The 135620-nt window shown below is 46.5% G+C and overlaps 18 protein-coding genes, 1 long non-coding RNA gene, 1 other non-coding gene and 1 pseudogene across 26 annotated transcripts; 14 read left to right on the top strand and 7 right to left on the bottom strand.

Annotated features, from left to right (window-relative positions):
* The first annotated feature begins 5099 nt into the window (after positions 1 to 5099).
* Positions 5100 to 7870, top strand: LOC117842535 (chitin elicitor-binding protein). The gene is made up of 4 exons (XM_034723009.2): positions 5100 to 5906; positions 6994 to 7111; positions 7198 to 7385; positions 7504 to 7870. Exons 1-4 carry the CDS (start codon positions 5216 to 5218, stop codon positions 7635 to 7637), a joined length of 1131 nt encoding a protein of 376 aa, XP_034578900.1. The 5' UTR covers positions 5100 to 5215; the 3' UTR covers positions 7638 to 7870.
* Positions 7871 to 24962: 17092 nt separating this feature from the next.
* LOC117845511 (protein DETOXIFICATION 45, chloroplastic) lies at positions 24963 to 29680 on the top strand. The gene is made up of 14 exons (XM_034726569.2): positions 24963 to 25438; positions 25555 to 25682; positions 25850 to 25993; positions 26080 to 26225; positions 26508 to 26643; positions 26936 to 27032; positions 27162 to 27262; positions 27480 to 27643; positions 28021 to 28092; positions 28221 to 28337; positions 28427 to 28522; positions 28637 to 28758; positions 29171 to 29227; positions 29353 to 29680. The coding sequence occupies exons 1-14, from the start codon at positions 25113 to 25115 to the stop codon at positions 29372 to 29374; spliced, it is 1728 nt and encodes a 575-aa protein (XP_034582460.1). The 5' UTR covers positions 24963 to 25112; the 3' UTR covers positions 29375 to 29680.
* On the bottom strand, positions 29626 to 32508 carry LOC117845513 (probable flavin-containing monooxygenase 1). Of its 2 annotated transcripts, none has more exons than XM_034726571.2 (5): positions 31956 to 32508; positions 31506 to 31734; positions 31257 to 31426; positions 30811 to 31169; positions 29626 to 30261 (listed from the first exon to the last, which is right to left on the bottom strand). In XM_034726571.2, the coding sequence occupies exons 1-5, from the start codon at positions 32400 to 32402 to the stop codon at positions 29916 to 29918; spliced, it is 1551 nt and encodes a 516-aa protein (XP_034582462.1). In that variant the 5' UTR covers positions 32403 to 32508; the 3' UTR covers positions 29626 to 29915. The 2 variants fall into 2 exon arrangements, with proteins under 2 accessions (XP_034582462.1, XP_034582461.1); XM_034726570.2 differs by having other exon boundaries at positions 31257 to 31432; positions 31956 to 32506.
* Positions 32509 to 33791: 1283 nt separating this feature from the next.
* LOC117843159 (probable flavin-containing monooxygenase 1) lies at positions 33792 to 36225 on the bottom strand. 2 transcript variants are annotated; one of them, XM_034723719.2, is made up of 5 exons: positions 35502 to 36225; positions 35160 to 35397; positions 34898 to 35076; positions 34457 to 34818; positions 33880 to 34389 (listed from the first exon to the last, which is right to left on the bottom strand). In XM_034723719.2, the coding sequence occupies exons 1-5, from the start codon at positions 36015 to 36017 to the stop codon at positions 34044 to 34046; spliced, it is 1641 nt and encodes a 546-aa protein (XP_034579610.1). In that variant the 5' UTR covers positions 36018 to 36225; the 3' UTR covers positions 33880 to 34043. The 2 variants fall into 2 exon arrangements, with proteins under 2 accessions (XP_034579609.1, XP_034579610.1); XM_034723718.2 differs by having other exon boundaries at positions 33792 to 34389; positions 34457 to 35076; positions 35502 to 36219.
* Positions 36226 to 37588: 1363 nt separating this feature from the next.
* Positions 37589 to 45712, top strand: LOC117844924 (uncharacterized). Of its 3 annotated transcripts, XM_072291521.1 has the most exons (5): positions 37591 to 37757; positions 43597 to 44012; positions 44595 to 44711; positions 44849 to 44932; positions 45080 to 45712. In XM_072291521.1, the coding sequence occupies exons 2-5, from the start codon at positions 43604 to 43606 to the stop codon at positions 45199 to 45201; spliced, it is 732 nt and encodes a 243-aa protein (XP_072147622.1). In that variant the 5' UTR covers positions 37591 to 37757; positions 43597 to 43603; the 3' UTR covers positions 45202 to 45712. The 3 variants fall into 3 exon arrangements, with proteins under 3 accessions (XP_034581664.1, XP_072147622.1, XP_034581663.1); XM_034725773.2 differs by having other exon boundaries at positions 37589 to 37757; positions 43582 to 44711; XM_034725772.2 differs by having other exon boundaries at positions 37593 to 37757; positions 43597 to 44711.
* Positions 45482 to 51656, bottom strand: LOC140221718 (uncharacterized). Its single transcript, XR_011897386.1, has 4 exons — positions 51212 to 51656; positions 48199 to 51102; positions 45722 to 47923; positions 45482 to 45620 (listed from the first exon to the last, which is right to left on the bottom strand). It is a non-coding gene; the product is annotated as an uncharacterized lncRNA (long non-coding RNA).
* On the top strand, positions 50051 to 54965 carry LOC117844922 (protein NLP1). The gene is made up of 5 exons (XM_034725770.2): positions 50051 to 50192; positions 50315 to 51084; positions 51292 to 51339; positions 51653 to 52538; positions 53398 to 54965. Exons 1-5 carry the CDS (start codon positions 50114 to 50116, stop codon positions 54273 to 54275), a joined length of 2661 nt encoding a protein of 886 aa, XP_034581661.1. The 5' UTR covers positions 50051 to 50113; the 3' UTR covers positions 54276 to 54965.
* A 431-nt stretch (positions 54966 to 55396) lies between these two features.
* Positions 55397 to 58996, bottom strand: LOC117844925 (uncharacterized). Its single transcript, XM_034725776.2, has 2 exons — positions 58058 to 58996; positions 55397 to 56159 (listed from the first exon to the last, which is right to left on the bottom strand). The coding sequence occupies exon 1, from the start codon at positions 58845 to 58847 to the stop codon at positions 58059 to 58061; it is 789 nt and encodes a 262-aa protein (XP_034581667.1). The 5' UTR covers positions 58848 to 58996; the 3' UTR covers positions 55397 to 56159; position 58058.
* Positions 58997 to 59067: 71 nt separating this feature from the next.
* On the bottom strand, positions 59068 to 61856 carry LOC117844927 (uncharacterized). Of its 3 annotated transcripts, XR_011897385.1 has the most exons (3): positions 61113 to 61849; positions 59567 to 59935; positions 59068 to 59479 (listed from the first exon to the last, which is right to left on the bottom strand). XR_011897385.1 is itself a non-coding variant. In XM_034725778.2 (2 exons), the coding sequence occupies exon 1, from the start codon at positions 61843 to 61845 to the stop codon at positions 61132 to 61134; it is 714 nt and encodes a 237-aa protein (XP_034581669.1). In that variant the 5' UTR covers positions 61846 to 61856; the 3' UTR covers positions 59068 to 60059; positions 61113 to 61131. The 3 variants fall into 3 exon arrangements, 2 of the variants coding, with proteins under 2 accessions (XP_034581669.1, XP_034581668.1); XM_034725778.2 differs by having other exon boundaries at positions 59068 to 60059; positions 61113 to 61856; XM_034725777.2 differs by having other exon boundaries at positions 59068 to 59935.
* Positions 59077 to 60901, top strand: LOC117844928 (uncharacterized). Its single transcript, XM_072291893.1, has 4 exons — positions 59077 to 59169; positions 59513 to 59762; positions 59853 to 60004; positions 60285 to 60901. The coding sequence occupies exons 1-4, from the start codon at positions 59077 to 59079 to the stop codon at positions 60621 to 60623; spliced, it is 834 nt and encodes a 277-aa protein (XP_072147994.1). The 3' UTR covers positions 60624 to 60901.
* Positions 61857 to 63453: 1597 nt separating the features above from the next.
* LOC117846651 (small nucleolar RNA Z247) lies at positions 63454 to 63594 on the top strand. Its single transcript, XR_004638379.1, has one exon. It is a non-coding gene; the product is annotated as a small nucleolar RNA Z247 (small nucleolar RNA).
* A 10427-nt stretch (positions 63595 to 74021) lies between these two features.
* LOC117845041 (uncharacterized) lies at positions 74022 to 80188 on the bottom strand. The gene is made up of 10 exons (XM_034725914.2): positions 79813 to 80188; positions 79183 to 79219; positions 78914 to 78989; positions 78771 to 78816; positions 78570 to 78668; positions 76034 to 76102; positions 75550 to 75949; positions 75249 to 75403; positions 74620 to 75127; positions 74022 to 74519 (listed from the first exon to the last, which is right to left on the bottom strand). Exons 1-10 carry the CDS (start codon positions 80098 to 80100, stop codon positions 74452 to 74454), a joined length of 1746 nt encoding a protein of 581 aa, XP_034581805.1. The 5' UTR covers positions 80101 to 80188; the 3' UTR covers positions 74022 to 74451.
* A 2576-nt stretch (positions 80189 to 82764) lies between these two features.
* On the bottom strand, positions 82765 to 85318 carry LOC117844592 (protein GET1). The gene is made up of 7 exons (XM_034725314.2): positions 85137 to 85318; positions 84713 to 84792; positions 84497 to 84567; positions 84188 to 84258; positions 84016 to 84097; positions 83427 to 83476; positions 82765 to 83136 (listed from the first exon to the last, which is right to left on the bottom strand). The coding sequence occupies exons 1-7, from the start codon at positions 85215 to 85217 to the stop codon at positions 83050 to 83052; spliced, it is 522 nt and encodes a 173-aa protein (XP_034581205.1). The 5' UTR covers positions 85218 to 85318; the 3' UTR covers positions 82765 to 83049.
* A 520-nt stretch (positions 85319 to 85838) lies between these two features.
* On the top strand, positions 85839 to 86890 carry LOC117844591 (chlorophyll a-b binding protein 1, chloroplastic). Its single transcript, XM_034725313.2, has one exon. It carries the CDS (start codon positions 85908 to 85910, stop codon positions 86691 to 86693), a length of 786 nt encoding a protein of 261 aa, XP_034581204.1. The 5' UTR covers positions 85839 to 85907; the 3' UTR covers positions 86694 to 86890.
* Positions 86891 to 95938: 9048 nt separating this feature from the next.
* Positions 95939 to 100188, top strand: LOC117842548 (putative G-type lectin S-receptor-like serine/threonine-protein kinase At1g61610). Its single transcript, XM_034723021.2, has 7 exons — positions 95939 to 97930; positions 98068 to 98169; positions 98253 to 98452; positions 98583 to 98790; positions 98876 to 99113; positions 99204 to 99354; positions 99491 to 100188. The coding sequence occupies exons 1-7, from the start codon at positions 96565 to 96567 to the stop codon at positions 99791 to 99793; spliced, it is 2568 nt and encodes an 855-aa protein (XP_034578912.1). The 5' UTR covers positions 95939 to 96564; the 3' UTR covers positions 99794 to 100188.
* A 1700-nt stretch (positions 100189 to 101888) lies between these two features.
* On the top strand, positions 101889 to 104315 carry LOC140221936 (uncharacterized). Its single transcript, XM_072291894.1, has 6 exons — positions 101889 to 101966; positions 102364 to 102393; positions 102668 to 102735; positions 102922 to 103040; positions 103188 to 103304; positions 104221 to 104315. The coding sequence occupies exons 1-6, from the start codon at positions 101889 to 101891 to the stop codon at positions 104313 to 104315; spliced, it is 507 nt and encodes a 168-aa protein (XP_072147995.1).
* A 2875-nt stretch (positions 104316 to 107190) lies between these two features.
* On the top strand, positions 107191 to 111190 carry LOC117842549 (G-type lectin S-receptor-like serine/threonine-protein kinase B120). Its single transcript, XM_034723022.1, has 7 exons — positions 107191 to 108644; positions 109402 to 109509; positions 109579 to 109766; positions 109871 to 110081; positions 110180 to 110417; positions 110498 to 110648; positions 110739 to 111190. Exons 1-7 carry the CDS (start codon positions 107312 to 107314, stop codon positions 111039 to 111041), a joined length of 2532 nt encoding a protein of 843 aa, XP_034578913.1. The 5' UTR covers positions 107191 to 107311; the 3' UTR covers positions 111042 to 111190.
* A 2095-nt stretch (positions 111191 to 113285) lies between these two features.
* LOC117844934 (G-type lectin S-receptor-like serine/threonine-protein kinase SD1-13) lies at positions 113286 to 117517 on the top strand. Its single transcript, XM_034725783.2, has 7 exons — positions 113286 to 115019; positions 115663 to 115764; positions 115850 to 116043; positions 116151 to 116361; positions 116446 to 116683; positions 116774 to 116924; positions 117018 to 117517. Exons 1-7 carry the CDS (start codon positions 113615 to 113617, stop codon positions 117318 to 117320), a joined length of 2604 nt encoding a protein of 867 aa, XP_034581674.2. The 5' UTR covers positions 113286 to 113614; the 3' UTR covers positions 117321 to 117517.
* Positions 117518 to 126834: 9317 nt separating this feature from the next.
* LOC117844935 (receptor-like serine/threonine-protein kinase SD1-8) lies at positions 126835 to 129903 on the top strand. Its single transcript, XM_072291895.1, has 3 exons — positions 126835 to 128555; positions 128924 to 129025; positions 129665 to 129903. The coding sequence occupies exons 1-3, from the start codon at positions 127061 to 127063 to the stop codon at positions 129901 to 129903; spliced, it is 1836 nt and encodes a 611-aa protein (XP_072147996.1). The 5' UTR covers positions 126835 to 127060.
* Positions 129904 to 129992: 89 nt separating this feature from the next.
* LOC140221937 (cysteine-rich receptor-like protein kinase 10) lies at positions 129993 to 130643 on the top strand. Its single transcript, XM_072291896.1, has 2 exons — positions 129993 to 130196; positions 130244 to 130643. The coding sequence occupies exons 1-2, from the start codon at positions 129999 to 130001 to the stop codon at positions 130526 to 130528; spliced, it is 483 nt and encodes a 160-aa protein (XP_072147997.1). The 5' UTR covers positions 129993 to 129998; the 3' UTR covers positions 130529 to 130643.
* Positions 130644 to 131534: 891 nt separating this feature from the next.
* Positions 131535 to 135620, top strand: part of LOC117844933 (valine--tRNA ligase, mitochondrial 1-like) — an 8807-nt pseudogene continuing 4721 nt past the window's right edge.

Genomic DNA, 135620 nt, shown 5'->3' on the forward strand with positions numbered 1-135620 from the left:
TGAGATGGACACCCGCAAGCTAGCGTTTCTGTTTGACAAGGAGTGACAGGCAGTATGTGTCCTATGGTAGCAGGGGCTCGCGCCGCATTCAGTTGGCAGTTTCTCGCCGGTACATTATACGTGAGAGGTCCACCGAAACTGGCCTATTCGTACGCACAATTTTGGCCGGCGTCGTTGGATCACTTGCGCTGTCACTCACTGTGTAGCGGTGTTCAGTTCAGAGCCTCAGAGGTCACAGGCTCACAGTAGTAAAAGCTAGCTCCAGATTCCAGCTCTGACTCCTGAAGCGCCCAGACCAAATGGAGGTGTCAAATACAGGCACCAAAATGCAGTCCAGGCTAGATGTCAGGTGTCATCACAGATGTCGGGCAACATTGAACATCCCACCGCTGCCGAGGCGAATGCCCAACCTGTTCAGCCAGCATCTGGGCATCTGCTTTTGGGCGCGCGTGGTAGACCGGCGTGCGAAACCGATCCCGAACACCGGCTACAGGTCACACGAAGCGTACGTGTGGTGGTTTGTATACACTTCAACCATATCCAGGATCAGGCCTGCCCGGGCTCGATCCAAATCCGGTCCGGTCGGAGCATCCTAGATTAGATCCCGATACATCGTCGCTGCTCGTCACGTGCATATTTTCATTCGAGTGCTTCCACCCTGACACTCGGGGTGGAGGCAGCCGGCCACCCGCGCCGTTGGGGGCTGGCGGCTCGCTCCGTCGGGGTCGCGCCGGCCGCCTCTGCCGTCGGGACCGACCTGCCCGCGCCACGCCTGCCTCCGCCGCCGCTGGGGCCGGGGTCGGGGTCGGGGTCGAGGTGGTCGCGCCGCACCGGGGTGCTGGTTATATGAGTGCGGTGGAGCGCGCCGTTCTTCCAAAGTACTTTCATATCCTTCGGTCTACATTTTTATGGAGAGCTAAGCTCTCCTAACGGCTTCAGCTCCGGCTTCTGGAGGAGTCATGCCAAACAAAAAAAAAAGAAAACGGTTTCGATGTTGGAGTACTTATGGAGCCATTCCCGAAAATGAACTGGACCATGGAGCTAAAAATACGGGCTCCAGCGGCTCCTCCTTTCACCCCCCACATTGATTGTACCAAAATGCCCATAAAGTTAAGCTATTTTTCACCTTCACATGCCACCAACGTTCCGACCCACCAAGCCACCCCAATGGCGCACACGGTGACCAAGGGACCAGGCACTAGCAGGAGCAAATGTAGTAGCTAGGCACCAGCAGTGGCGCACGATGGTAAGGAGCAACGATGGTGGCGGAGCGCGCGGTGGGCACCAGCGGCGGCGGAGCAACAACATGGCGACGAGGGCTGCACCGCGGGGTCGGAGCAGAGCGGCGCGTCGGGGCCACAACGTGGCGGCAAGGGTGCGGCGCGTCAACAACCGGAGCCACACGACGCCCGCTCCTCGTAGGGTGGCGGGCCAGAGCAGATGGGGTTGGAATGAACTGGAGGATAGGAGGAAGGATGAGGCGGCCGACGGGGATGGTGGGATGTGGGGGCGGGTCGGCGGGGGCGAAGATGGGTGGGAGGCGGCCGGAGGTGGAGACAGGTGGGAGGAGGCGGGAGGTGGAGACGGCCAGGAGGCAGCAGCGGGAGGTGAGGGCTAGCCGCGGGAGGCGGCGGGACACCGGGAGGCGGGGGCTGGGGGTAAGCCGGCGGTGGGAGGCGGATAACGAAGGAAGAGAAAAAGATAATGAAGGAAGAGAAAAGAAGGAAGGAAGGAAGAAAAGAAAAAAAGAAAAGGAAAAGGAAAAGGAAAAGGAAAGGGTATTATGGGTATTTCATCTCATCTGACCATTATCTAACCATTTTAAACTACATGGAAGAGCCGTTTTGCCAAACGATTTTTCAAAAGGGCTTTAGCTTCACTAGAGAAGCCACTCCATCTGAGAAGCCAGAGCTGGAGCCGTTTTCAAAAAAAAAAGTTGAAGCCCTGTCAAACTGGTCCTGAATTTTCCATACACTTTGATTAGGTGATTGATGGCACGTAGTACCTAACCCATTGCACTGGAAATCCTGCCATTTTCATTCTTCCAAGTGATTTATAGTCCCTCTCTCCTATGGTAGAGAATTTTTTAGGACAGTAGGTGGTAAGTGCAAAGGTAATATCACAAAAAAAAAGTTTTTTCTACTTCTAGGGGGAAAAAAGGTACGCATTTGTTCAAAATGAGATACTGAATGTGCTGAATAGCTCAAGCTTTTTCCTCTGTAACTGTAGGCCAAAAAACAAGAGAGTTACTTCTCCGATGATGTTCTCTGTTATTTTTAATTCCTCTGCAACTGTAAGTTAAAAGAACAAGAGAGTTACTTCCCGATGATGTTCACCTGTCTTCGAGGGGGCAAAAAAACAAAGAAAGATATGATCGATCATCTTGAGCTCTGGACGGTCCATTCATAGGATAATATGGCCTGGAATCTTTGCCCGACAAGCAGCTTCAATCCAGTTCCTGGGAGGATGTGTTGGCGCAGTGTCGAGCCTAGGAATCCGCTTATGTTAACGTTGCGTTGTCCTGAATGGCCCGTTGCAGCTTTGAGAAGGGAACTGACGAAGGGCTGTTGACCCCCGACGATTCCAGGATTCACGAACCAGTGATCCAGTGCACGGCCGCTCCGGATTCTGCCAGGAGCAGACAGAGTTTCGCAGCACTACAGCTGGGCAACCTCGGTCCGCAGCGTACCGGCTCAAAAGCCTCAAAAGTCCATGCAGAAACAGCAGGGTGAACAGAAACCCGTAGATGATTAGGAAGGACTCGCAAGCAAGAATCCAACTACAATCTCGTGAACAAACCAACGACGCCGGCTTCTGGTTTCACTTCCCCGGATCCCCTCTCCTCTGTTTCTTTTTTTTGAAACATTACCCCTCTCCTCTGTTTCGCGACTCGGGAGCAGGCGCGCACGGACAGAGGGGGGCGCCGCGCCCACTGCCGGGCCGCTTGCCGGCTGCCGTCCCCACTCGGGACACGCCGCACACCAGCACGGCAAGTGTACGCCAAACTGTTACCACCGCTGCTCCAGCGTGGCTCAACACTTCGACACGTATGAAGTTCCTATGCTGTCCTCCTAAGTGTAACGTGTTGAACATTATTGTCCAATTATGTTTACGAAGTCTCTAGCACCGCTCCATTGGAAATTTTACTTTCTGCTAGTCCTTCTCTCTTATTTCTTCCATGAAACTCAACGGGAAGGAAACCAAAAATATTAAATGCACATGAAAGAAAGTAAAATCGATGGTCGAAAATGAGTCAAGCAAACCTTCATAGAAAAAAAAGAAATGCCTTGCAACTCTTTTTTCATCATCGGTTCAACCTCTTCTAGCTCTGCAAGTATAGTTGTGCACGAGTTTTCTTGAAATGAGAAGTGGTGGTGTTGCATAAAAGTAATGCTTATCGCTCACAGTAAAAATGAATCATGTCTAGAGAGACAAATGCTTGGAGGCTTTTTTAAAATGAATAATAAGAACTGTTTCCGGTACTTTCATCAATCAATGTACACATCAACAATAAGGACCTCTTTGGTACAGCTCCTGAAACGACTTCAGCATGGGCTTCATGTGAAGCTGTACCAGACGGTAGTTTCCAAAATGGCTTCAGGGTGAAGCCCTGGCGGAGCCGGAGCCAAAATCAACAAGAACGCCGGAGCTGGAAAAACTGGCTCCTCCCGGCTCCCTGCCCATCCGCGCATGGACATGAAACAAATTACGCGATCCGCCCCTCCACCGGTTGAGCAAGCACGCAGCTCTTCCCAGGTTGTGCCGACCCCAAAGAAACCATGCTGTGCCTTGCTCGTCTTCGGTGTGCCTCGCGCTCGTGCCCTAAACCTCGCGGCGCAACCATTGCCGAGCAGCTCGTCGCCCTTCCTTCTGCGTCAATGTCACCAGCTCGATTGGAACCAATTAGCCCTCAAATGGAGTCGCCGCATCCTCCTCTACCCGTTGCGGCACTTGCCCGAGGATCCACCAGCTAGGGACGCCGGTGATGGCTGGAATCAGGGCCACGGTCCACAGAGAAGAGTAGACAACAGCCGAACATGGCTGTTCATGTACTTTTCGGATTGGTCCCTAGGAAATCATCAAATCTTTCCTTTCTTTCTATGTGCCTTAACCATCTTACCGGTAGCCCCTAGAAAGATTTAGATATTGATTCATCTAAATTAAGGCCAAACATACCATTCAATTTAACAAACAGGTCAAGTGTATCCAGGGCAGATTGGACAATTGACATTTTCAATCCATTCATAAAGACAGGAAGAAGCCGTTTTGCCAAACGTTTTTGAAACGGCTTCAACTCACCAGAGAAGCTGCTCTAACAGAGGAGCTAGAGACAGAGACGTTTTTGGAGGAGCCGCAGCCCTGCCAATAGGGCCTCTTTGGAATGAAGGAATATCAAAATGTAGAAATAGGAAAAATATAGGAATAGAGTTGCATTACATTTGCAATCCTATAGGATTTGATAATGTAGGAAAGTTTGTAATAGAGTGTTTGGATGCAACATAGGAAAAATAAAGGAACGAAGAGAGATAGATACAAAGGAAAGTTTCCAAGATGTTAGATCTTAGTTTTCCTCCAAAATTCCTATGGATTCATTCCATGGGAATCCTAAGGAATTTCATAGGATATAATCCTTTGTTCCAAAGGGACACATAGAAAATTTTCCTATAGAATCCTTCAAAATTCCTTTAATTTTCCTTTGTTCCAAAGGAGGCTTAAGAAAAATGGAATAAGATGAAAAACGAAATTAATTTCTAACATTTTGTACGAGTGGGCAAGCTTGAAAACCGTTGCACACCAAGCTACAATGCTGCCGACCGCAGAGGATCCCTACGAGCTGCTGCTGCTGCAGACTAGCGAGCCGGCGCCCACGCTTGTGCACACCCCACTAGGCTCAGCTGTCGTCTCCGGCGCCTTTTACCGACCCCATAGCCCCCAGCCGCACGATCCGAGCCGTGCAGTGAGCATTGGACGGCTAGGATTCCTCGTCCAGCCCAGCTTTGACCGTGCGGCAATGGAGAGAGATGCTACCCCACCGCCCAGCTCGCTGCTGCACACTACCCCACCACTCCTCTACCTCCGCGCCAATGCGCCTCCCCAACAATTAAACGGCCAAACCCCTCCCAACCAGTCCAAACCCTGCAACAGTAACCACGCGCACTCATCACCCTCGCCAAGCTAAGCTAAGCTAAGCCCAGCTCGAGAGCTCCACACCACCATGGCAGCAGCCGGAGCAAGGTCGCCGCCGCACCCGGTCCCCCTCCTCCTCCCTTTCTGCCTCCTCCTCCTCGCCGCGCTGTGCCCCGCGGCGCGGGCGGCGCGGTTCGCGTGCAATGCCACGGCGCCGCGGGCCTCCACGTGCCAGGCGCTCATCTCCTACGCGCCGCCCAACGGCACGGCTACGGCCACGCTCGCCGCCGTGCGTGCGCTCTTCCAGCTCCGCTCCCACCGCGCCCTGCTGGCGGCCAACGGCCTCCCGCTCTCCACGCCGCCCACGGCGCCGGCGCCCACGCCGATGCGTGTGCGCCTGCCCTGCCTCTGCTCGGGCGGCGCCGGGGCCACCTTCCAGCGGCCCACCTACCGGGTCCGCGCCGGGGACACGCTCGACGCCATCGCCCGGGGCGCCTTCGCGGGCCTCGTCACCTACCAGGACATCGCCGCCGCCAACAACGTCTCCGACCCCAACAAGGTCGCCGTCGGCCAGCAGCTCTGGATCCCCGTGCCCTGCAGCTGCGACCCCGTCGGCGGACAGCCCGTCGTGCACTTCACGTACGTCGTGCCGGCCGGGAGCTCCGTCGCCGGCATCGCGCAGGAGTTCGGCTCCACGGAGGAGAACATTCTCGCGGTGAACAAGATGCCCGACGCCAAGGGCCTTCTCGCCGGGCAGGTTCTTGATGTGCCGCTCCGAGGTAGGCAATCTACAGAAAGGGGCTTCCCTTTAACCTTATTCCTACCAGCTCGTGTGTTCTCGATTTATTCGACTTGTTTTAGTATATTCCTTCATCTAAAAAGAAAGTAGGTTCACTTGCAGTGATTTTGAGCTACTTTGTTACTGTTGTTGCTTGCATATGGCTTGCGAAAAGTTTCTGATAAAAGTTGCTATTGACGGATAAGCTTTGCCGTTGGGCAAACAGAAGTTCTTATCTCTTTTTCCCTCCCCTTTGTACTTATATTCTATGCCTGAAAAGGTTCAGAGGATCCTTTTGCGATTGTTTGCCTGAAAAGATTGTGCTTCTGGTTTCATCAAAAAAAGATTGTGCTTCTTATTAGGCAAAAAAGGGGGATTAAAAAAATTGGTACTAGCATTTCTGTTTGTGCCCTCTCCATACTTCTGCTAGTTTGCAAGTAGCTGCACAGAGCATGCCTTCAACTGTTCAACCATAGCTTTTAGCTTCGAAACCAGCTGACGGTTTGTATTCTTGATGAAAGACGTGTAGATTGCTATATGGGGAAATGAAATGGTATCTCCAACTCCAACAGCAGTACTGTTACTGTTATTGCTTGCTTCAACAAAAGAAATGTTGTGGGTCATAGTTCAGGTCTTTTGAACATTGCGTTTGGATATGAAGTTCAGAGCATTGACATTTGTCGCTCTTTCGAATGAAGTTTGGCTGAACTAGATTAAAGTAGCAGAAAATTACGATTCAGAAAGTATTCTATGTTATAGCTTCACATCATTGGAAGCTTGTTCATGACACTCACCTTGTTTGTTTGCCATTGTCGTAGTCTTGCAATTGCTACTGCTAGTATTGTGGACTTAAACTACAATTCAACCTTATGTCCTTTTTTTTTTTGAAACTTACTCCAACCTTATGTCCTGTTCTTTATCTTTCTGAGTGAACTGGACTATTGGCATCAAGCTACCCTGTAATGAGCGTTCAAATCTTAATTGTTTCAGGAAGTGTAATGTCTCGTGTCATTAAGATGGCGTTCTCATTCAGTCGTACACATTAACTCAGTTTCATTTTGGGGCTAACGGTTTGCATATGTATGCAGCTTGTGGTTCTGCCATTAGCAACACGGCCATTGACCGCAACCTTCTTGTTCCAAATGGAAGCTACATCCTCACCGCCAACAACTGCGTGATGTGTGGCTGCAGCTCCAGCACTTGGCTGTGAGTGCTCACTCTACCGAAACTCATACATGCTGAACCAATCTTTGTGACCAAATTCCGACTTCTCAATGCTCCATGGTCTTCAGGTTGGACTGCCAGCCGACACAGGGATTAAGCTCGTCGTTCTGCCCCGCCGCCAAGTGCGGGGACATGTTCCTCGGCAACACATCCTCCACCTCATCCTGCGAGAGCAGGACGTGCTCCTACGCCGGGTACACCAACAGCACGTCTTTCGCCATCCTCACCAACATCACCACAAGCAACGTGTGCAACGGTGAGTACGCCCCAGTTCTGTTTGTAACAGCCAACAGGCAATAGCTATCATGTTGTGTACGCTCGGCAGTACTTAACTATGTTGCCATTGCTCCCTTTTTTGTTTTTGTCACTGGCAGCTGGGATGTCTCCAATGGCGCAGCCGGCTCACTCCTCGGCCTTCCGGTTGGAGCCGTCATGGTTCAGATGGACGGAGCTGGTTGTCTCGCTTCACGTCGTCCTGCTTTGTGTAGGCTATCTGCGCCAGGACTGAATGTTTTTATCATTAGTATCTCTCGTTAAGACCCTGGCCCTCTGATTCCTAGTTTGATGTTTGTGAGTAATCTATGCGGTGTTTGTGCGAATTTGACCTGTAGCTGGTTGGGTTTGCAAGTGCAAACGCGAGGGGAACACTTTGTTTTGTGTTAGAAGGTAGATCAGGAAACATTTGTACTTCGTCAAACTTTTGCAAAGATACTTTCTGTGGCTATGATTTTAGCCTTTTTAGTGTTCCAGAACCTGGCTGTTTTAAGGTCATGTTTGGATCCCATGGCTAAAGTTTAGCTGGTTAAATTTAGCCACTTTGGATCCAAACGGGTCCAGCTAAAACGCAGCTAAACTTTAGCCAAGCCAAAAACAGCTTTAGCCATTAGCTGATCAAGAGTAGCTAAAACCAGCTAAAAGTGAGCATAGTCTAAAATACCCTCGCATTTACTCGCATCTACCCATGCCGCACCCATTGGTCTCCTCCCGATCCCCTTTTCCCGCAGCGCCGCACGCCATCCCCTTTGTCGTGCCGCCACCCATCCCTACCGCAGCGGCGCTGCATCCCCACCGCATCGTCGCGCTGCGGTGGCAGCGTCGCACCGCCACTGCATCACCGCGCTGCCGCCCATCCCCACCGCCCAATGACGACGGCAGCGACAACCCATCGTGCTGCAGCTGCATTTGCTTCGACATCGACAACACCTTGCTCATGGGCTTCTTCACGCGCTGCTCGCTGCCACCGCTCACCGACGCACGCCGCTTGCAGGGCTCGCCCGCCAGTGGCCTTTGCACCACTGTTGGGGACCGGTAAAAAAACTAAACACCCTCGAGTGCCGTTCGTGGGTAAAAACTCTCTAACCTCACAAGTTCTTGACTAAGGAATAAAACTTAGTTAGCCTCGTAACTTCTTATGGAAACTATTCCGATAGTGAAACTCGTAACTTCGTATCCTCTTTGTTACTTTAAGGACTCGAAGCTGGCAACTATTAGTTGATGACTAAACTCCAATTGAGCTAACTCTCGAGTGTCCGAACTCAATCTCGAACACCAAGTTTTCACTTTTTTACTCTTTACTCAGGAACGAAACCTGAAAGGAGACTTAGCGATGTTATAAGTTCTCGGAACGGCAAAAGGAACCAGGTGCCACAAGGTTGGACAACTATCTCGGGCCGAGAGTGGAGACGCGAGGCTGGAAGAATGATCTGGTGCGAGGATAAAGTCCCGAGGTTGGAAGGATGGAGGCGTGAGAAACGTGACCACGTGGAGGAATTCATTTTGTACATGTTACCCCCAATGTCTTTTATGTACGACATATATTAGGAATGTAGTGGTTGAGAAAGGATATTATCGGAATGTAAAGTGGATCATGAGTCACTATAAAAGGGGAGCCCTACCCCGTTGTAAAGAGAGACCTATTGTTTTCCGAAACTTTCAAGTGTTATCTATTTTCATTCATAAATCTGTTTGGTATCAAATTTTTTTGAGACCAACAGGGCGCCCACCGTGTTCTCAGCCACGAAACAACTCACAATGCCACAACCAAAGAAGTAGAAAACCACACCACAGGAAACCACCAAGGGTGAAAGAGAGTAAGAGAGAGGACTTGTCCCTATTGATCAAGACGACACAGACACCCAAGAGAAATAAAAAAGAGTCGAGGCTAGCTTACGAACAAGAAGTGAGAAAAAAAAAGTCGAGGCGGAGACAACAAACCAAGCACAACCTGAAACAAGCATAAGAAACGATCTACTTGGGGCGGTAAAAAAAGAATTAGCCTCGGTATTAAAGCATCTCAAAACCATGAAAAAAAGAAAAGGAAAGATTTGCTCAAGAATTGGAAGTACAAGGGCCAGTGGCCACCAAAATAGCAAAAGTAAATAAAAAAAAGCTAGTGGAATTACAAGAAGAGTTGGATGAAATGCAATACTTGCAAAACACGCCACCACAACCACCACCTTCGAGATAGCAGCATATCATGAACGACGTACCTATCCCGCGTGCAAATCCCAACCTCGCTGGCCACAATGTTCCAATGATGACAAGTGCTTACGTAACAGTTGATGAAAATTCTTCATTGTCCTTGGGCTTGCAAACGGCTCCATGGCCTATAAACTACAAGGCGGTCATGTTGCCAAAATTCCATGGGCAAAATGACCCTTGATAGTTCCTCATGAGCTACGAAGCTGCAGTAGCATCTGCTGGACGAGATGACGTGGTTTTAGCCAAGTCCCTAATCATAGCCTGCGAAGGAGCAGCGATGAACTAGTACTCGCTACTCCCACTACAGTCAATTCACAGCTGGATAGACCTCAAGACAAAGCTAATACAAAACTTCCAAGGCTTCCATCGAGCGACATTAGACCCGAGCAACTTGTTTCATTGCATCCAGAAAAACAAAGAGCCCTTGGCCAATTATGTCAGAAGATTTGTGCAATTGAAGTCACAAACTCCGGATGTGGACGAAAGCGTAGCCATAGCAGCCTGCATCAGAGGACTAACACCAGGCCTAACGGCTTCGCATCTAACAAGAGAAAAGCTAAAAACCATGGAATCTTTGTTCACTAGCTGGAAAAGTACTATAGGTCAGATGAGGATCACAGAAAAAGAGTGATGGAAAGAAACTGCCAAAGGCAAGCTCAAAAAGACCAAAATTGGCAAGCCTCAAAATACAATTTCGCACAACACCAGCAGCCATACCCAGCTCAACACGTGCTACCAATCGAGGGTGCTCAATCCTCACAACAACAAAACCAAGATCATAGTAGGAAGCCCCAACAACAACAGCAAACAAACTATGGCAATGGGCAGAGAGGTGGTCACACGGGAAGAGGAAGAGGCCAAGGTAGAGGACCTCCGAGGCCGCACAATCAAAACAATCAACCTTGAATGTTCTATTGCACTTTTCATGGCAAGAAACTAGATCATGCAACCGACTTTTGCCCAGAAACAAAAAAGACCTTCGAAAGAATAGCTGACGAAAAAAGAACAGCCGTAGCACCCAAAACCATCCACCAAACCTGTTTTTGGCCACAACAACCATACTTCCAAGCTTACCCACATACAAACCCAAATACTAACCTCACAAACTCTTTTACCAATCCTCCATTCAACTACCAACCCATCATGATGTGGCAACCTTCGCCACAGTATCAACCTCAAAGTTAGCAAGCCTCAAACTGCAAACTTCGCACCTTTCCAGCCTCTACACGATATACCACTACCTCCACCAAACCTACCCAATCAAAAATACCCAAAGCCGAGCCTAACAATACTCAAAATAACAACCTAGAGCACTACCCACCTACGGCATGATAATGCCAATATCAGGAGGATCCTTGCAAGAACTCAAAAATCCAAAAACCAATTCAAACGCCTTGCCCACCTAGGGCATGATCATGTCAATAGCAGGTGGATCCTCTCTAGAGTTTGAGAATAAAAGGCAAAAACAAAATTACTTCAGACAAGTCCATTCCATCATCCCTAACGGGCCCTCAGCCAAGACAGAATGGGCATACATGCCCATCTCCTTCACGGAAGAAGATTTTAAACTTAAAACAGCCTCGCATAATGATGCGATGGTGATTGAGGCTATCATGGTAGGGTGGAAATTGGAAAAGTGCTAGTCGATAATGGAAGCTCTGCGGATATCATTTTCACAAGTATGTTTAGAGAAATGAAAATTGATCCTCATCTGCTATAGCTGGCAGAAATGCCACTGCTTGGCTTCGTGGGAAAGCCAGTTTGAGCCTTGGGAAAAATATCACTACCGGCGTCATTTGGAAACTTAGACAATGCTAGAACATAACATATAGCGTTCGATGTTGTGGAGATGTACTATCCATACTTTGCTATCTTTGGCAGGGGATTCATCAATAAGTTCAACGCAGCAATAAGGCCGCTATTCGTGTGTATGAAGATCCCAGCTATGAAAGGAGTCATTACAGTCTTGGCGACCAGCAAACAGCCAGGAACATTGAAAAAGGTGCAACCTTGGGCTAAAAAAATGTACACCATCTAGCAAGACCTGACGAGGCTGAGCCATCAAAAAAGAAAAAGCCATACATCGAGCCTAAGAGAGACAGAGAAAAAGTGAAAATGAGCGCTAACGACGAAACCAAAAGAGTGCTGCTAGATGACTGCATTCTAGATAGAGCTGTAACAATCGGGGCTAATCTCCAGCCCAATGAAGAAAAGCGACTAATCAAATTCCTAAAAAAAATATGGATGTCATCGCATGGTCAGCAAGTGACCTGCAAGGGGTTGATAGGGATATAATAGAACATAAGTTAGAAATAAATAAGGGCGTGAGAACCAAAAAGCAAAAGCTTCAAAAAAAAAGTTAGAGGACAAGATACAAGCTATCAAAGTAGAGGTTCAAAGGCTAGCTGATGCCAATGTAATATGCATAGTCATGTACCCTGAATGGCTGGCAAACACAGTCCCGGTCAAAAAGAAGAACAACAAATGGAGAATGCGTATAGATTTCACTGATCTAAACAAGGCTTGCCCAAAAGATGACTTCCCACTAGAGAGAGTTGACAAAGTGGTAGATGACGCTGCAAATAGTGAAATATTGTCACTACTGGACATGTTTTTAGGTTATCACCAGGTGCGAATGAAAAAAGAAGATAAGGAAAAAACACATTTTATAACTCCATTTGGGATATACTGCTTTGTAAGAATGATTGAAGGGCTCAAGAATGCGGGGCAAACTTTCTCAAGAATGATAACAATAGTCCTCTGTAAGCAACTTCGAAGAAACATCCTAGCCTACGTAGATGATATTGTTGTAAAAAGTGATAAACAAGAGGATCATATTCATGACCTCGTAGAAACTTTTGCCAATCTAAGGGCAGCAAACTTAAAGCTAAATCCAGAAAAATGTGTATTTGCAATTCAGCGAGGCAATGTCCTGGGATGCCTGGTCTCAACAAAAGGCATCAAAGCTAATCCAGATAAAATTCATGCCCTCGTTGACATGAAAGAACCAACTTCAGTAAAAGATGTGCAAAAGTTGACAGGAAGAATGGCAGCTCTCAACAAATTCATCCCAAGAGCTGCCGAACGAAGCTTACCTTTTTTCCAGTTGTTGTGAAGATCCAAAAAAATTGAATGGTGGGAACAGCAGAGCAAAGCCTTTGTAGAGATAAAAGACTACCTAACAAACATGACAAAGTTGTGCCCGCCTGAGCCAAAGTTCCTGTTGCTTCTATACTTGTTAGCCTCAAACTCCGCAGTCAATGCTGCCTTGGTACAAGAAAAAGAAATCAAGGGCAAGCCAAAACAAATGGTAGTATATTTCGCATCAGAAGCACTCTCAGGCTCAAAGCTGTTCTACTCAGAGTTAGAAAAAATTGCCTATGCTATAATCATGGCAGCACGCAAACTAAGGCATTACTTTGAGGGTCACAGAATAGTAGTGGTCACCAACTAGCCGCTTCATGATCTATTCACAAACATGGAAGCCTCGAGAAGAATAACAAAATGTGCATCAGAGCTGTCTGAGTACGTGGTGGACTTAAAAAAAGAAGCGCAATCAAATCTCAGGTTCTAGCTATTTTCATAGTAGACTGGACATCCCCATGCATTAGCCAAACTAAGATCGAAGTCCCATGGATCATACATTATGATGGGGCTTGGTGTGACAAGGGGGCTGGAGTGTCCACCATCAACACCTGGGAGTGAAAATCAAATACACCGCAAGGCTTGATTTAAAAAATGAAGCAAGGTCCACCAACAACACTACTGAATATGAAGCGCTACTCTTGGGGCTAAGAAAAATGAGGACCTTGGGCCAACAAGTATTTATTGTGAAATCAGACTCAAAAGTAATTCAAGAGCACATTGAGAAAACAGCAAGGGTAGAGAGCCAAAGCTCGTGAAGTACTTGGCCGCGGTAAGATCAATGGAGAAATATTTCAAGGGATTCACAGTACAGCACATCCCAAGGGCAGAAAATGATGAAGCAGACAGACTAGCCAAAGTAGCAGCACAAAATCAACCCATGCCTCCTAATGTGTTCTATGAAGTCATTCACTCACCATCAACAAAAGAACAAGCCTTGAAGGTTATAAATGCCATCACCAGATTTGACTGGAGGGCTCCAATCATGGCCTATCTAAGGGGACATTTCGAGCCTCATGACAAGGCTGAACTAAGCAGAATGAAACAAAGGGCTAGGGGCTATGCCATAATTGATGGAGAGTTGTACAAATCTGGAATACTGGCTCCTTAGCTAAGGTGCATAACCTCGAAGAGTGGAAAAGAATTACTAACTGAAATCCACAATGATTTTTGTGGTTCTCACATCGAAACCAAAGCCTTGGTGGGTAAAGCCCTAAGACAAGGATTCTACTGGCCAACCGCAATCCTCGATGCTCGAAGCTTGGTAAAAAGTTGTGAGACTTGCCAAAAGACAACCAATCAACAAAAGGCACCTTCACTACCAGTACAGCTCATACCACCAACTTGGCTGCTGCAGAGATGGGGCATGGACTCGGTGGGACCGCTACCAACCGCTCAAGGCAACTGCAAGTTCGCAGTGGTGGCAGTCGACTACTTCACCAAATGGATCGAGACTCTTGTATGGCTCTGAGGCAATGACGCCTGAGGAAATCAAAAATCAAAGCTTGAGAGTGCTAAAGAGATCGAGGCTTCCTTAGATAATGAAAAGATCGATAAAGATATGATAGAGCTTGACATACTACAAGCAGCAGAGAACCTTGACAAGTACCAACAAGAAATAAGAAAGTGGAGGGATAAGAAGGTAGTGAAAAAGGAAATCAAGGTGGGAGATCTAGTTATCAAAAAGAGAAAAAACTGGGAGAACCTTGGGAAGTTACAAGAAACTTGGGAAGGGCCATATGTTGTCGCTCGAAGCAACAGGCCAGGATCCTTTTACCTCGTAGATCACCTTGGAGCAGAGTTGTCACACTCTTGGAATGTGGACAACTTACGCAAATATTACCCATAGTCGCTACACTTACAAAAGCCTTCGACTTGTGAATCTATAGACAATGTCGAGGGCACAAAATTTACTATATCGTATTTACTTTTTCGCAAACGGACTATACTCTTTTCCTTGCTAGAGGGGTTCCACAGTGGAGGCAAGGTTTTTAACGAGGCAGAGCCTTGTAAACCTTTTACATTCTAATGAAATACAACTCCTCCTTTATCTTGCATTTCTGCGCAACGATGACTTGCGTTTTTGCGCAACGACGACTTGTGTTTCTGCGCAAGATCTAGCCTAAAGCAACAACAAGTTGCGAGACCTCACATTTCTATGTGACGAAAACTTGCATTTCTATGCAAGATCCACCCTAAAGCAATGACAAGTTGCGAGACCTCGCATTTTTGTGCAACAAAAAACTTGTGCTTCTGCGCAAGCATGGGGCACAAGCAACAACAAGTTGCAGCATTCGAGCCTCGGACTCTTACGTGATGAAGAACTTTTACCTAACCTCACAGGTTTACAAGTTTTAGATGATCAGTTTGCATAAAAAATTCTACCTAACCTCGCAGTTTTACAAGCTTTACGGTCGAAGCAACCAAGAGTTGCAATTTCGACCCAACTTTACATTAAGTGCTTAAGTCAACAAAACTTGGAAACAAATTTTTGTCAACTTATCTTTAGAACACTCAAATACACAAGCTTTAGCAAAAGCGATAAAATAATCTTAAAAAAAGGCACCAACCAACACATTTCACACAAAGGAATGAAAGGGGGAGTGACGTTTTTTTACCAGAAAAGCCTCTTCATCCCTTTGTGTGAAAAATGCATTAAGGCAACAGATCAAATAACCCACTCAAGACTAACAAATCATTCAACAGGCATCACAAATCCTTAGTAACCTAAACAAAACCCTCGTAAAAAGGAATAGGGGGTGACGTTTTTCCAAAAGAAAAACAGTATTCATTCCTTTCTGCTACAAATTTTGTTACAAGTCCGAAAAGAATTTCTATCGCATAATCAAGACTCCAACCTTGAAACCTCATGGCCCTAAGAGCCAAGAGGCTCGAAGCCTCAGAAAATCAACCTGGCATAGCAATCAAACATAGAACAACCTCGAAGCAAAAGGAATTCGTGAGAAATAGTGCATGAGCAAAAAGCACGAGATGACAAACACAACAATTAGCAACTACGTTCAAACAGCTTAGGTCGAAAAGATATCCTGTACAGCAAATGTTTACAGCCACCAAATATTACAACCGGCAAATGTTTCATTTCCTGAACCTAAGCATTACAGCGATCCAAATCCAGCCTCGAGCCTATGCCTCGTGTTGCCCAGAACCACCAGCTTCACCTTCCTTCCTCGATTCCTCTCCCTTAGCCTGTTCAAAGTAGTACCAGTTAGAATACAGCTAGAAAAGGTACAAACATAAAACAAGAGTTAATAACACAAACCTTTGCAAGTCGATCGCGAGCAACTAGCCTCACATGATCGCATCCAGAAGCTGCCCACAATTGTTTCAAGAAATTTTTCTTCACATTCTTAATATTCTTAGACATCTCTTGTTTATCAAGCTCTGAGGCTAAAGGAAATTGATAGTTGCATGCCCCAAACTTCAGAAAGTCAGAACATCCCTCACTCTCCAGTAATTTCAACATGCCCTCGTAGCAAAAAAAAGGCAGCGTAGTCGCTAGCTCCAGTAATGACCCTGGGCAAGTACTCAAACTCTTGGTCCATCCAATCAAACATTTCTTTCGCACCCTTGTCGGTAGGGAAAGGAAGGGGCTCATCACCAAACTCTTCCAAAGCAAGTTTATATCCATCATGAATCTGAGCAAACCTGGCCTTTAGCACCTGCTCCACTTCATCAATAAAAACTTTTTGGTCCTCGAGGCTCTTGCCAAGCGTGTGGATCATCATGAACTTTTTAGTGCAAGCCTTTTTCAAAGATGAAATAGTTGTTGAATCTTTTTCAATAATGCTCCGAAACTTCTCCAGAACACCAAGATTATCTTGTGAATTTTTCTCCAAAATTTCCACCCTCTGAACGAGGTCACTGTATGTCTTCACAAACAATTTTTTGTTCTTCTTTAAGTCTGTATTCTCCTCAAAAAGTGAGGTCTAGAGGTCATTCAAAGCCGTGTTCTCCTTCTTTAACCTCGCAATCTCAACCTCGAGTTCCAGAATCTTGGTGCTGCGGCTAAGTGCGTGTTTCTCTTTCTCCTGGAGCCTGTCAACGTCAACTTTACCAGCAATCACAGCCTAAAAGGAGAAACCACGAAAAGTAAGTAAAAAACCGAGAAAAAGACCGCATCGCTTAAGCACCAAAACCTTGATAGTCGCAAAAGCAATACCTTATACCTGAGGGTAGTAGTTATTCTTGCCAAGTGATCAGGGTCATAACACCGTAAAGATTTCTCGTACTCTGTCAAAATAGCAAATGTCATATAAGCAAGCAAAGATCAAACGAAACAAGAGACATAATCAAAATACTAACCCTCGGGGTCAAATGCACTGCCTCGAGTGTCATCTTGAGTAGAGGACTTAGCCATTGTAGGGATCTGAGGAATTTTCTCTTTTTACTTGGCAACCTCGCCCTCCTCAGGAACCTCAACAGAAACATCAATTTTAGCCTTCCACAAAGTTGCCTTCGCTGTTTCATCTACAACACGGAGTGAGTCCCTCGACCCCCACAAAAGCACCGGATTTTAAGGATCATCATCCTCACCTGACCTAGGCACATGAACAAACAATAATTTCTCCCTAAGATCGGTGCCAAAAGCCTTGTTGTAATCAGCCATGGACTGGGGCAGAGCGGAGCCCTCGGGTAAAGGATCCACCCTTAGAAGCATCGAGGGCTCGTTGTATGGCTCTCCAACTGTGCCAACAGTATTTTGCAATTCCATCAAAAATTTAATAGAGGCGCCGCTGGAATCTACGAAGCTTAATTTAGGCGAAAATTTGATGATATTTTTACCTAGCTCACCACGCACCGGGTTAGGTTTGTCATCCTTGGCAGCATCAGCAGCCTCGGGGTGTAGCTCTTTTCGAGGAGATCTTTCCTTAGCTCTGAGGCGCAAAGACAAAGCCAGAGACGAATCCTCGTCCAAAAATCGTTCGTCATCAACATCATCTTCCGGGACATTTACCATCCTTACTCCGGTTTTCTTTCCAGATTTTTTCAGCTTCAATCCAGCCAAGGCTCTGACGGCTTTGAGCTCTGACTTGATCGTATCCGACTTAGCCTCGGACTCGTTCGTTGTAGGCACACAGCTCTTGACAATCCCGGCTTTTTGCCAAAAATGCTCAACTGCTGATTGGCATAAGAGGCCTAACCAAGTAAGCTTTTCTTCTTAAGAGCCTCGAGGCCAGAGGTCTTGGACTTCTTATTGATCTCGACCATAGGCAAACAAGATGAGTCCTCAGATTTCTTCTTCTTCTTCCCCTTGATGCCATTCCCACCAATCTCAACAGAGCCAGTCACGCCAGTCTCGTGCATCCGCTTGAGGGTTTGCGAGGTTCGGTGCGAGGTTCAACCTCTCTGCCCATCTCTGAAAAAACACGGTTCACTCGGAGATCACGCGTAACAAACTTACGAGTAGACATAAATTTATTCTCATGACAAGGCCCAAGAATATCTACAGCTCGCCTCTCGATCTCGTCAACAAAAGCACCAGCGTTGACCCCCTCCGACAAACTCATTCCAAAAACTAGAAAAGGAATCAGTCTTGGGTACCATGGTACCGTCTTCATCACAATTTCCTTTAGCGCCCATCCGCGAGTAAGGGGCTAGATGTCGGCAGCCAGAAATTCCTTTACTAGGTCTCACCCGACAATAGACGAGCAAGCAAGAACAAAGGCATCCTCGCAAACCTGGAAAGCCTTTTTCTTAAAAATGGAGGAGTAGTTGGAATGTTCAAAGGGAACATTGAGCTAAAAAATGGGTAGAACAGTCGACCATAGTCGGAAGCCTCGAACATATCCACCTTGATGTAAAAACAATAGTTGAGCCACTCATCGTCCCATCTGTTTTTCTGTGCCATAGAAAGCTCGACCCTAAAAATTTTCTTGCTTTCATTCTTCCTCCGAGTCGTAAACGTGCAACAGCCGAATTGCGTCTCAAACAACCCCTCCTCCTTATCAAACTCAATTCTCTTTTTATGAACATGAAGCTCGAAGAGCCTCGCAAAGTCATCAACATCAATTGTGCCTCTGAACGTGCGCTCGATCCAGTAAAACTTAGAAAGTGCCACGAAGGAGTTAGGAGTAAGCTGATGAAGCTTAGCACCATATTTGTCTAAGATCTGAGGCAACATTTTGTCACAAGGAATCGACACATTAGGCGCAGAAGTAATTGTTGGCTCATCTCTCCTTCGATGCTCGAGGGTGACATTTTTAATAGAACGATCCTTTGTCGCGGGTTCAGCCCGTCGGAGTCGACCCTCGCCCATGAGGGGCTACTGTTGGGGATCGATAAAAAACTAAACACCCTCGAGCGCCGTTTGTGGGTAAAAACTCTCTAACCTCGCAAGTTCTTGACCAAGGAATAAAACTTAGTTAGCCTCGCAACTTCTTATGTAAACTATTCTGGTAGTGAAACTCGCAACTTCGCATCTTCTTTGTTACTTTGAGGACTCGAAACTGGCAACTGTTAGCTATGACTAAACTCCAATTGAGCTAACCCTCGAGTGTTCGAAGTCAATCTCGAACATTGAGTTTTCACTTTTTTTACTCTTTACTCAGGAACAGAATGTAAAAGGAGACTTAGCGAGGTTATAAGTTCTCGGAGCAGCAAAAGGAACCAGGTACCTAAAGGTTGGACAACTATCTCGGGCCGGGAGTGGAGACGCGAGGCTGGAAGAGCGATCTAATGCAAGGATAAAGTCCTGAGGTTGGAAGGTTAGAGGCGTGAGAAACGTGACCACGTGGAGGAATTCAATTTGTACACGTTACCCCCAATGACTTTATGTACGGCATATACTAGGAATGTAGTGGTTGAGGAAGGATATTTTTAGAATGTGAAGTGGCTCATGAGATACTATAAAAGGAACCCTACCCATTATAAAGAGAGAACTTTCTAGTGTTATCTCTTTTCTTTAACGATCTGTTTGGTATCAATTTTTTTTAAACCAACAGCCACCCTGTGGTTATGGCTGCTGTCGCTGTCCTTGAGCTTGCAGATGGACGGCGCGGAGCCTTGCTCCGGTTGTTGCTGTCCGGCTGCTGATTGCTGTTTCTGCAGGAGAAGATGCTCCTGAGCGCTAATCTGTAGGATGGGCTCTCCGGCTCCCTGCAGTGGCTGCTCTGCTTTCTCGTCGTCCTGTAACCACCACTGCCGTTTTATTCCTTCTCCGACTTCTTGCTCATCAGTTTCTTCTTCATGGCGGCGCCGGTGGAAGTACTACTCTTGACCATTGTGGAGCTACCTAGCTTGCTTGCTTGCTCGACTTATCTTTATCTGCAACTCCTGGATGAGCTCTTATGCTGGCTAGCTACAGTTAATCTAATTTAATCAGTGGGTTAATAGCAGTTAGCAATGGCTAGGAGTTGTGCGAATTTGTGTGAACAATGAACTACTATTTGAAACAATATCAAATATGTGCGTGCATATGTGTTGTTGTTTAAAAAAAAAAGGCACCCAGCTGCTTGTTTTGGCTTCCCCTGTGTTGGCTATCTGACGCAAAAAGTAGACAGCGGCAAAGGAGCTGTGGCAAGAACTGAGTTGGCGCGCAGAGGAAAAAAAAGAGCGGCAACAGAGCAGCAGCGGTGGGGAGTTGGCAGTAACAAAAGAAGGGTAGCATGGCCATTTATTTTCAACAACTACCATTTAACTAAGGGATCCAAACAACCCAGCTAAAGTTCAGTTAGGTATGGGTTAATTTCGAAGAAAATTCTCTGCAGTGCCGCACGGTGTGCATGGTGCGACACCGCCCAGACGACGGCCATGCATCCTGCGGGACGATCGCGCGCCCGCTCGTCAAGCCGTCCGTCAAGCCGTCCGTCAAGCCGTTTCCGCGATGCAAGCGATCGAACGAAGCCTGAGCCGATTCTGTCGAGATTAGCTTGTGCTGACCGGTTACAATCAAACTAAATAAGGAGCCGTCCATCTTAATCATATCTCGGTGACGACGCCGCGGAGCTACCGGGCCGGAGTTGGTGCTGGAGACGACGACACGATAGCGCCGGCACCACAACGACACCGTGATGCTGCTGAGAGGGCGCCCCCGATGGCCAAGGCGAGACGACGCCGCGCGCGTGGCTACCCCGAGGTTTCCGGCGGCAACACAACGTTCCTGCCGCAGCCAACATGCGAGAGCCACGAGGTTTACATACGCCAAGATGACGACCGTGACGGCGCGAGGTTGCCGGAGGCCGCAAGAAGATGGCGGCGCCGTAAGGCTGCCATGCGCCAAGACGACAACGGCGCTGCGACGCTCTGGAGGCGTCAGATGTCTAACTCAAGACGGTGGCCAAGAACGCACGTCCGTGCTGGATAAGAAGAACCGGCGTACGTATCAGGACATGCAAAGCAAGAAAGAACGTTCGTGCAGGCCACGCATGCACGTTCGTGCACACGTGCTGTATGAACTGAAGATAGCAACACGAAAGCCTTTGGCAGACGGCGCTTCCCCGGCCTCCCTCTAGCAGATGGTGCTTCCCTGCAGTCCGCTTGAGGACCCTCTGACGACCAAGCCACTGTGACGTCCACTCGGCTCCAGCGACACGGTCATGTATCCTCGACGAATCGGCTCTGGTTTCGTTCGATCGCTTGCATCGCGGAAACGGCTTGACGAGCGGGCGCGCGATCGTCCCGCAGGACGCGTGGCCGTCGTCTGGGCGGTGTCGCACCAGGCGTCCTGTTAAACATGTGTTAATGAAGGAGAAAATAGTAAAAAAGTTAAGCCATTCCAACGTTTGTGCCGACTGCTGAGTCTTGAGAAGAGCCTGCATTGGTCGCTCGATCAGCCCATCCAAAGAAGATGACCCCAGCGGTTTTCATCATCGTTTCGATAATCAGTTTGGCACTTGGCAGGGCTGTTCCCTTGCGTTCAATGCTATTCAGGGCTCCGGCCGCGCGGGGCGCGACCTGCCGGCCCCTCGGCGCCGGGCCGCCGCCCGCTGGCATTGGCGGCGCTCCGAACGACGGCGTTGTTCTCTTCCTATTGGTACTGGTGGCGCTCAGTGATTGCTCCAGCCGGTGGGGGCGGGGCTATCGTTGGCCGGAGCCGCCATAGGCCATAGCCTGCCATGGCGGGTTCACGGCGGCGCTGGCGGGTTGCAGCTCACCACGGGCGTTGCCGTGGGCTCAGATGGGTCTCGACCGGGTGCTTTGCGGCCTGCGAGATGGACTTTTGTGCGGTCGCCGCAACTGACGACGCGCATATGCTGACTGCTGAGGTTCCTCTGCAGTAGAGGAGGCTCTTCCGATGTTAGAGGATCTGATTCCTCCCTTACTGGCAAGAGGAGACGCCGCCGCGGGATGAGATCCTCTGACATTGCTCTCTCTACCCTTGAGTTATTGCCATGCGAGTCCAAATGCAGCGGTCCTGCATAGTAATGACTCGAAGGTAGAGATTGAAAGTTTGAGGATTTTTTTTTCGCCGCCGCTCCCCCATCCAACGCCGACCCACGGTTACCAGGTTCGATATGCTCTTTCACCATTTCACCGTCCTGTACTTCCTCTCGGGAAGTCTTCCCAAGTCCATGACTGATTGAAGTAACTAATTGCGATCGGAGACGGAGGCATAGATGTAGTGTGCTCTACAATAGAGGGCGGAGGAGAACAATTGATTGATTCAACGTTCCTTCTGAATCTGGGTTTAATCTAATCGATTATTCTGGTGTTCCAGATCCGATTGGGGAGAAAGGCCCGGCCTTTTCCTCTTTTGCGCCGGCGGAAACTCACCGGCGCGATGGCAGACGCCGGACGGAAGCGTCAACGTTTCGTCGCCTGCGAACGCCGGGCGCACGGGAGGGACTGGACGTCTCTCCCTTCGGACATTACCAACGTCATCGCCGAGCGGCTGCTGGCGGAGGACGTGGTTGACTACATGAGCTTCCGTGCCGCGTGCGCGCCCTGGCGCGCCTCGACGGCTTTGCCCGCGCGACCCCACGCTACGGGACGTCCGCTTCCGCCCGCGCGGCTGGGTTGCCCTCTGCGACGGTGATGGCGTCCGCCCGGCTGACGGCCGCCAGGTCAACTTCTTCCACACGTCCACCAGCAGGCGCCTCCGCTTTCGCCTGCCGGAGCTCCACGGCCACAGGATCGTCGGGTTCACGGACGGCCTCCTCATCCTGCTCAACAAGGGCACCACCGTTGTCCGTGTCCTGCACCCGTTCACCCGCGCCTTCCTCGACCTCCCTCCCCTTGCCCCCATCTTCCATCTCCTGGTGAAGGACACGTGGTCAAGGGCATGGATGGACGCCGCAGTTTGCTGGTCTTATGCATCCATTGCGGTTGTTGCTTGGTTCCCCAATGTTCCGGTGGTGGTCTATACGAAGCCGACGCATGCACGCTGGCTTGTTATCCACTGAGACCTTAAGCTCTGGACCGCGTTGCCATGCCAAGGCAGGCTATTCGGCATCAGGAAAGGTACCGGCCAGATCGTTCAGGTGTACCCTCGGCACCTGCAGCATCCAGTGGTTGCTTGTGTCCCAAACAATTTTGGCCGTCCCCAGATGTGCAACAGAGGCCGGAAACTATTCCATTTTCTAAAAAAAAAAATGTTGCTCGCTGTCCAGCTCCAGCATCACACCATCGACCGGTGCTTGGAAGGGTGGCAGCCCTCCGCCTTCGCCTTCTTCCTGGTTGATGTACACCAGAGAGCGCTTGTTCCAGTAGTCTTGGTGATATGGCAGTCTTTCTTAGCAAAGATCGTTGCCTGTGCGTTTCGGGCAGGGACCTCCCATCCATCAGTGGCAACTCTGTTTACTTCTCCCTGCCCACTACTGACCCTGTTGTGGTGCATTCACTAAAGCAAGCGGACGTTTCAGCGGACATCTACGTTCTCCCTCATTCGCGACTTCAAGGAGAGGATTCGGCCCTCTGTACGGCCTTTCACCCTGGCTGATCATCTGCTGTCGAATTGCCACCATGTGTCAGTGGTAGGTTCCTGCGATGCACTCCTGCTACCGCACTAACCTATGTGGCAAACTAATCTGTCATATCTGTTCGTGCAGGTCAAAAGGATTTATGTTTCACGAGTACTTTAGCATTCCTCCATCTTGGAAGAAGATATTGAGGAAACTAAATGCACAAGATCACTAAATCCAAGTCCCATTCATGAGTAGGGAGAAAACAGAGGGAATATTGAGGTAAACGAAACACCAAGAAAGTACACTGTACAACCAATGAGCCATCCTTGAACACTAAACTAAGAGAATCACTTCATGAAAATGCATTTTACAATGTAAAGAAAAAAGATAGCAGATTGGTGGAAGCATAATCTTTGAAGGCATATCCAACGAGATGGGGGAATAGAATGATCAGGACATGTACACATCCTAGACTAAACAATATATCCAATCCACTCAAACAGCAAGGAATCTATGCAAATGAAAAAAACACAAATCCAAAATTTGTTTGATCACTTCCATTCGAAATCTGCCTAAGTATTTGTACTCAAGAAAATGCAATCGTTACAACCTTTTTGTGTTATTTTTCTTCTCATTTCCATCTCTTTTTTATGAGTGTAACAAATAGAATACATCATCATTTTAGGTCTTTTCCTATGTGTTGGCACAATACATTAGTACAACGTCATTATAACTAATATGTAAGGTCCTTGCTTCACATTTATTAATTCACAAAAAAAAACAGCTATATGCTTTACAAGTAAGCAGGGGCTAGCTGCCGAAAAGATTGGATGCGTACACCGTATAGTGTCACGTCATCTCAGGTGTTCTATTGTACTGGCGCGGCGTAGGCAGCCTTGCAGTTACTTGGCCGAACTGTAGCGCCGGTCCAACCACTCAGTACACGTATGAAACCTAAATACTGCCTCTGGCAGTCATAAAAAAGGTTATACTCCTACAATACAAACAGTGTTCGCAACCGTCACGAGGAACACTCACTAATCAGCAGGGGACTGCCGTGCTGCCGCTTGGCCACACGGCCACACCCATCTCCGGCCTGCTCATGGACCCGTACGCTGGTGGCGCCCCGAGTGCTGCCGTGCCTTCTTCTCGTGAAACACACGCGACGCGATCGAGCGCGGCCGGCTCGCCCCCTCGGGCGTGGCGCGCGTTCAGGCCGAGGCAGGCAGCCGTGCGCGCGCCGTGCACGGCCAAAAGCCCCGAAGGGCCAAAACCCCTCGCGCGACTGCGCGTCCGGACGCGGCCACTGAAAACCGGCGGCCCGGCGCGCTTCTCGTGCTCTCCCCGCCACGCCACCGTAGGAGCCAAAACGGCAGCGCCGAGCGCGCGGTCTCGTCGCCCCGCTCCGCTCGTCATCCCCTCGAGTCGACTGCTCCGCCACCCCGCGCCGGTCCGATCGCTCTGGTGCGCTCTAGTATCATCCGACGCCGCGGTCGATGGAGTTTACCGCCAGGGCTCGGGTGGACCCGCGCCCGCCGGCCGCCGCCGGCTCCCTCCCCGTCCGCAATCGGCGGGTGGGCGGCGGAGCGATCGGGATCGGCTGGCCCCGCCGCGCCGCGGCCCCGAAGCTCTCTCTGCCTCCCGCCGTCGCGAGACGAGCGGTCTCCGCGGCGGGAGGAGGCCACCTGCTTCCCAGGCGCGTCGTCGTTCGCTCAGCGGGCGGCGGCGATGGCGGGTTCCGCGGCGAGGACGCCGAGGGCGACCGGCCGTCTCCGGCACGTGCGTCCCCGCCGGATGCCGCGGAGGGTGCAGCTTCTGAACGGTGAGTCCGTAACCCGGGCGATTCCAGAGCTGGACTGCTTGTGCGTTTTGCCTCTAGCGTGCCGACTCGTCCAGTGATGCCTTTGCTTATTTTGTGCGTGATTATTTCGTCCTCAGAAATTCAGTTGGGGATCATCCTGGAGGAATTAGGAGAGAGCTCATGAATTTGGCTGTACCTGCTATAGTTGGGCAAGCAATCGATCCTGTGGCACAGTTACTGGAGACTGCATATATTGGTCGCCTAGGTAAATTTCCCCTCCGCATCAGTTACGAATAGGGCTTTCTCCTCGGCTGGATCATTTTTTAGTGGATGCTTGAATTCTATATTACATGAATCGAAATGAACTCATCAATTTCATTATCTAGTACTTTTATTGGTGTTTGTCTCAAGTCTGACCTCTAAATTTGGTAGGTCCTGTGGAGTTGGCTTCAGCTGCCGTTGGCGTGTCAGTATTTAACATCATATCAAAGCTCTTCAACATACCCCTCCTAAGCATCACAACTTCATTCGTAGCTGAAGATGTTTCAAAACATGATTCTTCACAGCCTGCTTCAGGTACATATGACAATGGGTTGTTATGTCCTTAAGGAACATACATTATTTAAGATTTGAAGCTAACTTTTTGTGCTGATAAACACAAGGAAATATATCTAGCGAGATTGGAGAAAGAAAGAGGCTGCCGTCCATATCTTCTGCTTTACTCCTGGCAGCTGCAATTGGTGTCATCGAAGCCTCGGCTTTGATTCTGGGGTCTGGAATACTCCTCAACATTATGGGTGTCTCCCAAGTATGCTCAAATCTCATATATTCCAATGGCAAAGTGATGTATAATCGGATGTTTTTCACATTCTATTTTCCATTGTAAGTTTGTATTGTAATGACTAAGTAGGAATGTAGGATCCAGAAATATTTATCCTAGCACCTCCGAATGCTATAGCTCATTTTTTCTTCACTTTTCTCCTTGTGAATACAAAAAAATACCGTGGTATGCGATGAAGAAAATTAATCGCATTAAATTCCAGACTTCATTTCAGTAGAGCCTTGATGCAGTCTTTATTTTCTTTGGTAGGCATCTTCTATGCACAATCCAGCAAGGTTATTTCTTTCTGTAAGAGCACTTGGTGCTCCTGCTGTTGTAGTTTCTTTGGCTATTCAAGGTGTATTTCGTGGACTGAAAGATACAAAAACACCTCTACTATACAGTGGTAAGTCTTGGATCTTCATAAGCTTAGTGTGTTGTATCTTCTAGATTGGTCTGATTGTACACCACCTTGTATGATTGCAACAGTATATGTGTTACTAAGAAGCATATTTTCCATTTCCGGAACCATATACAATTTAAGTTTTCTACATCACAATTCACGGATGTTCTGAGTTTTATGAGCTTCATTGAAAGCTTGTGAAATCTAAAAAATTTGTGGCATGCTGACACTCTACTTTTTTGTTTTTTGCTCATTAATCTATCAATGTATTGTTGAATTTGTAATACATCTTCAGGTTTGGGCAACATCTCAGCTGTGGTTCTACTTCCCTTTTTTGTGTATTCCCTGAAACTTGGATTAACTGGAGCTGCACTTGCTACTATTGCTTCACAGTATGTCCTATGCTGTGTTCAGCTATACATGCAGACACAATCGCACAAAACACAATTGCTGGATTTCACAGTACACATAATTTATCATTTATAGTGCTCTTAATAATGTTGTTATCTTGATATGTCCAGATATCTTGGTATGTTCCTACTTCTCTGGTCTTTAAGCAGAAGAGCAGTTCTACTGCCACCAAAAATCGAAGACCTAGAGTTTGTTGGGTACATCAAATCTGGTGAGTTAAGTTATTGCTTTAATCCGCATATACTATGATAAATCTTCAGATTAGTTAATGTCTTATTAGGCGTGTCCAATCTTTCACTAGAATATAGGTCTTTAATCATGAGCGTTCATTTTGCAACTCTACTATTGTGGGTTACATGATATGAACTCTTTAGTAGCATAACTTTACCCACTGAATGCAAGTGTGAGCTCTTCTCAAATTTTTCTAGGTGGCATGCTGTTAGGGAGAACCCTTTCAGTTCTGATAACAATGACCCTTGGGACTGCAATGGCTGCTAGGCAAGGTGCACTAGCTATGGCCGCTCATCAAATATGTCTGCAAGTATGGCTGGCAGTATCGTTACTTTCGGATGCATTGGCTGTTTCTGCACAGGTCAGCTCTTTTTAGTTATGTATTTCTTTTTGTATTTTGTTAACACTGCCTATTTCGAATAACATCACAAATATTTCTCTCAGTTCACTATGTTTTCTGCAAACTTGAGCAACCTATCCTTCTCAATGAAAACTACAGCTTGATCTATGAGATTTAAAGTTCTGAACAAATGTTGCAAGTTAGCCTGCTTGTATTAGCTTAAGCATTAGTTTAAAGCATCTGCAGACTTAGAAGTGCTGCTGAAACTCTTTAGAATTGGCATTTTATGTACAGCTTGAGATGTCAAATTGCATCCTGCCTGCTCATTTTTTATGAGTTTGTGAACGACATAATCCCTCTCTACTGAGTGCACTCAATTTATTTTATACTTATTTCAGGCGTTGATTGCAAGTTCGTTTGCTAAACTTGACTATGAAAAGGTGAAGGAGGTCACATCCTATGTATTAAAGGTTATATCCTATACTATGTAGCCTATATTAAGTTATTTTTGCTGCTAATTTGTATAAGGATATAGGTAGAAAATAACATTTATCATGTAGCTTGTTCTGAGAACTTACAAATGAATTTTATTTCTCAGACAGGAGTGATTGTTGGTATTGCTTTAGCAGTTCTTCTGTCTGCCTCTTTTGGTAGACTTGCAGAAGTATTCTCAAAAGATCCCATGGTTATACAAATTGTGAGGAGTGGTGTTTTGGTATGATCTCTTTATTTGTGGTACTTTGATAAGATATATTCAATCTCTGTCGCACTATTTTTTACTCATTACTGTTTTTGTTTATGAAGTTTGTTAGTGCTAGCCAGCCAATCAATGCCCTAGCTTTTATCTTCGATGGACTTCATTACGGCGTCTCAGACTTCTCATACTCAGCTTTCTCCATGGTATGTGCATAAAACAACTTATGTCATTTTGACCATGCAACTATTGCTGTTGCTTCTGTATACAGTGCTGTTTTCCTTTCTGCAGTGATTTATTAATCTCTCTTGGGTCCACAGATGGTAGTCGGAGCACTGTCCTCTTTATATTTGTTGTACGCTCCACAAGTTTTTGGCCTTCCTGGTGTTTGGGCTGGCCTGGTTCTTTTCATGAGTTTGCGAATGACTGCTGGATTTATGAGGTAACCTTTTTCTCAGTGACTTTTCCCTGCATGTTTTGGGGAGGAACTGGATATTGTTGGTGGAAAAAACTCTTTTAATCATGAAGTTGACTTTTATTTGAGAAGTATGATCGTCTCTTATGCACTACTCCATAAAGGTTGCAAAATTTAGTTGAGTTTACGTTTTCTTGATCAATGATTCTGGTCTTCCTAATATTTTTTTTTCATAAATTGATCTTCTGTGTCATTCATTGCTCACAAGCCACAAGCCTAATAGATGAAAACCCTGTTCTCTAGTAATCAATCTTTGCCTTTATTACTGCATTGATGAAGTGCAGAACTGATGATGATAACCAGTGATTAAATTGCCAGATGCTTTGTTAAAACAATTTGCATTTGGTCAGTTGTAACATGTGCCTTACTTACTTCACAGATTGGGATGGAGAGCAGGACCATGGTGGTTTTTGCACCAGAAAGAACCTAGATACAAGTTAGTGAAAAATGTAGCTTCCATTTTTTCATGTAGCAATAGTATTTGTTGTGATACTTGCATCTTTAGCCTACCAGATGGTAGGATGGTTGCTAAGATATAAAGTGTTCAACTGTTATATGCAGGTTACATTCAAGAAAATGTTGATCACAGGAGCTGATTAGCCTAATGGCGAGATTAGGATGCAGAAGGGGACTTATGAAAGGCGCATTATGATTTCAAAACATATTTACTTAGCATTATGTTGACTTCTGTGTATGTTTCCAACCATTAGGTAGTTTTGGAACTTAAAGTTCAAGAGTAAAGGTACATTGGACAAAGTTCACTTGTAGGTCTCACATAGATGATGAGTGTTCAGTATTATCTTTTATCTTCTCTGTGCTTGAATTTGAAAAATGTACATAGAACATTGCAGACTTATTTTAAATAGATCTGGTAGATTCAAACCTTACAGTCCATACACCAGACAAGTTTTGCTTGTAGGTTTCACATTGCTGATAGTAGTTCATTACCTCTCCTGCCTGAAATTAAAAATGGATACAGAAGATTGTGGAAATATTCTCCTATACTGATAGTAACAGTAATTTTTTGAAGATAAAGCCCTTCTAAATTGTCCGTACAGCCATGAACGTAATAACTGTGGGCTCTTCATCATTCCTTATGAATACTCACTAAGAAGCAACTACCTTCAGTAGAGACCTGCATAATCAGCAGGTCCATATGGCTGGAACCATTCGGCCAGGAACCCTTTCTTCCTTTTAGGGTTGCATCCGATGTCTTGGCATAACAGATCATTTAACCATATGTTAACGGTGCTTATGCAGGACCTGCGAAAATATTTCCCGTTGTATATATTCTTGTACTTGGCCCATTCTGCTACACTCTTTTCCATGCATGTTATGCTTGGCAATTTGAACCCACCAGCCAGGAAATGGGCTACCCAATTGGCCATCCTCTCTGAGGCATATATGTTAGTAAGGCTCTCAGAGTACCCAACTATTGCCAACTGAGGAATCCGGGGATGGATGCATTCTCTGTAATCATAAGAATTTCATAAATGAGATTACTAAATCCAACATACAGTCTTTAACAAGTATACTGTTAACAGCACATATATTTTTCCTTCTAACTTCATATCTTGAATTTATTAAGCTTGTCTTATCTTCGTCCACCAAAGTCAAAGATACCTACTGTTATGGTCGTTATGCTCTCTACGAAAAAAATAAGAAGACTTTTCAAAAGCTATTAAGTAGGATGAGCAAAGGATGCATGTTTCTTAATTACTGTAAAGAGATCACTTTCGTAGAAATCTTGTGATAGTGCACTACATGTTTGTTTGTTTACTGAACTACTATATGTTATATGGCCTTCTTAGAAAAAACCTCTGTGATGTGGCTTCCTACTTCACCACTGAATTATTATTTCATTGATTATTCCATTATTTTTTCTTGTTAAAACTGTTAGCTGGTAAGTGGTACACTAGTTTCGTAGAGCAAATGTTCTCCCTGTCCCTTTCAGTTATGCTATGAAATGTAATTTGATGGGCACCTTAAATGTGGACTAAAAAATTGTACAAGGTGTACCGGTATAGAGGAGCTACTGTATCCGGTGATCCTGCCACTATCTTTCTACACCAATTTGCTGTGAAGATGTCCCTAAGCTTCTGATCTCCTCTGAATCCTGTTGCTAGAATCACAATATCACTTTTTATGCTTTCCTTCTTGTCTTGCAGGATTATTCCATCATTAGAGAAGTTGAATGCCTTGGATTTCTTGAGAATGATGCTGCCATCGTCAACCCTGTCATAGAACCCTTCTGGCAGCATTGCAATTGAGCACGAGGACATAGCAAAGGAGAAGCTGTAGTCAGGTACCATCCCATGCTTTTGTAAGGGAATGCTCCACTTGAAGTAAGTTTCAATCACTTTTGAGATCGCCCATCGCTGAAACAACAGATAAACTTTCATCTTTCAGGATTCTGCAGCTTATTGTCTGAATGTGTCTTCATTTGAAAATATATTCTTACTTACCAAGGGAGATAGTGCAGTAGCCAACATATAACGTAGAAATCCTTCACCAGGTTTGTGAAGTAGCAGCTGTGAGATGCGATTTAGATAGAAGTAACTGAGGTCAACTCCCCATATGCTAGACTTGTGGACCAGCCAGTGCTTTGTTCTATATATGATGGTGCATGGCTGATCTGCACCTGCATTGAAATTGAAGACTCAATGTAGTAGAATTACTATTTCTAGTTATTGAGGCACTAATTCTGTACTCACCATTCACCTTGGCAACTTCTGCAGCAATGTCAAATGCTGATTTTCCAGAGCCAACTATCGTGACATGCTTCCCCTTAACAAAATGAGCAACATTATCCATGTAAGAATAGTCCAGTGAGTGCAATATTTTGCCCTTGAACAACTCAGGCCCATTTGCTGGAAATTCTGGGATATTTGGGGTTCCACTATGCCTTCCAATGCACAGGATGAGAAAATCCACCTGAAGAACCTGTGACGGGAGATTGCACAAAAAGTGTTGTAGTATGGTATCCAAGTTTGTTCCATATGTTAGATAAAAATTTAGTAGCAGTGTATCTGGATTGTTTTTTCTATGGAATTTCAGTCTCACCAGTTCTCTTCCTATGCACCAATATAAGGTTGATACATAGGACAAAAAAAATATCAATCTGAACTCTCTGAACGTAGGTAATGTCAATGGAATATACTTACCTGAGTGTCACCAACTTTCAAGTCTTTCACTGTGATGCGCCAACCTCCATCCTTCCCAGTTCCGAATGCTGTCCCATTCCCAGACCATTGCTTCCAGCTCATTATCTCTTCCTCAGTCGCACCAAGATACTCAACACCAAGCACCTGGCTATTGAACTTGATGTACTTTAGGAGTTGAAATTTGCAAGCATATGACCTTATATACTCCATGACCTTGTAGTGGCTGGGGTACGTCTCCGTCACACTCTCTGGCCAAGCCATATCTGAGAACCGGAATGCTGTCGTTGGCGCTTGAAGCCTTGTCGACTCCAAGGTATGTGCCCACACTCCACCGATGCTTCCATCAGCCTCAAACACCACTGGACTAAACCCCTTGTCGAGCGCATGCTTGCAGGCTGCTAGGCCGCTCACACCTGCACCAACAATTCCCACCCTATTCCTCTCCATGCTCTTGCTCTGCTTCTTGGAAGGGAGGGAGTAGTGCTTCTTGGAAGGGAGGGAAGAGGGAGGAGGGAGGAGGGAGGGGAGTCTGTTCTGTGTCCTTTATACAACGTTCACGTTTGGTTCTTTAGATAAGTTAGATTTTTTGAGCTGTTGGATCTTTACATATGGAGCCAAAGGCCGAACCACCACCACTTGCCAGGTTGTTTGGTTGTTTCAGGGTTTATTCCTGTCAGCCTACTTGCTGTCGGTTGTCTTTTGTGTTCAGTCTTCAGTGCCTCAGTGCCCGGAAATCCATGCAGAAAATCTGATGGGTGACTTTTTAAGTAATTGTTTGTTATAGGCCCCTTTCAAATTTAGCCCTTGTTTACTTCACCCTCAACTCCCAACTTTGGCACTATGCAAAAAGAAGATTCCCCATCACATCAAACTTGCGGTGCATGCATGGAGTACTAAGTGTAGACGAAATTAAAAACTAATTGCACAGTTTTGTTGTACTTTGCGAGACGAATCTTTTGAGCCTAATTAGTCAATGTTTGGACAATAATTCACAAATACAAACGAAACGCTACAGTGTGCTACAGTGCTGTAACAATAATTTGGCACCTCCCAACTTTGGCAAGGCCTTAAATACCTACCAACACAGCATCCAAGGTTAGCTAGTGAATACTATCTTGGGCTGTTGAGGTTGATGTACTGATGTGATGTTACACACATTGTATTGCAACTATCAAATTGCTAGGATTGTCTTAGTTCACCTTTAGAAATTCTCTTATGGCCATAACCTACAAAGATATGTATGAGCACTTAGCTTGTTGACACAATTCCACGTTGGTGTGCAACTTTTTGATTCACTTGAGTGCATTTTGATGACACTTTTATCAGAAGTGGGCTTGTTTGAGTGGTGAACGTCATCTAGCTGGATATCTAGATAAGGACTGGTGTCATTTGGATCCACTACTGCTTTGTGTTGGGTAATGCCCTATTTGTTGGTGTTGATTACACTTGATCGAAAGAGACATTTTTGTCTGGGAATATAGTGTGCACTTGAATCGTGCAAGCTAAGTCTGACCATCTGAAGAGAGTTGGAGAACAAGTTCTGCTATATTATTCTAACCTTAACGTGGTTCGTGTGCGCTTAACACGTTAGTCAGTTGATACGAAACATTCAGTCAAAATATCATCCTGATGCTGACCTAGAATGGCTAACCCATGAAAATGAGTCCTGTTAGTGTTAGACCTGTAGTGCCAATGGTATTTTGTGTTAGCTCACTGCTCTTGTCTCAGCATCCATATTTCAGGGCTATTATTTCAGTAACACTATCCTATGATTGTCCTGTTGATCAAGCATTAAAAAAAAGTTCGAAGAAACCCCTAGATGGTTATGATTTAACAGAAAATGACAAATTTAGTCCAGTGACGGTTTGGATTATGCATTCTCATATGGGCTCGACACTTTCTGAATTTGATTCACAATTGCATATGATTTGTCCAGGGGACCGGGACCTGATGAAATTTCAATTTGTTTAATTTCAGCGTAATCTGCTGGCCCATAACGGAGCAGCCAGTCTGCCAGGAACCGCTTGATCCACCTGTGCTCAACCCCCCCCACATGTCTCCGCACCGCTGAAGCCGCGGAAAAAAGCGTCACTGGATATCGGCGTAGTCGACGGCGCCGTAGGGCTGGAACCACTCGGCGAGGAGCCCCTTCTTCCTCCTTGGGTCGCAGCCCATGTCGCGGCACAGCTCGTCGTTGTACCAGATGTTCACGGCGCCGAGGCACGACCGCCGGAACCTCTCCCCGTTGCTCCGTCGCATGTACCCGCCCCACTCCGCCACGCTCTGCTCCATCCGCGCCACGCCCGGCAGCCGGAACGCGCCGTCCAGGAACCGCGCCACCCACTTGGCCATCATCTCGATCGAGAAGATGTTGGTCAGGCTCTCCGAGTACCCGATCACCGCCATCTGCGGGATCCGTGGGTGCACGCACTCCCTGCACGCATTCACAAGTTTGTGAAACGAACCAAGAAGAATGAGCTCCTATCCTATGACTGACTCACCTGTAAAGAGGGACGGTGGTGTCCGACGAGCCGGCGACGATGTCCTTCACCCGGGGCGACACGAACATGTCCCTGAGCTTCTGATCGCCGCGGAACCCTGTGGCGAGTATCACCAGGTCGGCGGGGACGACGCGCCGGTCGGCGCCGTCCAGCACCAGGCCGTCCTCGCAGAAGCTGAACGCCCCTGACCGCCTGATGACGATGCTGCCGCCCCTCACCTTGTCGTAGAACGCGTCTGGCAGCATGCCGATGTTGCACGACGAGATGGACCCGGCGAACCCGAGCTCCGGCTCCATGCCGTGCTCCCGCATCGGTATCGCCTTCTTGTAGTATGCCTCCGTCACCTTCGATATCAGCCACGCCTGCAGAGAATGTCGAGTGCAAGGAGCAAGCAAGTCTCTGAATACATTTTCTTTTTTGTGGTTCATGCGTTTTGCGTACCAAAGGCGTGAGCAACGTGGCGAGGAGGGTCGACGCCAGGCCGGCGCCGGGCTTGCGCACCATCAGCTGCGCGAACCGGTTCATGTAGAGGTACCCCAGGTTGAGCTTGCCCCAGACGTTGACGTCGTGCAGCAGCCATTGTGGGCTCCTGCAGACCATCGTGCACGGCCGCTCGGCGCCTGACCACCAAGAAACGAAGAGGTGGCAATAAGCACGCGTCATCAGAGCGTCAGGGGACTCTTCCATGTCGAAGGCGACTGACCGTTGGCGTCGGCGCACTCGGCCGCGATGTCGAAGGCGGACTTGCCCGAGCCGACGACGGCGACGCGCTTGCCCCTGACCAGCGCGGCGGCGTCCGCGTCGTTCATGTCGGAGAAATCCATGGAGTGGAGCACCCGCCCGCGGAACGCGTCGGGGCCGACGCCGGGCGGGAACTCCGGGATGTTGGGCACGCCGCTGAATCTCCCGATGCACAGGATCAGGAAGTCGAACTCGTACGTCTGCGCGCGGCGGCGAACCCGAACATCAGGCAACCTTAGTCGATGCCAATCCTGTACCCTCGCTCTAGTGCTCCGACACGTCCTTGGAGGCTCAGAACACGTACCTGCGTGGCGTCGGAGTCGCCGTGACGCACGGTGAGGCGCCACCGGCCAGCGCCATCACCGCCGAACGCCTCGCCGTTGCCCGCCCACAGCTCCGCGTTAGCGCCGTCGTCGGTGCCGACGAACTCCGCGGCGACGACCTTGCTCCGGAACCTGACGCAGTCTTCGACGCCGAAGCGGCGCGCGTAGGCGGCGAGGTACGCCACGACCTGGTCGTGGCGCGGGAACGCGTCGGCGTCTTCCGGCCACGGGAAGTCGGAGAAGCGGTAGCCCTGGTTGGGCGACTGCAGCCTGGTGGTGGCGAGCGTGCGCGTCCACAGGCCGCCGACGGCGGCGCCCGCCTCGAACACCACCGGGCGGAAGCCCCGCGCCAGGAGGTGCTTGGACGCGGCGAGCCCGCTCGTGCCGGCGCCGACGATGGCCACACGCTTCGCCGCCTTGTGATCCATTGACGCCGCCGCTGTGTCTGGTGGTCCTTGCCGGCAGCTTCGGTGCGGGTGGATCTCGGGGGCGACCATTTTCGTATTTAAATATTGGCGCGAGGCATGTGCGGTGTTTTTCAATGCCGGGATTTGATCTCTTATTTTGGTTTGATTCGGTATGGGTTGAAGTACGGGCGATTCAACGGTTGCTGCGGAAATTTTTGCTCGGATCTTTGCAGCGGGGAACGTGCAACGATGGAACAAATAGCGTCTAATAGTGCACAACCCTTCCGTAAGTATGGACGGTAATACCATTTTCCTTGATTCAGGTTTCTCGACCCAGTCAATGCAGGAGCTGGGTACTATGCCACGGACCTGCCGCGGTTTGATTTTGCTGAAGTCAGAAAGCACATGTACTGATGTACCGGGACTCCCTATCTTGTGAAAGATGATTAAGGTCAGTCTCAATGGAAGTTTCATAGGAGTTTTATGAGCAACTTCCTATCTTGTAAAAGATGATTAAGACCAGTCTCAATGGGAGTTTCATAGGAGTTTCATGAGCATTAAATTTGTTGCCACATCAGCAAAATTGCTGACTTGGCAATATTATTATGAGGGAGAGTTTCATCGTATAAGAGAGGAGTTTCATCCCTTTGACATTCAACTAGTACAGTCATCGTATAAGAGAGGAGTTTCATCCCTTTGACATTCAATTAGTACAGTTACCAAGTTTTCAGTTTTGGTAACTGTATAATGAAACTGTGCAGTTAAACTGGTCTAAGCTATGCATCTTACATTGGGCCGATCAACTTTAGCCATTGCAGTTCACCAATCACCCACCTCGGAAATGTTTTAACAATCAACATCTTATTACACTGAATTAAACAATCTATGAACACTGTGTTAACATTTGAGATGGGCTAATTCAACATTTTTAGGGTTGGCTAACTAACAACATATCCTAGCTCGCCCACATCATATGCCTCCCACCAGATACATCTTGCGGAAAAAAGTGAATAGAAAATATATGATGCACCGTGGATATTAATGGACCACCGTTTTTTTTCTCGCTTCACAATTCAACCCAGCTAATTATTTTTAACTAAAACCATATAATATCTTAGTTTGTTCTATTTTAAACTCGTTTTCAAATACTCGTACGGCAATTAATGGTACGAGGTTATTGTGTCATCGCGTAGGTATCTCCGCTGAATAGTCGCAGCCTTCGGTGCAAAGAAATCGTGAGAAAAAAGGGGCAGTCTGGGGACTTGGCACAGCTGAGTTCTTGTTCTTCGGCGCATATGTTCCCTTCTTGGACCGGCACTGCATTTCGTGAATAGCAAGAAGCACAGGCCTTTTCGCGGTGTGGGAGGGGCATAGCACAGGTCAAAGCTTAGCCGCAGTCCTTTTCAAAAAATAAAAATTATCCATTGCACGCGTGTTCTGCGTTCTTCTTCTTTTTCTTCTTCATTCTTTTTCTTTTCTTGACAAAACGAGCAGGTCAGCATTTCAAGAAATTGCCCTGGAGTTTTTTTTTTTAGGTTCATTGCGCTGGAGTTCTTCCGGACGAAGAATAACCAGAAATCCAAACCTACACCGAAGAGCCTAATGGGCCTACAAATTGGGCCTCCAATCTCCCAGCCCAACCAGTGCGGCCTCCTTCCTCTTCCTCATTCAACCAACAGTGCCCCCTGACCTGTGTGCCAAACTCGCACTCGACGCTCCGTTTCTCCCCAGCTTGCAACGCCGTTGCGATGGGTCTCCACCCCATCGATAAACCCTAGCTCATCCTCCTCCCATCCCAGCTCGTCTCTCCCATCGGGCTACCACCTCCAGGTGAGAAGCTACCCCGAATCTCACTTCTCTTACCTTGGCGCTGGCCCGATTGGCAATGCCCGTTCGTCTTGTTCTTCGAATGTCAGTCGTGGGATTGCTTTTAGGGTTCTTGATCTTCGATTGAATTGAGCGGGAGCGTGTGTAGTCGTGGGTATTTCTTGTTCCAAAACCAGCTATACCAGCCCTCAATTTCTAGGCTCGCAGCTCCATGGTTTTAGACTTTTAGTCTGACCTCATCTCAATGGCATTTTGACACAATTTTTTGATTCTTGGAATAAATTGTTTTTTTACCCCCAGTGACCTGGAAATTTGTCGAGGGATTGTACACTTAGATGCGTTAGTCTTCTAGGATTACACCTTTTATTGTCATTGCTTGACTCTCTTGGTGATATGAATTGTGCTTGTCAGACATTTAGGGAAGTAGTACCTTTGGTGCTGCAGAAGTTAATTAATTTGGCTGTAGAAAAAAAGAGAATGCAGGGTGCATACCTTTACTGTTAAGGCATCCTGTTCACTGTGGTTGCGAGATGAAATCAAAATCATGCTTTTCCTTTTTCTATAAAAGGAACAATAGAATCTACTGAAGTTGTGTGGCATACTGTAAGTTTGCAGTGAATTTCTTTGTCATATATGGCTCCATCGTTTATCATAAATGAACGGAATCGAATACACAATAAACTTTGAGAGGTATCTGATTGGTACCTGGCTACCATATGTTATGAATGCGATATGGCGCCGAGGTCGACGAGGAGAGCGCAGGGGAGAACACAGGAAGAGATGAGCTTGAGAGTTGGAACGGAGCAAATAATGCGGCGGCGAGCTGTTGTCGCCGGCGGACGAGGAAGTTTCCCTTGCCACTGTCGAAGAACAGCTCCCACCCTGAATGGGAGAGCTTTATTCCTTCGATGATCCAATCTAATACAAACTACTGGCCTTTATAGAATAGGCATCAACTTAACTCACAAGCAACTAGCAATCGTAACAAACTACTATCCTATCCCGTTCCACTTGATCCGAAACAGCTCAGCCACGTTGGTTTGTTGCCGTGTCAGTTGTGGACTCTCCCTTTTTGCGCCTGCTATACGTGTTCCTATAGAAAAAGGAGTCCACAACACCTTCCCCCTCCCCGACAAACAGCCTATCCTCGAGCTGAAATTGAGGATAAGAGGCCTTGAAATCCTCCACCGAAGTCCAAGTTGCATCCGCAGCTGAATGACCTTGCCACTGCACCAAGACTTCCCAGACACCCCGGTATAGGCGAGCACGAATCACCTTCGGAGCAGGAACAACCCGACCATGTACCAATGGTGGCAATGGTACTAGTGCACCAACAGGAGGAGCACCCATGAACTTCTTGAGCAAAGTGACATGGAACACATCATGAATGCGAGCATGAGCAGGCAATTGGAACTTATAAGCAACGGAGCCTACTCGTTGCAATACCTGAAAAGTTCTGTCCAGAAATTGCTTGTGAAAATCGGGTCATGATCACTGACAATGGAACAAGGAAACCCATGTAGTCTCACAATACCATCGAAGAAAGCCCGAGCGGCTGAATTAGCAGAATAAGGATGACCCAATGGAATGAAATGAGCAAATTTCGAGAACCGATCAACCAGTGTCAAACCTTAGATGGAACTGGTAAAGGTTGTAACAAACCTGCTGGGTGCAAATGTTCGGAATTGTTGGGCTGACAGACCTGATAGCCCCGAACAAATTCACGAACCAAGCGACTAGCGTGGGGGTTGTAGAAGGACATATGGAAATGGTGCAGAGTTTTTTGAGTACCCTCATGGCCCGTGGTGTGCGCATCCTGTAGCAACTGTGGCCACATAGGGGAATCATCAGGGACATATGCGCGACCTTTAAAGAGAAGAAGACCATTCACCTCAGACCACCCTTCCGGAGCCGAACCTGCAAATATTTGTGCCTGCAAGTCCACAACAAAAGCATCAATAACCAGTTCAGTGCGCAGGGTGTCGAACACCTCGAATGCTGGAAGAGAAAGTGCGTAGAGCAGGGTAGCATTCCCAGCGTGACAACGCATCAGCAGCAATATTTAGTTTGTCGAGCCTGTATTCCACTGTTAAATCATAGCTAAACAACTTACTAACCCATGTGTGTTGTGGAATCATCGACAGGCGTTGATCGAGAAGAAACTTCAAACTCTGGTGATCTGTGCAGACTGTGAGTGGGCGGCCCCAAAGGTACGGCTGCCAGTGGCGAACCGCCTTAACCAACCCGATCAGCTCACACTCATAGGCCGGTAGCTTGGCGTGATGGGCCGCCACAACGCGACTGAAGAAAGCGATGGGGCCATCACTTTGATGGAGAACCGCGCCAAACCCGGCGCCCGAGGCGTCGCAGTCGACGACGAAGCGCTTGGTGAAGTCCGGCAGATGAAGCAAGGGTGCTGCCATGAGTGCCGCCTTCAGGGCCTTGAACGCCTGGTCCGCAGCCGTTGTCCAATGGAACGCATCCTCCTTGAGCAAAGCAGTGAGCGGCGCGACCACCGTCCTGTAGCCCGCAATAAACTTACGGTAGTATCCAGTGAGCCCTAGGAAGCCGCGGAGGGCACGCATGGTGTGCGGCTGTGGCCAAGCCACCACAACCTCCACTTTGGCCGGGTCCATGGCGACCCCGGCAGCTGAGATGACGTGGCCAAGATATGCCACAGACTCCTGCCCAAAAAAACACTTGGAACGCTTGGCGAAGAGCTGGTGATCGCGCAACAATTGCAGCACCATCTGGACCTGCTGTAAATGTTCTGACCACGACGAGCTATAGATGAGAATATCATCAAAAAAGACAACAACGAACCGCCGTAAGAAGGGCTTCAAGCTAGCGTTCATCAATGCTTGAAACGTGGTCGGCGCGTTAGTGAGGCCGAAAGGCATGACCAAGAACTCAAAGTGGCCGTGGTGGGTGCGGAATGCCGTCTTGGCCACATCCTCGGGGTGCATGCGCACCTGGTGGTAGCCACTCCAGAGGTTGATCTTGGTGAAGAATCTGGCGCCACGAAGCTCGTCGAGGAGCTTGTCGACCATCGGAATTGGGAACTTGTCTTTCACCGTCTTGTCGTTGAGCTCTCGGTAATCCACGCAAAAATGCCAGTTGCTGTCATGCTTGCGGACGAGGAGAACCGGCGACGAGAACGGCGACGTCGAGACACGGATGATGCCCTAGGCTAGCATGTCCTCGCACTGGCACTCGATTTCATCCTTCAGTAGCTGGGGGTAGCGGTATAGCCGGACCGTGATGGGCGCCATGCCGGGCAGGAGGTGGATGCGATGATCTTGATGGCGTGGCGGTGGCAGGCCCCGAGGTTTGGTGAAGATGTCGCCGTATTGCTGCAGGATGTCCTCCATCAAATCCCGTGTAGCGGTGAGGGCTGCTAAGCTGACGCCTGTGCCGCCAATGTCGTGCCACAAGATGGCACGTCCCTTGTACTGGAATGCCATGGGTAGCTCGTCGAAATCCCATTTGATTGGCCCTAGCGTCTTGAGCCAATGGACGCCGAGGACGACATCAAATCCATCCAACGCCAAGGCATAACAGTCAATGGAGAATGTTTCGTCGTGGATGTTGAACGACATGGCCATGCAGATTCCTGGGCAGCCCAACCGCTCCCCATTCGCGACCTGGACGCGCAGACCAGTCCGGGGCGTGACAGCGAGGCTGAGGCGGCGCGTGACGTCGTCACGGATGAACGTGTGTGTGGAGTTGGAATCCAGCAAGGCCGTGAGCTCGACGCTGTTAATCCGCACGCGAAGGCGGATGGTGTCGGCCGTTGTGACGCCGGTGAGTGCATGCAGCGAGATGCACACGTCGTCCTCGGAGATGTCTGTGCCGTCAACCTCTGTCTCCTCCATGGACAAGTAGAAGACCCGCCGTGCCCAGAGCACTTGTGATCCTTGGTGAATTTTTCCGGACAGAAGTAGCACAAGCTGCTAGCTCATTTCTTCGCGATCTCGTCGGCGGACAGGCGGCGGAAACGGGAACGCGGCTGTTCGTCCGGTTTGGTGGCCGTGGATGCGGATGGCATGGTCGGTGCACGTGGGCGAGGTGTCGAGCGCGACGGCGTTGCGTTGATCGCACGCTCAGCCTCCTTAGAGCGAAGTTCAAAGGCGTGTGCCAGACTCAGCCGTTTGCAGATTCGATGGCCGTTGCATCTCGACGTCGGAGGACAATGGCTGGCCCAATCCAGAGGTGAAGAGATCAATCTGGTGCTGGGGCCCAAGCTGGTCGCAGCGGCACAACAATGCTAAGAACTGCCGCTGGTACTCTTCCACTGTTCTCGTTCGGTGGAGGCCCTTGAGTTCACCTAGGGCGTTGGAGCGCATCGGCGTACCGAAGTGAATAGTGACGAACTCGGCGAACCGCGGCCATGAGACGATGACAAAATCCCGTTCCAGCTGGTAATATCATTGGGACGCCACCCCTTTGAGATGCAGGGAAGCCATCCACACCTTCTCTTCGTCCATGGTGCCGTGTCCGCGGAGGAAGATGTCGCAGCTGTTGAGCCACGGAAGTGGATCCGTCTCGCCGTCGTACTTGGGAAACGACAGCTTGGGCGGCCGCGGTTGGCGCCAAGCGCCATCGTGACGGGTGTAGCGGTCGCGAGGAGCGCCGTCGTAGCCGCCGCTGTTGCCGTTGTCGTCGCCGCTGCCGCCGCCACCACGGCCGGATGCGCGGCGCTCGCCGCCTGGTGGTACTTTGCCTGTGATCTCGGAGTCGTCGCCGCCGGTTTGGAACTTCTCCGTGCGCGTGATGCGATGGTCATGGGCATCCAATCGATTGTTGATGGTCGAGAGTTGCGCAATGATGCAGTCAAGCTTGGCGGAGTTGGTCGCAGGACCGTTCCCAAGGTCGGCCATGGGTGAGGATGGCGATACCCCGGCACTAGTCTCTGGTACCAATTGATATGGCATTGAGGTCGACGAGGAGAGCGCAGGGGAGAACGCAGGAAGAGATGAGCTTGAGAGGTGGAACGGAGCAAATAATGCGGCGGCGAGCTGTTATCGCCAGCGGACGAGGAAGTTTCCCTTGCCACCGTCGAAGAACAGCTCCCACCCTGAACGGGAGAGCTTTATTCCTTCGATGATCCAATCTAATACAAACTACTGGCCTTTATAGAATAGGCATCAACTTAACTCACAAGCAACTAACAATCGTAACAAACTACTATCCTATCCCGTTCCCACTTGATCCGAAACAGCTCAGCCATGTTGGTTTGTTGCCGTGTCAGTTGTGGACTCTCCCTTTTTGCGCCTGCTATACGTGTTCCTATAGAAAAAGGAGTCCACAACAGAATGTTATATTTACAGCATCTTTTACTGTTTTCCTACTCCATCATTATTATTTTTTTGCTACTTGCATGACTGCTTGCAGTATTGTTATATTCTAGTCCAGCAGCTAGATACTTCTGCTGCTCTGCAAGGTTTATTTGCTTGGTTGATAGATATGAAAGTCCTGCTCTGCAAGTCGTAGTGCAGTGTTGTATTCTTGTTTCTTACTAATATCTTACCGCGTCTTCTTGGAGACTCTGTTCTCTCTGCTCTGCACTAGAACTGTCAATGCTATTTTTCTAGAGAACAAAGTAAGCAAAGCTACCCAGCTACATTCTGCAACTATGTAATACTGCATCAGATTGTAACTGGAAACTGCACAACAAACATAACCAAAAATACAGAACCTAATGGTAGAAATGGCTTGGTGTGCCTTAACTCTCCATACTTGTTGGTTACTATTTGCTACTATCCTTATCCTTGGCTCAGCAGAACCTACCTGGTGCTGGTGTCTGATGAGTATATAATTCATCCAGCCTGTTTATCTGCAGGACCACCATGCCTGCTGGTGACAACCCGCACTCAATTTCAGAGAAAAAGGCAGCATTGCGGGAGTCTCCAAAACGGACTAAGAATGTTGTTAATGAGCAACCTGGGACTTCCTTCTCTAAAGACAAAGTTGCTGCTACAGTTGGCCTCAAGCGACCACAACCTTATGGCCCCCTGAGTCCAACAAACCATCACACGCTGGGCAATCCAGGGGCAAATGGCCATCTTGTGTATGTGCGCAGGAGGCCTGACACTGATCAAAGCAAAGGAGGCACTTCTGCTCGTGCTGAAAGTTCCAGTTCTATAAGCACAAAGAAACCTGTTGCAGGAGGATCACAGCCACAGGAATCAAGTCTGAAGCATCAGAACAATGTACCTCACACCCAGTCCTCTCCTCAATTCGCATCTCCTGCTGCAGGTACTGCCTCCCCTGCTTTGCAATCCACAGTTTTGCTGGCTCAGCATTCCTTTGGGAAGCAATCTCCTGGAAAGATTACTGCTCGACCAACTAATGATGTGATTACTAGTTTGCCACCAAGCAATATGGTGTCCTCTACTCCAACGCTTCAAAGCTCTGCAGCTGCTGATTTGGTGACTAGCAGTGTTTTGGCTACTAGTGCAACATCTACCCTGGCACCTGATCGAGCTGATCCACCAAGATCAAGCAATCAAGATTGGAGTGATAGATTTATTCAGCTGCAGGCATTCTTGAGAAATAATGAGCAATCAGGCAAGGAAGAGTATATCCGCAGCAAGCAATCTCCAGGAAAGGTTGCTGTTCGGCCAACTAATGGTGTGACTACTAGTCTGTCACCTCGCAATGTGATGTCCTCTACTCCAGTGCCTCAAAGCTCTGTAGCTGCTAATTTAGCACATAGCGGTGTTTCATCAGCTACTAATGCAGCATCTCGTGCTGCTATATCTGCTGCTAATTTAGTATCTAGCAGTGTTTCGGCTACTACCGCAGCATCTAATAATGCTATATCTGCTACTAATCTAGCACCTAATCGAGCTCATCCACCAAGATCAAGCAATCAAGATCGGAGTGATCGATTTCTTCGGCTGCAAACATTCTTGAGAAATAATGAGCAATCAGGCCAGGAAGAATATATCCGCAGTAAGCAACTCATTTATCTTAGTTCAATGCAATTTACTGCAATCAGGTCACGCAAATTTTGTGTTCTCTTACAAGAATGTAGTTTACTGCAACTGTTACATTGATCTTACATGTCATATCCTTTGGCTGAACTGTAGTGCTTCGGTCTTTGTCATCTGTTGGACTAAGTAAGCATGCCATTGAGCTGGAGAAACGGGCAGCCAATCTTTTGGTTGAGGAAGGTAATACCTGCAATCCGTTTTTTTTTCTTTTTCTTTTTCAGCTCTGAAGTTATATTTCGGTGTTACCAGTTCTGCTACTCAAGTGACTGAATCTCTTTATGGAAGCATGAGCTGTTGGCTTGACATTTACTTTGTTACACCCATCAGGGAAGGAGCTGCAGAAGATGAAAGTTCTGAATGTTCTGGGCAAGCTTTCGCCCACTGATGCTCCACAGTTCCCAGCTCAGCCCGCTACTGTCAAGCATCTGCCATTCCCAGCTCGCCGATGAAAGGAGTGGGTGATTTGGTTATGTTGCTGCATAACAGGCATTCAACCAAGTTGCTTCTGAACTCTTGCCACCTGAATGCCGTGTCACGGTCACAATTGTTGCGTTGTCTGTAAGAACAGGCCTTGTATATCCATCCGGATGGGTTAGAGTAGATTGACTGACATGCTGTCATGGTGGTATCTTACAATCTGTTGTGCCATTGTTGGAAATCTGATGCAACCATTAACTCTAAGACGGCTGCTTCATAGAGTTTCTTCTCTGGCCAACTCAGCACCCTTCTGTGCAAGCTTTCACCGACTGGTACTCCAGAATTTCCATCTCAGCACCCTTCTGTTGTGCATCTGCCTAGCAAAGCCCGTTGTTGAGAAGAGGTGGAAGAATGGGTGTCTACAGTGAACTTTCTTCTGAACTCTTGCCACCTGAAATGTTGTGACATGGTGATGATCGGTGTGTTGTCTGAGAGAACAAACCTTGCTATATATATGAATCTATCATGTTGACTTGCACTAAATCGACTGACATGCTTTTGGCGTGCGCAGCTTCCGATAGTCTGATGTGACAATGCACTCTTAAGATGGCTGCTTAGGGCGGGTCCTTCTCTGGCCATCACATTATTCATAATCCGTGCAACTGCGAATTCAAAAAGTCTAACCAAAGCAGAAAAGAAAGTTAACAAAATTTCGGGAAAAGTTTATGCAACTGCTTCAAGTTAAGAAATGTTGTTCAGCAAGTTGACGTGTTGCATTGATACAGACCGTATCTTGTTTAATTGCACGGGGACATCAGGTATCAAATAAGAATGAGATCGCTGGCAAGTTGACCATTTGAGCCGAGATGCTTCATTATTGATGCTTACGACTAACCATGTCGACATAATTTACAAAGGCTATCACCAAAATAAATTCCGGCTCCCTGCTAAGCAGCAGACTATATTTACTTGTTCTAATTGAGAGTTGAAGGGCAAAAAAAGAAAAAAGCACCAACATGGTGTAGATCTGTGGAACACAGTTGTTTTTTTACTTTGTTTCTATCTTCCACAACTACCACTTGTTGCAGATGAACAACTTGACCAGTAAAATTGATGCCGTTTAGGGCAAAAATTATGCAACTGAGCACAAGTCAGAACCATTCTTCTCAGCTCCTACGCCAAAGCAGCAAGCCACAAAGAACACAAGACTAAATGAATCAAGCCTGAATTTCTGTGTGAACCAGAAAGATTAGGACTCCGATTACACTATCGTCAGAAAATGCAACAGGTGAACCATGGGATATTGTACACTATAGTTCGCATGACCTTTGTCGACAAATACAATTTTGTTTGCTGAAGAAAATAGTTCGCATGACGTGCTCTATGAAAGATCAGTAGACATTCAGGCAATTCTGACCTTATTCTCCTTTGCCACTTACTGAAACTTTGCACAAGCACCACCTCGGTGAGTTCAGCAATATGCAGGTTGAGAGCTGTAGCAAGTTCTTTGGCATATATTTTGGCCAGATACTTCAATTATATATACAGCTTCCTTAGACTTGACGACATCAGTAATCGACACACGATCAAGGAGACCGGACCGAGCATCCAAGCACACCATTCGCTCGGCAAACGTCAGGGATGCAGTAACTTTCAGCGGCCGTTGTTTTCAGAGTTCCATCATGCATTGGTTCCTGACGGGTCTACTCTACCGTGGATGCTGTTCCTGGTGCACATAGCAAATCCGAAATTATACTCCTCCATGAATCCATCTTCCTTGACTTGGAATATTCAAAATCCCACGGTCCGATGCAGTTCAGTACAGCCTCGAGATTTCGATTTCAGATTAGTTGTCAGATTCCGAGTATCCCATGATCGCGCCACACTGTTGCATGACTCAATTATTAATGTGAACCCCTCATCAGATCCACCAGTCCTCCACAAAGTTACCTGTGAAAAATGATCACTCCTGCAACTGAGCCCTTGCTGTGTATTGGTGGAGGGCCCTGGCCTGCCAAGGCTATAACATGGGTGCTCACCTCATTTTTGAACGGAAAGAAAAATGAGGTGAGCACTCCTTGAATGAGTGCTAGAGCTCCTAGTAAGTTAAAGAAAGAAAAGCTCACTGTTGTGCAAGGTTATCAGACTACTTCAGGAGATACTACTAAATGTCTCATTTAGTGATGTTGCTCTCTTGGCAAATCCTTCATGAACATGCAGAAAGATGCACAGAGAGCAAACAATTCACGTAAGCTAGTGTTTATTAATTGCTAGAAAACAACACCCCTGATATATTATATCTATAGTTTTACATGTTCCCAGGCCGAACTGGATCCACGGTGGTGATGACTCCTCGTGGGCCCCAAAAATTAGGTGGCCCTTGGGCTGGGACCCACTGACAAGAGAATTTTATTTAACCACCAAAACGGTATCTGATTGGCGGGAATTAACAAGGCCTCCACAGCTGGTGGAGGGGTGCTGATGGTATATTGGCATGCCACTAAAGAACATAATAGCTTTTGGTCAAACAATGAGCAAGTAGCAAATAGATGTATTTCAATGAGCTCTATGGCAGTGACTCAACTAATATAGAAGAGGGAAAGCAAGCAGAGAAAAGTGGGCACTCCATTTGTTTTATTTTTGGGTGGTGTCATGGTACATCACAGGCGAGCATTCTTGGGTGCCTTGCACTTTATCATTGATGTCACTCTCCAACTAGTGTCTTCTACTCTTCATCCAATTGAGCCAAGCGATCTGCATGGAGCCACAAACAAAGTAGCATAAACAACCACATGATGGCCTGTCACTACAAAACAGATTCGCTCAGAAGGAATACAAAAGGTAAAGCTGCTTTTCCATGCTAGATTAAATCAGAATGACAGTTAAGACCAAATTGTAGGCTGTAATCTTGATGTGTGATTTAACCATACCATTTTCTTAAAAACAAAGTCATAATACTAGAAGCGCGTTTCAAAATAAAAATGTTCAAAGTTTATACAGAAAAGCAGGCCTATATTACAATATTACACCTGTACTGTGCTGGCTTGTTGCATCGTCAAGAGGCACCAAGATTCCTGTACATGTCATGGAATAATGAATCAAAGCCTATTTTAACGCATTCCTCCCTCATCAGGGCGCAGAAACATGTTCACATGGGAGGAATCAAGCAAAATGCAGTTAGTACAAATAGTAAGTTACATCTTGAAAATATTTAAAGCACTTCCAAAACAGGAACAGCCTTGGGAATAAAAATCTATTGCTCCATCATATGATTAACCTTTCAAATTGGACTTTGGTATCCGGATCACATGTATCTCCACCCAAACCACAATTATGTTGCTAGTTTATTGATCTCTGCTCACTAGAGCGTTGGAATAACTTGTACTTTTTAACCTCCCTGAGTAAAGAACTACAGAAAATAAATAAAAGTAAAGATCAAAGATGATTAAATTAAAAGACCAGCCAATCACAAATAGACAAGTACATATCTGGCCGTACATATGTAGCTTTACGAGATGCAATCCTAGGAGCATGCACAAATCATATTTAAATAAGCAAGTACTTCTATGATCTCTAGGAATATTGTTGAGCTCATAAAGCGTGTAGCGTTAAAATAAATATGGTGCAACACTCATAATTGTATCATGATTTAGTATGAACTTTTATCATTTTACCTCTCCTTTTACCTGAAGTGTCGAAGCATTTTTACATAAACATTTGGAAACAGTTGTTCCTTTTAGCTTGGAGATATTTAGAAGCAAACGAGATGACTGATGGGAATGCAACTGTAAATGTAATCATTCATTTGTTTCAAAGTAAAAATGTAATCGTTCATGGTGAAGAGAATTCTAGCCCTCTGTTTTTTTTTTCTCCGCTGGATTCTGCTGTTAACAGTCATATATATGGTGGTGGGAACATTACATGCTAAAACTCCTACATCTTTTGAAGTAGTTGTCCCTGAATCTGTGGTTTGCCGTTCTTTGCGTAGAGAGGACAAATTTTGGTTGGCCCTACACCAATATATGCGAGAATCTTCAATCAGTACGCCACCCCTGATCCCCCTCTATGTTGTCACCATTGAGGTGAGACCTGTTGCTTGCATTTTAGTGGTCTTGTTTGTGGTCCACCAGAACCAAAATTGACAAATGAATGTGTTAGCTATCAGCAATAGTTGCAACAAGTACCGGTAACTTTTTTGTACACATTCCTAAATTTTACACTAGATAACACAACATGAATAGACAGTTTGGGAATCCTAGAGCAACAGGTAAATGGTTTGCCTGAAAAATAGCCTCCCCCAGTTCCACCCCACCTTTCAAAACACTCATGTTTGTTTTGTTTTTTTTAAAAATCTCAACCACCCATGGTATTGTGAAAGAGAGGATTCGTACCAAGGAATCCTTCTCAAGCTGAATAATTACCCCCTGCAAGTTGACTTTAATATGGAAGCGGGTATGGTCGGATTCCTGCGTGGTGCAGCTGGGCCCCCCATGAGAGGGAAAGATTCTAACAAGTAAAGAACACAAAATTGCAGCGGTGGCCCCACAAGCTTTGTTGCTACGACACAACCAGAGAAAGGAGGGCAAAACCAAAAACAGGCCAGGCCAAGCAAATTTCTTCTCCTTTCGTCTCACGGGCACAGCAGCAGCAGGATCCACTAGAGCCTTTTTCCGGCGGTGAGCTGAGCAGCGCAGAGCTACTTGGTGGGTGGAGGCTAGCACCAAGCTAGCCAGGAGGAAGAGACGAGAGACAGTGCCCCTTTTGATGACAAGAAGGGAGGCGTCAGGCGTGTGATTACCAGTGAGCTGCTTGCTACCTCTCAATCAATCCCTTTCGTGCTTGCTTTCCGCTGAAAAAGATGTGTTCTTGCCTACTACCCACACCCTGCAATCTAAGGATATGCATGTCTAAGACAAAAAATCTGCTCAAGATTCTCATGCCCCCATGGTTTTCCTAGCCCAAGATGTGCATGGAGGCATGGAGCCTTGCCTCTCGATCTCCAGCAGGGGAGAAGTGAAGTGCTGTGTGTCTTGCATGCTCAAGCGTTTTTGTTGTCTATTGTTACCAAGTTTATAGCTGTATAAAGCTAGCTGTGATTATCACTGATTAGATGCAGTGTGGTGGTGTTGAACTGTGTGTGATCAGATCCTGAACGGGTTACCTGCATGGAAGAGGGAGGAGGAGACCCCCAGCCGAGCTTCTCCCTGCAGGCACGCACCCCATCCGAAGGCGGGGCGGCCGTGGACCTGGACCTTCTCGAGCAGCTCCTGTCCGGTGACAACGGCTGGTTCGACGTGGTGTCGCGCTCGCCCAACTCGCTGGCGTCTCCCCCACCCGCGGCCTTCTTCTCAGCAGACGTGACGGCGGCTGCCGTGACGACGACGTCGTCGTCGACGCAGGCCGCCTCGAGCTGGTGGATTCAGACGGGCGGCGCGAGCCCCTCCTCCGTCCGGGATAGGTTCAGCCAGGCTCTGTCCTACATCCGGGAGACGCAGAGCGACGGCGACGTGCTCGTGCAGCTCTGGGTGCCCGTCAGCCGTGGCGACGGGCGGCTGGTGCTGACCACGAGCGGCCAGCCGTTCACGCTCGACCAGAGCTCCGACAGCCTCATCCGGTTCAGGGAGGTGTCCACAAAGTACCAGTTCTCGGCCGACGTCAAGTCGGGGGACTCGCCGGGGCTGCCGGGGAGGGTCTTCATTGGCAGGCTCCCCGAGTGGTCGCCGGACGTCAGGTACTTCACCACCTACGAGTATCCCAGGGTAAGGGATGCACAGTACCTCGATGTCCACGGCACCATGGGCCTGCCTGTGTTCGAGAAGGGGAGCTACAACTGCCTGGGCGTCATCGAGCTGATCATGACAAGGCAGAAGCTTAACTTCACCTCTGAGCTCAACACCATCTGCAGTGCTCTCCAGGTACCAATCTCACAGCCTCTGAAAGTTCAGAGTAGTGTATCGCAAGTGTATTAGGTTAGGAGATCAAATCACCAGCTTAATCCATGAGAAAAGCAGCAGTTTGGTTACTGATGCCACCTTGGAGTACCTGCATGACAATGATTGCTGTAGAAAATGGTTTGAGTGTTTCCAGGTTTGGGCTTTCCTAATGACGATGATCTTTTGCAGGCAGTTAATCTGAGAAGCGCAGAAGTCTCAAGCGTTCCACGCGTACAGGTGAGCAGCAAAGAAATTATGTATTCATTGTATCCCAGCTTTGTTCATTGTTTCACAGCTGAATTTTTGGCAAATATTGCATTTTTTAAAATAAAGAATTTCAGGACCTGTATATTCCAAATTATATGATATAGCAATTCAACACTTACTGTTTGCATGATGCGGAAAGCTACTTCAAATTGCATTTAAGGAAAAAAAAACTTTGTCCCTATCTCAAATATAAAATAAGTGTAGATAAAGATATTGAGACATAAAACAAGGATACTTATATCTTCTAATGACTGCATGGCCACTCTTGTTGATTATCCACCAGTTCAGCACTGCTTCCTACAAAAATGCTTTACCAGAGATACTGGAAGTCCTGAGAGCAGCTTGCCTCACCCACAAGCTGCCATTAGCTCAAACCTGGGTCACATGTGCTCAGCAAGGAAAACGGGGCAGCCGGCATTCAGATGAGAACTACCCATACTGCATCTCCACCATCGACGAAGCATGTTTTGTGAATGAACCAGAGATGCAAGACTTCCATGATGCCTGCTCTGAGCACCACCTACTGCGGGGGCAGGGCGTTGCAGGGAAAGCCTTCACCACAAACCAGCCATGCTTCCTGCCAGATATTGGATCCTCAGCTAAACTGGACTATCCATTGTCTCACCATGCCAAAATCTTTAAATTAAAAGGTGCGGTGGCGATCCGATTGCGGTGCACGCGCACTGGGACGGCTGACTTCGTGCTGGAATTCTTTCTGCCAACAGATTGTCAAGCACTCGAAGAGCAGAAGGAAGTTCTGGACTCCTTGTCAGGTACCATGCGAAGTGTTTGCCAAACTCTACGAGTGGTCACCGACAAGGAGATGGAAGACGAGGCGATGTGGGAAACGAATGAGTTGAACTCATTTACTCCTCAAGGGAAGAACAAAGCTGAGGAGTTGTCCTTTGGAGGCAATTCAGCAGATCGTAGAGGAGAGGCCTCTTGGACAAGTCTAGCAGAAACTTCACAGCAAGAATCAGAGTTAGCTGCATTGCGAATGCATGGAATGTTCTCATCTGGAGGGCAGGGTCCATCTCTATCTGGTGTTCAGTCAGCTGCAGAAGGCAGCAAGGCAAAAAGGCGTACAAAGGCAGAGAAGACTGTGAGCTTGCAGGTTCTTCGGCAGTACTTCGCTGGTAGCCTGAAAGATGCAGCAAGGAGCCTTGGAGGTAAGTGAAATCATCAGATAAACGCAAGATTCAGCTATGGATAGTTTACTGCTTCAGTAGATACCATCAGTCATTTAATTATAGTGATACAAGTCATCGAACTAGCATGCTAATCTGATTAAGCAATAAGATAGTGTTATTTTATATAAGAAAGTCAACCGTCACATGCATGCCATAGTCAGAAGATGAACATTCTTATCACCCTTATCGTGATCTGTGTTTCCTTTCCCGTTTATAGTATACCACTAGACCCCATACATGGAAAGCGCATGAACATGAAGGGACACATGCAAAGTATAGCACAGTAGAAAGTCAACTTTTCATGAACTGACACTACAAACAATAATACTATCTAGAATTTGGTGAGCAGCTCAACCTTATGATTTTTGGCTGGTTGAGCAGACAGTATACATACCCTAGAATTGATCGGTTTCTCATACGGTCTCATTCATTGCTTACAGCTAAAAGCCAATCGGACAAAACAAAACACTCAACTAATAGTTTGAAATGTTCAACATGTTGCTCTCACCCTTGGGCCCACAAACTAACCTATCATAATGGGATTAACGGCAATTATGACATAACAATACACGCAGGAAGACATACTTTCCAAAATAAGCCCATAAACTAACTTATCATAATGACATGGTATGATGTTTTCGAACTAGAATAGATGGTTTTGGAGCTTCATGAGTCAACATAGCTCAAATTATATCTTCCAGACAAAAGGGGGCAGACAGCATCCTTATCATGTGTACATTGCATCTACAGATTGTGATAACATCTTTTATGATAGCATGCTTATATACGAGCTTCATCTAGTTGCAAATATACTAACAACTTATTTTATCTCCCACAGTGTGCCCTACAACCCTCAAAAGAATATGCAGACAGCATGGTATAACCCGCTGGCCATCACGGAAGATTAAGAAGGTAGACCACTCTCTAAGAAAGCTTCAACAGATCATTGATTCGGTTCATGGAGCAGAGACATCTTTCCAGCTCAACACCTTGTACAAGGATCTCACAAACACCTCAATATCATCTGAAAACAATTTGTCAGGAAGTATGACCATTCCTCCAACTAATCAGAGCAATCTTACCGACTTTGACAAGCACCAACACCACAAATCAAACAGCATTGTTCCATCAACTTCACCCTCACACTCTTCGTGCAGCCACAATTCTGATTCAAGCCCCTCATGTAGCGGTGGTGCAAGAAAACATGCACCACAGGGTATAATTGATCTGATGAAGTCAGGAAATCCTGTAAAAGACAGCCCTATTCAGACTCTGCAAACAGAAAACACTTCACTATATGAGCATTTCTCAGTTCATGAGGCACCGACAGATCTTCTACAGGATGTTACTGAAAAGGCTAATGGTGGACTACATTCTTCTCGAAGCCCATCATCCCCCAAGCAGAATGCAGAAGCAAATATGAGAGTAAAGGCAACATTTGGCTCAGAAAAGGTGAGATTCAGATTGAATCCCAAGTGCGACTTTCAAGAACTGAAGCATGAGATAGCAAAACGTTTGAGTATAGTAGACACAAGCTCCTTGATTTTAAAGTACTTGGATGATGATTCAGAGTGGGTCTTGATGACATGTGATGCAGATTTACAGGAGTGCTTTCATGTATACAAACTAGCAGACATCCAAACAATCAAAATTTCAGTTCATTTAGCTGTTAGTCCAGCTACAAGGGTCACTACTGGTCCCACTGGTTTGTCATGACAACAGTATGAGCCTCACCACTTTACGAGGTTCATTCAGAATTCTACCTGGATTACTTGGTTTTATACTTGGGAAACTGAGAGTCCACATTTTGTAGTCCACAAGGTACTATGTGACACCACGTCCCAATTCTGCTGTTAGATCAATTAGTCTTCGATCTGTTGCCCAGGTTAGGAACTGATGATGAAACTAGAGTACTCCATAATGGGAAGATCAATTCTAGGAATTAGGATAAACCGAAGTAAGTATGCATTGCTTGTAAATACTCTCACTGATGCACCTGAATCTATGAAAGACAATGCAGTTGATTGGTTTGATAGGGTGAAGTATCTATAAATCAGATTTGCTCCAACTCTCCAAGTATGTTTTGGTTCTTGGAATACTGATGTGCAATAATCGTTGAAGGCTGTTTTCGGATAATTGATCAGCTACAACAGTTCTTAAGACAACATTCCTTCATTGGCTGAGTGACCAGCATGCTCTGTTCAATGGACATGAAGTTCTGCTTCTGAAATTGCAATTTTCTGCATCAAGGATTAGTTCTAGAAATAGGATGATAGGACACTTACTTTGTTCAATTTGTTTGTCCTTTAAAAAGTTAAAAAAATTGTATTGTACACTCATGCTACACCATGGGCCTTTTTGGAAAGAATGTCTACTGCCTTACCCATTAAGGGTGTGTTTGGTTGAGCTGTGGCTTTTAAAAAAGTAGTTGTGAGCTGTGGGCTGTGAAAAAGTAGCTGTGAGCTGTGGGTTGTGGAAACACTGACGAGCTGTGGCTTTTGGGAAACACTAACGAGCGGACCCCACATGTCATTCATAGTCTACCCACTCAACCCTCTCCCTCTCTCACTGAGGAGCGGACCCCACTCGTCAGCCCTTCTTCTTCGACGGGGACAGCGTCGAGCTCGCCGCAGTCAGGGGAGGGGGCTCGAGGAGGAGGTCGCGCTGCCGAGACCAGGGCCGGGATAGGGGCCGCGCCCGCGCCAACCTCTGGGGGCTCGAGGACCTGCCGCTCGGGAGCAAGCCGGCCGAAGACCCGCGTTGGAGCTGTCGGCGTTGACCTCCTCGGGAGCACTAGGAGGAGCTCGTCCCCGCGCCCGCCGGCCACTGCCGCCCCTTCCCTACGCTCGTGCTCACCGGCCAGGAGCCGAAGGAGAAGAGGGGTCCGTCCCCGCGCCTGCCGGCCGTCGTGCCCCTTCCCTGCGCTCGTGCTCGCCAGTCAGGAGGGGTGCCGCCGAAGGAGAAAAAGAGCCCGTCCCTAGCCCCTTCCCTGTTGCATTGCCTGGCCTCGGCAGCAGAAGCACCGCCGGCCTCCTATTGCGCCGCCGCCGACAAGATGTGCCGCCGGGAGGAAAGGAGGGGGTCTGAAGATGGGCGTCGCCGAAGTACGGAGGGCGGCCGCCGGATCTGCGGGTGTCCGCCACCGGTCCCGCAAGGATGCCCACCGCCACGCTGCCCAGAAGACAGAGGGAGAGAAGGGGGCCGCCGGAGATGGAAGAGGAGCGCCGCCGGAGCTCGGTTGAGGGGGCTGCCAGAGAGGGCTGCGGGGCGCCACCGCGCCTCTGTGTTCTATCGGGAACGAGAGGGAGGACCGAGAGGAGATCGAGGAAAAGAAAACGAATCGGTACCTCATAACCAGTGGCAGGTGGGTAATTTCTTTGAAATTACCGTTCCACAGCCGGAGGAAGCAGGGCTGAGCGGCTGTGGATTTTGTACTGAGGAGGAAGCTGCTTTTGCCCAAAGCACCTATGAGTTGGGTAGCCCTTTGGTTGGCTTTTGGCTTTTGAGAAGCAAAAGCAGCTCCCAAAAGCCCAACCAAAGGCACCCTAAAGACTGTTTTTCTTTAAGAAGCTTTCACTTGCTGAGCATTTGGCACGTCAACTGTCAAGTATCAATAAAAAGATTAGATTGTGTCACCATTCTAATAACTAGCACATGAAAGCAAAAAATGATGAAACCACAACAGAAATGCAACTGGGGTCAACATATTTAATTCAAGTTCAGTGCTAACCATTTATTTCATGTTGCCCTTGCTAATGATACAAATTACACCACAACCAGAACACAATGTAGCTTAGTAAATGAAATGTACATGGGTAGAGGTCTAGAGGAAGCATCCCGTGTTTGTGCATGCTACTCAGATCAAGCAAAGTCCAAAGGATACATTCTTTCACTGAGAGGTTCATGTCAGAAACACGCCTCTACATTATGAACTGCCATAGTCAAATAATGCAGAAGGAATATCGTGCCAACCATATCATGCATATTTCAAATGCAGGAACTAATAAAAAGCTTATAGAATTGAGATGCTAATCCCTGAATATGGAAGCACGAGGCAAGCCACTAATTGACTGCATATGTAACAGCAACCAACAACTCAAAAAACTAAGATATTAAACAGATTTGTTTAGTATATTTGTCTTTTGCTCCCTGCTTAGCCTTCTTCTATTGCCCATAATAATCTCTCACATTTGCTGAAGTCAAAACTCTTGCACAAGAAACAATACTACCGGTCCTGACCTAAGCAGTCAAGTGTGCGACATTCATGTCCCCACCATATATATATATCCTGGAAACCATCCCAAATATTACTAACCCTGAAATCTGAAGTCCATCCTTACAGTTCCAAGATTCACACTTTTCTTCCAAACCAGGATATCGGCAACACGTTTCAGCACCTCGTATTCCTGACAGGATAGAGTTGCTGACTTGCTGGTCAACCTTAAGGCAAAGGGACTCAACTTGGTTCTACAACCTTCCTGAAAACTACCTGTGACTATGCTGGTTTTTTTTAGTGCAACAATGTTTGCAGTCATTGTCCTAAACAACAGTTCACCAACTCATGAACAAGAAGAATGTAGTAACCAACTAACAATGCCTCGAGAAAAATCACATTTTCAACTTTGTTGTATACTGCATACACTAAAGCCCTGGACGTTACAAAATCTGACTATGTTTCAACTTTCATGATGGAGATGGTTTGATCTCTTTACTGATATATCAAATTAACTACATGAAAACAGTCCTGAAAAGCAAGAAATTGCAACAGAAACAAAATGGTATCAGAACACAACATTTTCACCACATGATGAAAAGTAAGACAGAATGAACTTTATCAGTTTTTTAAATGATAGTAAAAAAAGAGAGATGTATTCGATTTGAGACTGTTTCAGGTATAAGCTGAGTTGTATCCTAAGTTCCCAAAGCTAGATAAAAAAAAATGCTGCCTTTATGTGTCCCCTCTAAGTCTAGGCAGTATGCAAAGTGATTTATTGCAACAAATGAACCTTAGTGATATACGAAAATTTAATCCGAAGAGTGAAAAGAATTCAAAACACAACGATACAGGAGATGTAATTAAGACATCCAGCGAAGCATACACAGCTAGTAACAAAACAATAGCTGGCAACAAGCTACTAGAAGCAATAATAAAGTCCTTGACAAAATCATGGAAATCAAGGCACCGGCAACATAAGTATGATGACAAGCAGTGCTGAAATGCATTTCATTGCTAGATCTAAAATTGACAAACAATCAAGCTTTTCTGAATGGCCATTTTTTATCAACAAAAGCCATAGTAGCCAAACCAGGGGCATTGCTCAAATGAATAATATGCTTAATAATCATAGAAACAATACAGTGACAAGACGAAGTTTGTAACTAGTAATCATACATCAATTAACTTGTGAAATTTGAAGAAGCTAGGATACAAACACTAAGGTGTTGATCTCCTAGATCTCTTTGTCAAATCACAAGAACGCTAGCAGGATACACTGAACCTTAGTCGTCTTCCTCGTCACTCTCGTCGCTGAAGTAGCCTTTCCTCTTCTCCCTCCTCGCCGCCTTCGCCTTCCCATCCTCCTTCTCAGCAGCCTTCTCCTCCTCGCCCCTCGTATCCACCACCGACGCCCACCGGTCGTCCTCGAACGCCGTGGCGGCGGCCTCCTCGTCGTCGTCCGAGTGCCAGGCCACCCCTCCTCCCCCTCGACCACCGCCGCCGCCGCGGCGCGATTTCTTAGACGGCGCGGGCCTCTCGCGGGGCCCGAGCTGGTTGCGGGGGCACTCGTAGGAGAGGTGCCCCTCCTCGCCGCACTCGTAGCACCGCGACTTGTCGCGGTACACGCGGCGGCGGATGAACTCCGCGGCGCGGCCGTTGTCGGAGGCGATGGAGGCGGAGAGCGTCCGCCCGTTGAGCACCTTGCCGTGCATCTCGGCGGCCGCGGCAGCAGCGTCCTCGCGGCGGACGAAGAGGACGAAGGCGACCCCGCGGCTGCGGCGGGAGTCGCGGTCCTTGAGGATGGTGACGCGCGCGACGCGGCCGAAGCGGGAGAAGAGGAGGTGGAGGTCGGAGTTGGTGAGCGCGAAGTCCAGGTTGGATACGTACACCGTCGACTTGGACGGCGCGAGGCCACCGGAACCCCCGCCTCCGCCGCTGCCCCCACCCCGGGGCTTGCCGCCGCCTCCCCCGGAGGCACTCGAAGAGGCGGCGGCGGAGGGGAGCGGGTAGCGATAGAGGAAGCTGTCGTCGTCGCCGTCGGAGTCGGAGCCTCCTCGCCGCCGGCGAGACATTTTGCTTGTGCTTTTTTCCTGCCCAGTGTCCGGATGTCAGCCAGGCCTCGGAAGCCACTGTATTATGTTTTTCTCTGGGCCGAACGTGATTGGGCCGCGTACTAGTAGTATATGGGCCAAATTCTGCTACAAGGAAGCCCACTAGAGGCTTCCGCTGCAGTCATACAGGCTGCAAACTCACGTTTGGTAGTGTAGGCGATGAGCAGGGGAGAATCAATCATTTAACACGATGAAAGGAGGTTATCATGCATTGGAAAATATACCAGCATTGCACGGTTTTACAACGAGGGCAAACATCACAAAAGAAACACGAGCAACCAGTGTAAGATTACACTATGGCTATATCTCATGCCAGATGAAAAGGAAGTGAAGTTTTGAGGCACATACGTGCACTTCTCCCCTTCGAAGCACGAGTCTCTGTGATTTTTTTTCTTCTCCTCGAAATAACAGTACAGGAACACTGAATGAAACACCAGCCAATGTGAACGGTCGAGTCAAACGAGCATGCAAACCGGTGGCTCCTCTGATTCACAAATCCGCATGGAACTCCGCTCCCTCCCATTAACTTGCAGCTGACCAACGAACGAAGCAACAAGTGGCGCGCACTCCCCAGTCAACAACACCTGATGCATCTATTTAAACGACCCAAGTCACCGGCAGTCTAGACTGTGATCGCCGCCAACGGCGAACAGCATCACAGAAGGGAGTCAGGACTCTACCATGGGGACGGTGTGGGGCTTCACCTTCTCATTCCTCTGTTGCTGGTTCTTTTCGTCAGGAGTGACAGATGGATTTGGTTCTTCAATCCACAGGAGGGGGCCAGGCGATTCACGCTCCAGGTCGAGATGCAGTGCCGCTGCATTGGCTGCGTCAAGAAAGTCGAGAAGGCCATGGCGTCCATCGGGAGTCTCAGGGGTACACCGATGCTGACTGTTGATCTCCTTTTCTTTCTCTGTGTAGACCCCGTTGGCCATTCTTGAGACATTTCGCTTTATCGTGCCATAGGAATTGAAACTTCGGTAGGGGATGTTGACACTGGGGTTGTCACGGTGGTTGGGAAGGTGGATCCAACAGAGATCTGCCACTGGCTGAAGAAGAAGACAAAGAAGAGTGTCAAAGTTGTGCATCCTGATCCAGCAGTTGAGAATCACAACCAGGTACTTCAAGTTTCCAGATGAATGTCTTTTGATATACTTCGATTTTCACTGGAAACTGTAATGGGGGATAATGCACAGTTGTGAGTTATGACATGGATTTGCAAAAGACAAACACCAGATTAGACTGAAACCCCGATACCCCATGTTGAGGACAAACACTGAATCTGAACAGTTAGTCATATTTTAGCAGTCCAGGGAGTTAACAGAGGTTCTATGTTCATGGTTCCACCATGATTTCAATAACTGAAACTAACACTCTACTTTGTTCTGTTTGTTGCAGAAAATGGTAGTGGTACTAGGAAGCAGTTCAAAAACTTGGCACACTACACCCTCAGCTCCACCATTACAAGATGACATGTTCTGGGCTCTTGCGCCACCAGTAAGTCATCATGATCATAAGAGCCTACAGTTGATCGAGGAGAGGATCAGGGACCTCGAGAAGGTCAGGGATGAGCTGAAGATAAAGAACCTGGAGAACGAGTTGATTGCAGCTAAGAGTGAGCTCAAACAGTCAAGGGAAGTGATCAACAGCAGTAAGAAGGCTCTGCTGGATAGTGCTTTTAATCAGCTCAAAGCGTATAAGAACCTGGAGGCACTCAGTCTGACACTATATGACTAACAAGTAGCAAGTAAAATTATGCAGCCATTCTATTCTGTGAGCGTTCTGCTAATTGCCACCGTAGCATCATGTTTTGTGAAAGTGCTCTGTGGTTTAATTGTGTCTTGCTACCAGGCAAGTAAAATTTATCAGTTCTTGGAGTCTTATGTATCTATCAGACCTGTGTCACCTTGTTCGAACTACCAAAACACCATTGGATGTAAATTTCCATCCCACTAGGGCAATTACCCTGCTTGGTATTTTGCTGAAATTGCTCGTTCATTTCCCCCTTGTTTGCATAATATATATAGGTGGTTAAATTAAGTAACTGAGAGGTGATATCAAAGTGGCAATTCACACAGAAGTTGCAGTAGTGATCTTGTCACAGCCACACAAAGGATTACCAAACTTCAATTGAGCATCATACTGGCATACACATTGAGGTTGAGGAGCTGGGAGCAAGCATGCAGACTAATTAAAGAGCAAAGCCAGAGGGTTCGAGGAACAAACTGGTGAGCTGATGATTGCTTCAGACATGCCTCCTGTGGTCGCCATCGTCATCGATGTGGAGGTTGACGCCGTGGTTCCGCAGCGCGTTGAGGATGGCCCAGACCTTGGTCTGGTTCTTGAACCCCTTCTTGGCGACCTCCTTCGCGGCGTCGGCGTGTATGGGCTCCCGGGCCAGGCCGTCCACCTTGAGGCGCATGGCGAGCACCTCCCCGACTGCGGCGGCCGCCTTTGCGTTGCAGGCGCGGCCGCACTCCAGCCCGTCCCGCAGCGGCCGCTCCGCGGTCGAGGCGGTCGTCACGATGCGGCCGCTCTGCCGGTCCACCACGTTCGCCGTCACGTACTTGAGGGAGATGAAGAGGCGCAGCACGTACCGCTTCGCGAGGGACATGGATCGGCGGCCTCCCCTCCCGGCTTGGCTCTCCAGGAACGGCGGGGGAAGCTGGAAGCGCGAGTGCGCGTGGAGCAGACGCACGCCAGTGGCTCGGTGGCGTTTCGTCGAACGGCTGGAGCGCGGGGCCGCGGACGGCGGGGAACGGCGCGTCGGATGAGCGCGTTGGGGGCGAGGTGACGGCGGCGGGGACGGAGCGGTGGCGAGGCGATCGTGGTGCGGGGAGGGAGGAGGCAGTGGGGTGGAGTTGGGCGATCGCTGCGGCGGCGCCGGAGGCGATTTGCTCCCAATCGACCGGCGGACCGACTCGCACGAAGATAAGAAGAAGAAGATCGGTGAGCCCATTAGGTAGCCGCAGCAGCAGAACAGCCGACTGAGGAGCCCATTTTTTTTTCCGGCCCGGCCTGTCCTGGTCGGCTTCTTACACGGCCCATAGTGTGGTCCCCGGATCGCCGCGGCGGTGACAGACAAGAACATCATCTGAGTCAGTAGAGTTTTTTATTGTTTCTAATCCTGTCACCGTAATCTTATGATTGTTCTGACATTATCAGCCTAATTATAAAAATCATGACGATTGATTTGCTCGAGGACTTGATCCCTCAAAAATGTGTCAACCAAGCTGAAGAATCTGTTTGGTTATTATCCTCACATCAGTAATTCAGCATGACAAAAATGATTGTGCAAATGGAGAGCTGATCCATTCATACAGAATATAGGTCTTCAGCAGGGAATTGAAGCAGTAAGGAGCGAAAGAAATTACGTTGCTCTTGCAAATATAGCGAGTCACAAAGTCTGACTGAAACAGTGAAACTGAACACATCTTCCTTCTACTCCCCGATCCGTAGTGGCTAGCCAACAGTAGGCGCGGATCAGTAACCAGGCGCCGGCTTGGCCTTCTTCTGCCTCAGCCGGTTGTACCAGCACCTGACGACGGGGTACCAGACGACCGGGTGCCTCCAGACGGTGACGGCGGCCGCGAAGAAGCCGACCGAGGCGGTCTGCTAGCACAGTGCCTGGTACAGCGGCGTGATGGAGGGGGTGACCAAGCCCAGGAGCACGAGCGCCAGAAAAGCGCCGATGTTGGCGAGCGCGGCTCTGTGCTCGTCGGATCGCACCATCTCCGTCCCGGTGCGGTGGCGCAGGGAAGTGAGAGATGGCCGGGAAGTTCAGGGGAGCGGCGTGGGGCCGCCGCAGCGGGGGAGGGAGGGAGATTGGAGTGTTAGAATAAGTCGTCAGTACTGATAGTATTGGACTTGGATAGATTGAGAGTCAGAGATATATGTAACAATATCAAGTCGTAGTTGGTTTGGTCAGTTGATTTGAGATAGAGTTCTTGGTAGCCAAGTAACAAGTTGTATCTCGACCGAACCATATCACAAACGACTTGCTCGTGTATATCTAATATATAAACACCTAGCCGTGCAATGTCGGGATAGGTAACCATGTTCTACCACTTTTACATCTACAATCCTCCAAGTCAAGCAATGGTGTCGTTTTCTTCCACGCCGGCACAACTTGGACCACCCATATCTAAGATGCTCACGAGAGATAACTACATCATGTGGAAAGCCCAATTCCTCTCTGCCGTATGCGGCGCCCAGTACATGGGGATCCTAGATGGAACTGTTGGTGAGCCGCCCAAAACCCTTGAGGTGGCCAAAGTTGAAGAAGGAACTTGTGCCAAACCCCACGTATGATTCGTGGGTGGCCAAAGACCAGCAACTGCTGAGCTACTTGCTCAATTCCATCACCAAGGACGTGTTGGCGCAAGTGGCAACGGTCACAACCTCGGCAGAAGCTTGGCAAGCGCTGCAAATCATGTTTGCAGCACACTCCAGAGCTTGCGTGACGAATCTTCGCATGCAACTCGCTAGTCTCAAGAAGGGTAGCATGGCTACATCAACCTACTTCAACAAGATGCGCGCCATCAAGGATGAGCTCGCTGCAGTAGGGACAATCAACAAGATGTTGAGGTTGTATCGCATATTCTCGATGGTCTTGATTTTGAATACAACTCGTTTGTGTCCTCAATGCTTGGGCGAGTTGAGCCCATCTCGCTCTCCGAGCTTTATTCTCAGTTGATGGCCTATGAGCTTCGCCTCGAGATGTATCAAGATGCAGGGCAGTATCAGTCCTCGGCTAACTTAGCTAGTCGCGGGCAAGGAAGCTACCGTGGCCGCGGGAACAAGAACAATCGAGGGCGTGGCGGCGGTGGCCGTGGCCCTCCAAATCGCAACAACAGCAACGGTGGGAACCAACACAAGCAAGGAGGATAGAGCGGCAAGCCCGTCCGTCAGATTTGTAAGAAGGTGGGGCATGAGGCTCCAAGATGCTGGTATAGGTATGATGAAGATGATGGTCAACAACAAAACAACAAGATGGCAGGCGCGGCATCAACTGGTTATGGCTGTGACACAAATTAGTATGTTGACAGTGGGCATCAGACCATATAACTGGAGAACTTGACAAGCTAACTGTCAAAGACAAGTATAATGGGCATGATCAAGTTCATACTATAAATGGTGCAGGTATGAAAATTAGTAATATTGGTCATTCAACTTTACATACCCCTGTTAGAGATTTACATCTAAAAGATATTCTTCATGTTCCAAGTATCCATAAAAATCTTATATCTATCTATCGCCTAGCTTCCGATAAAAATACCTTCCTTAAGTTTCACCCAAATTCTTTCTTATCAAGGATTAGGAAACGAAGAACATTCTGCACCAAGGTGATGTCAAGGTGGCTTGAATTCCCTCAAGTCACATACATCAAGAGGAGGTCCCGTCAAACAAGTTTATGGACTCAATAAACCGTCCACCTTTGAGCAGATTAGGTCATCCTTCTTTTCCCAAAGTTGAGCGCGTTCTTAGCAAGAATAATCTTCCATGTGTTAGTGATAAAAGTTCTGAGTCAGTGTGTGATTCATATCAGATGGCCAAGAGCCACCAATTACCTTATTCAAGTTCACATAATGCATCTAATGCTCCTCTTGATATAATATATTCCAATGTTTGGGCCCTACACCCAAGTTTGTTGGTCGCTATACCTATTATGTGAGTTTTATTGATGATTACAGTAAATACACTTGGCTTTATCTTCTTAAAAAGAAATCTGATATTTTCCAAATCTTTCAGAACTTCCAAAATTTAGTTGAGCGACAGTTCAATAAAAAGATCCTCTCTATGCAAAGTGATTGGGGGAGAATATGAAAAGCTAAACTCCTTCTTTCAGCGGCTTGGGATCACACATCGAGTCTCTTGCCCTCACGCTCATCAACAAAATGGGGCTGCCGAGAAAAAACATCACTACATTGTAGAGGTTGGTCTTGCTCTATTGGCTAATGCTTCAATGCCCTTGAAATTTTGGGACCAAGCGTTCCTGACTGCTAGCTATCTTATAAATATTCTGCCTAGCAAGGTTATTGATTATGATACTCCTGTTAGCCGCTTGCTTCATGAACAACCCAACTACAACTCCCTGCGCATATTTGGTTGGGCCTGTTGGCCCAACCTAAGACCCAATAATTCTCACAAACTTTCGTTTGCTCTATATAATGTGCTTTTCGTAGCTACAGTGTCTTGCACAAAGGGTTCAAATGCCTGGATATCTCAACCAGGTGCGTCTACATCTCCCACGATGTTGTCTTTAATGAGTCATAATTTCCCTTTGCTCACTTACATCCTAATGCCGGAGCCCTTCTTCGTCGTGAAATTGTTCTTCTTCCTGATGATCTTCGCAATCTAGGGGATGTAGGTTGTCTTGATCATATTACTAATCCTACTAACTATGTTGACAATGAAGAATTGCATGAAAATTTAGAGTCTAACTCAACACTAGATGGGCACTGGGAGCTTCGGAACGCAGCCGCACGGGATGCAGACGATCCGGACACGCGATCCTAGGTGCATTCGCTGCACCTGGTGGGAGTATCCGGTGCGGATCCTAGTGCTGATCCAACTGCCCCGACAGCAGATGCGTCCGAGGTTGCCGGAACCAGCGCTGCGTCGCCATGTGGGGGGGGGGGGGACAGCAGCCGACAGCGCCCCACCGCATCGATAGCGCCTACATCGCATGTTCCCACGGCCATTCAAGAGGATTCGTTGCCTTTGTCTGGATCTTCTGCACCAACACTAGGATCATCTGTGGTTTCCAATACACAGGCATCTAGTGACCATATGACCCCCCCAGGTGGCGCACAAGGCTTCAAAGTGGCATAGTTAAGCCTAAAAAGTTCCATGATGGCACTATACGGTATGGAAACTACTATTCTACTAGTGAACCACAAAGTTTACAAGAAGCTATTGATGATCCAAGACGGAAGCAAGCTATGAATGATGAGTTTGTTGCATTGCTCAAGAACCATACATGGCATTTAGTTCCAGAGAAGAAAGGCAAGAATATAATTGATTGCAAATGGTTGTATAAAGTCAAGAGAAAGACACATGGGACTGTTGATAGATACAAGGCTCGTCTAGTAGCAAAGGGATTTAGACAAAGATATAGAATTGATTATGAAGATACCTTTAGCTCAATGGTCAAAATTGCTATAGTAAGACTTCTTCTCTCGGTTGCAGTTTCCAGAGGGTGGTGCTTGAGACAGCTAGATGTATAGAACACGTTTCTACATGGTGTTCTGGAAGAAGAGGTGTACATGAGACAACCTCCTGGTTTTGAACAAGCTGGTGCTTCACATCTTGTATGTAAGTTGGATAAAACTATGTATGGTCTGAAACAAGCTCCTTAGGCCTGGTATGCTAAGCTAAGCTCTAAACTTCTAAATCTTTGTTTTCAAGCATCTAAATTAGATAATTCTCTATTTATTTATCACAAGTCTCAAGTCATAATCTATATGTTAATTTATGTTGATGACATTATTGTAATAAGCTCCTCTAGTGAAGCGGTGGCAGCTTTGTTACTTGACCTTAAGAAAGATTTTGCATTAAAGGATTTGGGAGATCTTCATTATTTCCTTGGAATAGAAGTGCAGCGACACAAGAATAACCTTCTTCTCACACAAGAAAAGTATGCAAAGAACATTCTAGCTCATGCAGGTATGACAAGTTGTAAACCATCGCCAACTCCACTATCTACAAGTGAGAAGCTTTCAAGGTTTGAAGGAGAACCACTCAGTCAAGATGATAGTACTCGTTATAGAAGTATTGTGGGGGCACTTCAATACCTTACTCTCACTAGACCGGATCTAGCCTTTGTGGTAAATACAATGTGTCACTTCTTGCATGCTCCTACAACAATGCACTAGACGGCAGTTAAAGAATTCTTCGATACATAAAGTTTACTAGTGATATTGGACTAAACATTCAACTTTCTAACTCTACCCTCATCAGTGCCTTCTTAGATGCAGATTGAGCTGGAAGTATAGATGACATGAAGTCCACTGGAGGCTTTGCTGTGTACTTTGGTCCTAACCTTATTTCCTGGAGTGCTAGGAAGTAGGCTACTGTCTCAAGGTCAAGCACTGAAGCTGAATACAAAGCAATGGCCGATGCTACTGCTGAGATAATATGGTTGGAGTCTTTACTACTAGAACTTGGTGTTCAAATAGAATGGTCGTCTTGTTTATGGTGTGATAATTTGGGAGCCACCTATCTATATGCAAATCCGGTGTTCCTAGGGTCGGCCCTTGGGGGGGGGGGGGCAAAGGGCGGCTGCCTTGGGCCCCCAAATCCGAGGGGCCCCACCCCAAGTGTCAGGTGGCATGACGTCTCACGTCTGGTATCAGGTGCCTTTAGCCTTTAGGCTGGCCTAAAGGGCAACGCAATTAAAGATCGCCAGAGACCGAGACGCCAGGCTAAAATGCAGCCGCAGTGATTAGATCGCACATTAGCACTCGAGTACCCAGCGCCGCCGCCGCGCGTGCACTCGAGTACAGAGTACCACAACGCTACCCAGTGCTGCCGCCACGCGTGCTGCGCCCGCACTCCCACCACATGCGCGCGCGATCCCCATCGTGACTCGTGCCGTCGTGCGCATGTTGTTTCTGTTCCTATTCGACTGCGCTGGACGAGATCAGGCTATTACTGTTCGACTGCACAAGCACCTAGGTACGCTGCTTGATTGCCAATTCCCCGATTCTTCATACCATTAATTACTAATTCACTATCATAAGTTATTTAATCTCAACTGATTTATAACTATTGTGTATTTATAATAATTTCAGCACTGTGAGATGTCATGTCGTCTAGGGAATATGAATCAGGCTACAAGAAAAGAAAAAGGAAAAGACGTGTGGATGAGTTGATAGAATCGCAGAGAGGAGCTACGGATAAATTTTGCAAGAGTTATCAGGGCCCTGAGAATAATACGGGCGCTTCGACGAACCCAAATGAGTTGGCAATAGTTGTTGCGGATGAACCAACTAATGGGAATTAGGAAGAAAATGTTAATATCAACATCGATGATAACAATGTAAGTGACTCTGAGAACACAGTAAATGCATCAAGTGTATATCAATGTTGATGAGGAACCAATTTACGCTTCAGATATTTATGATCCAAGAAATTAGGATAATCTTGATAATAAAGTAAGAGACATATTAGTCAAGAAAGGGCCTATAAGAGAGGAAAATATCAAATTTCCTCTAGATGCTGCCTCAAGATATTTTTCATATGCTCATTATTCTAGAAAATTAAGCAATGGAGAGGTACATGATAGAAAATGGTTAGTTTATTCGAAGCATGCTGACAAAATTTTTTATTTCTGCTATAAGATCTTCAAGTCTAACACTAGCAAGAGTTACCTTAGCAGGTGATGGGTTAAGAAATTGGAAGCATATCAGTGAGAAGCTTAGAGAACATGAAAATAGTGTTGAGCATATTAGTAACATGAACAGTTGGAATGAATTGAGAGCTAGACTACGGAAAAAGGAAACAATTGACAAAGAATTGCAGCCGCAAATCACAAAGGAGAAAGAACGGTTGAGGCAAGTTTTGTGAAGAATAATAGCCATTGTGAAATTTCTTGATAAACACAATTTGGCTTTCAGAGGAAGTAGTGAGCAGCTTTATAATGATAGTAATGGTAATTTCTTAGCTTGTGTTGAGATGATTGCAGAATTTGACTTGGTAATGCAAGACCACCTTAGACGTATTTAGAATAAAGAAATTTATTATCATTATCTCAGTCATAAAATTCAGAATGAGTTGATATCTCTTTTGGCTTCTGATATCACAAGTTCTATCATAAAGATTGTTAAAGAGGCTAAGTATTTCTCCGTTATCCTAGATTGTACCCCTGATGTTAGTCATCAAGAACAAATGACTTTATTAGTTCGATGTGTTAGTGTCTGATGGCAAGATAAAAATTGAGGAGTACTTTTTGGAGTTCTTGAAGGTGGATGACATATCTGGTTTGGGACTTTTTAATGTATTGCTTGAATCTATGGAGTCATTTGGTCTAAATATTAGTGACATAAGGGGTCAAGGCTATGACAATGGTTCTAATATGAAAGAAAAATACAAAGGGGTAAAAAAAATGGTTACTTGATATCAATCCAAGAGCATTGTATATGCCATGTGCATACTATAGTCTACATCTTACTCTTTGTGATATGGTAAAATCTAGTGGAAAAGTTGTTTCATTTTTTGGAATTGTTCAACGCATATATGTATTATTTGCTGGTTCTACGAAAAGGTGGAATATTTTGCTTAAACATGTTCCTAGTCTAACTGTGAAATCATTGTCCAATACTTGTTGGGAGAGTCGAATCAAAAGTGTTACAGCAATAAGATGTCAAGCTACTGAGTTAAGATCTGCTTTGTCTGAGTTATATCATGCTTCTGACATTGAACCTAAGGATAGAAGTGATGCAAAAAATTTATTTGATGCACTTGGCAGCTTTGAGTTTCTACTTTCTACTTGATATAGTTATCTGGCATGATATTTTATTTGTTGTAAATAAAGTAAGCAAGAAGTTGCAATCACCAACCATGTGCATTGACTCTACTTTGAAGCAAATACAAGGTATAACGCAATACTTTGAGAATTACAGAAATGAGGGGTTTTCTTCTAGTCTGATCATCGCCAAAGGTATTGCAACAGACATGGGTGTAGAGGCATCATTTCCAGAAAAATATCGTGCTACGAGGAAAAAATAGTTTGATGAAAGTAATTGCCAAGAAGAAATTCTTGAAGCTGAGAAGGCTTTTGAAGTTGAATATATTTTTATTTTGGTTGATATGGAGATCGCTTCTTTAAAGAACTCATGGTGTTTAAAGATATATTCGGATTTTTGATGAGCTCAAGCACTTTGAAGTCATTAAATGATAATGAACTTTAAGAATGTTGCACTAAATTTGCAGAAACTTTTTCTTTTGATGGTTCATCTGATGTTGAGGTATATGATCTTATTTCTGAATTAAAGATTATGAAATTCATTTTGCTAGATGGCGTAATGTTTGCTATGGAGATTTTTGAAAAGAAGCTTTTCAAAATTGAAGTTATTGAGGAACTATTTGAGGTCAACATGACTCAGGAGAGGTTAAATGGTTTGGCAACATTATGCGTCGAGAAGAAATTATTGGATGAGATTGACATCAACACTATCATAAGTGACTTTGCATCGAGGAATGTTAAAAGAAACTTTTAAGGTAATATATATAAATAATTTGATATGAATATTGCTTTTAGATATTAAGTATTTATTGGTAATATTTCATATATATTTATTATAATATTTATATGAAAGGGTCCCGAGTTTTACTTTCGCCCCGAGCCTCCCAAATCTTAGGACCGGCCCTAGGTGTTCCATGCAAGAGCAAAACATATCGAAATTGATTTTCATTTTATTTAGGAACGAGTAGCTAAGAAGCAACTCCGAGTACGGCTGATTCCTTTCAGAGATCAGTTGGCAGATGGTTTTACAAAAGCATTGCATGTCAAGAAGCTTGAAGACTTTAAGAGCAATCTAAACCTGAAGAGAAAGAGAAGTTTAGATTGAGGGATGCTGTTAGAATAAGTCGTCATCATATGAGTACTGATAGTATTGGACTTGGATAGATTGAGAATTAGAGATATCTATAACATGGTCGGTTGATTAGAGATAGAGTTCTTGATAGACAAGTTGTATCTCAACCGAACCATATCACAAACGACTTGCTCGTGTATATCTCTTAAGCAGCTTTGCCAATATATAAACACGCAGCTGTGGTAATGCTGGGATTTACATGGAGGAGTCGGGTACTCGGGTGGCGGTGGATGGTGATGTGGGTGCTCGCCGCGACGGCGGCGAGGAGCCGAGGAGTGCAAAAGCCAAAAGCAAAGAGTGGTGGAGGAGGTCGGGATTTTACCTGGACCGTAGCCCGTCACGTGTGTCGTCTGGAGTCTGTTGTGGTGGCCCAAACGTCTTGGTGCCAAACTGTCAAGCAGTGTAGGCCCAGCTGACATGGTCACACCGATCGGTGGCCGATTCCTGATCAGTTCCGTTGCCCCTAGCGCTAGAATCGCGGTCGCAGATCCTCGTGAACGCAGTGCGCGCCTGGTAAAGTACGCGTGCACGTTTGCTGCCATCGTGCTCGTGATACAATCGCTATTTGCCAAACACGTGCACATCGAGTCCGAGGAGACCTCGGCCTGCTGCCGGTGTCCTTGTCCGGGCGCGTCGTCGTCCCAAAGCCGAATCGAACAGCCGATCGAAACCGAGTCGGACAAACTCCAGCCAAGAGACGCAGATCGACTGGAGGACGATGATCCCATACACAGGCGACGCGAGGCGTGAGACCAACTCATCAAGGCTGACAAGGCGCTAGTAGCACAGAGTCGAGTTTCGGCGAGCTCCATCTCGGAAAGGCAGATCGCGGCGGCGGCGGAAGATTTTTAGGCGCGCACAGCACGTCAGGACCTGACCTGATCTCGGGCGCCCACTCGATGGCAACCATGAACGGCGAGGCGGAGGTCACCACGGAGGTGGCGGAGGAGGAGTTCAACCACACGCTGTCGTTCAAGGGGAACATGGCCGTGAGCTTCTGCGTGGCGTGCCTGGCCGGCCTCGCCATGTGCTCGGAGGTCGGCCCTGTCCTAGCCGCGTGCAGCGCCGGCCTGGCCGGCGCCGCCTCCTTCGGCTGGGGCGTGTATTTCGGCGGGGTGCCGCCGGAGTGCAACGATTACTGACGACAGCCGCAACAACGGCATGCACGCGTCCTCCTCGCCTACAGCTTTGCTCCTACGACGAGTTCTATAGGATCGGATGTGATAGCAGCTAGCTACTGTAGATGACTTTTGTTTTTTCAGTTTTGCAATTTCTACATGTTCTTGCCTCCGGTCTCGAAAGATGACGAATCATTGTTTTTTGTTCTTGCAAAGTGCAACGTGCTCTGCTTGCGTTTTGTTTTCCCTAAGATGCCGCCTGCGTTACTCAATTAGCCTTAAGCGCGGTACAAAATAAAAATCCACCTTTTAAAAACCGTTGCACGTGTTAACCGGTGACGTGGCGCCACCGGGGTTCTCTGACACGGATATATATAAGCTCGGCCGGATGACCGAGTATGCTTCTCGATTATGCCACCGTGTAACACGAGTCCAAGCCGAGGACGATCGACACGACTCGCGCGCTTACCCGTCGTGGGCCGTGGGTAGCTACGGAGTACATATCTCCAGACGAACCAAGCAAGGTCTAAAGCTCGTGCTTGCCCTAATGGAGGATGCCGAGGAGGCCTCGCGGTCGCGGCGCGCGTCGTCGTCGTCCACCAAGAGCGACGTCGCGATGAAGCTGCTGCTGGGCCTGGCGTGCCTGGTGGGCGCCTCCACCTCGTCCGCCGCCTCGCAGCGGAGGCGGCCCGCCGGGAGATCACGCCGCGGATCTGGATCGTCGCCGCCGCCGCGTGCTGCGCCGTCGCGCTGCTGCTGCTGCTGCTGCTGTGTGGCGCAGCCTTGAACGTGTCCGCGCGGCGCAGGCGCAGAAGGAAGATATTTGAGCAGAAGAACGAGGCCTTTGTCGCCGCGAACCCACCGCCTGGAGCCACGGCCAGCGAGCAACCGGATGCCCAGCACCACCACCAGGAGCCTCGTACTACCGCAGCAGAGGGGCCCGTGGTCAGCGAGACGACGTCGCGGTCCATGAACATGGAGCGGGAGCCCCTTGTTGTTTCCGACCCACCTGGAGACATGGCCACAAGTGACGAGCTGCAGGAAAACGGCCGGAAGCGTCCTCCGACCCCCAGTCCCAGACGGACGGCACGGCCCAGGCAACCGTCGCTGCGCTACAGCGCAAGGGAATGGGAGCTGTGACGATCGATCTGTGTAGCAACTTGCACGGGGACGGACGACGACGACAGGAGAGCGCGCGCGCGTGCTCGTTGAACCCTGAACTGACCCTCCCCGCTTGCTCTGCTCCTCCGGCTGGGTCTTCCTAGCTCTTCATATAATTCTAGACCACCCCACAGTCCAGCCAGACACGCGGACGCCTTGAACAGATGCGTATGACACATGCTGAAATATTTCAGATGGTAGGCGGGCGGCGCGGCGGCGAGCTAGCCGCCAGCCAGGGCGGAGGACGAGGGGGCGAGGGCGACGGCGCGCTGGGGAAGAAGAGAAGATGGAGATGGGCCTGGTGGGCCGGAAGCCACGGAGCTTATCCGGCTTCCGTGCGCCACATAGGACCCCGCGGCGATCCGGGCACCTCAAAAAGGTTCGCTTCCTGAGTCCGGCTGATCGCCGCCGCGCTCTCCTCTGGATCGTTGCCAAGCAAGCTATGGCGACGCCGACAGGGCTTCTGAATTTTGCCGTTCGCATTTAGCACTAGATCCGTGCATATACTTTGGTTACGCTACATGATCTCTGATGGAGTAGAAAGATCATGGCGGCGGCGCAGACGAAGGCGGCGCCGCGGGAGGAATTCGGTGGCGCGACAGTGCAAGACGCCGAGGAGTTCTTGCTGTACATCAAGTCCCGGGGCCGCCTTCGTGGGCATCCTCATGGCCCTCCACGGCGCCCTCGGCTCCGGCCACACCCGGGAGGACAGGATCGTGATCTGCGTCGTCTCGTGCGTCCCCTTGCTGGTAGGTGTCGGCTTGCTTTGCTGGGACGTGTATGTGCGCGTGCAGCTGGAGCAGGTGCAGGCTGAGGCTGCCGCCTTGGACGTAGAGTCGCCTGGTGAACATAGTTAGCTTATACTAGATCTCCTTATTTGTATATATGCATCCACCCCTGAACTTTATCTGATGACAGTGTAGGTTTGCAATGGATCACAAATTGATCAGGCCCTTCTTCATGTGCTTGGAATCCTAGTCCACCTTTTTATCTGTTTTCGGAGAATGCATGCGCCATCTTTCATCATCAGTTTGATACCGTTGCTTGTCTTTGATCAGGGTTTATTTCTTGTTCTTGCGATGTGCCGCATTGCTTTGCAAGATACTACGTATTGCTGCTGCGTGATCTTGCTTCTTATCCACATCACAATACCTAGGATTGCGATGCATATTCTTTCAACTCTGCAGCCTGCACATGGGGGACATTGCTTTGTCAGTTGTCAGTAGATAAACCATGTAGACACAGACAATCTCCCATACGACGAACAACCTACGGCGCACGATTTCATGCTCGGCCACATCAGTTACCATAACGCTAGAAGCTCCTGAATAATCTATACAGATGTCTCGCTTCCCCTGTGGTTTTCTACTGCACATCAGAATCGCTAAATCTCCAACTGCAACTCAACCGCGCGGTTACAACCAAACCCGCTCTACCAACAAATCCACCCAACACATCTATGCACGCTATCACCCTAAGTTACTATGCGATTACACAGCAGGCTCACAATTGCAGCCGAACCAGGTCGCGGTGCGGCTGATCAGCAGCTACCAGAAAACCCCAATGTTGAGGTTGGTGGGTGCGGCTAAGGCCCTCGTCGCTTCGTGCCGTCACGGCCATGACCGGAAGTGGGCACAATCCAAATGTCATGTCGACAATGCTGATTCGATGGCCTCTACTCGTTACTCAATCAGCCGTATGTGTCTGCATCTGATTCACCACCAGTTGTGCCGCAGGTGGGAACATCACTGGTCCTGAAAAAAGCAGATCGGTTTAAGGGGTTTGCCAACATTGAACAAAATGAGCATGGGAACTCAAGCATTATGAGTGTAATGAAGAGACTTGGCTTAGCACCTGGAACAGCATTGAAACCATTTACAGGTTGCTGCATGGCTGGGTGTCCGTGAAGATTATTATGGCCTCCCTTCATTTCAGCATCATGTTCACCTCTATTTATTGGAATATGTGGTATTGATCCCCGTTGCTGGCTTGCTAATGCTCCAGAATCAGTCCTCTGCACGGTACTGGTAGAAGGATATGGCATAGCATGTGGCTGAGATACTGCCAAATGGCTTGAGCTGGCAGCACAATCCTCAGCGGCAGGGCCACTGTTATTAGGTGGCTGGTCACCTGATGCTGCTACATTGCTTGGCGGTGCCATTGTTTCTGAAAAAGCAGCTAGTGCTGGTGGCTGAAATGAGCTTGGTGCTTCACCATCCCCTACCCAGCCAGGACCAAATTTTGTTTCAGGAGGAAGACTTCGTTCAATTCGTCTTGATGCAATTTCCCAGCCAATAGGACCAAGTTGTGCAGCAAAACGAGCCAGGCTGCGGCAATAGGACTGCTGCAACTGAACCCCAACCTGATAAAAACATTTTGTTAAAGTCTGGTCGATCATGTCTTGCTATTCTCTAATGTTAATGGAGGGCTTGTATCAGTATATCATAATTCACTTAGGACAGAATTTGGATGGAACACTCAACTGGTACTAGCAGCTTCTTCGTCCCATTATAGGATGATGATACCGGCAACTCATATATTGAACTGGATGGTTGAGCCTCATAGTATGTGCTTCGACGACTATCTTCCATCAGAATTGGCTTCTTCCCCATTTTTGCGGACCACATACTCCCGTAACCTGGAACAGAAGTCAGACCCCAATGAAGGTTATAAGAAAGATGAATTAGCCAAATTGGACGTAAGTCCTCTGTTCGGTCAGTACTCATTAAATGCTAACCACTTCAAAAGATGATTTTTGAAATAAAAAGAGGGAGAATTTAAAACCTGAGTAATCTTCAATTCTTTCTGATTTCCGCTCACCAGACCAGTTGTGCTCATTTCTTCGATTGGCAAAAGAAGCTCTCAGCACATCTGCAATCATTGCTTTATCCATTGCTCTTCGTGACAGATCAAGATCTGGCTGTGCATGACGTCCACTATTTGCAGCATTGGCAAGTGTTGCACCGGAAAAGTCTGCAGTAGCACGTTCTGCTGGTGGCCTCCCAACTTTCTGTCTGGCATTGTTCTTGTTTGGAGGCCTGCCCCTACGAGGCTGTGGCTTTGGTTCTTCTGGTTCTGGCTCTGGCTCCAGTTCTGGTTCCGGTTCAGGTTCTGGCTCACTGGCATCACTATCTTGCCTAAGATTCTCAAAATCCTTTTTAGCAATCTCCTGAATGCCTCGTGCCTGTAATGCATGCATATGGGTGTTAAGTACACCATAATTCATGATTATATTGAAAGATCATAACATGTAGGCTTAATGCTTGACCTGTCGATAGTATATTGTATCTGGTGAATTGTAGCACATCGCATTTGAGCTTATCAAGAACACATCATCCTGTAAATTGAAATTTCAGTCATGTTGAATGAGCTTGATAAAACACCAACAGCATTCTGAGACCAGGAAAGAAATAGAACTTTGCAGTAGAACTGCAGGAATGATAAAAGCAACACATATTTGTTCCAAAATGAAATGTGATATTCTTCTAGCATGACTGCACGAGTAAGACGTAATGCTTTAAAAAACACTGAGCTTACAGATGCTACAGTTTGCAGTTTTGGTTAGACAGTAACACACCAGTACCCAAAAGTGCGCTAACTAGCAAATTTATCCTTAAGAAAAAAAATCAGCAAAGATGTTTGAGCACAGAAGATTATTGCATGAAAGAGGCTTGTGTCAGTGATGTTCAATGCAAGACAGAAGAATGCACAGTGAATGTGCAAATCCATGATGTTGTAGCAACATACATATATCAGAAACTTCTCAAATAGCAAGTGTATAAGTAAATTCATTAGCTAGAAGCCAGTGTTGTCCTAAAGCAGTGTTAACTTTTCATGAAATAATTCCACCTGTTCAGGCATTACAAAGGCTGAAATCATCTCATTTACCAAATGCCTACCTCATCTTTCAAACAACACATAATTCCCACTGAGGTCCAACATACTTCACGATAAATAATGAATTAGCAACTGAGGTACAACTTGAACATGATTTGCCAACACATACACAAATAAGGCAAGTGGGCTCTGAGTTTTTGAAGAGCAAACATGTAACTACTTACCACCTTCCATAGTATGGTGTGAACATGACTTGCAAAAGGGAAGGACATGTGATTTTTTTTAGTGGAAAATTTGAAAGCGTCAAACCAAAAGTAACACAGGCAGTGCAATGCCTGTAGAATTATTTGCACATCTAGAAATTAACACTATATATGGTGTACAAGTCCATCCATGTGCTGTCATGTACTTCTAGAAAAGCATCAATTCGTCTTTTCTGAGAAGATAATGTCATTTCATCTTTTCTAACAGCATATTTTTTAATGAACACATCTTTTCCATAATAAGAACCCTACTGCATTGCATTGTGTAATGTGCACTTTTTGTGTTCAAATAATTTTCAGACAGAATGCTGTTATTGGCACTTGCCTTCCTTGTTATACGTATGGAACCAATAAATACCACCAGCTGCCTTAGATGATCTCATGAAAGTACAACTAGGTGGTTAAATGACATATATCGCAGTGTTCTCTTAGCAAATTTCTAATGTGTAAATGCTTCTGTTATTGAACACGCTGCAAAGTTCACAACCATACATTGCAGCAAACAAAAAGTGACATGGGATCTCAGACTCAGTATTTGAGAGTTTCTTCTGGCACATCAACATAACAAGTGTATAAACATATACCCCTTCTGTCCTTAAATATATGAAGTTTAGGACAAGCTAATAGTTTCATACTAATTAGGTTGTCCTAAATGTCATATATTTAAGGATGGAGGGAGTAAAAGTTAAACTCAACCAGATAGTTGAAAAGCATAAACCAGAGAAATCATGCCTGAGAAAAAGTTAGGGTGCATAGCACAATCACAGAAATCCAAACAGGAAGACAATTGTCTGCTAAGCTAGTACAGTTGTGTCTCAGCTTATATGTAGATGTTAATCTCAATGCTTGAACTGCAATAAAACAAATAAAGAATACACAGGAGAATTTCAAACGTAAAATTGGTCTTTCATTCAAGTTTCTGGGTTTACATGCATATGGAGAAAAAATCAATACAAACAACACTGGATAGGTGACTGAATGCAAACACAGTCTTGGACAAACTTTGTTTTCCTATTGAAATCCTGTTATGGACCTGGGCAAGTGCTTCACTTGAACGATAACATTATAAGACTAAACTTGATTAAGAGTTTACATATCTAAATAAACTGCTAAGAAAATTTACATGATAAAATATATATGTTGCACCAATCTTGAAAGTGTTTATATTGCCAACAAAAATCAGGTGTGGAGTTACGAGATCTAGTATACATGGAACTCCATCTAGTATACATGGAACTCCATCGGAGACAGTACCTAGCAGAAAAAACACCCAGGTGACCCATTAACTATTTGTGGCAGTGTTTCAACATCTCTGGGCAAGAGTCCAAGAGAGTGAACATCTGCTCCTAAACTGTACAATCAGCACAGAGCAAGAGGCTCCAAAGGCAACAGTACAAAGAGTTTCTAACCAAGCTGGGGGACGCAAAGATTTTTTTTTTCTTCTTTTTCTTCTATTTCGAAAAAAGAATCTAGAATGTGTGTATAAGTAGGTCAGGAAAAAAACATCATCGCATAAAAGGACATGGAGATGAGATGAGTAAGCTAGCTGATATAGCAAACTAAGTTAACCACAAGCTTTCAGAATAAGGTGCAACAGCTTATAACTAGTTATTACCAAACAAACACCTACGATTTGCTGGTTGGTTGAAGAAAAATCCAAACAAAAGAAAAGCACAATCAACCTAAACAAATCCTATAACCCACCTCAAATTGCTCCAAGTTGGAATAGGCCCCCTTATCAAGCTTCTTCCTTATTGTCGAAAAATCCATTGGATGCTTGATAATATCATGATAGTCAGGCAGCTGGCCATAAATGGATACCAACAAGCAAAACAGTCAGCTTCAAAGATCAAAACCAGGAAAAGCAAATATATAGCATCATCATCTTCTAAAGCACAAACAAACCTCTTCGGGATCAACAGGCTCTGAGAATACACCATAAGTGTCCTTCCTGCAAGAAACCAGGACACATAAAGATGAGAGGTCCTGGAGCTGAGAATGGACGAGCTGAAGGTCAGGTAGAACAAGCTGTGAGCACAGCAACTCACTTCTGTAGCCTATCAAGGATGAAGAGCAACAACTTTTTGTTCGGCAAAGGTGTTGTGGGCCCGGAATCTGACGGCTCTGTCCAATGAACAAATCCAACCCATGAGCACAGGGCGATTGGAGGCACGAGCATTAATTAAAGACAAGAAATTTGGAATGCATCCAACAGTAAAAGAATTAAAAAATGGCATCTTTGTGCACATTTGTCCAGGTATATTTTTTTGCCTCCGGAAATCTGAAGAGTAAATGCCACAGAGCAAGGAGCACCAACCTTCACGCCCATCCGTCGCTTTCCTCGTCTTTTGTCCCTGCAGAAACAGAAGATAAAAAGATATTTGGAAACAAAGCATCCAACATAAAAATGTTTACAAGAATCGGCGAAAAAACCCTGGGTAGAAAAAAAAAACAGCAGAAAAAGTGGGGCTTTCGTTTACCAGCGCCAGTTACCAAGTACAGAGATCTAACGAGGGCGCGAAATGCAGCGAAATTTGGCGCGAGAAGCAGACAAAAACCAAACCCGAAAAGGGCACGCCTTTAAAAGCTTCGAGCCGGTGCGTTTAAAAAAATTGCGCCAATTATTGCGACGACAAGGCGATGCGACTACGCGAGGGTTTAGGATTATCCCCCTCCAAAATGATTGGGAGAGCTGCTCTCAGTCCGGGGCTGAGCAGAGCGGGGTTGACCACTGCGCCTCTCACTACGGAGATAAATAAATAAATGCGGCCTTTTCATGCCAGAAATAGCAAAGAAATTTCCTCGGGCGGCGCGCGGGCGCGCAGATCCGTACGCGCCCGGGGAGCAGGGCCCCCGAATTAGGCAAATTCCGCCCGGGATCGGCAGAATTGGCGCGGATTCGGCTCAGATCGAGTCGGAGGAGATGGGGTGGAAGTGGGGCGCCCACCTTGGCCGATCCGTCGTGGAGGCCCATGACGAGGCGGAGCTTCTTCTCGCGGCGGCCGGAGCCGGACGCGGGCCCGTCGTCGTCGTCCTCGTCGTCGGGGTTCCGGCTGGTGGAGCGGCGCGCCTGGGGCTGCTGCTTCTGCTCCTGCAGCTGCTGCTCGAGGCGGAGGCTGCGCTTCTGGAGGTCGAGGAGGGACGGGCGGCCCTTCTTCTTCCGGCGCCGCGGCGGCGGAGGCGCCGACATCGCCGGGGGCCGCCGCGACGGTGGCGCCTGCTGCTGCTTGCCCATTCCCGGCGTTCTTTTTGTTTTCTTTCCCCTATTTTTTTTTTCCCGTTGGCACCCCGTTTTTGTGCGAGGGGCGTCGTTGCGTTGCGTGTTGGGGGGCGTGAGCTAGCGGAGAGAGGTGGGTAGACTTTTCGGTGCGTTTTGGATGCGAGCACGTGAGGAGCGTGTGCGCCTGCGAGATGTGGGAGCCGTAGCCGGCTGATGCTGCTTGCGGGCGCGGTGCGCGGCTGAACCGTGTTGTCCGTGTACCGATGTGGTATAGCACTGTAGCCCAAGGAGTCGATCAGAATTCAGAACGTGACCTCTGGTGCAAAGATCAGAATCAAATATACCTCTGGTGCCAAATTATCATAGTAGCTAGAATCTTTGATTTTATTGATGAATGATGATGCAATATTACATGATTCTACGTACTTCTGATTAGGATGATTCCATGATGAACGACTCGCTAAAAAGACTTTCCACTTAATTTTCAATTTAGGCAATCTTATAAACTTCTTTTTATTAGACATTAATATATTACAGTCAATCTAAAATCTATCTTCTAAAGAAATAGTAAATATGTGTGTCTGATAAACTGGAAGGACATGCTCCATTTGTTTGAAATTATAGGCTAATTTTTCACTCCGTTTGGGCAAATCTTTGACCAACCATTACTCAACTAACGTATTGCTTTTACGATACACAATTAATCTCATTAGATTCGTATTCAATAGCACTTATGGTTATATAAAATGCCGATAGAGTAAAATTATTCTCTTATGCTATAAACCAACACATTTCAGTGAAGCAAATCATGGAGACTGATGATTTGGCATTTTTCTTCACCCTTCCATTCCCAGAGCAAGCCTTGGAGGAATATCAAATGCTGCAAGCTCACATACAAACAGTCCAATACAACAGCACTGGAGCTGATCAGCGGATGTTTATTTGGGGAAATCAGACTTACACCTCCAGAAAATTCTACAGCCTAGCTTTCAAGCACCTGCAAGTTCCCCAAACCTTCAAATGGATTTGGAAATCGAAATGCACCCCACGTCTGAAGTTCTTTGCATGGTTGATATTAGTGGACAGATTAAACACCAAGTCAATGCTACGTTGTCGGAATTTTAATGTTCAACCTGATGTTCATTTGTGTTCTATGCAATGATCAATGCGAGGAAGATATAGAACACTTATTCTTCGACTGCCCCTTTGCAATGGCTTGCTGGCAAAAAATGGGATCACCATTCATAATAGTTGCTCGGGAGCTATGGAACCTGCGAATTGGGAAAATCTTTGAAGGCAACGGTGCAAGCATCCATTTTTGGACCGTGAGGTTTAAGAAACGGATCGTCCTGCAATTGCATAGGGTAAAGGACGACTTTAGACTACATAATTCCTTGTGCTTGTAAATTTCTCTTTCCCTTTTGAATGAAGCGTTGTGGGGAACTCTCCCATTAAAAAAATTGAGTAAAATTACCGGTCAAAATTTTATCATAACAAAATAAATATATCCTCATAAAAACCGTAGAGGGTACTAAAAGACATGAAAACGTAGAACGATTCCTAGAGAAGTGAACCATGACGCGCTAGATTGGGGAAGGGTCATCGTATATGTCCGAGTCTTTGTCACTTGAGAGTTGTGAACATGATTTGAGTTCCCATACTTTTGCGTGTTGCCGGTTTTGGGTCGGTAGTTGCTGGTTAATTTAGAAAAAAGAGGGATGCTGGTGCGGTGGCTTCCCCACCCGGCCCGGTCCTTTAAACAAAAGCGAAAGCAAGCAAGCAAGCAAGCTCCTCCATGTGGTTTTCGCGCAAGGGCAAGCAAGCAAGCTCCCCCTGGAGCCTCGAGCTTCGTGCCCATTGTTTTCTCCGAAAACTTGGTGGTACTCCACTGTTAACTACTCGTCCTTGCCGACACATGCGGATTACGGGCGCACATGCCCAACAAGAAGCTTCGCCGCCTCAAGCCTACGCATGGCGCAGGCAGAGGCTGAAGTGACTGCCTGACTGGTGACGTAGCGGTAGCACTAGCAGTACTCGTGTGTGTCGTGTCCACTTTGGCAAGGCAGTGGAGTCCAAAAGCTACACGAACGAGTGAAGCTGCAGTCCCAAGGGAAAATGGACGGCCAGTCGATAGCAGTAGACCTTCTGGGTCAAATCCGGTTACACGTCACAGCTTCCGCGGTAGGGACTCGTCGCAAGACGCAACCCCGTTCGTCGGCCACCGCCCGCCGGCAGGCAGAGGCGCTCCTCCTGGCCCCGAGCGAGCGGAGCCGCCGCGGAGAAGCACGGGCTCGGTTGGCGGTGGCGATGAGAGGGTTGGTGCCCGGCGGCAGCGTGTCACGCGGCTCGGTGCCTCGTTCGGTCCGGCGTGCGCCCACGGTTCAGCGTTGGGCGTTGTTGCCGCGTAGGAATCCGACGGGCTGGACGCCACCCGCCAAACTAGCGTTCGCATCCCGACGAGACGCTGCGGCGCTTGTTTCATTGTTTGGCTCTTGGCTGGACTGCGGTGTGGGCGGCGGATGGTGACGCTCGAACAGCTCCCGCTTCTTCACTCACAGAGCTGGCAGCGGCGCGCCGAGAACACCACTAGTTCCAGCTTCAAACGCTGGGGGATGCATCTCATCTGCAGTGTCCAATGTTGTCAGCCTGCGGATGCAGTTCGACAGCCCAACAACAGCATTGACTGATTCAACAAGGGAGGCTCTTTTCGGGCACATCTCATCCAGAGTTATACATCGAGCATAAAATTTATGTGCATCGGGTTTCAGCACGTCAGCACAAAAAGCACATCAAAATGGGCTGAACAAGTTGTGATACGAAATTATACTCCTAGTCTGGTGGAAAATGGAAGGCTGACTCGTGGAAAGGAAAGCTATGGCCGCAGCAGAAGTACAAGCAAAGGCTCAGGTTTTTGGTACAGCAACTGAGCAACTTGCTGACTTGCTGAGAGGGAGGGCTAGCCGGCTAGGGACGCAGCAGCACGAAGCTGAATTTCTGGCACAGCAGCTTGCTGACTCGAGAGGTCAAAAACAGCCATGGGAGTATTCCGACCTGCACCAAAGAGGCAAACGCCCCGTCAGGGACTGTGAAAATATAAAGGTGCAGCTTTCTGCACCCAGTAACGTTGCATCCAAGCAACGTCATGTTGGGGAATTTAAAGTAGTTTTTCTTCCAACTCATCCAATGAACACTCCACATTCAATCTTTCATACTACAAACAAAGTTCGCTCTACTACTGTGATGAGGTTACTTCTTCCATTCAGGCACCATATTACCAAGAGATTATACACATATGCGCTGGTCCTTATAAATTTAAAAGTTTCATAGCAATTAGTATTTACCACAACATGGCCTGTAGCAGAATCAACACCCCTCAAGGAAAACATCTTTCCTGTAAAAACAATTGAGTTATCACCATTATTATTGGTTACATGAATCACAAATAGGACAGGGGCCTACTGCCATACTGTAAACAAAGAAAAAAGTGTTTTAACATTGAAGGCAACATAAGAATATCCATCTAGGAAGGATGTTGCTAGTGCTACTCGTCGACATTCCAAAAGGCAAATAGATTCTGATCTTAAGAATGGATCTAGTGATGCAGTATTTGCAGTTTAGATAATCGTTTGGACTCCACAAACAAGTTACCTTTTTTCGGGTGAACCATTCACATCTTTTCTACTGTACTAATTAAATATGAAAATCATATTAACTACTATTTTAGCAGCAGTTGTGAACACATGTCAAATATGCTGTCTCCACAATCATGGTGCAAGGAAGGTGAAAAGTTCCTCTTGCAGTTCTCGCAATTAGATTGAACAAATACAGATAGACCCTATTGATAAATGAACAGAATAGTGTGCATCACTAAAGGAGCAAATACTGAGCAACAAACAATCTAGAACACTCTGGCAAGTGGCATTGACATACCAAAGGGCTGTAGAAGATGCTGGGGAACTGTAGTTACAGGAGTACTCCAAAACCACAGAACGAGCAAGGCATAAATTAGTACCTATTTGATTAAAAAGATTAGTGTTAAAGAAACTATAGTGCATGGCAAAAACAATAAACCAAACATAAAAGGTAGTTCACATAGAAGCACCTTAGTAACCAACATAAATTTTCCGTATTTGTCATACAAGGATTGTGTCCCTTTAGTGTCCTGTTCTTGTACTGTAAGCAGACAAAAGGAACAAAAAGTTAAGACGGCTAAAACACATCATTGCAGCACCAATTCATTCTGCAGAAGTAACAAGCAAGCAAGCAAGCTTTGCTTCCAAACAAACAATAACAATGCTATGACATACAATTATCCAGCATTTCCAAAAAATTTGGGTCCGAAAGACCATATTCTGGTGCTCTATTGCAGGCCAACAACTACAGAACAGGATATTGAGGATTCGGCACTCACTTTTTCCCAGTTCCTTCTCCTTGGCAACAGCCAGACGCTTGAGTTTAGCAGCTTGTGCAAATGTGGACGGCCTACCACACACATTCAAGCAAATAAGTGAGAAGGAAACCTTGCAGTTGCAAATCATTCTTTGGTTGGAACATAAATTCTGGTATAAAACAGTGGTATAAAAATCAGTCGAGTTCGAGTCACGGCAAAGGAAGGTTAATTGCCTACGTTGACAGCTGATTAGCCTCCGTCAAAAGTTGCTTGATTTCAAGCCGTAGTTTGATCTGCTCCTCACTTTGTGATCCCCTCTGGATTATAAGCACATAACACATCAGTGACCAGTGGAAACACTAGAGAACATGAATACAAAACCGGGGACCGCATGCTATAAGAGACGCACAGGATTCGAAAATTCGAGCCTGCATTCCACATCCTAGCCCATTGTTCAGAAATTCGCCCCCCAAATTCAAATTACATGGTGCTAAAGGAACAGTTTCCTCGGAATCAGAGTTCAATCATCGCAGAAATAGACGGAATCTCTGGCAGGTTACTCTTCCGCCCAATCAGAATTCGCGGAAGATCCAGGGCTGGAGACGACGAGACGGATGGGAGTGGCAACGCGCGAGGGGGAGGGGGGGGGTTCGGCGCTGACCTTTTTGGCGAGGTCGAGGTAGCCGTCCAGCAGCTGCAGCGCGAAGACGAGGACGAAGACGAAGATAGCCGCCAGAGACATGGTCGTCGGCCGGCGGCGGAGGCGGAGGCTGTCTCTCCCGTCTCCGGTTGGGTCAGGACGACTCGCGACGCGTCGGGTGGCTGGGCTCGGGTGCACGTCGTCATCGCGTTGGACGCCTTTTTCGATAGGCCCATTTGAACTCTTCATTGCCCATGGGCCGCTTGCGCAATCAAGACATTCCAAAACCCACCCACCCAATCAAGTAGCCTCTAGTAAGGCCCAGCCCAAATATAGCTTGAACCAGACAGATGGCTCAAAGGATCTAGAACAATCCGAAGGAGGCCACGTCACACCAACTGATCCAGCCGAAATATCTGCCGACTGCCGGGAATCAACTGGCCAGTAGGACGCCACCGAGCCCAACACTTGGCGACACCACGGCGCGGCCGCTAAAAATTCACCGCGAGGCAGGATGAAAACCCAGCCAAAACACCCGGGCAAAAAACTGCGCGCCACTCGCCCGGGGCGGTGAGAATATCTGGCGGCGACCTGGTGGCCTGCGCGCGGCCACATCAGCCACCCCATCCGCCCACCTCACCTCCCGCGCGCCAATGGCAACTCGGCTTAAGATTCCACGAGATAAGGACCCGATCGCGCGGCGACGCTATTTAGCCGGGCGCGGCCGCTCCGGCACCTTCACCCATCAGCAGCAGCTACCGACTGGTCCAGCACACTCTCTCGCCTCACGCAATGGCTGCCTCCACCATGGCGATCTCCTCCACCATGGCCGGCACCCCCATCAAGGTGGGCTCCTTCGGCGAGGGCCGCATCACCATGCGCAAGACCGCGGCCAAGCCCAAGGTGGCGGCGTCCGGCAGCCCGTGGTACGGCCCCGACCGCGTCAAGTACCTCGGCCCCTTCTCCGGCGAGCCCCCGAGCTACCTGACTGGCGAGTTCCCCGGCGACTACGGCTGGGACACCGCTGGGCTGTCCGCTGACCCCGAGACCTTCGCCAAGAACCGCGAGTTGGAGGTCATCCACTCCCGCTGGGCCATGCTCGGCGCGCTCGGCTGCGTCTTCCCCGAGCTGCTCGCCCGCAACGGCGTCAAGTTCGGCGAGGCCGTCTGGTTCAAGGCCGGCTCCCAGATCTTCAGCGAGGGCGGCCTCGACTACCTCGGCAACCCCAGCCTTATCCATGCGCAGAGCATCCTCGCCATCTGGGCCTGCCAGGTCGTGCTCATGGGCGCCGTCGAGGGCTACCGCATTGCCGGCGGCCCACTCGGCGAGGTCGTCGACCCGCTCTACCCCGGCGGCAGCTTCGACCCCCTCGGCCTGGCCGACGACCCTGAGGCCTTCGCCGAGCTCAAGGTCAAGGAGCTCAAGAACGGCCGCCTCGCCATGTTCTCCATGTTCGGATTCTTCGTCCAGGCCATCGTCACCGGCAAGGGCCCGCTCGAGAACCTGGCCGACCACCTCGCCGACCCAGTCAACAACAACGCCTGGGCCTACGCCACCAACTTCGTCCCCGGCAACTAAGCTCGCCATTCGCCTCTGCAACTCCATTGTCTTCCGGCCGGGAGGGGCGTACGTGGATTGGTTGATGCTGCAAGCGAGCTGCCGCATGCGTGTCTTGTTTCACGTTGCATTTCAGGGGCAAGTCGAGATGATGAGTCGGCGTTGTACACTAAGATGATGTTTGTGCAATAGTAGTGGTTTTGTTCCCTGGTGGTTAACCTTTGATTTGTCTGATTAAGGACATCTAATTAAGAGGACTAAACATGAGCTAATTATAAAACTAACTATACATATGGAGGCTAATTCGCGAGACGAATCTATTAAATCTAACTATATTCGTCTCGCGAATTAACCTCTGTAATTAATTTTTAATTAATCTATATTTAGTACTTGACGACCGCGGAACCAAACGGGAGATTAAACGTATAAATATATATATATCGCAGACCTCGGCATGTTTCATCCTGTGATACATGCCACGTGTCCACTAGACAGTGCTGGTGCCGGAAGAAAAAAAGAGGATCGACGGTGACTGCACTTTTACCGTATCAGCTTACCGTGTTCTTTTTTTACCGTCCATGGGCCGTTGTACTCTGGTTTCCTTGAGCCGTTTCGTACGTTAGGCTTCGGCCTACGTGTGCGTCGTCAGTGTGTGTCCAGTGTTGTGGCCTACTGTTTTGCCGCTTAGTTGCCTTCAAACGCTATATGTAAATTAACAGTTGGTGTATATCTAATCTGGACAATTGTTGAGCTTGTTATCTACATATTTTAGTATGTTCTTGTATTAACCCGTCTCTTGACACTTGAAATAATTCCGTTTTTCATATGTATTGTATTTTGGAGAACCTTCTATTTTTTCAGGAAATTGGACTATATCGAGGCATAATTGGACAAGGTTCTGGACAAGCAACAACATAGAGAAAGACGAAGGCCAACGGGTCCAAAAAGGACCTAGGCCAGGCTGATCGGCCTAGGGTCCTCAGGGCCCCGATCATGCTCGTTCTTGGCGAGCACTCCTAGGCCGATCGGCCTGAGGTGTTCCTTCACCCGATTACCTTCCAATTTCTGCCACGAGCTCTTCAAACTATGAATACCCCAAAAATTCAGAGAGCCCCGGCATTCATCCGCCAGAACTCGACGAAACCAAAGGCATACACCAAAGGGAGCTGAGGCCCACTGCAAGTCTTCAGAGTTGTCTTGGAGATGGCTTAGGCCGACCCTAGCCGCCATGGCCTCCCTGCACGATTGTGCCATGGTGGAGTTCAGGAGAGCCAGTAGTAGATCGTCGATGGTATGTACTCAGAGGTGATGATCTAAATACATCTATTATATGAGCAACGTTCTTCATATCATCTGATCTATTAGCGACTTGTTGTCTCCTTCTATGCTTTCTACTTATCATGAATATGCTTGTCCCTTAGTCTAATGCTAGTTTAGACTACATAGCATGCTTTATGTAATCTTGGTGATTAGATCTAGTATGTCGATCCTTCATGATAGCTAGACATGTTCACCTGTGTTCGTACCCTTAAATTGCCTGCGCCGATAGGGGGATCGTGACGGGGTCTGCTTCCGTGTAGGGTGGGGGTTTTCGGGATGTTGACCGGAGGTAGTAGTAGTTTAAAGATTGCTTTGGATGAGATACATGATGTGCTTGCTCGTTGGCTAGAACTACAACTAGAAGATGATAGGCTCTTTCTACCCTTGGTGGTGTTATATCATATATATCTGTGGATGTGATCTACACTTATTCATGCCATTGATCTTTACAACAAATTTGCCTTCATATGCAATCAATGCTTCATGTTAGGACTAATCCGTTAGATTAGATGGAAATCCAGAGTCAGTTTGCTGCCGATCCACGGATTGATAAATCTTGGATATAATACTTTAAGAGAAAAGCTATGATGATCCGTTCGTTTATGGTTCACGACTTAACGTGTTAACTACCGTCAACAACAATGTATGTTTGTATGGATACACCCGGTACCATTTTTTACATGTCAAACATATTATGCAGTTGCAAAACAAATGGTTTATTGTGGCTCCTGTTCAACTTCCGTGGCTCGATAGAGAAACACTTATTCATATCGGCTCATCTGTGCCCGACATAAATGAGCCGGCATGGATAAGTCATCCATATCAGGTTGAAAATGAGCCAGCGCAAACATTCAATTATCCCTGGCTCTATTATTCATGCTGCTGTAATTTTGAGCTGGCACGAATAATCCATTTTTCATGCTAGCTCGAAATTGCATCGGCACAAAAAAAAACTCCTATCTATGGAATTCGAATTTTAGCTTATATTCAAATAATTCGTAACTTGTGCGTTCAAACTCGGATGGAGACAAATTTTATATCAAAATTGTACAGTTTCACCAGATCTACAACTTAGTTAAATAGTTTTTTATTTGAAGTCATTTAGATGCTCAAATTGTTGATCACAATACTAGACAACAAGGGTAAAAAAGAATAAAACTTCCCTTTGTGTGCATATATGTGGTATATGTGTGATGGTAATGAGGTATCGTGCGAGGGGGGAGGTTGTGAATTCGAAGGCTAGACACCTCACACATGTGACTTCTGACTATAGAGTGGCCTCCATGCCTAGAAAAAAAATATTTTGCTATAAGTTTTCATTTTTACTAATTGTGTTGGCGCAATTTTTCACCAGTAGGTACAATCCGTTATTCGTGCCGGCGGAATTGTCCACGGTACGAATAATTCGTTATTCGTGCCAGTTGGCACGAAAGCTGTTCATGTTCGCATCGGCTTCGTGGTGCCGGTTTGTTTAATTGCATGAATGAGGTTTTCGTGCCAGATGAGATGAGGTGCTCTGCAGTAGTGGAGGGCCACAAATTTACATGTTACATGTATAGTTCCATTCGTGTGACGTAGTGAACTAATGATCGGGCCACACATTTACCATAGAGACTAGACTATTCGTTCTGAGCCATAAAAAAGTTCACAATTCCTTATGTGCCATTAAAAATGTTTTGTTGCCTTTCCAATCATCGTATCAAATTTTTGGATACCTCAGTGCCACTGCCGTCCATTACCGTCAGCTCTGTTGCCGTGAACCCCTAATTACATGTCAGTTCTTTTCACAAATGGCCATTTTGCACTTCCATCGTTTCATTTCAGTTCACCGGTCATTATTCAGTCAATCAGTATGCCGCTTCGTCGGAAGAAAATTAGGTGCACACCGGATGCAAAACGCATCCGGTACATACCCGTGTGCTCGGCCGACGCGTGGAGGGCGCCCCAAATCCGACGGAAGCAATCGTTGGGTCCAGCGGCTCGTCGCGGCGCGGCTCGGCTGCATGGCTCGATAACGCACGGCTGCATGGCTCGGAAGGGAAGGAATAGGCGGTGCCGTACGTTGAGGTCCTTCGGGTCTCCAGCTTCCGGCAGCCGGCCGTACGTTGCCTTCGGTGGATACCTCCTGCACACATACGAGTAGAGCACGACGACGAACAACGCCATGAGTGTCAAGCACCACCCGAACTACACGTTGATGACGGCCTTAGCGTGGTGCTCGCTTTCGTCGCTGTGGCAGCGGATAGAGAGGCCGCCATCCTTGAGTGAGTAGCCATTGGCGATGAGCCCCGGGAGCCACATGACGCCGATGTCCATGAACCACACCCCCTGGAACGTGAGTGCCACCGACCGGATCAGGCTCACCGTGAAGCTTTGCGGGAAGCTGGCGTCGAGGAGCGCGGTGGCGAGGCGGCGGCGACGACGGCCTGCAGGAACCAGTGGAACTGGCCCTTGACGCCGGCGTGGTCGGAGGAGTGGACGTGGAACATGAAGAGCTCCTGCGCGTAGACGAGCGCCATGAGGAGCGTGCAGAGCGTGCGGCGGCCCCGCAGCCACCAGGAGCGGTCGAGGTACGCGGCGGCACCGGTGTAGAGGACGATCGCGGTGTAGATGACGGTCCGCCGGCCAGATGGAGAAGGTGGCGGCGGCCCAGATGGAGGAGGCGGCGGCGGCAAGTGCGTCGCCAGGAGATCACGAGGCGGCGGCTCGCGTTCCCCAAACCCTCACCCAACTATTCCTTCCCTGCCGAGCCATGCAGCCGTGCGTTGTCGAGCCATGCAGCCGAGCCGCGACGAGCTGCTGGACCCAGCGATTGCTTCCGTCGCATTTGGGGCGCCCTCCACGCGTCGGCCGAGCGCATGGGTATGCACCGGATGCGTTGTGCATCCGGTGTGCACCTAATTTTCTTCCCGCTTCGTCTTGCTTTGCTTGATGCCCCTCTTACAGCTTTGGGCCCATCTGCAAGGCTCCAAGCCAACAAATGGCATCACGTTGTCGCGCCTGGCCACCGAATTGACCTCCAGTCCAGCGACCAGCATCCACACCAACCGCGAGACGGCGCATCCTACAGTGACATGCGCGGATAAGTTAGCGGACACGGCAATCTCTGCTATGTAGCAGAACGAGGCCATGCTGCGGTCTTGCGGCGGGGACCGAGCACCGTGCACCGGTGTGGCGGTGCCAAGCCCGGCTCCTTGCCGCGACTGGCGTCGAGGTAGTCCTTAACGCAGCCGAGCGCGTCCTCCTGGAAAGCCTCGACCTTGAGCTGCTGCCCCTCATCACACAGTCGCTGGCGCGGTCAGGTTATGGAGGCAAAGGGCTACACAGCTCCACGCGCGCAGGGTGCCGACTACCGAGGGAGACCTGCTGCAGCCTGCAGGCAACAAGTAGTGCCGCCACCCCGCCGCGCGTGGGCAAGGCTGCCGCGGCGTCCCACGACGCGACCGTGAGCGGGAGCAGCGCCGGCAGCTCGGCACCGCCGGATCCAGCACGCTGCAGTGCAGAGGTGGGGCACAACGACGGCGCTTGGCACCCTGTGTCCGAAGACACGATGACGGCAAGCACGGAGACAACCTACTCGGGGGTGGGGGGGTGGGGGGGGGGGGGGGGTGGGGGGGACGGGAGGAGTCGAGCCGCGCCGCCAGCAGGAACACGGCGCTGGCGAGGGTGGCCGACAGCTCAGCGAGCGAAGTTGGACGACCTGTGGCGCAAGAAGACCTGGAGGACGCCGCCGCGGCGGGCACCGCCTCCTGTAGGCGGAGGCACTCCGCGAGGCCGGCCGGGGTCCCCGGACTCCGGAGGCTCGAGCCCAAGATGAAGAAGAGTTCAGACCGGAGCGATGAGCAGCGTCAGCTAGACGAAATCGATGAAATCGTCGTGCGAGACTGAGAGAGGAGTAGGGGAATAGAAGGGCAAGATGGACATTTTGGCTCGCCGTGAGCTCCCGTTCCCACTGAACTGGACGGCAGTGGCACTGAGGTCTAAACAAAATTGAACTGATGTCACGAAGGGCGTGAGAACTTGGTGCGTAAAGAATTGCCTCTTTACCATATACCTTCACCTGCTGCATAGTGTAATATAATGAACTAATGATCATTTCATTTGATCTGCACTCTGCACTGTAGAAGCTGTTGTTTTTAGTCTATTGTTATTAAACCTATAAGAGAGTCTTTCACTATGCCAATTTTCAAATGTCCTAATTAGATAATTGCAGAGACCGAACTACCGCCGTGCCACATTTTCGCACTATTCATGCTATTGCTGGCAATCTTTTCATTCAGTTCAAGCCTGCTAAAAATGCAAACATATGAGTAGAGAGAGACTTGCTGCCCTTTTAATGCAGTATAGAGGGAAGTTTAGGCTAGAAATTTAGAACAAATACTTGACTACTAATGTAGCACCAACAACAGGGATACAAGCCTATAGCGGGCGCGGCGGAGCGCGCCGCTCTTCCATGAGAACAGGACATCAGTAGTTGTACCAAATTCTTAGCGTCTACCTATTTGGCTATTTGAGCACAGTTTATCTCGTATTCACCAAATTGATTTTGCGACTTTGCACACTCGCTCGCACACGCTGGCGCAGCAGCGAGCAAGCCAGCTAGCTAGTCGAGGCGGAAGAAACTGAGCCATAGCAGCAGCAGCGGTGGACTCCTACGTAACTCGCGGAAGCTGGTTTAAGGCATACAACTTTAAAGTCCGTTCGACCCATCTAACATAACCATCACAGCCCATCAATCTTTCTCCATATATATTATTCAACATTTCCTTACACTAATTCAACGATCCGTAAGTCCTATTTCAACATTTCGAATATGCTAACTCAACATTGCACGGAGATTAGATATTTATTTTTGACTTGCTCCCCCACCTCACATAGATTTTTCCACGTGTGATACACGCTTCAACATTTTCTTACAACTGATCAACAATTTGCAAACCCTGATACATCATTTCGAATATACTAATTCAACATGTCACGGGTCAGATATTTATTTATAGTTGGCTTGAGGGATGAGGTATTTATTTACGGTTGGATTGCTCCGCCACCTTTTCTTAGCCATACATGTACTATAACACGGAAACCATGTAAAAAAAATTGTGGAAGTTATATATAGGTTTCCCGGCAGTAGTGGGCCTAGTGGCCCATGAGAGACTGTCTTGGGCCGCTAGCGGCTCGGCCGCACGGCACGAGTTAGCCATAGCTCTGTTCCACATCTCCTTTTTCCTCTCAGCTGGATCCCTGTTCATGCTGCTGAGCTTCTTCCTCCCCGGGACGTCCACACGGTTCCGGCATCAGTGCTGGCAGACCGCCGCCGTGGCCTTCTTCTCGGCGGCCGTGATCACGAGGCGGCATCCGGTGGTCTGGTCCCCGGTGATCCGCCGCTGGTCCGGCCAGCGGAACCAGAAGCCCAAGCCGCCGCGTCCCGTCGGCTATTGAAGGTGAAGGCTGAAGGAAGGCTGAAGGGGCGACGACTGACAATGTTCGTGAAGGCGATGGTGCTTGTCTGTTTGATGATGAGTTGACGATCAAGTTCGTGAAGTAGTGATGCTATTTGTGAAAGTTGTTTTCCTGGATGCTAACTATTGGATGATTCGGTGATCCGTGTAATTGTTTCGTTTAAAGACATCAGTACCACTTGTTGATCACCATGCTGTTGGAGTTCTTGGAGCTGTCCCCTGACTGCTCTGTTTCAGTGTTCCTTTGTGCAAAATACGCAGGCCTGTTTGGGGCAACAAGTGACTTTCTTCCGTTCTCGAAGATACGCAGGCCTGTTGGGGCTACAAGACTTTTTTCCGTTCTCCAAGATACGCAGGCCTGTTTGGGCAACAGATTTTAGTGAAACAATAATCTGAGCAAGCTAATTGAACATAACTTACTACGTTCCGACAACTCGCTTAGTATTTGCTTGCTCTTATTGTCGCCAAAGATTCTTGCCATGCCAAAATCTGATATCTTTGGGTTCATCGCTGCACCCAACAAAATGTTGCTCGCCTGTGGATGATTGTCAGTCTTCTTAATGGAGGCAAAGAAGACCTCGAGCAACCCCTTTGATTATCTTCAAACTCGTGGCCAATCCAGGCATCCAACGCTGATTTTCTTGCACTAACTGCAAAAGAGCAACATTTTCATGAGCAAGATGAACTGTTTTTCAGTGCTAATTCAGCAGTTGTGTGAAGCTACTAGAACATACTGAAAAGAGTAGCATATGCAAATCTAAGCTATGGCTTACTTTGTAAACGTTGCTTAAACCTCCTTCCCCAATCGTTGATGCTTCAGAGACGTTATCGGTTGCGACGAGTATCTCATTATATTTAACAAATGGGAGCTCAAGATTTTGGACTGGCATTTCGTGCCCATGTTCATCAGAAACATTCAGAACTCGCATGGCTCACCTCTTGCTATCGGCGGCCCTATATATTTTCTTGAGCATTTCTTCCATCATGCGAGTACAACACAAGTGTAAATTGTTGTGCATATACAGCACGGTTACCGCTCTATGGATGGAACTAGATGGTGAAAATATGCTATGACTGTAGTATCTTTGAACTTGGGAAAACATATGAAAATCCATGTAAAATTCCACCGCATTTCTCCTTCTCTTCCTACCTACAAAAGGTGGAGCGGATGCAATATATCAGGTGACCGTCTTCAGTTTTCTCAGTGGATGCTTCTTATTATCGAAAAGTGTTCGAAAGATCTGCCGCGATACGTCAGGGGTGGGCACCAAATGATTTCCGTATGATACTTGGAGCTGTCCCGTCTCAGTTATCGGTCATTACCCAGCACACTTGGCTCCTGACGCGCGCAGTAGAGGCGATGAGCATCACCAATTCACCATCATGCATGGGTACGTTGCCCAGCTTGGCAAGACAGTGCAACTGCCACCGCCTGAGAATGGCGTAAGGCCGGCGAAACGCGCCGGCTGGGAGAGCCTTCACCGGCCGCCGACGGTGTATGGGGCGCCGCCGTATGCCACGGTGGGTGGTATGATCGACGTTCCATTTCGTTGTGCAGCTGTGCCAACACCTGGGATCAACGCACAGCGCACTAGTAGTGTAGTGACCGGGAAGAAAATTCTATGCGGCGGTGTCGCACCACGATCCACCGGCGGTCACCGTCTACAATGGCGCTGGCGCCCAACACCGTGCGTGGTTGCTACTCTCCGGCAGTCCGGCGCGCATCGATCGCCGGCCTTGTGCCGTACTGCCGTTCTTGCAGACGGCCGCCACCGCCTTGCCTTGCCAAGCCGGCAAGCCTTCGAGACGTCCACCTACTACGTCCCTCCGCGACGAGCCGACGAGCCAGCCCATCATTTGCGGCAGCGCGCCTCCAGGACAGGTGCATGCATTTTAGTTGGATCGATCAGCCTCGTGCAAATTTTCAACAAATTCCAACGACACGTCCAGCGCAAGAGGCTGTTCACTTGCACCAAAAGAAAGAGAGGGAAACAAAGAGGCTGTTCACTTGCTCTGCGAAAACAATTGGGAGCTGTTCCTTACATGAATCCACCGCATAACCGTCTCTGTCCATCTCAGTATCTTACTGAGATGATGGCATAAATTTAGCAAGTGTCGCGCCGCAGTAGACTAGATACGTCATCGATTCATCATAATATGAGTAGCCTTGGAGTGGCATAGATAAGAACGACCAGAACTAGAACTGTCAGTCTCCCTTCTTAACGGTTCCTGTCATGGTTCCGGCCGGTGCAAACCAAATTCAAGTACGGTGTTTTTTTTTGAAATGAACCAAGCTAAGTACGGTGTCTTGAACTTATAGTTTACTTCCTATGCCAATTGAACTTTTGGACGTTACCTAGCCAACAGTGCAATTGCATCGACCTAATCATTTTTCTCGTGAGAATACATGCAGCAGGTTGTTGATCCTCAGCAGTCCTCGTCATAGTTTGGGTTCATTTGGTAGGATTGTGGCTGAAACGACTCTGGCTATAGTTTCTTTGGTGGAGCAGCTTTTTTTTCTCCGACTTATCTGGTTGGAAAAACGTTTGGCAAAACGGCTTCTCCTGGTAGTTTAAAATTTCTTTTATTCTCATCTTATCCATTCATCTCTGCCGGCCGGCCATCCATCTCTATCCTTTATGCTCCCGCTGACTGGCTGCCTCACCCCTGCTGCCGTCAAGCTCTCCCCCACCCGCGGCTCGTCCGCGCCGCGGTTGAGCTTCGCCCGCGACTCGTCCACGCCGCCGTCGAGTTCCCCACCCCCGATGCGCCTACGCGCGCCGGCCTCCTCCATGCACCCACCAGCCAACTCGCCCCTGCCTCCATGGTCAAACTAGGGAGTTTAACCCCGGGAGCAAGATGGAGCCGTGGGGAGCCTATTTTTTGGGCTCCGTCTCCATCAATCTGCTCCAATCACCGTATTTTGCGGAGCTCTGATGGTGGAGCCATTTCTTCCCCCACCCCTTTAGCAAGGCTTCGAAAAAAACCGGTGGTGAAGCTGGTTCGGAAGTTCTGCCTAAGGGGCCTTTATTAGATCTCCAGTTCTCCACCTCCACTCCACGTGAAACCAGCACTACCACTTGAGCCTTTGAGAACGGAGAGAGATCACAAAAATGCTAAGCTGGCTGCCCACCTTGATGGATCGGCCGGCCTCATCCTACGTCGCCGCCGTCCTCCTCTTCTTGCTTTTGCGGCCATTATTGTGTGCGTCCGACGACCGGCTTGTCCTCGGCAAGGCGCTCTCGCCTGGCACACCACTCGTCTCCGATGGCGGCGCCTTCGCGTTGGGCTTCTTCTCCCCGCCCAACTCCGACTCATCGTCACTGTACCTTGGCATCTGGTACAACAACATCCCAAAGCTCACCGTGGTGTGGGTGGCCGACCAGGCCGCCCCCATCACCGGCGACCATCTTTCATCCACCCCACCGGGCACGCTCGCCCTGACCAATGCCAGCAACCTGGTCTTGTCCGACGCCACCGGCCGAGTGCTCTGGACGACGAACGTCACCGCCGACGACGCGGTGGCCTCGCCGTCGTCGAGCTCGAGCCCTATGGCCGTGCTTCAGAACACCGGCAACCTCGTCGTACGGTCCCCGAACGGCACCGCCTTGTGGCAGAGCTTCGAGCACCCCGGCGACGCCTACCTGCCCAACATGAAGATCGGGATCGTCTACCGGACGCACTACGGCGTGCGCCTCGTCTCGTGGAAGGGCCCCGCGGACCCGTCGCCGGGGAGCTTCACCTTCGGCGCGGACCCGGACAGGCCCCTCGAGCTGGTCATCTGGAACGGGACGCGCGTTCACTGGCGCAATTCGCCGTGGGAGGGCTACATGGTGGACAGCAACTACCAGAAGGGCGGCGGCAGGTCCGCCATCTACAGGGCGGTCTACAACAGCGACGAGGAGATATACGCCGCCTACACCCTCTCCGACGGCGCGCCGCCCATGCAGTACCGGCTGAGCTACTCCGGCGACCTGGAGCTGCAGAGCTGGAGCAACGACTCGTCGGCGTGGGTCACGATCATTAGGTACCCTACCCGCGCCTGCAGCGCCTTCGGCTACTGCGGCGCTTTCGGCTACTGCGACAACAGCACGGACGCCGCCGTGCCGGCGTGCCGCTGCGTCGAAGGGTTCGAGCCGGCGAGCGGTGCCGGCTGGAGCCGCGGTGACTTCTCGCGCGGGTGCCGCCGGAAGGAGCCCGTGCGATGCGCCGACGGCTTCGCGGCGGTGCCGAACATGAAGCTGCCGTATGGGTACACGCTGGTGGCGAACCGGAGCTTGGAGGAGTGCGCGGCGGGGTGCAGCCGCGACTGCGCCTGCGTCGCGTACGCGTATGCGAACTTGAGCACCAGCGCCACCAAGAGGGACCCCACCAGGTGCCTGGTGTGGACCGGCGAGCTGATCGACATGGAGAAAGTCGTCGGGACCTGGGGTGACTTCGGTGAGACGCTCTACCTCCGGCTTGCCGGCGCCGGCGCAGGTACTGAGTATTATTGTTCCACTAATCCACTCCCATGTTTTCGTGTGGTGGCGTCAGCCTCAGAAATAGATTTCATCAGACGTTTAATTTGATGGCTAATGCAGAAAAGGAAATGAGCATTGCCTTTTTTTTTTCAGGCAGGGGGGCAAGGAAAAATGTAGTGAAATTTGCAGTTCCGGTGCTTTTGGCAAGTGTTCTTATACCCATATGCATCTTCATATGTTTTCCCAAGTTCAAAGGTAAATTATAGATTTCTTTATATCTACCAGTTCCATTACAATATGCGCAACAATTAACACTTGTGCGTTCCTCATGAGAGAAGAAATGCTGAAGAAAATCAACGGGGAAAATAGCAAGAGGCGAGCAATGCGAGTTTTGAGTATTTCTGATGAACTAGGGCATGAAATCCCTGCCCAAGATCTTGAGCTCCCATTCATGAGATATAATGATATACTAATTGCAACGGATAACTTCTCTGAAGCGTCAATGATTGGGAAAGGAGGTTTCGGCAAAGTTTACAAAGTAGGTCACCTAGTGGTAGTTTTTTGCTGTTCACATTCACAAGTTGCTGAAAAAAAATTGCATATTGAATTGGTTTTTTTTTTTCCTTCGAAGACTACTAACATACGAAGAACCTCTTACAATTCTGAAGGGAGTGTTAGGTTGTCGGGAAGTTGCTGTCAAAAGGCTTAGTATTGGTTCCAAGCAGGGATTAGTGGAGTTCAGAAATGAGGTACTATTGATTGCCAAGCTACAGCACAGAAATCTTGTTCGACTTATCGGCTGTTGCATGGAAGGAGATGAAAAACTGTTGGTCTATGAGTATTTGCCCAACAAGAGCTTGGATGCTACTCTATTCAGTATGTTCTAGTATCTCTCCACAAGCTGCCCAGATAGTGCTGAAAAACCAGTTCATCTTGCTCATGAAATGTGGCTCATGTGCAGGCAGTACAAGAAAATCAGTGCTGGATTGGTCCATGCGATTCAAGATAATCAAAGGAGTTGCTCGAGGACTTCTTTACCTCCATCAAGATTCAAGACTGACAATCATCCACAGAGATCTTAAGTCGAGCAACATTTTGCTGGATGGAACCATGAACCCAAAGATATCAGACTTCGGCATGGCAAGAATCTTTGGTGACAATCAAGAACAAGCAAACACTAAGCGGGTCGTCGGAACATAGTAAGTTCCATTCAATTATTTTGATCAAATTAACGTTTCATTGAACCTGTTGCAATGACTAATGTTTTCAACCCATACTGGTCAATTTAGTGGCTACATGGCTCCTGAATATGCTATGGAGGGCATCTTTTCTGTGAAGTCTGATGTCTATAGCTTCGGCGTATTGCTCTTGGAGATTATAAGTGGTGTTAGGATAAGTTCCACTGATTACATTGAAGACTTCCCAAATCTTATAGTCTATGTAAGTATTATTATACTTTATGAATTCTACACAAGATTTGAAAATCTCAAAGTTGATATTCTAGGGAGGAGTATAAATGGAAACACCAATCTCAAAGTTAAGGGGCTCAAATGAATCTGCATGATGTTTGTTACAGGCATGGAACCTATGGCATGATGGTAAGGCAGAGACTATGATAGATTCATGTGTTGTGTCAGGTTGCATTGTGGATGAAGCTATGCTTTGTATCCATGTAGCACTACTGTGTGTTCAGGAAAACCTGAATGATCGGCCAACCATGTCGTCTGTTGTGCGTATCTTGGATAATGGAAGCAAGTCACTTCAGGCGCCAAATAGGCCTGCATATTTTGCAGAAAGGAATAATGAAGCAGAGCAGACAGGAGACAGCGCCAAGAACTCTAACAACACTGTGACTCTTACAGTTCTGGAGGGACGATAGAGCAATCTTGGTGTGAGTCAGATATGATGGCGGTGCCGGGCGAGAGCCTCTCGCCTGGGGCAAGCTTGTCATCGGAAGTGCACAAGGCCGGCAAGAGGAGGAAGGCTGCGATGCAGATAGAAACGGAATTCATGGAGGCAGACTCGCTTTGGTGCTACGTTGTGAACGAGAAATCTTCCTGAGAGTTGTAGTGGAGATGCAAGTGAGCAGCTGACTACTTGGAACTTGGAAGTCTTTGGTTCGTGCGCAATGATGCAACACTTTTAACATTTTCTCGTAGATCATATGTAATGGAGTTGAATAACCTAGTACATTAGCAGTTCAGTTGTACACATCGAAGCAGTTGTTACTTTGCCTCTTTTTAGAGTTGTTAATGTAGCATTCGCTTCGCTGCCTATTGTGTGGATCGCCTGCCATTTTAAAGTGTCGCTGATGTACTCTGTCACTAAGTATGTTGTCAGCTATGGGTCGCTGTTGGATCGGACTTACAGCCGCCCCCCAAGTGTGGGATCTGATCATTTAAAATGACCGCCGTCTGATGGTAATTGGTTTGGGTCATCTCTGATTAGGTTGCAGTACGAACAAAGCTTTCTGATAAACAGACGTGACTCTATATGCTTTCAAGTGGGGATTTAGTCGCAGTCGGTGTTAACACTACTGTATTGGATACAAACCTTATCGGACCAAGACGAAAGAGCTGATATGACCGACTATCGGTGATAATTATAATTATAAATTTCGGTGATTCAAATTTGAAAAGAGGAGGATATCTCTGCAGCTAAAAAAGCAAAACTGAGTAAAAAAAATTTCGGTCCGCCATCCATCCTTTCGCCCGTCCGTTGCCTCCATTCGCGTTCGCGCTGATCGCGTACGCCGTCGATCCGATCGAGCCCTTCCGACGTCCCTCACCTTCCCACCACAATCGCGCCTTCAACAGTGACCCTCCGATCCAACCCCACGCGCCCTCCCTCATCGCCTCACGCAGCCATCGCCGCCGTCTCGCCTCCGCCATCGACGCCGTCTCGCCTCCGCCATCGACCACGCCATCGCCTCGACCACGCGCCGCCATCGCCTCCACCCCGCGCCATCGTCTCCTCCAACACACGCCGCTGTCTCATCCAACTGGGGGCTGAGGTCTCCTCCGACCCAACGCCATCATCTCCTACGGCCCGGCACCGAGGTCTCCTCCAATCCGGCGCCGCCCTCTCCCCCAACCCTGTCGTCGCCGCCTGGATCATCTGTACGTGTCCACCCTTGCGGCCGTCCTCCGCGGCGCCGCCCGACTGCTGCCACCATAGGTTCGGTGGCCCCTAGACGCCGATGAAGTGGGCACTCGCCCTACATCCCATCCCAGCGCGGGAGCGGCCGTCGGAGAGGGAGGTCGGTTCCCTTTGTCGCTGCCGCTCAGCCTCAATTGACTGGTAAGAGTAAAGCTTTTTCCTCAATCATCCTCCAGTTGTGATTATACACTACTACTACGGCTCATCCTCAATTAGTCTCCATATTCATGAATCAGAAAGCGCAAAGCGCATATTTGTTGGTTACTTGATTAAAGCATTCCTCATCATAGGGAAAATGTTAATCTATAACCGAAGGACTGCATTGCTCTTGATGTGAACCTGCATACATTTCTATAACTGAAGGATTAGCTGCAGAAAAGGATTCTCAGGTTTCTCCATTGTATAAAACCAGTCGCGCAGAGTATTGCTTTTGGTGTTTGGAAATAGATATATGGAGGCTATTCTTTTTTCTCACTATTCTACAGAGGTTTAGAAAACCTATTGTTGTGAACATAAGCATATTCCTGTTACTGTTTAAAGTAAATGTGCTATTCAGAACAGTCATGAGGTTTAGAAAATCAACATGTTTGGGACTTCCTTGAACGCAAAAGGAATTATTCAATCTTGCATTTTCTAACATACAATCCCTTCGTTCTCACCAGGAAAAATATCGTGCTGTCCGGTTCAACCTAAACTTGTGGTCATCAGGCAGAAGGTTTGCAAATGGGAGACTGAACATCACTTTCCCTCTACTTCTTAAATTTGATTTATGATCAAACTAGCCTGAAAACACAAAAAATGACTCAAATAAACAGATGACTAATGAGGTCGGAAGGTCATTGTTTGCTAATGCTGGAGAACTGGGAGTGCCAGTTGGAATAATGGTGATGAAGGTAAAAAATGCATTCCTCTATTAGATGTATGTGCACTTACTATTGGACTTTGGGATTCCGACAGCAAGAATAATGTAGCAATATGTTCACATCGTAAAGAGGAGAAGAAGGGCTCACATTCGAACAAAGATTCACATATTATATATTGTCAGGTTGTGCAATTCTAGAGCCAGAAGAACTGAGTAAACTAATAGTCCAGACAAATGCGAACTTTTAGCCCTGTTAGTTACACAAGTCACTTGTTACATGAGCTTCATGAAAATCCTGTCTGCATCTTTTTTGCAAAATAAAATTGTATGAATAGGCTCCTTGAATATAAAGCAACAGGGACTTAATTATGCTCTTTGTTACAAAGTTAGAATTATATAATTATTCCTTGTTGTTCTTGTGTATGCAGGGAATTATTCTATATATTCAGGAAATAGATGTTGTGGACAACTTCTTTGGCAAGAAGTTCCACTGCAGGAACAAGGGCCCACCTCCTCCAGGAGATGCTAGTTAGTTTAGATTCAGATTAGAGATAGAGTTGGAATTAGTTGGGATTTTGTAAGCCGGCCCATTATATAAGAGTCCTGATGCTTTAGATTAGGTTTAAGCAGAAGATAAACCTCAGAGCTCAGAGCCTCCTAGGGAGGGCGAGCAGATTGTTTATCAATCTGCTCATCATGTTCTTAGTCAATCAACTAGCCATATCAATAGAGGAGCTCTGTAGGGATATTCCTGAAACTACTGTTATTCTTGATCATATGGCTTTCTGCAAGCCACCAACGTAAACTTGTGTTTTTGCTTGTTCATAGTCTGTGTGAATGTAGTCATATGAAGCTATAGCCTGTAGTAGCTTATATTGCATTACAATACAAGGACAACTAAGAAGAGAGGGCATTCTCATTATTTCTAAACTTATCCAGATTCCCACAGGTAATCTCCAAAACCTCTTTATTTTGTCCATTGGCAGATCAATGTGGTCATGGAAAAAAACAGTTTTTATTGTGCAAATGAGCCTTTTTCAGTACCAGCTGACATTAGCACCCTCAGATTTTGTTGTCAGAGATCCAGGGGCAGTAACACTATTTTGTGAGGGGCAATACCTAACCTGATTTATTGTCAAGTAATGGCATCAAGAATAAAGTGCCAGATTGTAGAAGTTGTGCAGTTAATTCCATTCCTTCTATTTCTGTAACATTATACTTGCTCTAATGCCATGATGCGTTACTTCAAAAGTTTATGTCAAATATAGTGCTCTTTTCCGCATCTCAAGCGAAGCATATCCATATGAAGATACTGCTCAGCTTCTTTCCCGTGTGATATCTAACTATGGAGCCAATCGAATAATGTGGGAACAGTGAATTTGCATACCCACTGATAGTTTCAATTGGTCATAGACTCTAACAGTGCCTATGAGAAACCACTCTCAGTTAACTGATAGCATGCTCTGAAGTGTCGGATTAGCAAATTTGTCCGGTTTGCTTAAAAAAAAGATGGTGTAGTGTAGTGTAGTGTTGCTGGTAGGATAATATATTCCGGAGGAGCTAAATCAAGATTTTGTGTTCCTGCAATGATCTGTGCCATCACACCAACTTGCTGGATATGTGTTTGTTGTAATGTTTTAGAATAAATATATTCTGCATTATCTTTAACTCTAACAGGCTTCTACTCTGTAGCTGTTTTGCAGATTGCAGCAAGACTAATGTCCAGTGTGGACATACAGTCCAACTCTGCAAGGGAAAGTATACTGTATTAAGCATCCTATCATTGCAATTATTCTAATTTAGTTTTGCTGTGCACTAGATTTACTTAATCAAAACCTTATTTTCCTTTACTACTGAGATATGTAACCAGATCATGAAGATGCGATACCAGATGTACACTGACATTGCTTTCAGCCAAGTATTTAGTACAGGAAATTTCCCATGATGATACCCTGGCTATTTGTGCACTGGCAATGATCCCTCGATACCTTAAAGGTACTGAGATTTCATTTCCAAGAATTTTTGAGTAATGTTTGTCACATGGGTTCCTTTTTTTAATTGATAATGGAGAAATTCAAATGAATTAGCTTCCTGAACTACTAGAACCATATTTACACCTAGTCCCAGCAATTTCTTTAATATTGATATATCTTCAGTAGGCATGTGAGTGTGCAAAATCATTTCAATTATATTAGCAGCACATTGACTCAGAGCTAGGACTGGAATATTTTGTCTGCGGAAGATGCTTCCTCTAAGCCATAGGGAAGTATTCAGGTGCATCCCCTGCTCCGATTACCCTTTCATAATGAACATATATACATATGAAACTTGCAGCTGTTGGAGATCCAGTCATCAGCTATTGAGGATAGAAGAAGATTAAGCAATTAAAGAAGCAAGAAGATTTTGCTAATCACCTTCTGTTGCCTGGTTTGGTATCTCAATGGAACAAGCGGTTCTTCATTTTTTTGATTGATGAAACTGAAGATGCAATCAAGTAGAGGAACATCACACTGGACCATGTTGTATGTTGTACAGTAGTCAGTAGAATATATGGTTCCTAAATAGGTGTTTGGATACGAGGTGCTAAACTTTAGCAGGATCACATCGGATGTTTGGATGCTAATTAGGAGGACTAAATATGAGCTAATTACAAAACTAATTGCACAGATGGAGTCTAATTCGCGAGATGAATCTATTAAGGCTAATTAATCCATCATTAGCAAATGGTTACTGTAGCACCACATTGTCAAATCATGGACTAATTAGGTTTAATAGATTTGTCTCGCGAATTAGACTCCATCTGTGCAATTAGTTTTGTAATTAGACTATGTTTAATACTCCTAATTAGTATCTAAACATCCGATGTGACCAATGTACAAAATCGCGGGCTATGGAACTTAGCGGAGGCCTTCCAAAAACGCTATGAGTGCTATAGCGTCCGCTATAGCGGCGCTAAGCCATTTAGTGGATTGCAAAAAGACATGGACAAGTATTAATCAAATAACCAAATGGCAAATATTAATATTTTAGTTACTAAAACAAACAAGTACACACTTCATTCAGACAAGTAGGAGATGGCGTGCTGCTGACCTGCCGTGTGCAGGTGCAGCTGCAGAGGAGATGGCGTGCTGCTGACCTGCCATCTGTAGGTGTAGCAGAGGAGAGTCCTAGGCCCAGGCACAAGCAGCCACGGAAGGAAAGTGGAGATACACTCTCACCTCTCGGTCTCGTCTCTCAGCTCAGGCGATTTAGACGCCGATGGCGGTGACGATTTTTGGATGGGAATGACAGAGAGGAGGCTCCGGTGCTAGGGTTCCCAAGGAGAGCAGGAGTAGCACATATACACGATCGATCTATTGGGCCGCCGAACCAGTGCTGGAAGCCTAGAAATCGGCCTGCCTATGCATTTTGGCCCGCGCCTGAATATTCCGTCGTAGCGGTGCTACAGGCTATATGCCGCTACGCCATTTAGCGCCGCTATTTAACGCTATAGCGACTGCAGCGGCCATATCAGCATTATGCACCTGTAGCTTAGCAGTTGTGCCTCCAAAACGCTATAGCCCCGCTATAGCGGGACTATAGCCCGCTATTTCGTACATTGGATGTGACTAGTGCTAAAGTTTAGCTGGGGGTATCCAAACACCCCTATGTTGATTGTAGTGACAAAATATGTATATGCAAGGTGTATCGTAGTCCATATATGCATCTAAAGTAAATAATGATCTGACTAAAGTAATGTAATATTTGTTCTTATTTTCACACTATTATTGTCCCGTTGGATGCTCCCACATATTGCAATATTAATATTTTGTAGCCCGTAGCAACGCACGGGCATGATCCTAGTGTAAAGAAAAGATTGGTATTCAACTAAAAAATATCGATAGGTGTTTTACCATACATTTCGAATGATGGTCCCACATGGCTTTTCTTTGTTTACAAATTTAAATGGTACTGAATATTTGAACGGTTCACCAGTTTATTGGCCCTGCCCCAGCCAATATTGCTGATTACTTATGATGTCGAAGATATATCGTTGATTCCTAACGTTGGCGCACGTTTTTGCCCAAATTTCATACCACTGATGGAAATGGGGACCAACTAATTCACAGGAATTGAAAAAAAAACAAAAATTGGTATTTTCAGCCTTCGAATCGGGACATTTCCCTTGCCAGGCAACGAGAAAACCATTGAGCTGTAGCCTAACTTATGAATACCATTTCTATAGAACCTTTAATAAGCATTCTAAATACTTTAAATATTCAATTTTGAGGAAAAATGACCGAAAAATCTCCAAATTTAGAGATTTTTTGTGAAGTTTGCTTTTCGATGGAGACAAAAGAAAAATCATAAATCGAAATTGGAACCCATGGTTCTAACGGTACGTCCTTCCTTTCATCGAAAGGTCAGAGTCTCTTCCTTCATGGGAAAGATTTTCTAGGTATTGAGGGGACAAATAAAATTGTCAAAATCCATCTTTATCTTAAATTAACTATAAGTGCTATCTATACTATGAGGTATTTTTAGGACATGATGCGTGGGAAAATGAGTGTACCCGTAGTTTAAGGCTGCTTAATCAGCTGGGCACAACTTCTGAAAAACCTTGAAGTTCTCACGTTGAAAGCATATAGGACTGGAGCCACACCTAGCTTCTTCTTCTGTTTTCTACTGTAAAATAAAATGCCCGTGCTGTAAATTTAAATTTATCCGCGATGACCCAGTTCAAAACCAATTAAGATCAGACGGCGATTCTTTTTAGATGATGAGATCACAGCCCCCTCTGGAAGTGTAAGCTGATGCCTGACGCTGACGGCAATGACTGCATTACCGGCCATAGACAGCTCAAATGTCACCACCAACGTTTTATTTGTGCTGTCTAGGAAACAATAACCAGCTTACTGTAGATACTAGACATCTGCATTATTGCCTGCAGACCAAGTCCTAGTATATCCTTGGGTTGTGAGGCTTGCCATGAGCTGGAAATTTGTCTGATGCTCCCACATTTTAGAGTTTGGCCGCGCAGATGCCACAGCGACCTGTAATTGACAACATATGCTCAGTGTCAGAGAGTACGTTAACAACACTTGAAAATGGCAATTTGGGTATCCACAGTAAGCAACGATGGAAGTACAGATTTAACAATCTGAAGGTGGCAAAGGAACAAGTGCTACGATGTGTACAGCTCAACTGCAATTGTATTATGTCATAGTCTATATATGGTTTAGTACAGCTCAAGTGCTGCATATTATTATGCGAACCAAGGCTGCAGGAGTTTATGTTAGTCTAGTACCCAGTAGCTAGTTGCACACTCCCCTACATCTCGACGGCCATTTTGAGTTAGAGCTCCACTAGTTAACACTGCAGAAAGTTTTTGCATCCATGAGTTCCATTTCCATCTGGATCGCAGCTATCCTCCTCTTGCCAACCTTGTGCGCTTCCGATGACCGGCTTGTCCCAGGCAAGCCGCTCTTACTTGGCTCCACCATCACCTCTGATGGTGGCGACTTCGCCCTGGGCTTCTTCTCCCCATCCAATTCCACTCCGGAGAAGGTCTACCTCGGCATATGGTACAACAACATCCCTCGGCTTACCATGGTGTGGGTTGCTAACCGGGAAGCACCGGCCATCTCCTCCTCAGCTCCTTCGCTTGTTCTGACCAACACCTCAAATCTTGTCTTGTCTGATGTGAATGGCCGTGTCCTCTGGACAACCAACACCACCACTGCTGCTGCAAGCTCCTCGCCATCGCCAAGGTCGAATGCTACTGGGTCGGTAGCAGTGCTTCTGAACACAGGCAACCTCATTCTTCGGTCGCCAAACGGCACGACGCTGTGGCGGAGCTTCGACCACCCGGCAGACACTCTCCTCCCAGGCATGAAGATACGGAGGAGCTACAAGACAAATGATGGCAACCGCCTTGTTTCTTGGACTGGACCGGAGGATCCCTCGGCGGGCGCCTTCTCCTTCAGTGGAGAGGCAGAACCGTTTGCGCAGGGCTTCATCCGGAATGGTTCACAACCAGTGTGGCGCAGTCCTGTATGGACAGGCTACATGGTCTCCAGCCAGTACTTTCAGGCGAACACCAGAATTGGTATCTACATAGCATATGTGGACACCGTCGACGAGGTGTCCATGGTCTTCACCGTCTCCGATGGTGCTCCACATGTGCGGTATGTGATGAGCTACTCTGGCAGGCTAGAAATATTCAGTTGGAACAGGGACTCATCAAATTGGACCATGCTTACGGCATGGCCGAGCCACGAGTGTAGCAGGTACGGCTACTGTGGGTTCTCTGGCTACTGTGACTACACGGAGGCTACCCCGACTTGCCAGTGCCTTGAAGGGTTCGAACCCGTGGATGCGGGAGAATGGAGCACCGGCAGGTTCGAGCAGGGCTGCCGGCGAAAGAAGCCACTGCGATGTGGGGACAGTTTCTTGGCATTGCCGGGTATGCAGGTGCCTGACAAGTTTGTACGCATCAGGAAGAAAGTCCTCAGTGAGTGTGAAGCGGAATGCAGAAATAATTGTTCTTGTGTGGCCTACGCATATGCAAATTTGAACAGCAGCATAATGAAGGATGACCCGACAAGGTGCCTTGTGTGGATTGGTGACCAGCAGCTAATTGACACACAGAAGATAGGTGTGACTCCCTATAGTACTGCTGGTGCTGACAGTCAAGAGACGCTATATCTCCGAGTTTCAGGCATGCCAGGTACCATTTCATATCAGAAGAACTTCTATCAGAGGCATAAACCAAGCAGACGTGCCCCTATATATCAGGGGCATTCCCACTTGTGGCATGGTGTCTTATCACGTTATCCTAACGGCCTTACCACACTATCATCTTAGTACCCAGGTCTCTTTCCTAAATATGCAGGTACATGACACTAGTTTTCCATGAAAATCAAGGAGCTATCTATTGACCACTGGAACTAGTTCAGAGGTTTCTGTTCATGGAAAGTTGGAAAGTTGGCAGCTGGTTTCTGTTCATGGAAAGTTGAAAACTAGTGTCATGGAAAGTTGGCAGCTGGTTTCTGTTCATTTTATCTGGCTTGTGAAGTTGGCACCAAGATCATGGAAATTTTGGTTAAAACATAGATACTGGAAATCATGCACAGTAGGGCAGTGGTAACTAGCTTTAGAATCTGCTCACACCCTAGAACCATATGCTGATCATTATATGACTACATGCATATTGCGGTCAATCTATGTGTAGCAAGAATAGATACTGAACCGAGATATGAAGCTTTCATTTCTTTCTCAGTGATCTTAATTTCTTGTGCAACATCTAGTTAAGGTGTCATGTTAATTCTTACTGGTCATTATTTTAACAAAAAGGTACTACTGTGTAATGTAAGAATGTAGCACTAAGCGCTTGTTCGGTTGTTTGAAGACTGAAATCTGTAGTTGCATGATATTAACTTGGTGCTATATAAATATATATGAATAATTTTTGCATTGTTTTGAAGGTGGAAGGACAAAAACAAATACAAATGTAGTGAAAACTATACTACCAATTCTAGCGGGTGTTACTGTCCTCACTTCCATTTTACTTATATGGGTCTGCAAGTTCAGAGGTTTGTTTTCCATTCTATATACTGATTGCAGTTACTTAAGAACAAATACTCACCAACTTTTGGGAGCAGGAAGGAAAAGAAATGTGGAAATTCACAATAAGGTAATGCTTGGTGGTTCTTCAGAAGAACTTCGAGAAGAAAACGCTACCCATGATTTTGAACTTCCATTCCTGAAATTTCAAGATATCCTTGTTGCAACAAACAATTTTTCCAACATATCTATGATTGGACAAGGAGGTTTCGGCAAAGTCTACAAGGTAATTATTTACGCTAGGACTTTCTCTGCTTTTCCTAGTTTAATTCTTGAATCAAGCAACTGCACTACATACCACAATCTTACCTTTCTTTGATAATTACAAAGGGGACACTTGAAGATGGTCAAGAGGTTGCAATCAAAAGACTTAGTAGGGACTCAGACCAAGGAATACAGGAGTTCAGAAATGAAGTTATTCTAATTGCCAAACTACAACACAGAAACTTGGTTCGACTTCTTGGTTGCTGTGTTGAGGGAGATGAAAAGCTACTGATTTATGAGTATTTGCCCAATAAAAGCTTGGATGCTGTAATTTTCAGTATGTTCAGTTCATATTCATTTTTCACCAGAGTTTATATAGATCTGAGCAGCTATAAATTATCCTCTTCATAAACATGACATATTTATTATTTGTAGACTGTGAACAGAATGCAGCACTTGATTGGCCACTAAGGTTTACGATAATCAAAGGAATTGCTAGGGGGATTCTTTACCTCCATCATGATTCAAGATTAACAATAGTTCATAGGGATCTCAAAGCTAGTAATGTGTTGCTAGATGCAGAGATGAGACCCAAAATAGCAGACTTTGGTATGGCAAGAATCTTTGGTGACAACCAGAAAAACGCAAATACAACACGAGTTGTTGGGACATAGTAAGCACTACTTATTGCTCAAACTAACATATGATTGAACCAAATTCATCTTTATGACCTTTGCAAATGAACCTCACCAGTGGTTATATGGCTCCTGAATATGCAATGGAGGGTATTTTCTCTGTGAAGTCTGATGTCTATAGCTTTGGCGTGTTACTTTTGGAAGTTGTAAGTGGTATAAAGATAAGCTCTGTTGATCGCATCATGGGTTACCCAAACCTAATTGTCTATGTAAGCAAATATGATTACCTTTTTTTAATTGAGGTAAAGGATTTTGAAACTTCCGGAGTTATACAATCTAAATGACTGTGATTGTTTCAGGCATGGAACCTTTGGAAGGAAGGGAAGGCAAAGGATTTGGTAGACAAGTGTATTGTGGAGAACTGCTTACTAGATGAAGCCTCACTTTGCATCCACATGGGGCTCTTGTGTGTTCAGGAAGATCCTGATGATAGGCCATTCATGTCTAAAGTTGTGTTCAACTTGGAGAATGGATGCACAGCGCTACCAAAGCCAAATCATCCTGCATATTTCGCGCGGAGAAATAGTGACATGGAGCAATTAAGTGAAGACATCTTAAACTCTAAGAACACAGTGACTCTTACAGCCATAGATGGGCGATAAAATATTTCTCATGTCAGCTGTACACCTTTTGTCAAGCTTAATGCTGCAATGAGATAACTGCATTGCTAGTAATCTCGATGCTAGATTATGTGTGGGAAACCAAACCCAGTCTGGAGTGAAATATGATAAAAAGCTATATGAGGCTCAAAGCATGGCAGTGATGAAACAGAAAGTCAGAAAACATACATAGCACTTGTAAAACGGCATGGCAATTGAAACTTTTGGACTTACTCAAAATGCTTCAGGTTTCACAAGGGCAGCCAACGCATGGGGTTCCTTACTTCCTTAGCATGTATCAGGACATAATCAAGCATCTTCCAGAACAACGCATCCTTTTCCAGAGCATAATTATTTACTGAATGGGGAAATAATACAGCTGCAGCCTACAAAATGAAGACATGCCAATATGCCATCAGTATTTACAAGGCTACAAACACCACCTTTCGTAGAGTATTTACTTGTCAAAGTAAGATGTGAAACCTCTTGCGAGTGTCAGGGGATGCCATGCCACCGTTGCTTGTCGCTCCCACTGACCGAGTAGGCTGTTTGACCACTTTGACGCGGCATCGCCGATGCCACAGATACCAAGCACGCCACCTTCCGCACATCAATTGCGCCGCACCAACAGACGGTGTTCCCGCGGATAGGGATAGCTAGTTAGCTACCACAAACACGATCCTGTCCACTATACATGGTGGAACGTGGTGCAGCCCGCCTAGTGACACAGACACACAGTGTACCAGCCGCTGGACAGTTCAGGCATTCTGTCGAACAGGTGGAAGGCGTTGCGCCTTGCCTGTTTGCTGGCTGAGGCTGACGCTTTTGGATTGGACACGGCCAACAGAAGAGGCCGAATGAGTCTGTGGATGAGAACATGAGGGCGGAGGGACACCCGGCGCCGTCGACGGAGAGAATGTTGCGAGCGGCACAGCTTTGGCTGAGACTCTCTCCTGTTCTCCTCTGCCGTGTCGCCACATTTTGACAAAAAAAAAATTCGATGCCTCCTTGAACCTTTGATCATCTCGAAATTTTCGATCGGTATGGAAGCTAGGTTTTGTTCGGAGGGTACAACAAGGACGTACGCAACCAACGCACTCTACACACACTACACGCGTGCACGTCCATACACACGTTTACGGAAAAGATTGGGAGACATAAACCTCTAATGCACGGGAAACGTGCAGTACCACTTACGTGCACGCGTGTGTACCTAGTGAACTCAGGAATAATCCTGAGCGAAACTGAGGAAAAACCCTGGTGAAGCACCTAGGTCCGATCCCAGGGATCGAACCCGGGCGGGTTGGGTGAACACCCTCGCCAGCAGCCACCTGAGCTAAGCTTGGTCTTCGGTATGGAAGCTAGGTGTGATCTACGACGTCAAACGCGCGGCGGTTTGTTTGCCTCAATTACCCTACCAGTTTTCTCTTGTTGCTTATCTGCAATGTGTGGCCTCACCCACGCGTTAGTGGCAGTTAAACAACCCAGAAGCCCACTTGTCTAACCGAGCTCCAATTCGTGCGGCAACACCCAGGTCAAAGGTCCAAATCCGTGGTCAACTTGCATTCGGAGTTAGAGTTTGTTTGGCAGGACTTTGACTCCTGTAAAAAATAGCTCCGGCTGTGACTCCTCATGTCCACTCCTCGCTAGAAGGAGCCGCTGAAGGAGCCCTACCAGGCCTTAGTATGGACTCATGTCCGCTAGTCAACGAGGATTTCCCCGTGTTCAAACGCTAGGTCACCGCAGTCTAATCCGGATAGAGGCGAGGCATCAGCACCAACAAGGACTTCTGCCTGGGGCCCATTTTCTTGTCAGCGTGTTCTATGTAAAAAGCTCAAACTCACGTACTGATGCTCCAGTCCATCTATGGAATTCTAGCGCCGGTGGTTCACGACGCCTCGAGGGCTACTTTTTCTCAAGAAAGGAAACAACTTTTGGTCTCAACTAGTCTAATATAGTACATATAGTACACACATCAAACACATACACAATAATATCGATGAAGTCACTCCAAGGAGGTTTCCTCCGCAGTGTTTTGGTGACGTTGCGATGACTGTCTGGCCGGTGATCCTGCACAAATGCAAGAAATTGATGTTAAATGCTCGGGTAGATTTTGGTTTTACCAGGCGAGGTATCATGCTACTGCACTATTAGTTTGTAGGAAGCTGCAACGCAGTTTACTCGTTGCAAAGTTTGACCAAGTAGATTCTACAGACGGCCGGCCTAATTAAATTCGTTGATGGCGGGAATGCATTAGTAAATTTTGATTGAAGGTGGCATTGTGGTTTCGGACGACGACCTCATCTCCACACTTCTTCTGGATGCATGCACCCATAAGGCCAAGGTAAAACGACAACTTTCTCTAAGAAAATAACACCACGTACGGTGGTAACAACCCTTTTCGAGGTGTACATCTCAACTACGACCAACATATTTTGACTAGAATGTTTGAATTCACTATAGTCTACGAGAAACCTGGAAATTTTGCATTCTTTCGTGCACACCAAGCGCGCAGGAGCTTGCTATATATACTATAACAAGTAGTCGCTTGCGCTCCTACCAACTCTAGCGCTTTGATGGATAGGACTAGCAAACTCACTCAGAGAGCCAGAGACACCGCAGCAAGTCCAATGGCATTCGTGAGTTCCATTTCGGTTTGCACCATGGCTCTCCTCCTCTTGGCGGCCCTGTGTGCTAATTCGGATGACCGGCTTGTCCCAGGCAAGCCGCTCTTGCCCGGCACCACCATCGTATCTGATGGCGGTGACTTCGCCTTTGGCTTCTTCTCCCCATCCAATTCCACTCCGGAGAAGCTATACCTTGGCATATGGTACAACAAGATCCCCCGGCTCACCGTGGTGTGGGTTGCTAATCGGGCAACACCGGCCATCTCCTCCTCAGCTCCTTCTCTTGTTCTGACCAACACCTCTCATCTTGTCTTGTCCGATGTCAAAGGCCGTGTTCTCTGGACAACCAAAGCCACCAAAGCTGCAAGCTCCTCAAAATTGCTGAAACTGAGTACTACCGGATCAGCGGCGGTGCTTATGAATACAGGCAATCTCATCCTCCGTTCACCGAACGGCACAATGCTGTGGCAAAGCTTCGACCATCCGACTGACACTCTCCTCCCGGGTATGAAGATATGGAGGAGCTACAAGACTGATGATGGCAACCGCCTTGTTTCTTGGAAAAGCCCAGAGGACCCCTCGCCAGGCACCTTCTCCTACAGTGGAGAGACAAAATTATTTCCGCAGATCTTCATCTGGAACGGTTCGCACCCAGTATGGCGTAGCCAAGTATGGACAGGGTACACGATCACTAGTCAGTACTACCAGCTGAACACTAGCATTGTGGTATACCTAGCATTTGTTGATACTGTCGATAAGATATCCATGGTCTTCACCGTGTCTGATGGTGCACTACCCATGCGGATTGTGATGGGTTACTCTGGCAGGTTAGAATCACGAGTTTGGAATAATAGAGTTTCATCAGAGTGGGCAATGCTTGGAATGTCGCGGCCGGACTATGAGTGTAGCAGGTACGGCTACTGCGGGCTCTCCGGTTACTGCGACTATACAGATGCTACCCCAACTTGCAAGTGCCTTGATGGGTTCCAGCCCGTGGACAAGGAAGAATGGAGCAATGCCAGATTCTCGCAGGGATGCCAGCGAAAGGAGCCCCTTCGATGTAGTGATGGTTTCTTGGCGCTGCCAGACATGAAGGTGCCTGACAACTTTGTGCGCATTGGGAGAAAGACCTTCAAGGAATGCGCGGCTGAGTGCAGTGGCAATTGCTCTTGTGTGGCGTACGCTTATGCGAGTTTGAATGGCAGCACATCAAATGGCGATGCGACGAGGTGCCTTTTGTGGATTGGTGATCATCAGCTTGTTGACACGCAGAAGATGATGGCAGTACATCCCTATAGCACTGCTGGTGCCGAGAGTCAAGAGACGCTGTATCTCCGAGTTGCAGGCATGTCAGGTACCATTTCATATCCCATCTTAGCACTGAGGTCTATTGCCCAAACTATACAATAACATAATAACACCACTAGTTAGTTTTCCATGAAAATCAAGGAGAAATATATCTGTAGTCCACCGGAACTTGACTGTTCCATTTATCTGGTATGTAAAATAAGACCTACGATCATGCATGACAACACGTAATAGGACAGTGTGGCAACTAATTTGGAGTCTGCTCACATCCTTGAACCGTAAGCTGATCACAAGGTATGGCTACATGCATATTATTGGAGTCAAATATATATTGAATATATACTGAACTGAGATTCATAATAGTTTCTCGTACAACATCAAGTTTATGGAGTGTTCTTAATTCCTAGGCCGTTATTTAATGAAAAAGGTACTATTGTGTGTAATGCAAGACCATAGCACTTGTTCGCCTGTCTGAAGATTGAACTCTGCAGTTTTATGATATTTTTTTTTGAACGGAACGGCAAGAGATTTGCTGTAATTTTTATTAGAAGAAGGGAATAAAACACAAAGCCCAAAAAGCAAAAAGAAAATACGCGACTCGGCATGCCCTCACCCGAGACGACTCAACAGCACTAGAGCCGGCACAAAAACTAAAAACTATATGAAAAAGTTTTTGCACTGATTTGCAGGTAAAAGGACAAAAAGGAACACACTAAAAGTTGCGCTACAAATTTTAGCAGGTGCCGTTGTTCTCACTTCCATTTTACTTATATGGGTCTGCAAGTTCAGAGGTATGTTTTCTTCCATATGCTAATTACTAATCACAGTTACTCAGGAACAAGCTCTTAACAAGCTCTTAACAACTTTTGGGAGCAGGAAGGAAAACAAATACGGAAAATCACAAGAAGCTAATGCACGGAGGTTTTACTACTTCAGATGAACTTGGAGAAGAAAAAACTACCAATGATTTTGAACTTCCATTTCTGAAATTCCAAGATATTCTTGTCACAACAAACAATTTCTCCAGTACATCTATGATTGGACAAGGAGGTTTCGGAAAAGTTTACAAGGTAATTTACGATGGAGGTTTCCTTTCTTTGCTTTTCCTAGACTCATTATCTAATTAAATAACCTGCAGAACATATCACAATCTTACTTTTCTATGTTAATCACAAAGGGGGCATTAGAAGGTGGTCAAGAGGTTGCTATCAAAAGACTTAGTAGGGACTCTGATCAAGGAATTCAGGAGTTCAGAAATGAAGTTGTTCTAATTGCTAAGCTACAACACAGAAACTTGGTTCGACTTCTTGGTTGCTGCGTTGAGGGAGATGAAAAGCTGTTGATTTATGAGTACCTACCTAATAAAAGCTTGGATGCTATCATTTTCAGTATGTTCTGCTGAACAGAAGTTCAATGTGCGATTGAATAATTATATAATTTCATTTTCATAGACACATGATTGTTCATTGTAGATCGCGCAAGAAACGCACCACTTGATTGGCCAATAAGGTTCAAGATAATCAAAGGAGTTGCAAGGGGACTTTTATACCTCCATAATGATTCAAGATTGACAATAGTTCATAGGGATCTCAAAGCTAGTAATGTGTTACTAGATGCAGAGATGAGACCCAAGATAGCTGACTTTGGTATGGCAAGGATCTTTGGTGATAATCAAGAAAATGCTAATACCAAGCGAGTTGTTGGGACATAGTGAGTAGTATTTAATTCCCAAATACTCAAATTGCATATGATTGAACCCAAATCATCTTCATAATTTTGCTAACGAAATGATCTTAATAGTGGTTATATGGCTCCGGAGTATGCAATGGAGGGCATTTTCTCTGCAAAGTCTGATGTCTATAGCTTTGGTGTCCTACTTTTGGAGGTTGTGAGTGGTATAAAGATAAGCTCTGTTGATCGTGTCCCAGGATACCCAAACCTAATAGTCTATGTAAGCAAATATGGTTAGGTTTTAGTTTCTTCATATTAAATGGTTTAAACTGTTCTATTACACAATCTAATTTGTGTGATGTGACTGTTTCAGGCGTGGAACCTTTGGAAGGAAGGGAAAGCAAAAGATCTGGTAGACAAATGTATTGTTGAGAACTGTTTACTAGATGAGGCTTCACTTTGCATCCACATGGGGCTCTTGTGTGTGCAGGAAAATCCTGATGATAGGCCATTGACGTCTTCTGTTGTGTTCAACTTGGAGAATAGATCCACAACACTACCAACGCCAAATCACCCTGCATATTTTGTACAGAGAAATAGTGATATGGAGCAAATGAGAGAAGACATTGTGAACTCTAAGAACACAATGTCTCTTACAGTCATGGAGGGGAGATAGAGTAACTCTAAAAAGTAGTTTGGAGTTTGGATTGGAATGTGTAACATAGTGACTTGAAACTTGGATGTTATTAATCGATTTTTTTCTAACTTTTGAATCAAAAGCTGCATATCCAAAATTTTGAAGTGAGAAGAAAAAGTATGACTGTAGGAGCAAATCTTCAGCTAGCAAATCAAATCACAAGAGTAAAGTTGTATTTGCAAGAGTAAATCATCATGTCATAGTTCCCTAACTCGCACGGTGTGACATTAAGCTTCCTAAAATTGCATCTAGGGAGTTAACAAAGTAAAAATGCTAGTTTAGGGAGAGCTATATGCGATAGTGCACAAATTCAGGAAACTGCAACGCAACTTACTCATTGGAAAGTTTCACTACGTAGATTCTACAGCAGCCTAAATTCATTGATGGCAGGAATACATTAGTAATTTTAACTGAAGGCGGCAATATGGTTTAGCATGACCTACATTCTTCTGTAATCTATAGACGAAGTACTACATCTTCACAATTCTAGATGCACCCATGACGAGTGTAACAAGTCTTCACTAAATGACAAGGTAACAACTCCTTCGATGTGTACATCTCAACTACCAACATATTTTGACTAGAATGTTTGAATTGATTATAGTCTATTTGAAATCTGGAATTTTTGCATTGTTGCGTGCATATCAAGTGTGTAGAGCTTACTTATACATACTGTTAGGAGTAAACCTAGGATCTCTAGATGTAGAATTAGTCGGGATTACGGGTAAACATTGAGTTCATGGGGTTCCAGTGTTAACCGAGAGGGAGAGAGAGAGAGATGGGGTACCTTCACCCCTAGGGGTGGAAGCGGCAGAGCCGCCGGCCATCGCTGGTTCTGTCGGTGAAGATCTGCGCTAGGCAGCGACGCGCAGTGCCGTGGTTCGGTCGGTGAAGCTCTGCGCTAGGCAGCGATGCGCAGTGTCATATTGTGTCGCCGGCGTGGCGGCGGTGGTGCTTCCAGTCACTGCTACGCCCCCATGATCGATCGGTCTAGGATTTTGTCAGTGGGGTGGATGGCGGCGCGGTGAACCTCGTACCGTGCGCTCCGGCTCCCACCTCTGTTTTTATAGCGCAGGTGACAGGGGCCCACCACCTAATGCTAGGGTGGGCGCCCCCGATCAGGGCGCGAGTCAAGGGCTCAATGGGCCGTGGACCCATTAGAGAGGAGATCAATCTAACACGTACTACCAAGTAGTAGCTTGTGCGCGTACCTTTTCTGTCTCTCTGAGTTTGGTGGCACTCATGAGTTCCATTTTGTTTTGTACCGTGGCTCTCCTCTTGCCGGCCTTTTGTGCTTCCGATGACCGGCTTGTCCCAGGCAAGCCCCTTCTTCCCGGCACGACCATCAAATCTGGTGGTGGTAACTTCGCCTTTGGCTTCTTCTCCCTGTCCAATTCCACTTCAGGAAAGCTATACCTTGGCATATGGTACAACAAGATCCCCCAGCTCACCGTGGTGTGGGTTGCTAATCGGGCAACACCGGCCATCTCCTCCTCAGGTCCTTCCCTTGTTCTGACCAACACCTCTGATCCTATCTTGTCCAATGTTATCGGCCGTGTTCTCTGGACAATCAACACCAACACTGCTGCAGGCTCCTCACCATCACTGAGATCGAATACTACTGGATCGGTGGCGGTGCTTATGAACATAGGCAATCTCATCCTACGGTCACCTAGTGGCATGGTGTTATTCTCACATCCTGAAATTTTTGGATTTCAGGATGTGATTAAAAAGAATAATTAAACAATAATTTTCTCATAATTTTAAATTTTTTTCAACATTTATTTCCTTGTCAGGAAATGTAGTATAGGAAAAATAATTGGTGGTTTTTCTAAATTAAATAGTGTTGTTCTGTGTGTGTTGCATTCATACCGATGCATCTTGGTGTTTATAGAGTGTAAATGTTTTAAAATGCATTTAGACGACGACCAGATTCTTCTGAGAATTTTTTAGCTTTTTCTAAAATTTATTCTCATTTTCCTAGGACCAAATCTATTTATCAGAAGGCTCTACAATCTTTTTCACGAGCTCCAAATATTATATTTGGACTCCTCGTGTCCCAGAATTTTCAGACTATTTTTCATGGTTTAAATGATTTATCTAGAATTTTTTGAATTTTTCTTTCACAAGAAATTATTTCTAAAAATAAGCTAACTTCTCTATCCTATCGGGCCAAGCCCGTGGGCCCAACCCGCTCCGTTTCAGCTGCAAGCCTGCCCGACCCACTTGGGCCCAGCAGCCGCCGCAATCTGCTGGCGTCCGCAGCGCCGCCGCCCTCGTTCCGCAGCCCAATAAAGGGCGACGCCTCCTCCCCTGCGCGCCCAGCGACTACTCCCATCGCCCGCCACCCTTCCTCGCATGAGCAGCACCGCCGCCGCCCGAGCCGGAGTAGAGCCGAGCGCCGCCGAAGCTCGCCCGGTGTATTCGCCACCTCCTTTGCCCACCAGACGAAGCTGGTGACTCTAGGAGCTCCAGGAGCTTCGGGACATCGCCCCGCGCACCCGCCACCGTTCACCATCCTCATCTCGTCGCCGAAGAAGCTCGTCCACTTGAAGACCGGAGCCGCCGCCATTTCCCGTCCGCCTTCGGTCAAATTCTGGACGGAGCACCGTATCCCGCCCATCGGTGAGCACCCCTACAAGCTCCCCTCTACCTCCTCTACCCCTGCGCCACCTCGCTTGAGTCCCTAGCCGCCGGAGCGCCAGCAAGCCGAGGTTCCTGAGCTCCATCCGCCATAGACTCAAGCTTTTGTGATTTGGCCCCTAGAAGATCCTGTAATCTTTAATAGTCTTCCTGTGTCTTGACCAATCCTCAGAAAACCCCCTACATCTTTGGGATCCTTGCAACCAAGTCCAACCCGAGCACTTTAACAATCTAACCCCACCCTTTTCAGCCTTTTGCGAGCACTATTTATAATGTCTTGTAAAACATCTCAGCTAGCCCTCCAGAGCTCGCCCTCTCCATCATCCCCTCGCCGACCGGCTACTGGAGGAGCACGTTGCCGTCGTTGAGGCCCCCGACGGGTACGTCGGCGTGTTCGCGCATGACTTCCACCACCCCGGCGGCAAAGCCGATCTCCACTACTACACGATCGTGCAGGACGCCGACGGGCCGTGGTGGTGGCTGGAGAACACGATCCCGCTGTCGTGGCTGGCGGCGTACCACCGGCCGTTCTGCCTCCGGGGCACGGCCAACCGCCAACGGGTGCTTAATCCTCGAGGTCAGCGAGGAGAAGCCGGCGTTCATGGCGAGCTACCGCGTCAGGGACGCCGAGCTGTTCAAAATCGACGTCAAAAGCTTCCAGCTGGAGAAGATCTGCCAGGCACAGTGCGCCGGGTAGTGTTGCTGGCAGTACTTCGGCTTCCCGCCATCGCTGTCCGCGCCCAGTGTATGAGCAGCATGGTGATATCGCTGAACAAAATTATTTTCCAGCTGGCTGCTCATAGAGTTAGAGCCTTGAGTTTGTCTGGCATATATATAATAATGATACAAGCAACAATTTGTACTGATCCAGTCTGTTCACAATCCCAATGCATACATACAGATACATCTTACAGGTACAAAGCAAAACAACAATCTCAACATTATTCAGCTGTACAAACCCCACAAGCAGGGGTAAACATTGCCCAAAACTTATAGGTTACAGTCACATCCATGTCACTTGCTGTTTATTAAGTTCCTCTTGCATACTCTGTCTCATTGCCATGGATTCTTATTTCCACCAGTACTGCAGCTCCTAGCTTGCTGTTTATTCAGATCCTTTTGTATACTCTGTCCCATTGCCATGGCCTCTTACTTCCACCGGTACCATACCAGTGCGCTAATACAGCATCGCACCTTACACACAAACGATGGCAACTTGTAAGAGGCAAAAGGAACCACGAAGAGCGACCGAGCCGGGTGCTCCTAGATTGCTCTGTGTTTCTATATCTTCCACACCATGTTCATCGTTCTCTTTGTTCTCTTAAAGGACTGCTCGAGGTCAGCTAACCACAAGATTTACCACAGCCTAACAAAGGAAGAGGATGACCCAGTGCCTCGAAAAGACGGTCCAGGGTCTGCTGAGGATGGTTCATTGACTCCAGAACTATTTCCATATGATGATGCAGTCGAGCTCACCAAGTCTGTTACAGCAGGTGCAAAACTCTCCACAAACATGCCACAAGATATTAAAGTCTCGCCAGAAGGCATGTTGATGTACGAAACTGTACAATCCTGAAGATCTACGCAAATGAGTCTGTTTTGGTTGCCAAAGAAGATCTAGGTGCTTATGAGAAGGTGGACATGCTAGAAACAATACTGGGATTTTTTACCAAGCTTGAAGAAAACGGGATTGCAATTGGCCAAGAGCCCTCTCAGTTGCTTGTTGTGTGGTTCTGAAGGCTTGGTGTAGTTCATGAAGTCGAACAGGTTCTGAAGGAGCTCTTAGAAGACATGAAGACCAAGCAAACAGTTGCAGTATCGGTGGAACAGAGGTTATATAGCACTATGACACATGAATCGGGAATAAGAAGATAATTATTTTAGAGAGGGTAAATACCCGTAGCAACGCACGGGCAATTCTACTAGTATATATACTAATTGTGGTTACTAAATGAAAACCTACTCACCAATTTTCGGGTGCAGGAAGAAAAATAAATGCAGAAAACCACAAGAAGCTAATGTATAGGGGTTTAACAACTTCAGAAGAACTTCTAGAAGAAAACACTGCCCATGATTTTGAGCTTCCATTTCTCAAATTCCAAGATATTCTTGTCGCCACAAACAATTTTTCCAATAGATTTATGATTGGGAAAGGAGGTTTTGGCAAAGTTTATAAGGTAATTATTTATGGAAGGTATCTTTCTTTGCATGTTCCAGTTTGATTATTCAATCAAGTATCTGCATTACATATCACAACCTTACTTTTTTAATAATTACAAAGGTGACACTAGAAGGTGGTCAAGAGGTTGCTATCAAAAGACTTAGTAGGGACTTGGACCAAGGAATACAGGAGTTTAGAAATGAAGTTGTTCTAATTGCCAAACTACAACACAGAAACTTGGTTCGACTACTTGGGTGCTGTGTTGAGGGAGATGAAAGGCTGCTAAATTTATGAGTACTTGCCCAATAAAAGTTTGGATATTGTCCTTTTCAGTATGTTCAATTCATACACTAAATAGTTGAGGAGTTATATATTTTCATTTTTCATATACATGACATATTTACCTTGTAGGTTGTGAAAGAAATGCACCGCTTGATTGGTGACAACCAGAAAAATACAAATACAAGACGAGTTGTTGGGACATAGTAAATACTATTAATCACAAGTTAATATGAATATATATGACTGTACCAAATTCATATTTGTAATTTTTGCAAATGAAATGTCTTTACCAGTGGTTACATGGCTCCTGAGTATGCAATGGAGGGCATTTTCTCCGTGAAGTTTGATGTCTATAGCTTTGGCGTGTTACTATTGGAGGTTGTAAGTGGTATAAAAATAAGCTCTGTTGATCGCATCCCAAATTACCCAAACCTAATAGTCTATGTAAGCAAATATTACTACTTCACAGATTAAGGGTTTTAAATGTTTAGTCTTATACGATCTCAGTGAGTGACATGATTGTTACAGGCGTGGAATCTCTGGAAGGAGGGGAAGACAAGGGATTTGGTCGACTTATGTATTGTTGAGAATTGCTTACTAGATGAAGCTTCACTTTGCATCCATATGGGGCTTTTGTGTGTACAGTAAAATCCTGAAGATAGGCCATTCATGTCTTCAGTTGTGTTCAATTTGGAGAATGGATGCACAACACTACCAGCGCCAAACCACCCTGCATATTTTGCACAAAGAAATTGTGATATAGAGCAAATGAGACAAGATATTATTAACTCTAAGAACACAATGACTATTACAGTCATAGAGGGAAGATAGATTAACTCAAATTTTTAGTCATAAAATATTTTCTAGGATAATTTTGTGAACATATTTTAGCTTTTAGTATTAATCTGGAAATACAATATGCGGCTACCTTATTGCTACTAGTATAGTGCAAACGCTTTGTTTTGAAAACCAAAAGTAGCCTGGACGAAATAATCTTAAACGGATATATGAAGCTCAAAACATCCGATTGGGATGATGCTCATACGGAAAAGCATAAGGTTTGTAAAACAGAACCTCTACCTAGTATGGGGGCAGCCGGGCAGGGGAAAGGATATGATATTTGGGTATCCATTTTCACCCAACTTTTTTTTGGGGCTCTCGACATCTTTGGAAGGTCAGGATCATACTGCTGTGCTCGTGTTTACAATTGTAGCACCATGTATACACACTCTGTCTATAGCATATAGTAGGGTGACTTGCATCAAATTAACGTACGTTTACTTAAACGTGGTACGTGTAGTTGGGTTTGGCCAGAAAGTCCACTGGCGGTTTTTTAGATAGAGAAAAAAACATTACAGCCTTCACACTCACGCGTGAGTGCATATAGCCAATCGTTAGAAATCAAGTAGTAGTACTTAGACTAGCTACAAAATGCCACATAATAAAAATGGTTCTAAACAAAGTAGAAAGAAGTGAAGGCTAGCTGAGGCTTAATCCTATTACTAAATTTAATTTTCTTCCTTTGCTTATCTGTAATGTGCGAGCCCTATGCTTCACTGACAAGATGAAAGTACGTCCGACTAGGCAAAACAACAACACGGTCTATAGCTCACTTGTCTAATCGGGGGCTCCAACTGGCGCCCAGGACAAAAGCCCAAAATAATCCGTCACCAAGCTCCTCCAGTGTCGTGTCACCAACTCTTCTTCATGCGGTAATCTCCGGTTATTATACTTGCCACCTTGCATTGGGAGTTTTGGATCATGAGCTCGTCCGTATATATGGACTCATGCTGTGATCATGTCCGCTTGAATCAACGAGGATTTCCCCGTGCCGGCCGCCGTTCCCCCAACGACTACGTCGTCGTCGCCGCAGCCTAATCCGGATAGAGGCGAGGCATCAGCAGCACCAACAGGGACTTCTGCCTGGGTCCATTTTCTTGTCAGCGTGTTCTACGTAGAAGCTCAAACTCACCTACTGATGCTTCAGTCCATGTATGGAATTCTAGCGCCGGTGGCTCGTGACGCCTCGAAGGCTACATTTCTTAACAAAGGAAAGAAGTCTCCTTTTGGTCTCAAGTAGCCCAATATAAAAGTATTCTTTTGATGATCTGGACATTTGCACTTCACACACATACAAAAATATCGGTGAACAAGTCATTCCAAGGGAGTGTTGTGGGGACGTTCTGCCCAAATGGCAGAGAAATCGTCCATATATGCTGGTGAAAGAAAATGTTGTGGCAAAAAAAAAATTGTTTGCTCACTGCGAGAGCCTCACAAGAAAGATATTCAAGCTTAGGGAAAAACAGGACAGGAGGAGAGAAACGCAATATGTGTGGGAGTGTAAGTATCAGGAGCGCCTTTCTCGAAGAACCCGGATGGGTATTTATACTGTTTCCAGCGATGGATTATTGCCACCTTGCATTATTATGAGTACTAGTCTATCAACCCGTGCTCCCGCACGGGCTAATATTTTTTTAGAAACTATTATATTTAAAAATTATTTAGAAATTAAACTTCTAGCTAATAATCAAAATTGTTTACCTACTGCTAACTTATTTTTCAATACTTCAACATAATACTTATATAGATATGTATCTATCTTTGTCCAGTTGTGATTGATTTTTAATTAATAATTACTCAATGCACTTTTTCATCCATATTCATATTTTTTCATTTTGTATCACACCTCCAATCCTCCATACATTATGTTTAGCATACAAATCAATATTTTTCATCGATTCCTCACATACATGTATAAATAGTCTAAATGGTGGCACTCATCATGTGTATATACTTTAACTTAGTATTTTTATATTAACAATGATATAAATACGTAATTTAAAATCATATATTAATTTACCTTTTAACATTTCTGTATGATGCACATGAAGATAATTAGATTAAGATTTAAATGTTTACTTTAGGTTATTTTTAATAACGACATACGTGGATAACATAGATAAAATTTTAGAATGACATTTTAAGTTATGCTTTATAATGATGTGTATTAGTAAATTGGATTAAGGTTATGGGGTTACTTTAGATTATTTTTTATAATAGCTTAGCTCGCTAATTGAAAAATAGGTTTAGAGCTCATTTTTGAATATTTTCACAATAATAGTGGTGGGTAATGTTTTAGAAAATATAATAGATCAATGGCTATGATTATTAGAGTTTACAGGATTGATGTTTGACGTTTTTAATTTTTATGAGAATTTGTCTCATGGGAACTAATGTGAAGCCTCCAATGGAAAAAAATGAGACTACATTGCTAAAAAACTATTACCATAAGCTAGCTCTTGTTTGTTAAATATTCGAACACACAATGCTTATGTAGATATATACTTAATATCTTCATCCAATCGTGATAAATTTTAGTTAGCAACTACTCTATAATATTTTCATCCACATTTATAATCTTTAACTTTTCACTTTGCATCGCAGGTATGCGCTTGAATTTGTTTAATGAACCTTAAGTTTAAGATACAATTTTAGCATAGGAATCTATATTCTCATCACTTTATATCCTTATAAATGGTGACACACATCATGCGTATAGACCTTAATTATTATATCGTATACCAATAGTGCAAGATATAGACGATTTAGAATCATATATTGCTGTATATTTTTAATTAAGGTTATATGATTCAAACGTAGAGTTACCTCATGTTATTTTTAATAATAGCATGTGTGGGTAATATAGATGCAAATTTTAAGGGATTTAAATTTTTTAAGTAATAGTGGTAGGCAATTCAGTTGCAAATTAGGGGGTTATTTTAAATATTGTTTATAATGGTATAAGTGGGTAATTTTGATGAAGATTAGGGGGTTACTTTAGTTTATTTTATATAATGGCAGAGGTGGGTAATTTATATATAGATTTAGGGGGTTACTTTAGACTATTTTCATAATGGTATAGGTGGGTAATTTTTTAGAAAACATAATAGATCCAATGGCTACGATGATTTGAATATATCGATTAATGGTCAGATGTTTTGCTTTTTTGTGAGAATTTTTAGGATTTCTCTTTTTTTCTAGAGTATCCACCTAGGAATCCTAGATGGCTTCACCTGGAGGTTTCAAAAGGAACCTCCAATTAGTAATAGTAAGATAGAGACGTAATGCTACTGCACGAATTTAGGAAGCTACAATGCAACTTACTCGCTGGAAAGTTTGACCACGCAAATTCTACTGCGGCCTAAATTCGTTGATGGCGAGAATACATTAGTAAACTCTGATTGAAGGTGAACAATGTGGTTTCGGGCGACCTACATCCTTATATAGGCAAAGCACATACTAATTCTAGAAGCATGCACTCTTAACGTCAAGGTAAAACAATCCTTTTCTCCAAGAAAAATAACACCACGGTAACAACCCTATCGATCGAGGTGCGTACAACTCTCAACTACGACTAACAGATTCTGACTAGAATGTTTGAACTCGTTTTAGCTAGCGTACATCAGAAACCTGGAAATTTTGCATTGTTGCGTGCACACCAAGCGTGTAGGAGCATATACTATATACCACGACAAGTAGCCCGCTTCCGCGCCTGCATTCTCTACCGCTTTGAGGCATAAACTAGCTAGCTAGTAAACGCACTCAGAGAGCCAGAGACGCCGCAGCAAGTCCAATGGCATTCATGAGTTCCATTTCGGTTTGCACCATGGCTCTCCTCCTCTTGGCGGCCCTGTGTGCTTCGGATGACCGGCTTGTCCCAGGCAAGCCGCTCTTGCCCGGCACCACCATCGTATCTGATGGCGGTGACTTCGCCTTTGGCTTCTTCTCCCCATCCAATTCCACTCCGGAGAAGCTATACCTTGGCATATGGTACAACAAGATCCCCCGGCTCACCGTGGTGTGGGTTGCTAATCGGGCAACACCGGCCATCTCCTCCTCAGCTCCTTCTCTTGTTCTGACCAACACCTCTCATCTTGTCTTGTCCGATGTCAAAGGCCGTGTTCTCTGGACAACCAACACCACCAAAGCTGCAAGCTCCTCACCATTGCCAAGATCAAATGCTACTGGTGGATCAGTGGCAGTTCTTATTGATACAGGCAATCTCATCCTACGGTCACCGAGCGGCATGGTGTTATGGCAGAGCTTTGACCACCCGACTGACACGATGCTCCCTGGCATGAATATAAGGTACCACAAGACACATGAAGTAAACCGCCTTTTTTCTTGGAACGGCCCTGACGACCCCTCGCCGGGTGCCTTCTCCATTGGCACAAAGACAGAAACGTTCATCCAGGTCTTCATCTGGAACGGTTCGCTCCCAGAATGGCGCGGCGCAGTATGGACGGGTGCCACAGTCACCAGCCAGCAGTTCTTTCAGGTGAACACCACTAATGTTGTATACACAGCATTTGTTGACAGCATCGATGAGATGTCCATGGTCTTCACCGTCTCTGATGGTGCACCTCCCTTACGGTCAGTTATGAGCTACTCTGGTCGGTTAGAAGTTAGTGTTTGGAATAGGGATTCGTCGGAGTGGGCAATGCTTTTAGTGTGGCCGGAGTACGAGTGTAGAAAGTACGGCTACTGCGGGCTCTCTGGATACTGCGACCACACAGATGCCACCCCAACTTGCAAGTGCCTTGACGGGTTCGAGCCTGTGGACAAGGAAGAATGGAGCAGCGCCAGGTTCTCGCGGGGATGCAAACGAAAGGAGGTGCTTCGATGCAGTGATGGTTTCTTGGCGCTGCCCGGTATGAATGTGCCCGACAACTTTGTGCGCATTGGGAGGAAGACCATCAAGGAATGCGCGGCTGAGTGCAGTGGCAATTGCTCTTGTGTGGCGTACGCTTATGCAAATTTAAATGGCAGCACATTAGATGGTGATGCGACGAGGTGCCTTTTGTGGATTGGTGATCATCAGCTTGTCGACACACAGAAGATGCAGGGTGTGCGTCCCTATAATGCAGCTGGTGCTGATAGTCAAGGAGAGACGCTATATCTCCGAGTTGCAGGCTTGTCAGGTACCATTTCATATCATAAGACCTTCTATCAGAACCAAGTGTTCGCCTATAAGTGTCATTCCCACTGTGGCATGTGGTCTCCCTATCAGGAGCTATATGTTTTTGATCAGAACATGACTTGGCAGGCCACTGTTGTTCATTTACCAGGTCTTAACAGTAGGCACCGAGATCATTGAAAATCATATAGGACAGTGGCAACTAATTTTAGAATCTGAGCAGATCCTAGAATCGAATGATAATCATAATGTATGGCTACATGCATATTGTAGTCAATATATGTGTAGCAAAAATAGATACTGAACTGAGATTTACATTTTTATTTCTTTCTCAGTGATCTAATTTGGCATACAACATCAAGGCAAGTTGTGGTCCTAAAATTAATAGTCACTTTTGTCCATGCATTGTAAGAATGCCGCGCCTGTCCGGCTGTTAGCTCATGTAAATCTCACTCTTACTACCAATTTTAGTCATATATATGGCATGAACTTGACTCTAAGTTTTACACTGGTTTGCAGGTGAACGGACAAAAGCAAATGCAGTAAAGATTATTCTATCAGCTTTAGCGAGTGTTATTGTTCTCACTTCCATTATACTTATATGGATCTGCAAGTTCAGAGGTAAGTTATCTTAATATGTATACTGATCATGGTTACTAAAAGAAAAACTACTCACCGGATTTTGGGTGCAGGAAGGAAAAGAAATGTGGAAAACCACAAGAAGCTAATGCATAAGGGTTTAAATACTTCAGAAGAAATTCTAGAAGAAAACACCACCCATGATTTTGAACTCCCATTTCTCAAATTTCAAGATATTCTTTGCTCCACAAACAATTTTTCCAATACATTTATGATTGGACAAGGAGGTTTTGGCAAAGTTTATAAGGTAATTATTTATGGAAGGTCTCTTTATTCAATCAAGTATCTGCATTACATATCACAATCTTACCTTTTTTTTAATAATTACAAAGGTGACACTAGAGGGTGGTCAAGAGGTTGCTATCAAAAGACTTAGTAGGGACTCGGACCAAGGAATACAGGAGTTTAGAAATGAAGTTGTTCTAATTGCCAATCTACATCACAGAAACTTGGTTCGACTTCTTGGGTGCTGTGTTGAGGGAGATGAAAGGCTGCTGATTTATGAGTACTTGCCCAACAAAAGCTTGGATGCCGTCATTTTCAGTATGCTCAATTCATATATATAGTAGAATAATTCTATGTTTTCATTTTTCATATACATGACATAGTTATTCCTTGTAGACTGTGAAAGAAATGCAAAGCTTGATTGGCCAATAAGGTTCAAGATTATCAAAGGAGTTGCCAGGGGACTACTTTACCTCCATCATGATTCAAGACTGACAATAGTTCATAGAGATCTCAAATCTAGTAATGTTTTGCTAGATGCAGAGATGAGACCTAAGATAGCAGACTTTGGTATGGCAAGGATGTTTGGTGACAACCAGGAAAATGCAAATACAAGAAGAGTTGTTGGGACATAGTAAGTACTATTCATCACAAATTAACATATGAGTATATATGACCACCAAATTCATATTCCTAATTTTTGAAAATGAATGTCTTTACCAGTGGTTACATGGCTCCTGAGTATGCAATGGAGGGTATTTTCTCAGTGAAGTCTGATGTCTATAGCTTTGGCGTGTTACTATTGGAGGTTGTAAGTGGTATAAAGATAAGCTCTGTTGATCGCATCCCAAATTACCCAAACCTAATAGTCTATGTAAGCAAATATTACTACTTGCAGAGTAAGGGTTTTAAGTGTTTAGTATTATTCGATCTCAATGAGTGACATGATTGTTTCAGGCGTGGAACCTCTGGAAGGAAGGCAAAGCAAGAGATTTGGTAGACAAATGTATAGTTGAGAACTGCTTGCTAGATGAAGCATCACTTTGCATCCATATGGGGCTTTTGTGTGTACAGGAAAAACCTGAAGATAGGCCATTCATGTCTTCTGTTGTGTTCAATTTGGAGAATGGGTGCCCAACACTACCAGCGCCAAATCACCCTGCATATTTTGCACAAAGAAATTGTGATATGGTGCAAATGAGAGAAGATATTATGAACTCTATGAACACAGTGACTCTTACAGCAATAGAGGGGAGATAGATTAACCCTTAAATTTTTAGTCATAAAATATTTGTTTAGGTCAATTCTATGAACTTATAATTTGCTTTTTTTTAGTACTAATCTTGAAATACAGTGTGCTGCTACCTTTTCCCTACTAGTATGGTACAAAAGCTTTGTTTGGAAACCAGAAGTAGCCTGAATGAAATAATATTAAACAGATACATGCAGCTCAAAACATCCCGTTGAGATGATACTGATAAAGAAAGCGTAAGGTTTGTAAAACAGAACCTTTACCTAGTATAATGGCAGCCTGGCAGGGGATAGGATTGTTGCTTGCCATTGAGCCGAGGTCATCATCGTTCACCAGCAGAAGCAATCGCATAACCCGCTATCGCTTGCCGGCACGCAGGGACAAGAGACCGGTGGTGTGAAACTGTGAACTGGTGCAGCCAGTGGATGCAGAGCGCGGGAATGGGTGCGGCGTAGGCATTCTGTCGAACAGGTGGAAGGCTTTCCGCGAGCACGCAGGCGAGGCGGAAGACTAGCCGAAGCCACCGATGATGAGAAAGTGGGCAGTTGGGCACGCAGCTTGATATCGGTCGCTCACACTTTCGTCTCCTCTGCATTGGCGTCCGGCTGGCGAAGGCGGAACCTGGGATCTCAGGGAGACTCAGGGTTGTCGCCTTGTCGGACTCCGAGACTCGGACATAGGAGGACGACGCGCGCTGCGGGAGAAATTCAAGCGAGCGCTCCCAATTCCCAAATTTGAGCTGCAACTTGCAAGCGTACGCCAGCCCAACCCAAAGAAACTAATTTTAGACCCATGAAGATTAAGGCCCACCAAGCCTACAAGGAAAAGAGAAGAAAGCCCACGAAGCCCATCAGCACCGAAAGAGAAGAAAAGCTTGATGAGTCCAGAAATTCCGTGGGGTGCAAGTTTTTTTCGACAACCCGTCTGGCGCAAGTTAGCCCAACATTAAGCGGACCCCACGTGCCAGCGACACATCTAGAAAGCAGCCCACTTGTCTAATCTGACTCCACCTCGCCGGCCTGCCCAATCCCTTCCATCTCCAAACCGGAAAAAAACCCACAGAACCGTAGCCTCCCTACCTCTGTCCTGCTCGCTCCGCCGTCCATCCACTCTACTGTCGGCGGCGGAGAGAAGACCCAACCCGCCGGCTTGATCTGAGCCATGGACAAGGTAAGCAAGAGGGCGCCGATCGAGCAACCCGTCCTTCCCCTCATGCTCGCCAGCTCGCGGGGGGATCTCTTCTCTCTGTTTGTGAGACTGATTTGGGTGTGGTTTTGTGCAGCAGCCCGGGGCGCAGGGGGCGGAGAAGGTGCCGGAGGAGAAGGTTCGTATACTCACTTACCTCCCCTTCGTCCGCACAGATAGGGCTAGCTTGCGATTTTGCTTCCATCAAGTGGCGTGGGATGTATGAGCATTATATATAAATTGAATTGCATTTTGGCCGCAAGCTCTTTTCTGCATGACTGCTTTGCCTAGATCGTGTTCCCGAAATTGTAACATATTATCCTCTGAAACAGTTGTTTGTTCTCTGAGATGTCTGAATCAGCAGTTTGTTTTGAGCAGCTGCTTAATGCATACTAGCATATGTTTGTATGAAGTAGCAATTTGTGTACCTTCGGTAGTATAATGCTCCTTCCCCTAAGGGGGTACATGGCTGATGGCTCCTTTGTGCAATCAGAACTGCATTTTTTTGGGGGGGTTTAGTTAGCAAGTATTTCTAGTCAGTACTCACTCCTTTTTTTTGTTCATCCAGCAACTTGATGAGAAAGAGTTAGAAAGGAAGCTGAAAAAAGATCAAAAGGTATCAATCAAGTTCTGTCTTGCTTTGCTCTCTATACTTAATTTTTGTATTGGTCGTAATTGGATGGCCTGAAAATGGTAATTAGATCAAGTTTAACAGACAAAAGTGATTTCACTGAAGTCAGAAATGAGCTGAACTATAAGATTGGACTGTTCTGTTATCATGTGCGTGGATAGTCATTTATGGGTTAAATGTTGCACTTGCAGGCAAAAGAGAAAGAAGAAAAAAAACTTAAGGCGAAACAAAAGGAGGCAGCTAGGCTCCAGGTTCAATTATAATGCTCACTAATCTGTATATGACTGAACAGATGATCCAGACATCGAATAAGTGAAATGCTTGTTGGATATGACATAGGCACAAGCAGCCTAAGATGGAACAAAGAAGACTGAGAAAAAACAAAGGAAGAAAGCTACGGAGGATGAAAATCCAGAGAATTTCATTGATCCAGACACTCCTAATGGCGGGAAGAAATTGCTTGCGCCTCAGATGGCCAAGCAATACAGTCCAAGTGCCGTTGAGAAATCGTAAGATGCCTGAATAGTTTTTTACATTTTTTGATTTTATAATTTCTAGCACTGTAAATGTATATTTCAACCACATGGTTTCTTTATTTGTATGCAGATGGTATGCCTGGTGGGAATCATCAGGATATTTTGGGGCAGATTCTGCAAGCACAAAACCACCATTTGTTATAGTAAGTGATTTATGCTCTTGAAGGTTGTGCACAATAAGATCGAAGCTAATTTAGCATACTGCACCATTTTACATCACTGTAGTGCTTTTTACATTGTCAAATAGTGGGTTAGCTTCCAACAAATAGTTGTCATTTCTTTTCAGGTTCTGCCACCGCCTAACGTGACTGGAGCTCTTCACATAGGCCATGCGCTTACAGTGGCTATAGAGGTATTCCTATTTTTAAGAGATCTATATGCCATGTTAACACTAGACATTGACTATACGATGCTTTTATTCTCATTCAGGATGCTATATATGATACGGTGGCGTAGGATGTCAGGTTACAATGCACTATGGGTCCCTGGAGTGGACCATGCTGGCATTGCTACACAGGTCTGCATTTAGGAATTCATTAATCTTCTGGAGTTTATATGATGAATCATACAATACAAATTTAGATGATAGAATTTTGTTGCTGATATATTATTTTGGCTGCATATATTGTCATTCAAGTTGTGGAACAAACATGCAGAGACACATGCTGGCAGTGCTAGTTAACAATGTGCAGACATTAAAAGAACTCCGTCAGCATGGGTGTTGGGGACATATTAATGAAATCTACTTATGCAATTTTACTGAAACATTTTTCAAAATAATGTTTTGAATCCCATTTCCTACTTTTGGATTTTAACTGTTTAGCAATTGTTCATCCATTAAGTGCATAATTACATAGCTTTTTTGTTGCTTCTATACCCTTGAGCAAATTAACATTGTATGATTTTGGCCAAATGTGATTGTTTTGTGTTTGCTCATTTCCACTTGTATTATTTCTGTGATTTAACTTGGCATTTGTAGTTCAACTTCTTATTTGGACTTGACAATGAGTACTTCAATGTTTTGTACTCGCTTCATTTTGACATGGAAAAAGCTATCGCACGCGTGGTCGCGCTGGTGTCAAGCGTTGGATCGTGGCTCGTGCATGAGCTGTTGGATCGTGGGCTTATTAAGATGGGCTTTAACTAACTGGAGGTACATTTATAGGCTACTTAAATAACTAGGCTAATTAGGCAAAAGCTAACGTGTGCGGATCGTGTGGGGTGAAGTGGATTGTACAGCCCAAGTGTTTATTATTATGTTTGAACTTTTAAAAATATGATAATTTTCATATGGAGTATCCGTTTTCAAATCCGATTGCGCCAGCGTGTTAGTTACGATGAGATCTATGAAACAAGATCTATGATGCATATGTTTTAGATTAATTTTATGTAGTGGTAACTTATATTGTGGTATAGTAGGTGCTTCTATATCAAGTTTGTAGCAACTTATGTTCAAAGCTCCAAACAAACTTTACATATAAGTTGCTACACAGATAATTTTGAACCTTATGCCATTACCTATATGAAGTATCTACATAAGTTGCCACATTGTCTTTATTTGAGTTGTTATTTTAGCTGCGCATAAGTTGTGTACACAACTTTTACCTAAGTTGTTACATTTGTCTCTATATAAATTAATTTGCTCCTCGACATTAGAAATGCAATATAAGTTGCTACGTAGTTCATGCAATATAAGTTTCTAGAGTTTTGGTTTTAGATCTAGTTTTTTAGGATTTTAATTTTTGGTTTAGGATTTTAGGGTTTGCATTTAATGTGTAGATTGTCTATTGTCTTTATTGAGGTGATACATTATCTTTATCTAAGTAGATCGTACAACTACTGGAAGAACTGTGGTGATATAAATTGATACATAGTGTCTACATAAGTTAATACATAGCCTAGTACAGTACTACTATTTTTATACAAGTTGATACACAAACTCTACACAAGTTGATACAATCTCTATATAAGTTGATAGTACCGTTATATATAAGTTGCAAGCTCAAGTAAATTTACTTCAAAACCTATGGAATATGGGTCTTATTTTGTAGATTATATCGCAAGGAACACAACTGTGAAAACGGATTAAAAAATGGACTCTTAATGAGTGAGTTATCATCATTCAAAAAAAATGGAACAAAATAAAACACGATGGTAGTCTCCATGACTCCACCTAACCGTCCTGCATGGCAATTAAGAAAAGTATGCGGAAGCATGCGGTTGTTGTGTTGTTTCACACGGACACCATTAGACGGATAAAGGGGTCGCGCGCTCACCCTCTGCGCGACCAATGGCGCGTTAACGAGCTCCTTTTGACATCTGCTCTCGTGTATATCAGGTTGTTGTAGAAAAGAAGCTTATGCGTGAAAGGAAGCTAACAAGGCATGACATAGGGCGCGAAAATTTTGTTTCTGAAGTAAGCACTTTTTCCCATGATTATGTTTTGTTGGCCAATTGATCATCTGTTTCCATTATATTACTTAGTGTCATATGTTCTGAAATGAAAGTGTTGTCTATTTTGTTCGAATACTTAATCCTGCACCTGATGTATCATTTTTGTGTTCACTTCACTTAGTCCATTTTTTAAATCTTCTTACAAACAGGTGCTCAAATGGAAAGATCAATATGGTGGTACCATATTGAATCAATTGCGCTGGCTTGGGGCCTCACTTGATTGGTCCCGTGAGGTAACATACCTATTCTATTCAGTTAGGAAAAAACATGGCATGTGGTTGAACCATGCATATT

The sequence above is a fragment of the Setaria viridis genome, chromosome 2, assembly GCF_005286985.2.
Source record: "Setaria viridis chromosome 2, Setaria_viridis_v4.0, whole genome shotgun sequence".
In the NCBI taxonomy this organism is placed as follows: domain Eukaryota; kingdom Viridiplantae; phylum Streptophyta; class Magnoliopsida; order Poales; family Poaceae; genus Setaria; species Setaria viridis.

Bases quoted from the DNA above. Each gene is read 5' to 3' on its own strand.
- LOC117844592 (XM_034725314.2), bottom strand. From the start codon at position 85,217: ATGTCTCTGGCGGCTATCTTCGTCTTCGTCCTCGTCTTCGCGCTGCAG. The intron at 84,793-85,136 runs GTCAGCGCCGAA...CTTATAATCCAG, and splicing joins ACCTCGACCTCGCCAAAAAG to AGGGGATCACAAAGTGAGGA. The intron at 83,477-84,015 runs GTATGTCAATGC...TTGTTTTTACAG, and splicing joins GCATCTTCTACAGCCCTTTG to GAAAGATGTTTTCCTTGAGG.
- LOC117842548 (XM_034723021.2), top strand. From the start codon at position 96,565: ATGCTAAGCTGGCTGCCCACCTTGATGGATCGGCCGGCCTCATCCTAC. The intron at 98,453-98,582 runs GTAGGTCACCTA...ACAATTCTGAAG, and splicing joins GTTTCGGCAAAGTTTACAAA to GGAGTGTTAGGTTGTCGGGA. The intron at 99,355-99,490 runs GTAAGTATTATT...TGTTTGTTACAG, and splicing joins TCCCAAATCTTATAGTCTAT to GCATGGAACCTATGGCATGA.
- LOC117844935 (XM_072291895.1), top strand. From the start codon at position 127,061: ATGGCATTCATGAGTTCCATTTCGGTTTGCACCATGGCTCTCCTCCTC. The intron at 128,556-128,923 runs GTCTTAACAGTA...ACTGGTTTGCAG, and splicing joins CACTGTTGTTCATTTACCAG to GTGAACGGACAAAAGCAAAT. The intron at 129,026-129,664 runs GTAAGTTATCTT...TATTCCTTGTAG, and splicing joins ATGGATCTGCAAGTTCAGAG to ACTGTGAAAGAAATGCAAAG.
- LOC117844925 (XM_034725776.2), bottom strand. From the start codon at position 58,847: ATGTCTCGCCGGCGGCGAGGAGGCTCCGACTCCGACGGCGACGACGAC.
- LOC140221937 (XM_072291896.1), top strand. From the start codon at position 129,999: ATGGCTCCTGAGTATGCAATGGAGGGTATTTTCTCAGTGAAGTCTGAT. The intron at 130,197-130,243 runs GATCTCAATGAG...AACCTCTGGAAG, and splicing joins TTAAGTGTTTAGTATTATTC to GAAGGCAAAGCAAGAGATTT.
- LOC117844591 (XM_034725313.2), top strand. From the start codon at position 85,908: ATGGCTGCCTCCACCATGGCGATCTCCTCCACCATGGCCGGCACCCCC.
- LOC117844922 (XM_034725770.2), top strand. From the start codon at position 50,114: ATGGTTTTCCTAGCCCAAGATGTGCATGGAGGCATGGAGCCTTGCCTC. The intron at 50,193-50,314 runs GTGTGTCTTGCA...GTGTGTGATCAG, and splicing joins CAGGGGAGAAGTGAAGTGCT to ATCCTGAACGGGTTACCTGC. The intron at 51,340-51,652 runs GTGAGCAGCAAA...ATTATCCACCAG, and splicing joins CAAGCGTTCCACGCGTACAG to TTCAGCACTGCTTCCTACAA.
- LOC117845511 (XM_034726569.2), top strand. From the start codon at position 25,113: ATGGAGTTTACCGCCAGGGCTCGGGTGGACCCGCGCCCGCCGGCCGCC. The intron at 25,439-25,554 runs GTGAGTCCGTAA...TTTCGTCCTCAG, and splicing joins GAGGGTGCAGCTTCTGAACG to AAATTCAGTTGGGGATCATC. The intron at 29,228-29,352 runs GTTAGTGAAAAA...TGTTATATGCAG, and splicing joins CAGAAAGAACCTAGATACAA to GTTACATTCAAGAAAATGTT.
- LOC117844924 (XM_034725773.2), top strand. From the start codon at position 43,604: ATGCCTGCTGGTGACAACCCGCACTCAATTTCAGAGAAAAAGGCAGCA. The intron at 44,712-44,848 runs GTAAGCAACTCA...GCTGAACTGTAG, and splicing joins CCAGGAAGAATATATCCGCA to TGCTTCGGTCTTTGTCATCT. The intron at 44,933-45,079 runs GTAATACCTGCA...TACACCCATCAG, and splicing joins CAATCTTTTGGTTGAGGAAG to GGAAGGAGCTGCAGAAGATG.
- LOC117843159 (XM_034723718.2), bottom strand. From the start codon at position 36,017: ATGGTCGCCCCCGAGATCCACCCGCACCGAAGCTGCCGGCAAGGACCA. The intron at 35,077-35,159 runs GTCAGTCGCCTT...CTTGGTGGTCAG, and splicing joins CGAGTGCGCCGACGCCAACG to GCGCCGAGCGGCCGTGCACG. The intron at 34,390-34,456 runs GTGAGTCAGTCA...GAATGCGTGCAG, and splicing joins ACCACCGTCCCTCTTTACAG to GGAGTGCGTGCACCCACGGA.
- LOC140221936 (XM_072291894.1), top strand. From the start codon at position 101,889: ATGACTAATGAGGTCGGAAGGTCATTGTTTGCTAATGCTGGAGAACTG. The intron at 101,967-102,363 runs GTAAAAAATGCA...TTGTGTATGCAG, and splicing joins TTGGAATAATGGTGATGAAG to GGAATTATTCTATATATTCA. The intron at 103,305-104,220 runs AACAGTGAATTT...GGTGCATCCCCT, and splicing joins AGCCAATCGAATAATGTGGG to GCTCCGATTACCCTTTCATA.
- LOC117844928 (XM_072291893.1), top strand. From the start codon at position 59,077: ATGAAAGGAGGTTATCATGCATTGGAAAATATACCAGCATTGCACGGT. The intron at 59,170-59,512 runs GTAAGATTACAC...CCGGCAGTCTAG, and splicing joins AAGAAACACGAGCAACCAGT to ACTGTGATCGCCGCCAACGG. The intron at 59,763-59,852 runs GTACACCGATGC...ATCGTGCCATAG, and splicing joins GTCCATCGGGAGTCTCAGGG to GAATTGAAACTTCGGTAGGG.
- LOC117844927 (XM_034725778.2), bottom strand. From the start codon at position 61,845: ATGGGCTCACCGATCTTCTTCTTCTTATCTTCGTGCGAGTCGGTCCGC.
- LOC117845513 (XM_034726570.2), bottom strand. From the start codon at position 32,402: ATGGAGAGGAATAGGGTGGGAATTGTTGGTGCAGGTGTGAGCGGCCTA. The intron at 31,170-31,256 runs GTAAGTAAGAAT...CTGTTGTTTCAG, and splicing joins CTACTGCACTATCTCCCTTG to CGATGGGCGATCTCAAAAGT. The intron at 30,262-30,810 runs GTACACCTTGTA...TTATGATTACAG, and splicing joins ACAGTAGCTCCTCTATACCG to AGAATGCATCCATCCCCGGA.
- LOC117844934 (XM_034725783.2), top strand. From the start codon at position 113,615: ATGGATAGGACTAGCAAACTCACTCAGAGAGCCAGAGACACCGCAGCA. The intron at 116,044-116,150 runs GTAATTTACGAT...TTAATCACAAAG, and splicing joins GTTTCGGAAAAGTTTACAAG to GGGGCATTAGAAGGTGGTCA. The intron at 116,684-116,773 runs GTGAGTAGTATT...TGATCTTAATAG, and splicing joins AAGCGAGTTGTTGGGACATA to TGGTTATATGGCTCCGGAGT.
- LOC117845041 (XM_034725914.2), bottom strand. From the start codon at position 80,100: ATGGGCAAGCAGCAGCAGGCGCCACCGTCGCGGCGGCCCCCGGCGATG. The intron at 76,103-78,569 runs GTGGGTTATAGG...TTCAATTTACAG, and splicing joins CCAACTTGGAGCAATTTGAG to GATGATGTGTTCTTGATAAG. The intron at 75,404-75,549 runs GTTTTAAATTCT...CTTCTGTTCCAG, and splicing joins AAGAATTGAAGATTACTCAG to GTTACGGGAGTATGTGGTCC.
- LOC117842549 (XM_034723022.1), top strand. From the start codon at position 107,312: ATGAGTTCCATTTCCATCTGGATCGCAGCTATCCTCCTCTTGCCAACC. The intron at 110,082-110,179 runs GTATGTTCAGTT...TATTATTTGTAG, and splicing joins CTTGGATGCTGTAATTTTCA to ACTGTGAACAGAATGCAGCA. The intron at 110,649-110,738 runs GTAAGCAAATAT...TGATTGTTTCAG, and splicing joins ACCCAAACCTAATTGTCTAT to GCATGGAACCTTTGGAAGGA.
- LOC117842535 (XM_034723009.2), top strand. From the start codon at position 5,216: ATGGCAGCAGCCGGAGCAAGGTCGCCGCCGCACCCGGTCCCCCTCCTC. The intron at 5,907-6,993 runs GTAGGCAATCTA...ATATGTATGCAG, and splicing joins TCTTGATGTGCCGCTCCGAG to CTTGTGGTTCTGCCATTAGC. The intron at 7,112-7,197 runs GTGAGTGCTCAC...CATGGTCTTCAG, and splicing joins TGCAGCTCCAGCACTTGGCT to GTTGGACTGCCAGCCGACAC.